Source organism: Sorghum bicolor, chromosome 4, assembly GCF_000003195.3.
Source record: "Sorghum bicolor cultivar BTx623 chromosome 4, Sorghum_bicolor_NCBIv3, whole genome shotgun sequence".
Classification (NCBI taxonomy): domain Eukaryota; kingdom Viridiplantae; phylum Streptophyta; class Magnoliopsida; order Poales; family Poaceae; genus Sorghum; species Sorghum bicolor.
Genome location: NC_012873.2, coordinates 60,686,947 through 60,792,570, shown reverse-complemented (window position 1 = coordinate 60,792,570; position 105,624 = coordinate 60,686,947). Strand labels below are relative to the sequence as shown.

General features: G+C 43.7%; 11 protein-coding genes across 14 annotated transcripts in view; 3 read left to right on the top strand and 8 right to left on the bottom strand.

Annotated features, from left to right (window-relative positions):
• The window catches only part of LOC8073837 (proline-rich protein 2), a 1,992-nt gene extending 469 nt beyond the window's left edge, over positions 1–1,523 (bottom strand). The window contains exons 1-2 of the mRNA XM_002452614.2: positions 906–1,523; positions 1–537 (exon numbers count right to left, since the gene is read on the bottom strand). The exon at positions 1–537 is cut by the window's left edge and continues 469 nt beyond it. Of these exons, the coding sequence (XP_002452659.1) occupies positions 1–537; positions 906–963 (595 nt within the window). The 5' untranslated portion in view covers positions 964–1,523. The remainder of the gene's footprint in view (positions 538–905) is intronic.
• On the bottom strand, positions 1,684–14,316 carry LOC8073836 (protease Do-like 7). The gene is made up of 24 exons (XM_002452613.2): positions 13,742–14,316; positions 13,577–13,647; positions 13,337–13,471; positions 11,593–11,651; positions 11,194–11,230; positions 10,900–11,025; positions 10,348–10,437; positions 10,046–10,111; positions 9,821–9,877; positions 9,633–9,698; positions 8,536–8,643; positions 8,313–8,393; positions 7,463–7,512; positions 6,928–7,093; positions 6,303–6,803; positions 5,115–5,297; positions 4,933–5,035; positions 4,465–4,635; positions 4,308–4,387; positions 3,662–3,889; positions 3,205–3,420; positions 2,972–3,129; positions 2,308–2,419; positions 1,684–2,169 (listed from the first exon to the last, which is right to left on the bottom strand). The coding sequence occupies exons 1-24, from the start codon at positions 13,977–13,979 to the stop codon at positions 1,993–1,995; spliced, it is 3,279 nt and encodes a 1,092-aa protein (XP_002452658.2). The 5' UTR covers positions 13,980–14,316; the 3' UTR covers positions 1,684–1,992.
• LOC8073834 (galactan beta-1,4-galactosyltransferase GALS1) lies at positions 18,784–21,788 on the bottom strand. Its single transcript, XM_002452611.2, has 2 exons — positions 20,135–21,788; positions 18,784–19,503 (listed from the first exon to the last, which is right to left on the bottom strand). Exons 1-2 carry the CDS (start codon positions 21,361–21,363, stop codon positions 19,158–19,160), a joined length of 1,575 nt encoding a protein of 524 aa, XP_002452656.1. The 5' UTR covers positions 21,364–21,788; the 3' UTR covers positions 18,784–19,157.
• LOC8071791 (probable L-type lectin-domain containing receptor kinase S.5) lies at positions 29,806–33,819 on the bottom strand. The gene is made up of 2 exons (XM_021460600.1): positions 32,315–33,819; positions 29,806–31,267 (listed from the first exon to the last, which is right to left on the bottom strand). The coding sequence occupies exons 1-2, from the start codon at positions 33,690–33,692 to the stop codon at positions 30,378–30,380; spliced, it is 2,268 nt and encodes a 755-aa protein (XP_021316275.1). The 5' UTR covers positions 33,693–33,819; the 3' UTR covers positions 29,806–30,377.
• LOC8071790 lies at positions 44,180–45,068 on the top strand. Its single transcript, XM_002454352.2, has one exon. The coding sequence runs from the start codon at positions 44,350–44,352 to the stop codon at positions 44,911–44,913; it is 564 nt and encodes a 187-aa protein (XP_002454397.1). The 5' UTR covers positions 44,180–44,349; the 3' UTR covers positions 44,914–45,068.
• On the top strand, positions 49,081–54,026 carry LOC8073833 (thioredoxin reductase NTRB). Its single transcript, XM_002454351.2, has 2 exons — positions 49,081–50,148; positions 53,559–54,026. The coding sequence occupies exons 1-2, from the start codon at positions 49,224–49,226 to the stop codon at positions 53,627–53,629; spliced, it is 996 nt and encodes a 331-aa protein (XP_002454396.1). The 5' UTR covers positions 49,081–49,223; the 3' UTR covers positions 53,630–54,026.
• LOC8073832 (AT-hook motif nuclear-localized protein 25) lies at positions 60,903–63,712 on the bottom strand. Of its 3 annotated transcripts, XR_002451741.1 has the most exons (3): positions 63,147–63,709; positions 61,408–62,877; positions 60,903–61,306 (listed from the first exon to the last, which is right to left on the bottom strand). XR_002451741.1 is itself a non-coding variant. In XM_021458172.1 (2 exons), exon 2 carries the CDS (start codon positions 62,713–62,715, stop codon positions 61,729–61,731), a length of 987 nt encoding a protein of 328 aa, XP_021313847.1. In that variant the 5' UTR covers positions 62,716–62,877; positions 62,994–63,712; the 3' UTR covers positions 61,211–61,728. The 3 variants fall into 3 exon arrangements, 2 of the variants coding, with proteins under 2 accessions (XP_021313847.1, XP_021313846.1); XM_021458172.1 differs by having other exon boundaries at positions 61,211–62,877; positions 62,994–63,712; XM_021458171.1 differs by having other exon boundaries at positions 61,211–62,877.
• Positions 74,057–78,985, bottom strand: LOC8071789 (3-hydroxy-3-methylglutaryl-coenzyme A reductase 1). The gene is made up of 4 exons (XM_002452608.2): positions 77,926–78,985; positions 75,960–76,141; positions 74,890–75,236; positions 74,057–74,691 (listed from the first exon to the last, which is right to left on the bottom strand). Exons 1-4 carry the CDS (start codon positions 78,771–78,773, stop codon positions 74,449–74,451), a joined length of 1,620 nt encoding a protein of 539 aa, XP_002452653.1. The 5' UTR covers positions 78,774–78,985; the 3' UTR covers positions 74,057–74,448.
• LOC8073831 (RNA-binding protein 24) lies at positions 85,956–91,009 on the top strand. 2 transcript variants are annotated; one of them, XM_021459125.1, is made up of 8 exons: positions 85,956–86,473; positions 86,611–86,740; positions 87,376–87,499; positions 87,755–87,791; positions 87,887–88,127; positions 89,460–89,580; positions 89,664–89,758; positions 90,276–91,009. In XM_021459125.1, the coding sequence occupies exons 1-6, from the start codon at positions 86,204–86,206 to the stop codon at positions 89,549–89,551; spliced, it is 894 nt and encodes a 297-aa protein (XP_021314800.1). In that variant the 5' UTR covers positions 85,956–86,203; the 3' UTR covers positions 89,552–89,580; positions 89,664–89,758; positions 90,276–91,009. The 2 variants fall into 2 exon arrangements, with proteins under 2 accessions (XP_021314800.1, XP_002454395.1); XM_002454350.2 differs by having other exon boundaries at positions 85,972–86,473; positions 86,611–86,734.
• LOC8073830 (diacylglycerol O-acyltransferase 2D) lies at positions 91,230–94,150 on the bottom strand. The gene is made up of 9 exons (XM_002452607.2): positions 93,684–94,150; positions 93,508–93,582; positions 93,330–93,415; positions 93,049–93,155; positions 92,804–92,959; positions 92,580–92,666; positions 92,263–92,360; positions 92,046–92,133; positions 91,230–91,612 (listed from the first exon to the last, which is right to left on the bottom strand). The coding sequence occupies exons 1-9, from the start codon at positions 93,887–93,889 to the stop codon at positions 91,511–91,513; spliced, it is 1,005 nt and encodes a 334-aa protein (XP_002452652.1). The 5' UTR covers positions 93,890–94,150; the 3' UTR covers positions 91,230–91,510.
• On the bottom strand, positions 97,743–103,332 carry LOC8071788 (pyrophosphate--fructose 6-phosphate 1-phosphotransferase subunit alpha). The gene is made up of 18 exons (XM_002452606.2): positions 103,004–103,332; positions 102,148–102,320; positions 101,938–102,050; positions 101,207–101,395; positions 101,057–101,124; positions 100,861–100,944; positions 100,512–100,565; positions 99,998–100,078; positions 99,823–99,916; positions 99,644–99,717; positions 99,469–99,579; positions 99,336–99,380; positions 99,186–99,242; positions 98,951–99,055; positions 98,761–98,877; positions 98,579–98,682; positions 98,254–98,419; positions 97,743–98,151 (listed from the first exon to the last, which is right to left on the bottom strand). Exons 1-18 carry the CDS (start codon positions 103,091–103,093, stop codon positions 98,026–98,028), a joined length of 1,851 nt encoding a protein of 616 aa, XP_002452651.1. The 5' UTR covers positions 103,094–103,332; the 3' UTR covers positions 97,743–98,025.

Here is a 105,624-nt window from a genome sequence, read left to right as displayed (position 1 = left end):
GGAGCAGGTACCCCTGCTGCCCCTGCGTGGCCGCGGGCGCGGGCGCCGCGCCGTGAGGAGGCCCGTGATCCGGCGGTTTCTCGATGTTGCCCGGGCTCTGCTGTGCTTGCTCTTGTTCCTGTTGCTGCTGAGGGGGAGGAGGCGGCTCCGGGCCGAACCGGACGCGGCCGGGCTGCTTCTTCTTGCCTCGTTTCGGGCCCTTTGGCGGCGCGTCGTCTTGCGTTTGCGCGGGTGGATCGGGCTGCTCTGGTTGCTCGGTGGTTTGGGGTTGAGGAGGAGGTTGGGATTCGGGTGGATCCTGCTGGTGCTGCTGCTCGGGCTCGTGTCCGGGCGGCGTTTGGGGTTGCTGGGGCTCTGGTGCGTTCTGCTGCTGCGGTTGCGGTTGCGGCGGCGGCGACGACGGTGGGATCACGTAGATGGAGTTGTTGCTGGCGAAGGTCACCGTGCGCGCCACCGGCCGCATGTAGTGGGTCTCCGTGGGCGGATAGGCCAAGGCGTAATCGAAGTCCAGCCTCCCTTCCCTCCATCGTTGGCGCCCTGCACGTGAGCAAATCGTAATTTGTCACGACTCACAAATTTTGCAATATAATTTACGGTGGTACAAGACTCAATTGTAATTTACTTCTCTTTTCTTGTTTGGAAGACGAACTAGCTCGATTACAGCGAACAAACACTTGATTTGAGTTGATTCGAAATAGCAAGGACTCAAATCATAACGAACTGTTGACAAAGAAAGCAGCACTTTCGAGTGTAAGCACTGAATGCAAGATGGCAGCAGCTTGCACGCAGCCGTGAGCCATGTAACTCTCAATACCCTACACTCTACTACTATCACGAAAACTACCAACTATCAGAAGTAAAGCTGAAGCATATAAACGAAGTGAAGCAAAGAGTTTCGCACGCACCGTTGCATTTTCCGAGCGCTTTAGACACGAACTTGCCCAGGGGAGGATAGCAACCCATGTCGCTGCCTCCCTACCTCGCCGGATGGTGGTGGTGGCGGCGTTGGCGTGTGTGTGCCGATGCGCGTTCCGGGCCGGGATACATGCTCGCTCCTCCAGTTCGCGGCGGCGGAATGGAAATGGCGGACCTTATAGTAGAAGGGGACACCTACTAGCAAAGAAAGAATCCAACAACAATGATCTGGTGGTACCTAAACCCGGACACGCTTCTTTTTTCCTCGGCGGAAGGCATCGGCCGTAGTGGCGCAAGAAATATAAAGGGATGGTCCTCGTTTTCGTGGATATAAGTCTGAGCGAACAAGTGGTGGCCGAATATATTCCAGTGGAAAACGCCGCCTCCAGAGGGAAGGACGGTGACTGCATGGCGCACATTTGGCAAGCGCAGCATAAAAAGGTGCGGCGAGCTTGCAGAGATAGACTTGAGCTGTTAGCCTGTTGTGTTCCTTCTCGTTGTCTAACACAGCAAAGTGCAATTTAGCTTGAGTTGCTTGGTAATGTGAAGTCCAGCAAACTTTTTAGCTAGGATAAGTGAGAGTAATTAACTTACAATAGATGTAGGCGATGAAGCAGAGTCAAAACTGACGAAACTGTCAGTAGGCATTCCAGTAACTATGCAAACAAGCTCATAGCAGTGCGGTATAATGAAGAACGTACTAGATCTGCGGAGCTGTTAACTTGATAGCTAACACACATTCTTAATGCATAGTAGTGAAATAACCGCTGGAAACACTAACGATTTATTTCATTTTCTACCAAAATATAGGAATGGACGATATACAGAAGGCAAATCCTGTGGTCAAATTGTCCAGAGACCACAGCCGATGAATCCATATTACTATCAATGATGTACTTACTATATATCTTTCAAGCCCCCCCCTAAGCTAATGCCCACAACTGACCCTACAAAGTGCAGGGTAGCTTAATCCTGCATAATGCAGAATTTAGCTTACCAAACCAAGGCATGAACCTATAATTTCCTTACCTATATTCTCCTCTGAGCATGAAAATGTCGCAGGAAAACATAAAAATATCACGCCTTAGTTGATTGCAATGCTTTTATTATTCTCCTCCGCCATGTAGCAGTTTCGGGTTCAAAGCTGAGCTCCCATGTCGGCCAGTAGTGAAGGTCCTGTTTTAGAGTAAGTACACGAGGCTTTCCATTCAAATGGACAGTCCTCACCCTAACAAATTCACCATCTTCGAGACCCTAACCAAACAAATAGTTCAGACGTTAATTCAAATCAATATGTAGCAACATAGTAAAGCAATTGCTCAACTAATAAACAAGCAAGGAAAGACTGCAAATAACCAAGGGTGCATTTGCCACTTGATGCATAATACATACCTTCACCACCTGTATAAAGGTTTCCAGATCCGTTGTTGGTTGCCCATTAACTTCGATGATCCACTGGAGAGCATAGAGGCCATATCTATGTACCGGACTTCCATGACACCATCTGCATAAAATCATTGTTGCTTAGTGCTCATTCCCAGACATATCTAAATGAGCTATCGTTCAGAACCAACTAAACAATCGTGTAAATAATAGATTATGTCAACCTAACCACACATGCAGAAACAAACAACATGAAGTATACAAGCAAATAGGAAACGGACAATATTATCCATTATTCTGGTTGCTTTTCAAGCTCTATCGCCTAAATGAGAAAACAGATGACATCCCTCTATTTTCTATCCAAATGATAAATAGACTCGTTTAGCACACTAACATGGCATTCATTCTTAAGCTCTTCTCTCCGTCTTTCATTAAGCTATCTGTTACTTGAGAGAACTACAGCCCCTGCATGCTGGACTCGATGAGCATTGAGCAACCAGTTTTCATCTAATTCTAATGTCAGATACAAGCAGTGGCCAGAATAAACTTGGCAGATCAGCCTCTTTAGTAGATAAACACTTGCAGATTGAAATATTAAGTTGAAGAAATGTTTATCATCACTGATTAAAGATGCTTTTAATATTGCATACACAACTTTGCAAGGGAATCTTACCTAGCAACATAAACACCATGACCTTCTTCTGGTAAAAAGCCAAGTGCACGCACTGCTGAATGAGGATCCTGGATAATGCATCCACACCAATTAACCATTCGGGTTGTACCATTGCCATCTCTTACATCAGTTCCAACAATAAGGTCGATTTCTTTTCCCTGCTCAAATGTTTAAAGAGTTACAATCTATACTGCTGAATTTTCTTTTATTCATTTCTGTCACGTCATCCTAACCTGACGGAATATTGTCATGTTAAGCACTCCATCTGACCCAATGGATTGGTCCAATCCTTGGCAAGCCTTCTCAATGTCAAGGAAGCATGTAATTGGCTCCTTGTTAATAGCAAGAATCATATCTCCCTGCTCTAGAAGATTTTCTGCTTTCGATCCAGCCAAACAACCTTTCACCCGCAGGACTTGTCTACGCACAGGATCCTTCTTCGCAAGGGCCTGAAAGCATAATCACAGTGGAATATCAACAGTTGCTGTGAGCAAAATTTTCTGTATGTGAAGGTAACACAGTGCACAAGGGGCCATAAACCAAATTTGACAACTACTTGAGTAGTTCCAAAAGTTGTGAGCAAAAACTTCTAAAATTTTCATAAGATATTAGGTAGCAGTATAAACATATTTGCAGATCACAAAGAATACAGAATAATTAGAACATAAGAATAAAAACAGATCAGATTACCTGCACCCAGTTATCACTCAATCCATAACTTCTTGCCTTGGATAGCAAAGTTGGATAAAGTTCCACCTCCAAAAGTCTGACAAATGGCATTGGCCTCTTTATTCCGTTGATAAGCCTAAAAGGTCCTTGAGTTCCAGAGATAATCTTCTCAAGTACTTGGCTTATTGCATATATTGGTATGCCTCTAACAAACTGATGGTCCTCTGAGCTGCTGCAACCATATTTCAGCTGGAGAAGAAAAGAGTGGGTCATACACAAGTCAGTTAATAGTACTAAGCAAACAGAGAAGTGAGTAAACGACCAGCTTTTGTTCAAGAAGATGTATCGTTAGGCCTTAGGCTCACACTTGTAATGGCTGTTTATTACTAGTAAAATCTATATAGTAAAAGGTTACTAGTGCAAGTGGCTGGTGCACTACAAATTCAATCTCGTTAGTTAACACGTAAACAGTTTGGATTATTTTACAAGCAGTTCAAAGTTTACTGTCATTACACATTTACTTGATGTTAGAAATATCACGCAGCTAACCTTGCGCGTAAGCCGGCGTTTTGTTCTTTTCTTTATTCTTTTGTGTGTGCGTTCCTGGGAGCATGCCAGCACTATTACTTGAGAAACAGACAAAGCAAAGAACTCAGTGCAAACTAACCTGGGTAGAAAAGCTAGCCCATAATGCTTGAACTCTTCCTTGCTCATCAGTTAATATGCCCGAAAATGTGCTACCAAAATCTATAAAAAAAATCCAATATAGTCAACCTGAAAAATTAGAACATGATACATTGGAGTGAAATTTCCTTAGGAAGTACCAGTATCAAGCTCAATGACCTCCATATTTATTGCACGGTATCGAGGACAATCAGCTGACCCAATATTAACAGCTGTGCAAGGATTAGTTATGATTGATTTCCTTGATGTTGCCTGTAAGCTTCTACTAAGCCCAACTAGATAGACAGAATCTCCTCGTCGCAAAGCAGGTTCTACACAGAAACAAAGTTTCTTTTAAAAAAAAAGTAAAATGGACCACATTGTGGAAAAGACATGCCGACTTGAAATGAATAGTTCAGTGACTATGTACTCTTTTAATGGTATGATATGATCAAGCTCATTAGTACAATAAAATAAGGCATGCTGATTGCAAAATGAAAAGTTCAGTGACTATCTCACTCTCTGCTTAAGGGTATAACGTAAGCTCAATCAAAAGTGGAATGAAGCGAAAACCTGTTCCTCTTCAGATAATATTGGAAATACATGGAGACACTGTAAAAGAAACAAACCTGGTAGAAGCTTAGCAGCCCGGACAACAGATGCTCCAGCTCCTAGTGCAGAAGGATCATAAGCGACAAGAGCAAAGTTGTGAACAGGATGGAGGAAAACAACCTGAAAAGCAAATTATATATATGTCATTGAAATATTGTGTGCTTTAGCTTTTATAATTGAGAACAGAAAAAACTCATACCTCTCCAGGTATTTCAATGGGATATGCAGCAAATGAAAGCATTATATCAGAGATAGATACAGCAACCGTATTCCTATCAACTGCAACCAGACCCAGATGTTCAGAATGATATATTATAACTCCTGTTCCAAAGAAATGTTGAGAGTGAACTCCATCAAGCATGCAAACAGGCGGCACATGCACCTGAAAAGATAAGAGATAAGACAGACGGTTATGGGAAAGAAACATGAAAGTCAAAACTAGTAAATACAGGTCGCTTAGGGTTCAAGGTGGTTCAACAACTAATTAACAGTAGTACAAAATTAATTGCTCCCAGAGCAGATGGACTGGAAATTGGAGTGAAGGAAATAGATAATATAGAAAATAGTCCAATAGTCAACCCAGAGGAAAACTATATTTTTACTCATGGTGAATCTTTTTCATACAGATATGGCTTCCATGAAATAAGATGTCATCCGTTCATTATCAATATATATATTCAGCTCATTTGATTATGAGCTGAATATATTGATAAGCTCTTTTTTTGGCTCCAATGTTGTCCATAGAGCAAAAATAAGCACAGTTCATTATTGAAAATTTCATATTGAAATATGACAATAGCACATTTTTTCATAAACATATAACTATATAAGCTCAAACTTTTCCCTCAATCAAAGTACAAACATGGCCCACCAATGTAAATGCACGGTGCCTATTTTGGGGGTTCATCTTCTTCTGGAAACCTCAGGATGAACTTGTCAGGAAAAAACTAGGTGAGCAAGCTTAAACCTATCGCTACAAATACAACTTAAGGTTAGGGTAGAGTTAAGCCGCAATCAGTAAATCCTATTCATATGCCCATACATCAAAACAGAGTATCAACATACTTCAGATAATCTTGAATAACTCAAACCTCAGCAATTCAGCATACCGTGGATTTAGGTTGCCTGGGCTGAGATTGCTCCCAGGCAAGGCTCCGATTTACACAAACCAAGGCCCTAAATACATGAAGCTTGTTTTGTCGAGGCTAAGTTTGGCTTTGTGCTTTTCATGCACTGTTCAAAACTTAACTCACAGAACAGCTTGTGCGCAGCTTCTAGCCTATATGTGCAGGCGTGTAGCATTACATAATCTAGTACCCTAGACTCCCTAAAAGTATTAAGTGACAGTCCCTGACTATAAAATGCATATTATGTATACATTGCTCACCTCAAACATTACTAGGGCTGGTTCAATTACTTGTTCTGCCAAAGATGCATTACTTGATATTGTTCGAGCAAGTTCAGAGCCTTCTGCATTGGAAGGATGCCTCAAAGAACCACCTTTAACATCCTCTAGATCTCCATAAGATGGTAAAGTTCCCTCAGCAGCTATCTCCTCATCCACACGTCGCCTTTTTTTCTCAACAAGAGAATCTTCGTTAGAGTGAGATCCATCTACAACAATCTCATCATCAGTTTGCATCTTGATGCATCCATCTGCCAGGTTCTCAGAATCATACTGGCACTTGAGATCCATAGGACTAGATTCAGATAAAGATGAAACAGAGTTCGAGTTTGTGTCCACATGATTAGCATGATGAGCTGGAGCTAAAAATGGAGATTCCGGTGACATAGCTGGTTTTCCAGTCCACAAGCCAGTTCCATCATTTCGAGTATATAACTGAGGTGGCGCATACCATTCATGTTGATCAATTGTCACCAGTACAGACTGGTCAAGTAAATAAAAATGATTAGTTTATTTACCATAACTGAACTCAAATTTGTACTAGGAAGTGCAGGAGATAAGGCATTGATTATTGTGATAAATGATAAATCAGCTACTCAAATCTTACTTTGTTCCGGTGACGGTCAGTGTATTTGACATATTCTAGAGGCACTCGTGATCCCCTAGACAATTTTGAAAGAACTGCAATAAGGTCATCTAAATGTGCAATATCCTCTCCTGCAAGCTTTTTAATAATGGCATGACGTGGAACAGATGCCCGAGAGAGCATGTACCTGCATTGCACGGTGTTAAATAAGTCAAAGAAATAACCAGTTTGCTTTGGTACCAATCATATGCATTAGAGAAGATATACGATAACAAACTGAAGGTGAAATTGTGAGTGTGAAAATAATGCTATGATCCAAAGAACAAGAAGAGCATTTAGTGCTGTTAAACCTCAATAGGAAGATTATGATCAGTTGCCGGAAATGGGTGTGGCTGGGGTGGGGCAGGGGCGCTTTTAGTTTAAATGCAATGCAAGGGCAGCAAATAAACATTTGAGAAATACTACAAATGGGAGGTTTGCAAGAACGAAAGCAAACAAGTAGTCATTCTTTCATGAAATGGAACATGTGAGGCTATGTTACAGTTAAATCTCTTACCCTGCTTCAGCAACATATACGAGACCACATTTGAATCGGAAGTTTCTAGCCTGAAACAAGATGTAAGCATGATTAGCAGCATTTTGTAAGTTCAACAAATACTAAAGCTGTAGACATTGATGTGCCAATCTAAGTTCACGCATGAGGAGGTGATGTAAGCATTAACTAATTGTATTTAATTATGTAGCATGAGATAAAGGACCTGTTTAGAATTTTGGATACAGGGCTAATTGCTAGCTAGCTAAAATTATCTCTAGCCCATCCAAACAGGACCATAGTTGTGAGAGCAACTCTAGTAATGCATAGGGATTTATAGATGAAATCGTGGCTCGTGGGTAGAGCACTAGAGTTCACGACTTTCATACTTAAAGTGCAACCTGTTTATAGGGGCAGTTCCAATGCAAGGTGACATCATCAATTCTCAGAGAGATTGTACTCAAGCACCCACATAAGATCGCTCAGACCTCTCATGTAATGCAAGCAAACACCTGTAGGCACTTAAATGGTTGCATTATCTACTAGCTAATGGTACATGTGTTAGTAAAAGTTCAGGACTGATGCTTTATCAAGCCATGATACTAAAAAAGTTAGATCTTATCTATCCTAAATGGCAAGAAATGGTGATTTCCCTCTGGTGGACACCTCCAATTCTCCAAGCATCTAGAGCGATAAGAAACATTGGAAAACGTTTCTGCTTAACTTTTTGGATTAACTTAGATACTGATGATTTCAGACTGTATAAACCAAACTATTTGGAAACAAGGGGAACAATTTCCCCTGTCCACATTACCAAGTTCTTTTAATAAGGGCAGTATATATGAAAGTTCAATTCAATATTACAAAACTTCACCTGCTGATATGACAGTGGATGGATGACAGCACCACTAACTTCCAAGAAATGATTTGGAGTTATAGAGTGCAAATCCTCAACCTGAAAGACCAAGGTGTTAAAGATTAATAAGGGTTCAAAAACGTGACATGTTGTAAAGGCAGTCTATATCAGGCAATAGGAGTGCTACAGATATATTACAATAACAAAAAACAAGATATGATACGTCAAAATTGCGAAATACCTGCAATTTTACTGTTAAAGGAACTCCACCCCTCTCTATCTGCAAATCAATTTCCCTGCCAACACTATCATCAAGTAAAGTCTCCAATCTAAGAAACTGAGTTACAACCTGCAATTAGTTAAAATGGTTAAACAACATCATCCCCGAGTCCAAACTATATGTGTTATGGAAAATCAAATTGGCACGAAAACATATTTTTGTTGCCATTTTAGATTGTGAAAAGTGTCTTTGTTTGTTTGTCATAATGGGATTCCAGTAAGAGACATAGCTACATGCTCCTATTTCACTTATTGTTTGCTACATTTTCCGAGACTAGATTCCTCTATTCATTGGCCAGCATGGGTAGATAACAAAACAAAATACTTAGCAGGTATAGGTTTAGTGAAGGTTTCTACATTTTTAATACCCATGCACAAGTCTCAAACGACAAACAAAAAAGAAGAGAGGCGGTAGTTAACAGGCAATCGGAGATCAAGGATATTCCTGTATGTGTAAAGGAGAACTCACAGCTGATAGTTACAACAGTAAATTGTAAAATCAACGATATCGCGGAGTATCAGAAAATGGTACACTCGACATTGGTAATGATGAAATCAATAGACCGGTTTCAAATGATTAGAGCAGTAATGCTAGGAAATTTAATAATTTAACTCGGTAGAATCTGACCGATCCTAACAAGCATCTTTGGCTCTTTAGAATGTTATATACAGCTTTACATGGTACAGACCCAACACTATGGCCCATGTGCATAAAAAGTGAAAGCAAGGCTTTATAGTTTTATTTAATTTAAAAATAACCTTCCTCAATATAGAGTTCCCAGTAGAATAGAATGATATAGCACTGATTGTGCTAGCATAACACATTGGCAACATTTTAGACATTCTTCACATAAGCAAACATTTTTTTTACCTCAACCGATGGCAGCAATAGCATAGAGTTACACTGAACATAGCCCACTATATTGACTTCAACAGTTCGAACTAGTCACTAAGAAAACTGTGCATGAATTTATGTTATTTTATTAATATAATGTCAAGTACTCAGCAAACAAAAATGGTGGTTTTCAAATATATATATCCATTAAAAGCAGCTCTCACCTCCTCATCGATGCGTACTAGAACATCACCAGGTTCCAAATGTTTATGCGCAGGGCCTTCAGGTACCTGCATGGACACAGCCTTCCAGTTTCAGCAGTAGCAAGTTACAGAATAGCATAATACAACAAGTAGCACGATAAGTGGTATGATTAAAAAAAATTCTTAGAATCATAAGCACCAGAAATTACCACTGAATCAACAACCAGCATTCCAGTCTCGCCTACTGGAGAAACTACACGCACCATCTGTACAGAAAGCAAGTTGTAGTTCTTAAGCCTAGAGCATTGAGGTCGACATTTTAAAATACATCCCCCTCATACCAGGGAGAAACAAGCTTAGAAAGTTGTTATAGAAGATAAACAATCACAAACTACCAAGTCAATTAGTGAGCAACAAATAATGATAGAACATACCTGCTCGGTTTCATTCCGGAGGCCAAGACGCCGAGTTTCTTCAAATCCTTTGTGTTGAAAGGTCGCCTTCCAATGCAATAGAAAAAAAAGGGATGCTATGAAGCCAAATAACAGTAGTAAAAGAAAACTAGCAGTAACAGCAATGAAGAATTGAAGAGAACTTGCAGCATGTCAAAAATAATTTGAAGTACTGCCAGGTTAAATGCATGAATACATTAATAAGCTCTCCACAACAACAATAACAGAAAGCGACACCATATATAAAATCATGGAAATATGGAATCACTGTATAATATACTCACCTGAAGTGTACCACGTGGAATATAAACAGATTCTGGCTTGGTACCAAATGCATCCCAGCTATCACGTATCAAATTCAGTGCTCTGACAACCTGGAAATAGTTTATACATATTTTTAAATAAATAACAGCACCACAAAAAAAAATAGTGAATCTTAAAAGGTCGTGTGTCCATCTTTATGATCTTATATTTTAGTACGTGTGAACTCCTACACGTTCTTCCCACTCTAAACTTCCTTGAAGAACACACCCAATGTTAAGTGAAAAAAATGCATTGCTAATGAAAACTCTGCACATTTGCTAATGAGTTAGTCTAGTCTGGTGATTAGTATGGTTGCTTCTGTAAAGCCTTGTAAAAATAGAACCGGCTGACTCTTTCCTTAGTATCAATGTGTCATGTCATTTCAAATCAAAAATTAAAGTTAGACTCAAATGTTATGCACTGCAAGCCTTACGATTTTTAAATCAACAATCTTGGAATTCTAATATAAGCTATAGCATTACATGGGAATGTATTAATGCTCATTTATAAATAAAATAAAAAAACAAACTTACACGTTCTAATGGAAGGAAGAAGGCAGAGGCACTGGAAGATTTGCTTCCAGCATTCAGGGCAACAGCCCTTCCTTGGCAATCAACAACAGGTGAACCACTTGAGCCACCTTTAGTACCAGATGCAGCCTAAAGAAACAAATAATCTCATTAATGTACAAGGCACTAGCAACATGAAAATAAAAACAACTTGCTATTCCATTAAGTCAACAGATGATCAAACTCATTATCAGCATATCAATATGAATATGAACTAGATAATGATACATGTAACATCAAGTAGCTAAAGAAAGTTACCTGCATATAGAATGTATTGAAATCATTATATCCATCCCTGGAAGAAATTAAAACAAAAAGGAAATATCAACAGCAATATAGACACTGTAATATGTCATTAAGCTTCAAACAGCTAGCCTACAGCATCCCATTTGATAATTCAAAATTAATTGTAAAATAACAGGAGTAAGATTATATATTTGAATTCTTTCTCAATACATCTCTTCACTTCATTGAGAAAATAGAGATGAACTACAACTAGAGTCTAATTTGTATAAACAATCACAACTACAAATAGGAGAGTTAATTTTTTGTCTATGTTGTTTCCTTTTCGTATGTACGGTGTGTAAATGGATGTCCTGATTAAATAACTAGTTATCAGAAGGAGCAGGCCATGTAAAGATAGAAAAGAAGGTGTACTTCTTGTAGTATGGTGCTTCTCTATCAAGTCGAGCAAGTGTTCCTGCCAAAATTGAAACCTGCATCAAGTAAACACAAATAAGAAAACATTGCAATACACAACACAATTTATCAGATAAATTTCAGCGGTTAGATCTTCATCTGCATCCTTGTAAAGAATGAACCATATCCAGGCCTTAAAACATGCATCCAAGCAAAACTTTATAGTGCTATCAGACGCGCACATCCAACCAGCATGTTACATTAAAAACATGTCAGAATTCTAATCTAAAACAATTTGTTCCAAGGTCATGACAAATATTTAATTTGCAAAGTTGTTGGTGCAGGCTGATTTTATTTTTGCAGGCCAAGTTGTCAAATAAGCGTCTTCTGAGCCAACCAATGTTTTTTTCCAACCCGGACGAACCGAGTTTCATTACTTAACGAAAGGGGCCAACCTATGTTAACAATTAAAACATACTCCGTGGTTGAAAGGCCTTGTCTTAGCATTAAAAAAATGGAAAGCAATTGCGTATTCACAACTCTACATGTCATTCATCTAACTGATTTCTAAACATGTCAATCTGCACATGCATTGCCCTTTTTGCTCACATGCCAAACTCAGAACCATGTAATCACAGATGGCTAAATCCAGCATGGAAAAACAGTAGCATGAGGTATATCTTTTTTCCTGATAAGAGAGTTCACAGAAATTTCTTACTGAATGTTCCTCTTTAGCAAAAAAATTCCTTTAGTGGTGTTACATGCAATAATACTTTTGTCAGAAAATATTACAAGAATAACTTTTAATCGCAGTGGAAATTTAGGGAAACCATTTAATCATCATCTGCCATGTCATTGTTTGCAAAGCACTAGTAAGATAAATTTAAGTACATATACCAATGCCCTAATGCTTTGATTGAAACGTCGACACATAGCAATAGGGGTGTAACTGGATCAAATACATACAGATATAGCTCATCCCATATTCATCATATTCTATCCATAGTTTACCCGAGTAAGGCGTGGATAGTACTTACTGGACAATTTCTTCTTCATCACCCATATCATTTTTTTTCTCAGATTTAAAGGCAGAGCAGATAGTGACACCAAGGTTTCAATTGGTCAGACAGATGGAAATTATTCTCTCTATTTACACTAGCAGACACAGCACAATATATTAAACAATAAGGGTGCAATTAGAGTGAACGCAATGAAAGTGATGGCCAAGATGCGAAAACTAAGAGTGTGTTATGCGATAACATGCCTATTTATTGTCTGTCTCAAGTGAAATCATAATAGAGTACCCCAACTTCTAATATTTGATACTTCGGATGGATACCTCTCAAATCTCATCTCATATGGTATCCCATACTATTTTCTTGGAATTGGAGTGAGACACGGATGGTGTCTGAAAATCGGTGCCGCGACTCGCAATCCATATTTGCCCTATCAGTCTTCGGTTATCAGAAAATCTCCTACCATTTGCACCCCTATGTCAATTAAGATTTAGCTAAATAGGTTTTTGATGGAGTGTACGATTGGTGGAACCTTAGTTCCGTAAGTTCTGGACATTGCAAAAGCAGAAGATTTGTTTCACAGTGCTGAAAAAAGGAAAAACTAAGGCACTAAGGTTAGATGGAGAACAATTCAAAAAGCACACAACTGCTGTGGTGTGTGGTCTGTAGTGTCTAACAAGGACATTTGATGCAGTATACTTTGCAGGGGTACATAACAGCAGAGATTAAGATAGAATTCAGGGAACCTTTTCCCCGCTGTCATTTCCGACAACCCGGATTTCTAGCCCGACTGATGCTGCTTCAGGTGCCAGCGGAATCTCATCATACTTGAGAAACTTAATGGCACCTGGATCATAGCGAAAAAAACCAAAATCATGTACCTGTTTCGAGAGAAGAGAGGTGAAATTTCAGTTAACATTATGGCATTTGCACTGGGAGAGGAAAATAAAACAATAAAGAATGGAATCAGTGGAATATACACTCACAGGATCTCTGTACAGGGGGTACACAGGGATCTCTTCCCTGTTCACGAACATGGCCTCCGCGACCACAGGCCCTGTCATCGCGAGCATCGCGGCAACAACAACGTCACAAATCATTCACAAGTCGCATAAGCGAGAATCGGCGATGATTGCTGGAGGCGTTCCTACCTGGCTTAACGACATGGCGGTTAGTGAGGATGATGCCGCGGGACTTGTCAACGACGAACCCGGTGGCGTAGCTGGCGCCGGCGACCTCGGTGTCAAAGGCGCGCGGCGCGGTTGTGCGGAGGACGACGACGGATGGCACAACGCGAGAGAGCGCGCGGCGCCAGTCCTCCGCCGTGACCGACGACTCGATCTCCATCGCCAGCTCCCCGCCGGCCTCCTCCTTCGCGGGGCTCTCCATCGCCAGCCGCGATCTAATTTCCCGTTCCGGCGGCCTCGGTTCGGGCAAGCTCTCCGGCGGTCGCTAGGGTTTTGGGCACGGGCTAGACTCCGATTTGGAGGAGGATTTTTATCATGAATCACGCGGGCGATGTGAATCTGTTATAGGCAGAGAAGATGTGGGGCGGGCTGGTGGTGAGCGTGAGATCAGCGGGAGTTGGGAGTGGAGCTGGTGGTGAATGCGCTGCGAACTTTGGAGCCTTGGCTGGCTGGCTGGCTGGTTGGCATGCGATGGTAGCGCCGTAGCGGCGGCCGCTGCACGAGATTTCGGAAGGGGAAGACCGGGACCAAAGTCGCACGCCTCAGGTGGACGACTGGGCGTGCCGAGAAGATATTTTCCCCGGGAGTCGCGGGGTTAGGCCCGATTCAATTAAGCAGGCCGTGGGCTGGTTCAGTTAAGCAGGCCTTGAGGATGTAACAGGCATATTGGGCTGAAATTACTCTTGCTCAACCAATTAGAAAAAGGAAATTCATTTGACCTGTTGCTAAAAAAAAACATTTGACCTTTCTAAATTCATCATAGTCGGAGTCCCTGAAAAGTGGTTCTTTAGCTTCCTCTATCTATTTTAAAACCGGGCAGAGCATCTCTAAGAGACTAGCCAAATCATTTTCTAAAGATATACTCCCTCCATCCCAAATTGTAAGTCGTTTGACTTTTTTTACCCAAAGTTTGACCACTCGTCTTATTCAAAAAATTTGTGCAAATATAGTTAAATTTAAGTCATTCTTGAAGAACTTTTATTAATAAACCAATACACAACAAAAAAGTGATATTTTGTACAAAACTTTGAATAAGACGAGTGGTCAAACTTGATATTAAAAAAGTCAAACGACTTACAATTTGGGATGGATTGAGTATTTAGCTATTGTTGAAAAAAAACGTCTCCAATAGACTTTGTAAATGACTCTTCAAATTTAGTAGCTCTTCATCCCACCTTATTTGCTCTCTACTTTTGGATAGCCTACCTCACTAGCCATCCTTTTGCAGAGTCTATTGGAGTACTCTAATATCTTTTTGTCAATCCTTTTGCAGAGTCTATTGGAGTACTCTAATATCTTTTTGTCAAATCTATTTTAGAGAGTAGCTAAAACAGTAAATTTGGCTAGTCTTTTTGGCTAATCTCTTGGAGATACTTTGCTTCAAGAAGTTGTGGCATTCCAAACACAAATCTATTTGAGTGATCGTTCACCAGATTCCTGTTTAGCCAACGATGTTACAATGATGCCTCCTTCCAGCCGCCGGACACGCGCGCGCATACAGGCGAAGATTAAGCTGCTGCTGACGTCAATTTAAAAGAGCAAAACATTTATTAAATTACAATAACTTCCAAACGATGTGTCTATTTTTAAATTTCGTCCGCATGAACACATTTGTCACTTGCTTATGGACTTTTCTTAATTGAGGTTTTCTTACAACAATAACCCACCCTAAATGTGACATATCAATATTTGTATTTTGTTCAATTAGATTTACAACAAGTTTAATGACATATCAACAACATTATTACCTCATATCTTTTTCTATAAAGTCTTTTCAAGGATCTACTGCAACTGGTTGATCTCAAGGCTGGATAAGAACCAATCAAAAGCAAGTAACATCACCTCATGAATCATCACGAGAAGAAAACCCTTGACCCATGACTAGGATTAGCCAGTTCTAAAGAAAAAATCGGAAGCCCGTTGTGGAAAGGGTTTTGACCGGTTAGTCACATTGCCCCATTAGGAGTGTGTTACACTAGAAAGTTCCTCAAATTTTCTCAAAAAAAAAAAAGTTCCTCAAATCTTGCTTGTTTTAGAGCGAGCTAGGCGGTAGTTTCAGAAGAGAGAAGAGGGTTTAACACTTAGCAGTTAACTGATGAATGTGAGTTTTTTTTTTTTTTTGAGTGTACTAGCTGATGAATGTGAGTTGCACGACCGCCGCCGACAAGGGAGACGGACAAGAGCAGCGCGACCGCCGCCGACATGCCCACCGCGCGAGGCAAATGTAACGTGCGAGCACATGGAGCCATCACGCGTTATCATTTGGATTGCCTTCCTGTTCCTGCTGGCTGCTCCCCTTCCAGTTTCATGGCATCTATCCTCACGTCACGCGCGACCAGTTGGATGCGTATAGCCCATCTCGGCATGCACGACTGACAACAGGAACACGATAATGAGTTGCAATCACGGGCGACGCAAGGTTCTCCGCGGCTCCGCCATACTGCCAGACCCGATGTCCCAGAGGCCACAGAACACAGAAGCACATGCCAATGCCCAATGATGACAAGCAGTCATGCACTTTCGGCTATACTCTCAAAAAGCGTCCCCCTGTCTATACTCTCAAAGCTCACGGATCAGAGGAAAAAATGATGCTTCTTCCTGAACTTGGAACCCCGTACGGTAGAGCTCTGGTTCATCCGTGCAATAATGTAGCAAAGATTTATTTTTATCTCTTCCCTTAAAATCATCTCTTAGGACGCCATTTGTTCTCCAGCCGCTCCAGATGCCGCTTGACTAAGCCACCAACCAAGGCCGTGTTTACTTCCTAAATTTTTTGCAAAATTGCTACAGTATCTCTTTCGTTTGTATGTGACAAATATTGTCCAATCATAACTAGGCTGAAAAGATTCATCTCGTAAATTTCGACCAAATTGTACAATTAGTTTTTATTTTCGTCTATATTTAATACTTCATGCATGTATCTAAAGATTCGATGTGATGGAGAATCTTGAAAAATTTTGGGTTTTGAGTGAAATTAATCAAGGCCCAAATAACATCCCATGAAACAGCTTCATCATACCTGAAGTTCCACAAAAACTCGTGACTAGAGCTAGAACGCAGTGGAGGAGAGGAAAATCGACCTTCACCCATCTCTTCCTGGCTCGCGCGGATCTCGCGCCAACGGCACATTGGGGGAGCCAAGGAGGAACTGCAATGACCAGGGCCGTCTCTATAATTTCAAGGGCTCTTGTGCAAGTAAAAGGGTAAATGCCCATCAAATTTTTTTTTGATATGTCAAATATATAAAATATATAGTACGACTAAAAAGAATTAATTTAGACCATATGTTTTAATTTATAAAAGATAATTATAGTACAACAAATAAATAAGTAGAATAGAATTAGAAATTTAGAACCCTATCACTGAATGCTAATAACAAAATTGGAGAAGTCTCAATCAGCTATGTCCTTCCTCTTCTAGCTTCAGTGTCTAGTAGTGACATTGTGTGCGGACGTGTAGTGTTAGCGTGTCATGGAGCCACATCGTTGCATTGGACGACGATTGGGCAATAGGACAAGAAGACGATAAAGAGGAACATCGATCTACTCAACTAATCGATCAAAATATGAAGCAACACCAGCAATAGGTGGATGTGGATGACATATTGATTAATGAATTTTTTTAGATTAATTGATAGATTTCTATAGTGTATGTATAAGCCTTCAAAAAATTAGACAAATATATATATACTAAGTATTATATATACTACATATATACTTATGGGTCCCTTAGCGCCGTGGGCCCCCGACCATCGCACCGGCTGCCCACCCCCTAGAGACGGCCCTAGCAGTGACCCCCACCTTCTCACACACGCTACTGATGCCGACGCTCGCATTCCATCGTGCCACTGATGGGTGAGGGCCGGTGCTAAGACTATTTCCAATAGAGCCAATCCAACACATGAAACCTATTTCATCATTTGGGGCACGCACAGTGAAGAATCGAACGACGCAAAACTGACGAACTCCAACAGCGAAGGCAAAAACAGAGGCCCTAGCATCGGCCTGCCCCTCCCCACCGAGATCCGCCGCAAGCTCCCCATGAAGCGTCGGCCTACCCCCTCCCTACCGAGCTCCGCCGCGAGCTTCCCGCCGAGCGTCGGCCTGCCCCCTCAAGCACCGGTCTGCACCCTCCCCGTCAAGCTCCAATCGTCGACCTCCCCCCCGAGCGTCGGCCTGCCCCCTCCCCGTCGAGCTCCGCCGCCGAGCACCGAGCTCCACATCGGCCCGCTCCTCCCCGCCAAGCACCGAGCTCCACGCCGGCACGTTCCTCCCTGCCGAGCATTGAACCACCTATGGGTCACAATATTTTTCTCTCATAATAAATCAGGGAATAGTACTTCCAGCCATGTCGAAGATTATGGCAACAACACGTGTGAGGTTTTTGGGGAGGTAAGACCTTATTGAGATCCAAAAAGTTTTTTAGATTTTGACACTAGCACTTTTGTTTTTATTTGATAAATATTCGTTTTTATTTAACAAATATTGTCCAATTATAGAGTAAGTAGACTTAAAAGATTCATCTCGCGATTTACAGATAAACTATACAATTAATTTTTGTTTGTCCATATTTAATGCTCCATGTATATATCGTAAGATTCGATATGATAAAAAATCTTGAAAAGTTTTTAGTTTTTGGAGTGAACTAAACAAGACCTAAATAGCAAGAGAGATACAAGGATGTCAGAAAGATCCAGGAGACGAGAAAATGGATAAAGGCTTTGTTTACTTCCACCTAAAAATCCTAAAAATCCAAAATTTTTTAAGATTCTCCTTCACCTCGAATCTTTAGACGCATACATAGAGTAATAAATATAGACGAAAATAAAAACTAATTACACAGTTTGATCGAATTGACAAAACGAATCTTTTAAACCTAGTTAGTTCATTAGATAATAATTACCACAAACAAACGAAACAAAAGTACTATAGTGTCCGAAATTTTTTCTTCGGAAACTAAACAAGGCCAAAATGGTTGGTCCAATGACGGTGCGGTCATTTACGAAGTGAGCCAAATAAAAAAAACTAGTTTACCAAATGGTTCCTCCGCCAGTGAAGCTAAAGCCAAATAAAAAAGAAAGCTGGAAAAGCCAGCTTCATGAGTCTACACAGATCTATAAACACATGGATAGGGTATTCATGAGAAAAAGGTAAAGAAGAGAGATTGCATCAACAGGTAGCAGTGACCGAGGTCATGCCAATAAAGACCAAAACTTTACACCATTTCCATTTGGACCACCCGTAACAGGTCCATCGCCAGCCAGAGGCAATGGCTGGCCTATCAGTAGAACTGTAGAAGAGTGAGCTTCCAATCCCACATGAGCCAAGCACCCAAAGAATGTCAAATCTATCTGTACTAGCCTTCAGTTGCCAAGCTGCTACTATGTCTGAACTGATCCAAGGGTTACCTTCTCAAACCGTTTGATCTCGTCAGCCAATCGCTTCATGTTATCGTCGTACACGTAGGGAACCCCTTCGAACATAGTCTTGCTGCCGTTCGCTGGCATTGGCACGAACTCACGGCAAGGCTCTCCCATGACGTTGATGGAGTTGTGGTAGTGGTAGTATCTGATCAGGCTCTCCGTCTTGTGGGTCGTCCTCCCATAGAGGTTCTGCGACATGTGTACACCAGCAGAGTATGCATTCCGGGCCTGGATGGCGTACTTGCGATCCCGACGAACTTTGGTGATCGAGTTTCGGAAGACGAGTTTCTCAAATCCCCATTCTCTGCATATCAACAGCACACATATAAGATGATTTAGCAAACACAGCAAAGTGGCATGTAAATCTCGGTGGAAGTGGCACTGAAGACTCATGCCAGACATTTTTTCAGTTTCTATTCCTATGGAGATTATTCACAATTTTTCATTTCTAGTTACGATGTCGTTTTCATTTGTGCACCATTTCCCAGCTTGGAAAAAATGATATTTTTCCTGGGCAAGTTGCTGTGTTTCTTCTCAAACTGTGAATTGAAAGTTCAACTTTTAGTCCAGAAGTGAAAATTTGCACCTAACCCGTTCACATCCGGACTTTGACAACAGAATTTAGCCAAGGGAATCTAACCAAGCTCATGCCATGTGAGGGGTGCAAGGTCACAACCAACAAGAGTACCAAATTAGTCAACAAATTGCATAAACAAATAGCCACCGACTTCCTTTCTTAACCAATCTAAGAATGTCTGTTGAATTAATCAAATCGGGATACCAACAGAAATCATAGTTGCGTTACTCCTGAACATGATGATGATACCTACATCAAGCGCAATCTAGGACGACCATAGCAACTGGGCCATTTTTCAATGCAAAAATGTAACTACCTCTGCATCAATCAAAAACATACGAGGAACGGGAAGACAAACCTTGAGTAATTCCTGCTTGGATCCTGCAGGCAGAGCTTGCTGGACATGGGATTCTGCTCAATGGTGAACTGAGAGTAGCCCGAGAGCTGGCCGAGCACTTCATCGAGCTTCTGCCCACTGGGCAGGTAAAGGTACTCGTCGACGTCGAAGAAGAAGGTCCAATTGGCGGCGTGCCTGTAGCGGTGCAGGCAATCGTTCACCACCAAGAACTGGTTGTAGTAGTATCCGTCGTACTCCGCCTGCGCCCGGATGTCCTGCACGGTGACCCGGCCGGCCCTGACCCACGGATCCAGCACCGCCTTCACCTCCGGGCTGATGCCGCCGGCGTCGTGGAGCACGAAGTGCGACCTGGCCCCCAAGAAGTGCGCGTGGTACGCCACCCACTCGCGCATCCGGCTGGCGCTGAGGTTGCCGTACAGCGACGAGCCGCAGTAGAGGTAGTCGTACTGGAACGGCGGGCTGAAGAGGGACTCGTCGTAGGAGCCCGGCGCCTCCTCCAGCGCGACGAAGCGCTCGTACCGGCGGGAGGCGGTGGAGTAGTAAGCGTGGACGAGCAGCTTGCCCCCGGCGTTCCCGGCGTTGGGATTGGAGGGGAACGTGCAGTTGACGACGACGACGGTGTAGACGCGGCCGTAGCCCCAGTCCGGGAGCATCTTGTACGCCTTGGTCCTGACGGGACGCGGCGAAGGCTCGCCGGCGGTGGGGTTGGGCAGCCACTCGCACTTGAAGTAGGGGGTGCCGAACACGTGGGTGGGCTTGGACGCCAGCCCCACGATGGCGAACGTCCGCGGCCCGCCCCGGTACGCGCCCATCTGCACGAACAGCGCCGCCGCGCTGCCGTACGGCCGGAGCACGCGCTTGTTCGGATCTTCCGGCCGCGCCAGCCTCGCCGCCTCTGCCAACCGGACCGGGGCAGCATTTGAGGCGGCGGCAGTATCTGAAGCCGCCGCCTTCGCCGCCGCAGGTTGGTTCGTGTTCGCGGCAGTGCCGCTGGTGGCGTCAGGAGATGCGAGGTCCGTGGCAGCGGTTGTGGTGAGGAGGGTGCAAGGGGACGACGAGGCGGTGGTGCGCGCCGCGGTGAGCAAGGAGCCGTAGGGCTGGAGCTGCCAGAACGCCACGAACAGCGTGAGGAAGGCGAGCGAGGCCACGAAGGACTTGATGTCGACGCACGGGACAGCAAACGGCGCTCCACCGCCGCCGCCCGCGTCTTTCCTCGTGTTATACTTCATGGCCCCGTCCCCAGATTCTCGTCGCCTACACCTCCTCCTCTACCCGCCGGGCAAGCGAGTAACGCGAATGCCCCCGGAAGCCGGATGAGCTGCGGCGAAGCACGGCCGGAGCTGGGCGCCGCGCACTTGCCTTGTCTCCTCTCCTCTGCTCTTCACTACCCCCACTCGCCCTATCTTTCTTGGGAACCGGCCAAAACACGAGCCCGGATCGACGGCGATAAAAGGAGAGAAAGTATGGGGGGATGCGAAGAATGTGGGAGGCGATGGTGGAGGGAGGAAGGTGATGCGGGAACGGGAATCGGTCGGTCGGCGGGTCGGAGTGGGATGCTTCTGGAGACGCGCGGCGAGTGGTGGTGATGCCTGATGCCTGGCTGGGCTGGGCTGGGGGCCGCGCCGCGAAGCAGCAACAGTCAAGGCTGGTTGCCTTCCAAGTTATGGCAGCCAGCTCTCTCTCGCCGCCGGGGGTGGAAAGGGAAGCCGTAATGGTCGCTGGCTGGTGGGCTGCACTGGCAATTACCGCCGCTTCGTGCGGTTACGTCGTACGCAGCGTGATGCGACGCGTCCCCACCAAACCAACCGCGTCGCCGTGCCCGTGCTGGACAGGGGGGCCGCTGGCGGATTTGGCGGCGCGCGGTGAAAACCCGAAGAGCAACAGCCGGACAGATTCGCCTGCGCTGTGCTTCGGCCTTTCGGGCTCACACCACACGGCTGGTTACGACGCAGTCTGCCCTCACAAGGCTCAAGGCCCTGTTCAGTTTTTTTTTTCAATCAAAATTCTCCCATCACATCAAATTTAAACACATATATAAAGAATTAAATATAAATAGAAAATTAACTAATTATGTAGTTTATCAATATTTGCAAACATTAAATATAAATAAAAAATTAACTAATAATTTTATCTGTATTTGTAAGATAAATTTTTTTAAATCTAATTAGTTTATGATTACATAATAATTATCAAATATAAACGAAAATTAAACTTAAAATTTTTCAGCAACTAAATATGGCCTAAGTATTGGTGCTCGGTAGTTTTGGTCTTTTGGAAACTGAAGGATGTGGATGGAGATCGTGGATGCGGTGGCTTGACGTAACGGTGCCGCCGCCGCCCGCCGAAGGGCTGTGCGTCTCGGACAGCTCTCCACGAATCAAACGGGCAGCCTCGACGTGTCACCACTCACCAACCGCGCAGATGCTTCGGCTCGCGCGCATATACACAAACATACAACTCCCTCTTCCTGTCACCTTTCGAATTCGAAATGAACTCGACGTGTCAGGCGACGCTAGCTCACGTTACACGTATGGCAAATCTCTTTTCCGCCTAGAAGAAGATCCGTCGGTGCATCGACTCTAGTCGTCTTCCTCGCGGCCTCTTCGCCTGGTACGCTTCCACCTGCACCATGCACGAGCAAAGGTCATCTCCAATTCTCCATTAATTACACCGTGTTCTCAGAAAACAAAAGGCTCCATTAACGCCACGCTTTGACACACGAGGATCCCTCAATCAATCATATAGGAGTACGTACTTTCTACTTTTCGTCTTTTCAGTACACTCCCTAGCGGTATCCTTTTCCTCGTATCTTCGGGCCTGTACTATACGGCCGCAGCCTGGCGTGCCGTTGTGCAGGATCTCGCAGCACGACGAACGAGGAGCCACCGACGGCTTGTGTTCAGGGACGGCAAGTCCTGGCATACGGCCGGGCAGGCTAGCATCTTGAGTGCTTTTGTGGAGTTGTGGTTCTGATTCCTCGATCAGTAACCACCTGACCGGGCAGGGTTTGCCCCAGATGATGGACCTCGCTTCTTCGCGTTCTTGATTGGAGCAGGTGGCTGCTGCATGCTTTCAGGGTTCAAACGACAGCTGACAGCATGTGGCAAACAAAACATTGGTCCATTGACCCGCGCAAAACGCTTTTTCTTCGTTCGTTCTGCGCAGCAGAGAATTGTAGGCTGTAGCCCGCCGCGTACACTCTTCTTAACATGAAGGATGGACTCTCCTACCGTAGATCTACCAAGCGATACGGTGGTTTCGACGTCCATGTCGCGAAAGGGACGTACTCGTATTGTATCGTCCAAAATCCCAACGGGAGAAAACCATTCGAGGAATCTGACTTTGCACTGGCGGTGGTGCGGGTCAAAGAGCGAGGGCCGGAAGTTTGCCCGGGTCAGATCCGTGGCAACTGACAAGCATGCATGCTTTGCTTTGCTCGTTTCGGTTATATGAGCTGCATTGGACATTACTCCTAGTACCACCGACGACGTGGAACCGTGTACCGACGTGGACGGCCATCGTTCTCGTTCTTTTTACCGTGCTCGTACGCGATAATGAATATTCTAGCTTCCCGCCCACGAATACAAGAACTTCTCTGTCGTGTGTACTATTGATTGAATCAAGAGCTGCCATGGCCATTGATTACAGGAATCACGAGGTGGACGCACCAACGTACTCGATCGCTCTAGAATTGTTGTTCTTAGAGCAACTCCAAACCACCTCCTAAATAAGTCCCTATTTTAAATCTAGAGATTTGATTCAAAAAATCAACTCCAACCCACCTCCTACTTGCGCTCTCATTTTCCATGCCCTCCTAAATTATAGTTTCAACCCCTCACATCTAGAACCCCTATCCTACTTGTTTAGGAGGTGGGTTGGAGTTGGATCTTAATTTGAGCTCCTACTTTTTTTATCATAGCATGTAAATAAAATTTTAAGGGCTTAATTTAGGGAGTTGGGTTGGAGTTGCTCTAAGTTAGATCTTTTCAAGTTTAATAATCAGTTTTTTATGTAACAGTGTATCAATATCCATGACGACAAATAAACATGAAAACATATCTTATGTTGTATCTTACCATACTAATTTCATGTTAGGAAAAATCATCTTTTCTTGTAAAATTTACTCAAACTTAAAATTTTGACTTAGGACAATTTCAGAAACTGATTTAGTCAAAGCGGATGGATTACTACTTTAGTTAGGGACGCGAAAGATTTTTTTTCTAAAAGCTAAAGTTGTCATAAATAATCGCAAGAGTATATACTACCTTAGTAAGCATGAGGTACATCCTAAAAAAAGGACAAATCGGTAGAGCTAATTTCTTCATATAACTAAATCTATGTCTATGCTTTGTAACGGGGCAATAATGATAATCATGTATGCTTGAGTAACAAATATTCAGGCAACCCCCTACCAAGAGTCAACTTAACCAAGCATACCGCACATAATTAGGTGGTGTTTGTTTGAGGGTGTTAAAGTTTAAGGTATTGTAGCATTTTCGTATTATTTGACAATTTGTATTTAATTATGGACTAATTAGGCTTAAAGATTTATCTCGTAAATTGCTCTCTAGCTGTGTTTTTAATTTCATAAATAATCTATATTACTACTCCATTCATGTATCTAAACATTCGATGTGACGGGAATTAAATTTTACCGGTTGTAACCAAACACGGCCTTAACACCCAGCTGGACAGGCGCAGGTGGCTCACATGTGTCCTTTTTCATTGCTTTCAAGTAGACACTGATCAATTGCGCGCCCTGCCCTTTTGCATTCAAGTGAATCTGCTGCTAAACTGATCATTTGTATATGGAAATAAACAGGATATACATGAAAGTTGAAATGTGAGATACTTGAAAACTCAGTGCCGAAATGGGAGTAATACAATCCTGAAAAGTATAGGTTTGCCAGTTAAGGAATTCTCTCATATCTGTAGCTGCTAGTCTGCCACCAGAGAGAAGGGAAAGCAGCAGAAGAGAATGCTGTGCGCGATGGTGTCGCGTCTCACCAACCACCGTTTGCGCGTCCAAACGAAAGAGAAAAAAAGAGAACATGACCAGGCGTTGTCCTCAAGTGGGGGGAAATGCAAGCGTCTAGCTGTCATGGACTCTCAAGGAGGCTCTAGCGGAAGCTGGACTTCTGGTTCTGGAGTACGTGTACGTGTGGAACCAGCCTTGGCACGGGCGAGCCGTCGGACAGACAGGTGCTTCGGTAGTTCAGCTGCGCACAATCATGAGCTCGTAATCCCACCGCATCCGCATGCATGGCTCCCAGTCCGAGCTCCGCCTACGAGGCTTTAAACCAAAAAAAATTAAAAATTCTCACATGCATAAAGCACTAAATATATATAAAAACAAAAATTAATTCAACAATTTGTTTATAAATTATAAGACGAATCTTTTAATTCTAATTAGTCTATAATTAGACAATATTTATCATAAACAAATAAAATTGCTACGATACCAAAAATTTAAAAACTGTTCACAACTAAACAAGCCCACAAACAGAGGCAGGTCCGCAGCCGCAGGTGCACGAGTCACAGATCAACCATGCAAGATAGAACCTGGCCACAACAGCCAGAGCCAACGGCTACCTGCTGCCTGCAGCAAACTTTGGCGTTTGGCGGCACGTGACCGCGGGTTCCGGTTCCCGGTGGGCGCCTTTACAGTCTCACCTGAGCCTTGTTTAGTTAAACCTAAAAACCAAAAAATTTTCAAAATTTTCTATTACATCAAATCTTTTAACACATACATGAAGCATTAAATATAGATAAAAATAAAAACCAATTACACAGTTTAACTGTAAATCGCGAAATGAATTTTTTTAATCCTAGTTAGTCCATGATTGGACAATATTTACCACAAACAAACAAAAATATTACAATAGCGAAATCCAAAATCTTTTCGCATCTAAACAAGGCCCGGTGTAGCGGTGGAAATAGAAACATAGAATTTAATATGATATCACTGGTTATTATACTCATTCTAAATGGATTACTTTTACTATACAGCTAGCTATATGCCAAAAATGATATATTTAAGTGTATAACAAAAATTATCTATATGTAAAATCAAAATATAATTAATATTATTTAAATGTATAACAAAATTTTGTATCTGTAAAACTAAAATGTCATTCAGAATTGAAGAAATATTTTTCTATCAAATACAGATATACACACGAGTATAAATATCTCTAGATCCTAGAACAAAATGAATAGTCCCAAGGCAAACATCCATTTAACTTTGTTATATATAAATATCCATCTAATAATTTTAGAGAAACAAAATATATAGCAAGGGATTGAAATCTTATCTTATCTTATACTCTTATAAAGAAAAAAAACCCACTAACCATTTTTATGAGATTTCGTGAGACCACGGCATCACCAGAGCTCCACCAAGTCACTGAGTACAAACACTAAGGGGGTGTTTGACACTGCTCTACAAACTCAACTCCATAAACTCCATGGTGGAGCAGCTCCACAAAAAACTAGAGTTCGTGGAGTACCTCTTTAGGTACTCTCACAACTCCATCTTTTTTTCTCGAACTGAGCGCGTGGAGCTGAAACCGTTTGGCTAAAAAACGTAGAGCGGAGCTGAAATACGTGGAGCGGAGCAATTCCAAACACCCCCTTTGCATTCGCATCAGAAGTCACTTCAAATACTAAATTGCATCTTCTGCCAACCCGCCAAGCTATCAAGAGCCACCATATTGTTCTCCGCTTGGTTCCTTTAATTGCACCAAGCCACCAATTCAACTATGCGTCCAAGCCATTACAAATTTTCACTCTGCACCTTCTCCATGATAACTCCATCATGCATCAAACTCTCATGTCCTTCCAACTCCTCTACTCAACATCCATACTGATGCTAGCAGCTAACCAAATTCATCTGTGTTTTCTCTTGGGTACCGTAGCAACACGTAGGGAATTTTTCTAGTATAAGAGGTATCTAAACCTTATACATCTATATGTACATCTACCATCGAAGAGTTAACATTCCTTCCATCTATCCCTATCTCCATTTGTCTCTCACTCATCTTGGATCCATCATTTATCGCCACTCACCGCTCACATTTATTAAAAGTTTAAAGCTGCAAAATTTTTATTGGCATAACAACACTCATGTCATAGCCTAGCCACCCTAGCATGTTCGTGGGACAACATACGTACATGTGGGCATGTGGCTCGCCTTTTTCTTAAACTCACCATATATGGACACAACAAACTCCCTATTATGTTGAGTCAATTTCTATCATTTTTTCAAGTGAGATTAAAGTTACATTGCACTAACATTTTTATAGGCCTTAATGTTTATTTGATTTAAGTTGGGCCAAGCCCATCTAAATCCAATAACAATAGACATTACTGTTGCATGAGCATAACACTACAAATTATAGGCCCCATTGCAACATACGACCATATTGTAGTGTAATATTAAAGAACAAAATTTTCCCTTTACCAAGTTTTTGTCCTTCACTCTCTTCTGAGTCTTTTTGTCCATCCATTTAGTCGAGCATGAGAGTCATGCCCGGTTTTATTAAGAGTAGTAGTACATATGAATTAGTCCAATTGGTTTATTGTCCAGTCCGTGACCTAAACCTATGGCCCGTGCTTACAAGAGTTAGAATAGCATGTGTCTAGTCACAATGTAGAGTCTGATCACAAGACGTATTGAAACATATGACACGAAGTTCTATGTTCCACTGCAACACACATACATGCCCTCGAGACTAATGTTAAAGAGAGAAATTAGAAGGGATTCTTCCACCTGTCTTATTTTCGATGATGCCCTCGCACTACAGCCCGCCCTGTCCTGTATATCTCAGACTCAATGCTACAAAGTCAGATTCTAAGAAGCACTAGGTGATGATACGAAGTTTTTTTACCATTGATACTCAGCACACAATAGGAGTACTTGAATTTGATTTCATACCTTTTCCTATGGCACCTATCTAATCTCCATGGATTGGATATGATGATATTTGTTGCACCGCCATGATCATCTAACTCCACATTCTTGAGGGACTACATAAGATAAAGTTAAAAACATGTTAATCTCATAACCACAAGACATACAACAAGCTCCCCCATAAATGTGTACATGAAGTGATTGAATCACTTGAACTAGATGCGAATTAAAGGATGTCGTGCTGAAAACTAGCCCATTGATTGTGAAATCAATTAGGGAGCAAGTCCTATATCTCCAGCAAAGTATAGGGAAATTAATATAAACATGGAATGCGATTGTACACATATGGTAATGCTATATGATGCATAGAGTATACCAAGCGTAAGCATCAAGTTAAGCACACGTTACCTTATCATGGGGTAGGACACAAACTTGGATACATGATCCTTGCTTCCCTATTTGACATTAACTTGACCCACCATGATGTACCCCCATGTGTACACCCATTGTATTCAAGTCTCCAAATTCTTCAATGTTTTCACACCCATGATTTTTTTGATTTTGAGATACGGTTGTGGAACAAAATGAAGCAACAATGTTTTCAGCTTTTTAAGTTTTTGCCAATATATTAATAGCTTGAGTTTTTTCTTCTGCAAATACTATTTTTTTCTAAACTAAATAGAGAATCATAGAACTTACAAAAGTTTTTTGCAACTCGTGTCGACTCACAGTTATTTTAATTGCCTAGTATATATATTTTTTGAGTTAGTTTTGCTTAGAAATCGTTTTATATTCTGTTCTGAAATTATGTCAAAAGGAAAATAAGTTCCCTTGGACTTCTGCTGCAAAACCCTTTTCGGCCCGAGATCCTCGCAGTTCCTGTGGACTCGGCCCGTTCGCGCTCTCGTCTCGTTTTGGACCGAAACCCACGTGTTGGCCAAGCCGCAAAGAGCCGCAGAGGCCGAACTCAATCTGAGTTCGACGGAGAGGCGGCTGTCAACTGGCTGAATGGAGAAGACTACCGTGAACCAGTCCAGCCGAACAAGACAGCATGGAATAATCCTCTCGGCATTCAACAATATATAGACCTATGTTGACATTTAAATTAGACCCGTGCTACGGCCCATGTTAGTTTTAGCCTAATTTAAGAGAGAAAAAAAATCTCTAAGAAACAACAAGAAAATAGCACCGTATTAGGTTTTTAATGGTTAATATCACACCGACTCCATATAAAATATGGGGTACATGATTGGTTGTCTAACATTCAATTGACGATGAAAACAAATTTACTACCCGCTCCTTTGACCTAACTTTTCAACCCCATGTTGTTATTTATCTCTTAACTCTTGATCTGATGATGATTAGACTTGCTACTCGAGACATTGAGCAATCCGTCGTTGGGGTCCACTTCGAGCAAGAATCAACGATTTCTTTGCTAGTTTGACAAAAAAACTACATGTTATTCGTCACGTAAGTATGATTTATTATCCTTTATGATTTACTTGTAAACACTAACTACTCTTTACTCTAAAAGCATGGTAGTTTTCTGTTGCGTTCTTGAGCCTGTAGCGACTCAATATCTAGCTATTGCTAGTGGTGTTGCCGATATCAACGGCCTCGTTTTGCGCTCGTAGACCATCAGCCCGGCTAGGCCCATCCGTGCCGTTCCGTTTGGGCTCATCTGATACTTCGGATCTCCCATCACATTTGTGAAATCAACACGACCATGAAACTCTGAAATATTAGCCTTGCACATCTGTGAAATTAACACGACCATGAATGAAACTCTGAAATATTACTGCACATATTACTGCACATAAGAGGTCACCCAAAGGTAAAATTCCCCGACGAAGTGACAAACACAGACGTATTTACATTCAGTTGGTTTCCAAGAAGCAAACCAAGCAACAGCTGCAGAAAAAAGGACCCACTACGCTACTCACTCAAAGCTGCAATGGAAAATAAACCTCTCCGACGACGGAGACCTTGTCCGCGTTTTCGCGTGCAATTTGGGCCTTGTTTGGATGTTGTCGGATTAACCTCAATCCACATGTGTTGGAGTGGATTGGGGTGGAATTTAGTTCAAGTTCCACTCCAATCCACCCCAACACATGTGGATTGATGCGAATTCGCGAATCCGACTACATCCAAACAAGGCCTTGTTGACGTCTTTATTTTGTCCGATTCATTACCCACGTTGCCACAAGCTCCATGGGCCGGCCTTTGACTCTTGATGGAACCGCGAAATCCGCCTGTGTCCACTTGCCCTCGTGCGCCACCGTCGTTGACCCGTCCTGCGGGCGGCTGCAATGCCGACGGATCCCGTCTCGCTCAAACGGTCGTCACGTCCCTCCCCGCCGCGTCCTGCACCTCCCTGCTCACCTGGAACGTCTGGGTGGTATACCCCGACGACCACGTCGTGTAGGGGTAGTTCGACGACGAGGTCACGTCCGAGCTGGTGACCTCGCTGTGCGACATGGACGTCTGCGTCTCGTCCTCCTCCCCGTCGGCGAGCGGCACAGGCCACATGAACACCGGCTTGGACATGGGCACGGGGAGCGGCGGCACGGACCGCGTCTGCAGGTTCTGCAAGATGGCCTGCGCCTTGGGCCGCTGCCGCGGGTTCGGGTGGCTGCACGCCAGGCCCAGCAGCAGCAGCCGCTCGGCCTCCTCGTCGTCGTACCCGCCGCCGGCGGCGGCGAGCCGCGGGTCCACGGCCTCCAGGACGCGGCCGGCGCCGTGGAGCTTCCACACCCACTCCAGCAGCTGGCTGCACCCGGCCGGGTTGCTGCAGGAGATGCGGCGGCCGCAGACGATCTCCAGGACGACGGCGCCGAAGCCGAAGACGTCGGACTCGCGCGTGGCCCGTCCCGTGTGGAAGCACTCGGGCGCGATGTACCCCAAGGTGCCCGGAACGCCGATCTTGTCCGTGTAGGAGGTCTTGTCGGACTCGAGCGCGCGCGCCAGGCCGAAGTCGCCGAGCCGGGCCTGGAACGACGAGTCCAGCATGATGTTGGACGGCTTGATGTCGCGGTGGATCACCGTCTGGTCGAACTCGTGGTGGAGGTAGTTGAGCGCCGACGCCACGCCGGCGACGACGTTGTAGCGCTGCGTCCAGTCCAGCGTCGGCGCGTCCTTGCCGCCGAAGAGGTGCCTGTCGAGGCTGCCCTGTGGCATGTAGTCGTAGACCAGCAGCAGCACGCCGTCCTGATGGCACCACCCTGCAACAAACGTGGCAGAATTCCAATTTCAGATTACTTTGTTGGGGTTTCAGAAGCTTGTTTTACTAATTTCGATTTCGAAACGTGACGGGTGGAAATGAACTGAAACGTATTTGTTTCCCCCTCCGCGATTCGCAGTGGTGGTTCAGCATTTCCAGGCCACTAAAGTCGGAAATGAATGTTTTCCTGGCATAAACATATCGTTCAACAACTACTGTACGGAATATTTTTTTCTCCGAGAGCAAGTGGGAAGCAAGCTAGGTCAAAATTTGCGTTGTCAAAATGCTATCCCGGGTTGATACATCATACATGTACCCGGTACACTGCTCACGATCCAACGTGATCACACCAAACTAAAATAATATACTGCCAAGCCTTCACCACAAATTAGTCCTAGTTTGATTTTTGTGATTAGGCGCCAGCTGTGCCGTACGATTCTCACCATTCTTTATTCTCAACTAGAGCATGTTTCGATTGGCTTGAAATCTTATAAACCTGTAGAATAATGAGGGCTGAATAGTCAGCTCCCTGGATAGTTATCTCCTTCTCCCCATTGGTGTCCTACGAAAATTATGACATTTTTACAGGTCGCCTTTGACATCCGACAGCCTGGAAGCATTCCATTTTAATTTTTTCATTCACGCAACCAACCGATCCAAGGAAAATAGGAAATGGTTGTTGAGCATGCAACAACGATAGCGATAAATTAAGCGCTTCAATTTACGACTAAGTTGCTGTCTCTAATTCTCTATTCCGGATAGTATGACCTGAAGCCCGGGGAAAGCATCTCTTCCGTCCACAGCAAGAATTGAAAGCGTTAGCTGTCAGTACCAAGCCCCGTGCTGATATTCTAATTTGGATTGGCGTTTGCAGTGAAGTGCTTGGTGGAATATTAAATCAGAGATTTTGTGAACTGCCCATATCAAACCAATGAAACTAATTTTGACATTACTATCGATAAGAACGACCACGGCAGACAGGACGAAGTTGATACTAATAAGCAAAATTTAATAGGATGTAATAATGTAATAAGCAAGAGTTTCTTACCGACGAGCTTGACGAGATTCCGGTGGCGGAGGCGGTTGATGATGCTGAGCTCGGCGAGGAAGTCCTCCTGCCCCTTGGTGTTGGCGCCGGAGAACTGCTTCACGGCCACCTCCATGCTCTGTCCGTTGTCCCCGGGCACGGTGGCGCGGTACACCACGCCATACCCGCCCTGCCCCAGCTTCATCTTGTCATCGAAGCTGTTTGTCCCTTTCCTCAGCTCCTTGTAGTCGAACTCCTTGGGCACGCCCGGGATGCTCCTCAGGTCAATGGCGTTGTGGAACACTACCGAGCTCGGGTCGTCCCCGACCTGCTTCTTGCGCTTCTTCATCATCAAGTAGAGGCCCGCGAGCAGCCCGAGCGCCAGCGCGGCGGCGCACGGCACGCCGACGACCAGCCCGAGCTTCCAGCCTGACAGCTTCGTCTTGGTCTTGGGGAGACTGTCGTCGTGGAGCACTTCCACCGTCATGTTCCACAGTTTGACGCAGTTGAGCTGGTAGTCCACGCCGGTGGACGCCGAGAAGCCGAAGTAGCCCGTCTTGTCGAGGAGGATCGTGGAGAGGTCCAGCGACGCGTTGAGCACGGCGGTGGCCGGCTTGGTGTCGTTCGGGGAAATGTACACCCACACATGCCGCGTCGTGCCGTTGTAGTCGATCCAGACCATGTAGTCGCCGGAGGAGCTATTATCACTGGGAGCGAGCTGGACGCCGTAGGGGGCGAGCGGGATGGCGGCCGTCGAGTGGACGCCGTTGACGTCGAGCCCGACGTGGTTGTCGTCGGGGTCGTAGGACTGCTTCACCGTGTCCAGCTCCACGGCGGCGAACCCATTGGCGCCGAGGCCGTCCGTGGACGCGTTGGTGAGGCCGAGGTACCCGCCGTCGCTGCCGGGCGGCGGGTCATCTACCCCGGACGCGACGACGAACGCGAGCCCTTCGCCCTTGACGGTCTTGTTCGCGCGGTAGAGGTTGATCTGGAACACGGTGGAGAAGGACGCGACGTGCCGCCCGTCGGCGGTGGCGTTGGACGCGTTGGAGGCCCAGAGCAGGAACGGCGTGGAGTAGAAGATGCGGCCCGTCTGGTTGACGAGGTACCTCTCGAAGTTGTTGGCGCTGTCCGGGGTAACCTGGAGCGCGCCCTGGCTGACGCTGGCGTTGCCGGTGAACGTCAGGTTGGTGGCGAGCTGGACTCGGTTCTGGTCGAACTTGGGGAAGGAGAAGTTGGTGATCTCCCTGCCGGCGACGGTGCCGGTGAACACCGTGGCCTGGGCGCGCACGGACGAGATGGAGCAGCCGGCGACGCACGCGAGCAGCAGCAGGAGGAGCGCGAGGCTGGTTGTGGTGGTCGTGGCGCGACCGCCACGGCCCCAAGGCCCCGTCGTCATGTGCTGGCTTGCAGCCTGCAGGAGGAGAAGAGACGAGTGGCACAGGCGCACAGGGGAAGCGTGGTGTGGTGCGGAAGGGCTGCGGAGATGGGGGGGTTGCGCCGGGACAAATGGGCAGTTTGGACTCCACGTTATAAATGGACACTCCTTCCTCTGTTTTGAACTGTATTTATGTGTTATCTTATTCATTCAGCTATTCCCCACATCGGGTTCTCTGCTCGCAGAAACTCTATGGCCTTCGTAGTGATGCACTGCACCTAATTAACCTGCCACAAAGATAACAACGTCCCATGATATAGTCAAGGACCATTTCCACTCTCAGAAGCAACGTAAACCACGTCAGAGCCAAAATTAGCAGGCCCGCTTGGCCTGTCGACAAAACAGTTATTACAAATATGAAATCGAATTTGTGAAAATGGAAAGGGACCAGAAAAGGTAATTTCCATACGATTATTTTCAGAGTTGGGTGATGCGTAGTAACCGCACAAGGAACAGATCAGAATTCAGGCCTTGTTAGTTCAATCCAAAAATAAAAAAAAAATCAAGATTTCCGTCACATCGAATCTTAACCTGTCATAAAGATAACAACGTCCCATGATACAGTCAGGACCATTTCACCTCTTACAGCACGTCCACTGTCAGAAGCAACATAAACCACGTCAGAGCCAAAATTAGCAGCCCGGTTCGTCGTTTGGCCTGTCGACAAAACAGTTACTACAAATGTGAAATTGAAATTGTGAAAATGGAAAGGGACCAGAAAAGGTAATTTCCATACGATTATTTTCAGAGTTGGGTGATGCGTAGTAACCGCACAAGGAACATATCATAATTCAGGCCTTGTTAGTTCACTCCAAAAACAAAAAAAAAATTCAAGATTCTTGTCACATCGAATCTTAACCTGTCACAAAGATAACAACGTCCCATGATACAGTCATGGACCATTTCACCTCTTACAGCACGTCAACATAAACCACGTCAGAGCCAAAATTAGCAGGCCGTCGACAAAATAGTTACTACAAATGTGAAATTGAAATTGTGAAAATGGAAAGGGACCAGAAAAGGAAATTTCCATACGATTATTTTCAGAGTTGGGTGATGCCTAGTAACCGCACAAGGAACAAATTAGAATTCAGGCCTTGTTAGGCCTTATTTAGTTCACCTCAAAAACTAAAAAGTTGTCAAGATTCTCTGTTACATCGAATTTTTCGACACATGCATGAAATATTAAGTATAGACGAAAATAAAAACTAACTGCACAATTTAACTGTAAATCGCGAGACGAATCTTTTGATCCTAGTTAGTCCATGACTGGACAATATTTGTCACAAACAAACGAAAGTGCTACAGTAGTGAAATCCAAATTTTTTTCGTATCTAAACAAGGCCTTAGTTCACTCCAAAAACAAAAAAAACTTTTCAAGATTCCCGTCCCATCGAATCTTGCGGCATATACATGAAGCATTGGGGGTGTTTAGTTCCCCTCAAATTCCAAAAAAAAAGGTTTTGGTTCATCATTTTGTAAAATGAAACTAAACACCATGTAAAATTTTTGGCAAAAAGGTGGTTATTCTCCATTTTAGATTTTAGCCTCAAGAGGCTAAAAAAACCCAAAAGAGACTCATGAGGGTAATAAATTCTGCATTTTAGATAGAACTAAACATGACCCTGAAAATTTTAACATTTTGCATTTCATCATTTCAAAGTAGTTGACATTTTGCATTCTTTTGAAACTAAACACACCCTAAAAATCTAGTAAAAAACAAAAACTAATTACACAGTTAAATCGTGAGATGAATCTTTTGAGCCTAGTTAGTCTATAATTAAACAATATTTGACAAAATAAACAAAAATGATACGGTGACAAAAAAAAATTTTATTTCGCCAACTGAAACAAGGCTCGGAAGCTTGCTTGAGAAAAAAGTGAGCAGCAGCAGACCGCAGACGAATGGTCTCATTTGTTCTCTTCACATTATAAAAACGTACTCCAGTATGTAGTGTGCAGTGTGCTGGAGCGATGTTTTTGTTCCCATGCGGGACAGATGGGCCAAATCCTCTAGTTTATTCTAATCACCCCCGGTGTCCGAGTCAATGGTCATTGGCCATTGCTCCATGCCATGCCTTGCGCTGCGCCTTCTCCCCGCCGTCGGTCAAACCCTTCCGCTCGCCACCCGTCTTCCACGAACCTCCACGCCGGCCAAAGGCCCAAAGAAGCGTTTTGCCGCACGAGCAAAGCAGCGTTGGATTGAGACATGCGGTTGATTGAAAACGGAGCTGGAGGATTAATATCAAACTCGAAGGGTGGGCTGTACGGCTGTACTGCTGTATAGGCTAGAACTAGCCCACCGCCTCCTTTACCAGCTGGGGCCTTGTTTAGTTCCCAAAAAGTTTTGTAAAATTTTTCAGATTTTCCGTCACATCAAATCTTTAGACACATGCATGAAGTACTAAATATAGACAAAAATAAAAACTAATTGCACAGTTTGGTCGGAATTGACGAGACAAATCTTTTGAGCCTAGTTAGTCCATAATTGGACAATATTTGTCAAATACAAACGAAAAAGCTACAGTGTCCATTTTGCAAAATATTTTAGAACTAAACAAGGCCTGGGCATCATATTAAGGTCACTCCCCCTGCATTTACGCAGTTGGAAATCTTGGGTATGCAAGTGATGCACCATCCAAGGCCTTGTTTAGTTCTAAAAAATTTTGCAAAACAGGTACTGTAGCACTTTCATTTGTTTGTGACAAAAATTGTCCAATCATGGATTAACTAGGCTCAAAAGATTCATCTCATCAATTCCGACCAAACTATGCAATTAGTTTTTATTTTTGTCTATATTTAATACTCTATGCATGCTTCTAAAGATTTGATGTGACGAGAAATCTGAAAAATTTTGCAAAATTTTTTGGGAAGTAAACAAGCCCCAATTCCAATCACGGGCTCACGGATGAAACAGATGCTAGAAGACTTGACGAGAAGTACAGTCGTGAGGCCTGATGCGACCGGTTACCGGAGAAGTTTTCTGCAAAGGAGAATTCCTAGCAAGGGCGCTTCTGCGAAGCCTGCAGGCTGCGGCGCTAGCGTTTCCCTGCGAGGTCGCTCTCACTGGACGGGGCCGAAGCACCAGGTTCCTTTCATGGGTCCGGGCGGCAAGGCTTGCGTCAGTAGGACTGCGTAAAAATGTGTAAACTGACGTACCCCACCACCGATGCTTGCTTATCCAGATTCTCCTAAGCTTTCATACCATTTCTTAGGCCTTATTTAGTTCTCAAAAAAATTTATAAAATTTTTTAGATTCTTCGTCACGTTGAAACTTACGACACATGTATGAAATATTAAATAAATGTAAAAAATAATTAATTGTACAAATTACCTATAATTTAAAAGACGAATATTTTGAACCTAGTTAGTCTATGATTGGACAATATTTGTTAAATACAAATGAATATGCTACAATGTCCATTTTGTAAAAAAAATAGAACTAAAGTGGGACAATGGCGGTCTCAATGTGATTTCATCAGAGTTTTATGAGCATTAAATATGCTGATATGACACCGTATTGATGAAGTGAGAGATGATAATAGTTTCTTGTGAGCAGAGACAGGAGTTTCATTCCCATGAAACTCTTATGTACCATTTCCAAAATCAGATGCGTTGAAAAATGAAACATGAAACTCCATTAAAACTGGCCTGAGAAAGCATTGTCAGACGCCGATTTTACGCTACCAAAGGACATGTTTAACTGAGCTCACCCTTTCCTGTTATAATTCTAAAGCACAGCTACAGCCTACAGGTCCTGCATGTTGCTTCATACTGGGATAAAAAAGTTGACCTGCGGTGGGATAGAGAGGATCATTATATAAAAGGGTAGTTTTGCTGAGTACAAGAATTTGACCGTATTGTTTTACCACTGATCTTCGAAATACTCTTTGTGAGTGAACTTTGAAAACCCCTGTCACTGACAAAATCCACAGTATGCTCAACTAGTTCTTACAGTAAGGTCGCTCTCAGGGGTAAAACGTACGGTACCTTAAGACGCATACTGGTTGATCAGGTTAGGTCAGCACATATACACCTGTATACTTACCATATTCCAGATTATCCATTGCTCATCAGACGCATCAGCCCCAATTTCACGATGCTTCTTGTTCTCTTATAGAAATGGACTCTGAAATTATTTCTGTTCTCCTGCGTGACAGCAAAAGAACAATTTAAAGTGTGTCAACTGCATAATAAGAATTCAGTGCCAACTCAGACTTGCGTAGGTTGTTTTAAATTAGTCTGCTCAAGCAAATTTCCAATACTAACAAGCAATCCCCTTAAATCAGGAAGATTGATTAGTCAAGATGGACTGGTCACTGTTCTAGTCATGTTTACCAGGCAAACACTGTATTAGACACAATTCAACCCCCTTTTTTTCGTTTTTCAGACTACAATCTTCAGTTAGCATCAGTAAATGACTACACGGTTTCCAAAATAAGCATCAATGGTATTCTTTCTTGAAGGACTTGTACAGTTGTACATCAGATGGCGGCAACACACTACTGGATGATTTACCATTCAACGCAACCGTCCACATTGTGTTGGGAAATCTGTATATCTTTCCATAAAAACATTCAAAGATAACTGATCAGATGTACAAGAGCAATAATGCACGCTTTGCCATTGGACATTTAACAACAGCGCCTACAGAACATGCCTCTTATCAGATTGACAGAAAAGAAAGCAGCTTTCCATGTGAACACAGTATAGTATCTTGGCGTGTGAAGTCATATTTAGATCACTGCTAATTGATAGGGAACAGGAGAGGCGCAAGGCCTCTACTGGAATTTTATTTAAGATAAAAGGTTACAAAAGGATTAATGCTAATTGATCGATTATCTACCATTGTAGTGTGTTTAAGTCATTTGGAATAATCAGCCAGTATAAACCTTTTGTTTCCCCAAAGTTGGAACTGAATTGAACAACAGACACCAGCTTGCAGGTCAATTACCTTACTAGATGGATCTTCCCTGTTGTCTTGTGTTCAATAACATAAACCAGCATTTTTAGGTTAATACTATAGTAACATTCTATATATTCAGATTCAGCAGATCTCGCCCAATGCAGGAAGTGACCGATTGAACAAAAGCTTCCACCATAAGTTCAACTCAAGTTTGTAGGGAATTATGATGTGAACTTGGTAAATAGGAGAACCACTAGAACAAGTAGAACATATTTAATTAAGCAGTAGGAGAACCACTAGAAGTTATACCTTCTTTATTTTATTTGTTTCCTTTTTTGTTTTCCTAGTTCTCTCTGTCTCTGGTAAAACTCTCTTTTTAGTAAAGTAGTAGAGGATCACCCCCTCCTAATTTCTACATATGACCTTTTAAAATGGTTGGGGATGCTTCCTAACACCTCCTACATATTAAAGTAATTTTTGTACTGATGAAATGCTTAAACGACAAGCAGCGCACTAATCGAGTGCTTCAGTCATATAGTATTTTTGGCATTAATAGTAAAAGTACAAAACTTAGGCAATACTGTCAAGTGTCACATGGTTGGAAATATTCACATAGTTAGAAAATTGAGGGAAAATCACAATTTTTCTTCAAAAGAAGGGGCACCAAACCATTGTTCCAACAAATAAAGTTATTAAGGTTGTAGATTGTCATTTCTTTAGAATGAGTAGAATATAGATACTAGAAGGATCAAAGCGAACACATGAGCAAGCATGTGCATTCAACATTCAAAGAATCAATGTTGACTAGGAAAAAAACATCGACGGTACCTTGTAAGAGCTGCCAGCGTAAGCAAATTGTGTCAGTATCACGATTCCAGCACAAAAAGGCAGCATTCACACCTTGTATGGCCCAGGTGCATAACCTTATGTCCCAGTTAATATAAAAGTTGGTATCAACTTCTCATCAAATTTTTATTGTGTAAACAGCAAGTAGCCAATTTGCATTGTACGCCACCAAATGTTTCGTAAGGAGACAATAAGTGTAGCCAGTAACGACAGAGCAGTTGGGTTTGGGTCCAGAGGCCAATAGAGGGTTTTTATAAAGTTTGGAAATTAGGGTTATATAAAAGTTTATGTCAATTTTTAGCTAAAAGAGTACAAAAGGTTGAAGGAATCAAAGTCGCAAAGACTTCGCTAGTCAAACGCTGAATGTGCGCAACCAACTTCAACGGGTTACAGGTTGAGATAAGATAAACAAGCACTGGCAGTGGCACTAAGCAATGAATTAAGACTAATTTCATATAAGTATAGAGAGTTCGGTCGGTCGATACGGACAAGCTTATGGTACGCCGTCATGTACTGTCCGAACAAGGCGGGAGTGGACAGTACAGATAAACATTGATTAGTTCCGAAAGGAGACAGATAAACAATGATCGATCAGAGAGGTGGGATAGGAGAGGATCAGAGGAGACCGACATGACATGCTGCTGGTGCTCGACCGGAGAAAAACGCCCTTTAAAGTATGGCTCCCCGTCGAGGCAATTCAGCGAGCACTTGAGCGGCATGACACCAAGCGTCAAGCGACACTTCGCGCACGTCGTGCTTATGTGTAGTACTTAACAACATATCAAAAGGACCGCAAATGGGGTTTGATCTAAGCAAGTACAAGGATGTACTGCTACATGCACGATCAAAAAATGGAGAGTATGTCGGGACCCGCGCTTGACAGCGGTTGAGCGCAGACAGCTCCTCCGCATCCCCGGTAAATTTTGTCATATACACCGTAGGTCCCTCCCTTTTTAACTTTTGCTCTCGCCTCACTGGCTCAGAAGCTAAACATACTTAGATTAAATTTATATTAAAATTTATGTTATATAATTAGTAGTAATAGATAAATACTTTTTATAAATCTGCAGACAAACCATAGCAACAGATGTCTAGGGACAGACAGTAGGTAGCATCTGTTGTCGGGACTCTGGAGGAGGGAGACGTCCGAACCTGATCCCCGGCTCCCAGTTCACCGGTGTCGACGAGAGACGAAGCGCAATCGGACTCGGTGGCTGTGGCTCGCTCCGCGGACAATCAGTAGTAGGCCCGTGGGTCGTGGTTCTTGTGCGCAGCTCCACTAGCAGCCCGTATTGGCGTATCGAAGCTTCCGCGCCCGGACCTTGCGTGTGAACCTGCGAGGCCTCGGTTTATTGGGCTGGAGCGTGCCCTGCTAAGGCTCGAAACTTTGGTGGACACGGGCTGGTAAATCCATAACCTGGGCTCCGCTTCACATCCACTGATCAGCTCCAGCCGGTTTGAATCAATCGTGATGGCCTGCTGGGCGTCGGAGGCCCATGTGAGGCACGATGGACTGACTTCCTTCCTACTTCCTCCATCCCAAAAGAAATAGAAATCTTGTTTTCCCAAAAAAAAAATCAACAAATCTTAAACTAATCAGATATATATAAAAGTATACTAATATTTATACTCTCTTCATTTTCATTTTTGTAAGGTCGTCTAACAGGGTCAGGCCGACTTTGGCTTCACTCGCCACCAACACTATGATGCTACTGTGTATGTGTACGTATATTGTAGCCTGAAGATGCTTAGCTAGAAGTAGTTCGTGTGGAGATGAAATGAGGAATGAAGGGAGGCAGTGAAGCCAGTTTTTTAAAAACTTCACCGACTTCTTCTTCATCTATAAAGAGCATCTTCGAGAAATTCTTTTTCTTAAAACCATAAAGTTTTTCGACTCGTAAAAAATATTGAAAAGAATAAATAAGGCCATCTCCAATAGTTTTTCACAGTTCACTCTTAAGATAAGATAATTTTACATCAAGAATCCTATACTGTTTCTAAATTATCTAATTATTTTTATATATTTTTCTCTTTTTACATTTGTATTAGGAACCTTTTCTACTCTTTATTCTTTCTCACATCCTTCTATCTTTAGATTGGCTGATGGATACGACATGAGACATACGGATATATCCACACGGTCGGTATATTTTTCCAAGCATAGAAAGATTGGGAAGTGGGTTTAGGAACCGTTGAAGATGTGTGTGTTTTTTTTCTATTGTTGCTAAAAGTACTAGATTGATAGGGTTTAATGAAAACTCTAAGAGACGTTCTGATATCGAACAGTATGCTTATGCGCAACGATCAAATTAAAACCAGGATAAACCATACCAAACATTCCCTAAGTTACCTCTCATCACCGGAGGAGCTATTGTTTGTGTTGAGCGGCATTATCCCAGGAAAAATTCCAGCACCTCTAATCCTAAAGTGGCATGCCTTTTGTGCATGGAATAGAATGGCCTCCAGCCTCCAGGGCAGTGGCTTCTCGTGCAGTAGGTTACATTTCAGTATTCCACCTTGCAAGTGAGCTAGTCCTCCTTTAGAGTACAAGTTAGATTGCCATGAGACATGGTTCACAAATGCAAGTTCTAGCAGCTACACACACCCTAATAAATTGGCATAGTCACCTACTGATTCAAACTTCAACCAAACTCCTGCTATGTCTTTGTTAATGGCACACCACCACGTGCCGAAAGAACACGTGTAGCGGCATACACTTTGTTATTACTAGTTTTGCATCAACAAACCTTTTGGCCGGCCCGACGAAGACGAACAACAACCCACCCGCAACGAACCAACGGCAAACGTGGCGCCACCACCGCACGGCGCACGCGTCCCCCCCTGCAGCCACGCTTATCCTCCCCTTTTTTCTCGTACGTTCCCCGGCTCCGAGAAGGCGTGTCCCCTTCACACGGGGATGGGCTGGGGGACGACGAGCGCGCGCGCGCGCGGTCGTAGGTGAGCGGCCACCGGGACACGCGCGGTCGTGCCGGGCCGCGAGATTCCGGCGCAGCGCCTGCGAAGCCGCGCGAGAGAGGAAATCCCGCGCGTGACGCGTCGTCGTCGCGCGCCTCGGCCTCTCCTCGAGCGCCGGGCGCCATGTGTTCCAGCGTCGCCCGCCGCACCGCACCTAACCCCCTCCCACCCTTGTGAGAGGTGACAGCTCCCGTCCCGTGTCGCGCGAGCGAACGAGCGAGCGGCCACGCTGGGGCCTGGGGCTGGCGGTGCGGGCGCGACGGCGACTGTGGCGCGATGGCGTGGTCACCTGGCCTAGCGAGCCTGTCACCTCCGGCCAGATCTGCGGTTGAGACTAAACACGCAGATTTAGCGTCGGATTCGCCACGGATGGGCCTGAAAATTCTAGAATGGGGCGTCGCAAATGTCGATTTTCGAGGGGGGTAGTTTTCAGGTACCTGTACCACTGCAGCACTGCTAGCTGGGCGGCAGCCGGCAGACGCTTCTGTGTGTGCTTTGGTGTCGAGTTCGTTGAGCGGAATATACGTTGATACGTGACAGTGAGGGGCACCGGCGAGCGATCGCACCAAAATATTTTGTTTACAAGTCCGGACAAAGGCGACCCCGCTGGAAAATCGCATCGCGTATCCGTACACACCACTTCATCATCAGATGCTAGTGTTCTAGCTAGTTTATCCAGTTCGTTCGTGGGGTAGTAGTCACAGGCAAGGGAATCTAGGTTGTCTGCAACAGGGTGGTGAATGCACGGCAGGCGGTGCCGCGGTGCAAACAAACAAGCACGCTCCTGTTTCTCGGCACAAAACCACGTCCTCGTGTACCGAATGCCCAGCGATCTCGTGACAAATCCCCAATGGTTAGTACTAGTTAAAACTGCGCTTAATTGGTCAGCCACCAAACAAACTTCCTGCTGCCTACGCCTTAAACTATACGTACTAGTTAGGCCCTGTTTAGTTTTTTTTTTCATCTTGTTACATCGAATTTTTGGACGTATGTATAAAACATTATATATATATATATAAAAAAAAAATTAATTGTACAATTTATATGTAATTTATGAGATAAATCTTAGTATATGTTTGGACACTAATTGTTAAATAAAATAAAAAATTATACGAACTAAACAAGACCTTAGTACCTTCAGTATACCCTTATACTTTTGTCAGAGCAGTGTACTCCTACTTCATTGTCCATTGACGAAGCGACCGACCAAACTGTGGCAGTATACGTATACTTACGTAATGCAGACATGCAGTTACATATGTACCGTGCTTGCCGGCACGTAAAAGCAAGAAGTGTATATATATACTACTAGTAGTACATATATACAAATACAAAAGCAGCAGGGCGCAGGGCGCACGCATACATGTCTGCTACTGACCCTGTCTACTGCCCAGTGCACGGGGAAGGTTGGTCGACGATCGCGGCAGCCAGTTACGCGGAAGGAGACGGCGGCACATTGGCAGAGTGGCATGGCAGCTCACGAGCCTGGCCGATTCACATTTTACAGGGCCAGGTCACTGTCCCTGGCTTTTGCTTGTCCGTAATGCGCTCGCCCCGGCAACCCTATCGCGTTAAACCCATAAGCTAATCCTGTCATGTCCCGGGATCCCCCGTCACTTTCACAAAAGGCCCGATTCAAACCTACCTTCCTGCCGTGTTCCCTTGGCCACGAGCGCGCTCTATATATACGAGGGGATCCCTCCTCCGGCTGGCCGGCCACCACTTGACCTGACCACACCACCGGCACCACGCACGCACGCATAGCTCACACGAGCCTGCTGCTGCACGAACAGGACAGAGAGACACATTGCCGGCTTGCCGCCCTCTGCCTCTGTGCGTGCCATACACTGGTACACACACACGAGCTCCAGCTGCTGTGCGAGCGTGGCAATGCAACTGCAAGCAAGCAGGAGCAGGATGGCGGGCTCTTTGCATCACTCGCAGTCGCCGGAGAGCTACGTGAGGCTGCAGCAGGGCCGGCGGTGGCGACGGGGCGCGGCGAGGGGGTTCCGGCTGTGCCCGAGGAACCGGTTCTCCGTGCGGCGGCTGCGCGCCGAGCTGCTCACGTTCCTGGGCCTCGTCGGCCGCTACGTGCGCCTGCTCGTGCGGAAGCTGTCGACCACGAGAGGCGGCGGCGGCGGCGGCGGCAACGGCGGCTGCGCACGGAGCGGCAGCAGGAGGGTTCTCGTCGTGACCGGGGGGGCCGGGAGAGACAAGGCGCCGGTGGCGGCGGCCAGCAGCAGAAAGCCGGCGCCGTTCATCGCGCGGTCCAACTCGTTCTACTCGCAGGCGATCGCCGATTGCCTCGAGTTCATCAAGCGCAACTCCGTGCCCGTCGAGGACTACGGCAGCGTCAGCGCCAGGAGGGAGCACGGGCACGGACACAAGATCGAAGAAGAAATGCTTTGCTACCCGAATGGCGTGGCATGTTTGGGTGTTCCCAATGGAGCCTAAAGATGTGAATTCTGATACGTACACGTACCACACACGGATGTAATAGGGAGTTTGAAATTTAGAGTTGCAAATGTTGAACTTTTTGATGACATGTTCATTTGCGCACGCTACCACATTTTTCCATCTCCCCGTGTTTAATTAATATTTTGTTAGTAGAGAGTGGACCTTAAACCTTGATGATGATGATGACAGTGTTATTTCAGCGAACAACGACCGTTCAGGTCTCGGGGATTAAATTTGGGAGAAAAGGACGGGACTCGAATGATCGATGAATTTTCAAACTCGGTTTCGTTCAGCGGCGTGCAGCGAGGAGTGGTAGTACGATCGACGCTGAACTGGAGCCATTTCTTAATTTCGCCATGACCCGTGTGCGTTATTCTTTTCCTAAACAATAAGCAAGTGATGACGACGAGAGTGATCTTTTGACGAAGCTTCTTAATCTTTTCGTTTATGTGTCCAGCTAAAAACGGGATGGTTGAAGTTCCAGAAAAAAAAATAACAAAGTCCAGTACTGTGTTTTCTTGAATGAAACAACTAAAAGCATCAGTTGGGGAGTTGTGTGGATAACGCTGGTTTGTCATTGGTCTTAGCTACTCTGTATTGCACGATTGGTCTTAGCTACTAGTACTTGGTATTGGACTATTGGTCCCTCGGTCTCGGGTATATATCACGATTCTAGTTGGCGATTTGGCGTGACTGCCATTGTGTCGTTCCAAAAAAAAAGTACACGAAAGTCTTACTACCATGTTTTTATTTCTTTTTAGAATTACAACCTGTAAACACATGGTAAATATGCAAACTAGTCTCCTCGTGATGGAATTGACTCTGGACATCGGTTGGGCCATAGTCAATAGAAAAGCCCAGCATGGCTCGAAAGTGGATTAGTATGGGCCACGCGATAGCCTTGTTTATTTGTTTTTGTTCCAGTCCATCGGAACAAAACGCTGCATCCGCACCATTTGCGAAGTGCGAACAGAAAGGGAAGCGGCGGGTCTCTTTGCTCAGGCTTCTTTCGTTCGCTGGGTGAATTTTGTTGGTACTGTAGCACGTTGTATTTATTATCAATTATTGTTCAATAATGAACTAATATTTAGAAGGTTCGTCTTATAAATTACAGATAAATCGTACAATTAATTATTTTTAATCTATATTTAATGCTCTAGACATGTGATACAAGATTTAATATGATAAAAATCTTATTTTTTTTAGATTTCATGTATAACTAAACAAGACCAACCATCTTTCATCCAAAAGTGGGCAATCCGCAGTCGGCTGCGTGTTCCTATGCGCGTGTTCGTGATTCTCCCACCTATAACCAAAGAGCATCATTTAGAAGGCCCTGCCTGACTTCTGATAGAAAAAAAAAGAGTAATAAAGCAAATGCGCGTACCATTACCAAAATATAATGAAGGGCAAAAGACAGATCACAAAAACAAGATATCTCCCGGGTGTCTCGAGCCATACCGCGGAAGCTTCTCGTTGCTACGTTTGTTGTTGAATTTCCATGCGAAAGACGAATGAAAAGCACCACTGCTCTCACCAGCGATGCCTGGAAAAACAAAGTTGTTAAAACTCAGTTCTACAATGCGATGTTATAATTGTATGATCTTATAAGCACAGTCACACCGATTCATTGCTAGGGGCTAGACCTTGATGTGATCCTCGAAGATCTGCCGGCCAAGAGAACAAACTTGTTCCCATCAAGTACCTAGGCCTTTTGGGTTTTTTTTGTTGTTAAAGTTTAATATGGATTGTAGTATTTTTATCTTATTTAATAATTAGTGTCCAATCATGGACTTATTAGGATTAAAAGTTTTGTCTCGCAAATTACTCTCTAGCTGTATTTTTAGTTTTCTAAATAGTCTATATTTAGTATTCTACCAGCAAAATATGCCCGTGCGTTGCTACGGGAGCAAATAGACGTTTGTAAAAAATGAGCACTTTGTTATATTTATTTGTGTTTTATCCTTTGTATTAAATTTGACAATTTTTAAGCTTTTATAACTGACTTTGAAGCAGACTGTCCATATATAGTTTATATACATGCTCTTAGACTTTTTAGGATTTTTATTTCACGCGCAATGGCACCTTATAGTCTCTGGTTGAAAGGAGCCTAATAAACTTTTGAATTATGATTCATAGATTTGATTTCGATTTTATATAGATTGTATAAGTTTGTGTCAATTTGTGCATTGTTCGTGAAAAGATAAGAAGCTAACAATGCACTTTTTATTGGTAAGCCGAAGTCTATGTAAATCTTGAGATTGATTTTTATTGTGCGTTGCAACGGGGGAAAAGCATCAAATGGCCATAGAAAGTTATGACATAATGTTACATTCTATTTATGTTTATGTTTTTTTTATAAAATTTAAAGTCTATAATTTATTTTATTGATAACCATGACATCTATGGTATTAGATAGTTAATATTTAAAATAATATATAGCTTGGAGACATATTTATTTAATAATAATAACAGAAATTAGTCAAACCTTCTCTTACTTTAATATTACCTCTTCATATACCTTAGGATTATATTAAAAATGAGAAGTTTGTTAGTAGCTTTATTTTGTTATTTAGATTAGGATTTCTATGAATATGATATATCAGTTAAATGTATGTAGATTATAAACACATGGACGTATAAAGTGTTCATATGACATAACAACACATCATACAAAGGTAGTGTAAGTATCCTCAAGCATAAATTTAGTTAAATTAGTAAATCAGTAAGATATACAGGAACTGTGCTAAAACTTTTACCACAAATCAAGCGTCATATTAAATAGGCTATTATAAATTTTTCATAATAATTGAAGCAAGATAACTACAATTTTAGTTTTACACTAAAAAGTATAGACAAGCATCTACCAGCAAAAAAATATACTAAAATTTGTGATTTTTTTGTTTACTATATGGATCTAAATATGTGGAGCTAAACAAAACTTGTTTTATAATTTTTAGATTTTTCTATAAATTACTATATATTTATTAATTTTTATAGAAGATTTTGCATTAGAAACCTAAAAAAGATTCTATTTTTTTCCTCTTCCTGTACGGGCCGATTGTGATGCGGGCAGTCTATACATATTTTCAAACATTCCATACGACGGGAGTTAAACTTTAACTGAGCTAACCAGATGAGGCCTAAGCCTCACAAGGATGATTTTTTTTGCCCTTATAGGACAAATATGGGGGAAGCTATCTTTTTTTTTAACTAGGGGAAGCTATCTTCGTGATTGACAAGTTAGCGAGTGTTTAATTCCCCTTTTATTTCAAAAAAAATTGAATTTTAGTTTATCATTTTGCATAATGAAACTAAATATCATATAAATTTTTTGACTAAAAGTTAGTTATTCTCCATTTTAGATTTTGACCTCAACAGACCAAAAAAAAAATCCAAAAATGCCTCAAGTGACTCTCACAAGGGCAATAAGTTCTACATTTCAAAGTAGTTGGCATTTGATATTTTGCATTTTATGGGGACTAAACACCCCCTTACCGTGGCTCTTGGCTGTCGAGTTAGGACGACCACCTCCAGGCTAATATATGCCTCTGTTGACAGTAGAGGGCGGCAAGACTATCTCAAAGCTCAACTAGATTGTTTTAGTTTCACACTAAAACTTAAATTATATTTTAATTGATCATCCTTGATAAAGACTCATGTAATACTGGTGCGAGCATCATACTTAAAACATCATTTTCAAAAGTACAATGTACGTTCATATTTATATATTATTATAATATTGTTTATTTTTCGATGTGCAAGTATTTATCTAGTAGTTTAAAATTGGCTCAACATTTTTAAAATTTTAAAACTTTACTCTCTCTGTTTCTAAAAACTTTGACTCCTAGAGCTAGAGTTATCTTAAGTCAAACTTTTAAAACTTTGATTGATTTTTTTTAAAAAAGTTAAAATTTATAGTACCAAATTAATAATATTAGATTTATCATATATTATATTTTTATATGATATTTATTTTATGTTATAGATATTAATGTTTTTTATAAAGTTGGTCTAGGAAGTGAAGTTCACTAGCCCGTCCACCAAAAATGTATAATTTTGATTTTTTTGACACATGTACGTGTTTTCGGGGGAAAAAAAAAGCAACGCGGTCACCGATTGGCTGGTCAGCTGGTGTGGGCTTGAACACTTTTTGTTCCAGACTTCCAGTGGCCACACTACCAGAGGCCGACGAGGTGTGAACTGTAATTTCAGATTTCAGAGGGCGTAGGCGCCCCTTTGAGTCTTGACACCGCCGCCGCCGCCGCCGCCGCCGTGAAGCCAAGCAAAACCTCGTAAGCAGAGCCATGGAGGGATCCGCCGCCGCGCCGCTCCGCACGCGCGTCTGCATCATCGGGAGCGGTCCCGCGGCGCACACCGCAGCCATCTACGCGGCCCGCGCGGAGCTCAAGCCCGTGCTCTTCGAGGGCTGGATGGCCAACGACATCGCCGCCGGCGGGCAGCTCACCACCACCACCGACGTCGAGAACTTCCCGGGCTTCCCCAACGGCATCATGGGCGCCGACCTCATGGACAACTGCCGCGCGCAGTCCCTGCGGTTCGGCACCAACATCCTCTCCGAGACCGTCACCGCCGTCGACTTTTCGGCTCGCCCCTTCCGCGTCACTGCCGACTCCACAACCGTCCTCGCCGATGCGGTCATCGTTGCCACGGGAGCCGTCGCGCGGCGCCTCCACTTCCCCGGGTCCGATGCGTACTGGAACCGCGGTATCTCCGCCTGCGCCGTCTGCGACGGTGCCGCCCCCATCTTCCGTAACAAGCCCATCGCTGTCGTAGGCGGCGGCGACTCCGCTATGGAGGAGGCCAACTTCCTCACCAAGTACGGCTCCCACGTCTACATCATCCACCGCCGGAATACCTTCCGTGCTTCCAAGATCATGCAGGCCAGGGCTCTCGAGAACCCCAAAATCAAGGTCGTCTGGGACTCGGAGGTTGTCGAGGCCTATGGCGGTGCAGACGGCGGCCCACTGGCTGGCGTCAAGGTCAAGAACCTGCTGAACGGGGAGGTCTCGGATCTTCAGGTGGCCGGCCTCTTCTTCGCCATCGGACACGAGCCGGCGACCAAATTCCTGGGCGGGCAGCTCGAACTCGATTCAGATGGATATGTTGCAACCAAGCCAGGTTCCACTCACACCAGTGTCAAGGGGGTCTTTGCTGCTGGCGACGTGCAGGACAAGAAGTACCGCCAGGCCATTACTGCCGCTGGATCAGGTTTCACTCTACTGCTCTATGATTATATGATTTTGTCTTTCAAGTGATTAATTAATGTTCATACATATCAATCATGGGAGCTACTATTCCCCAGTGAGTTTCAATAGAAACCATGAAGTTTAGTGCCCAGCTCAGTTTTTGTTAGTAATGTAGTGGGACTGAGAGTACGAGGCTTCAAAGAGGGAATTCTTTAAGACAATAGGTTATTCTCGCTTTCCAGTAACAACAGATGCATTCCTTGATGATCTGAAGCAATCTAATCTCTGTATCTATGTTACAACATTATCCAAGATGTGACTCTTATAGTTATACAAAACAATCCCCCAATACCTCCCCTATCCTCATAAAACTATTATATTGGTGGTAATACTTTTTTCTTACTCCAGAAGTTTCTGCATGCCTAATGACAAATCTGGTGATCTGGTTTCTATATAGGGTAGTTTTCAACGTTGCAGTCAACTAAAAGATTCCTCAACTTAGGGCAACTGAGCATATGGGGATCATTTTTGTGATTCCAAGTTGATGAGGTTTCAGGATTGTCCAGTTGCTACTCCTGTTCACTTATTTGGGCAAAGGCAAATGATTTATTTGTACTGCAAATCATATGGGACAATAAAGTCAGGATGAGGTTTTAATAACAGATAAGTTCCAAGTTCAAGTCTCCTGTATTCTCGACTTAGAGCTCTGGATGGGCATAAATTTAATAAGACTAAAAGCTGTGCTAAACAATAGCAACTAGAGTCTTGGTTGAGAAATACCCCAAAGAAAACATTTAGGTGCCATTTGGATGCACACTGGGATAGGGTTAAGGATATAGGCCAGGATATAAAAGATTGGGTTATGGATAAGGATATGTACATTCACCCTGTGTGGTGTTTGTTTTGCACCGGGTTAGGGATTGGGAAATGATTTTTGAATGGTCAAAATGTCCTCACCAAATCAAAAGAAACATTATTATTAGCACTGTTAATTGGATATATAATATTTTCTTCATGCCTTCGGCTGAGAACGGAGATCCTATCCCGGTCATGACCCATCCTCCCAACAGGATACATTTGGTGGGAACTGAGGTGCTTATTTCCCTAACCCTTTCCCTCCCTGTTTCCCCTCTTGCGAAACAAACAGCAGAAAAAGATACCCCAACCAGCCACATTTCCCTTTCCCGCCCTCAAAAGTGCTTGTTAGCTTAAAAATGCTCCAGTTAAGATATACCAGATCATTTGAAATGCTTTAAATCAAAGGATTCAAATTATGATAATTTCGACTTGGCAAAGTGCTCATGAACTGCGCAAATAATTATGCTTCATGCTGGAGTGGTTTGTTAAACTGAGAAATAAAACCAGTAGTGTATCTTATATATACATCAAAGAGTTAAGAGTTACCTGTTTTCTCTAGGAAAGTCTGCATACTAGATGTATCTGCTCTGTACAAATCTGTTAGTTATTCGTTAACCTTAAGTCCTTAATTGCCTCGTAGCTCAGTTTTTGGGTTAGCAATGTAGTAAGAGCATGAGGCTTCAAAGAGGAACTTGATTTATGTACAATAGGAATTGTTTATGATGATTTGAAGCAATTCAATTTCTGTAGTTTAATGACAAATTATCCAAGATGGCAAGATGTGACTTTAACATATGAGGAATTTATTCAAAATAATGCTATGAAGTACTTTAATGACAACTTTGGTGATTTGATTTATATATGTCCATCATTATAGTATAGTTTTATACACAGATAAAAAAGGGGTACATTTCAGTGTGCAGTTAACCAAATGATTTCCAAATTTAGGGCAATTGAGCATATGGGGAGTGCTATTGTGACGTGGTAATTTGGGCTGGTAGACTAATATTTGGAATATTTTATTGCATTTCTTCGAAGTTGATGAGTTCAGGGTTATCTAGTTGCAACTCCTGTTCACTTATTTGAGGCAAAGGCTAGGTATTATTTCGTCCGTTACAAATTATAATACGTTTTGACTTTGCTAGATTAATTGCTTTTACTACTATGTATCTAGACATAGTGTATATATAAGTGCATAGCAAAAGCTATGTACCTAGAAAAGCCAAAATGTCTTATAATTTGGAATGGAGGGAGTACAGTTGTACTGCAAATCCTATGAGAAAAGAAAGTCGGAAATTATTGCATACATGGATACATGGATGAGGTTAACAAACAAGTCTCGAGTTTAACTCTCATTTATTCTTGAGAGCTCTGGTTTGACATAAATATAATAAGATTAAGTTCTGTACTGATGAACAATATTACAATAGCAAGTAGAGTCTTGGTTGAGATATGCCCAAAAGAAAACCATTTGGTTAAAAAATGCTGCAGCTAAGATACACCAGATCATTTAAGATGCTTTAAATCAGATGATTGAAATTGTGACAACTTCTACATGGCAAAGTGCTCCTGAACTTCATGCTTGATTGATTTGTTAAACGAAGGAATAAACCAGTGCAATGATTTACACTTTAGAAAGAGTTAAGAGTTACCTGTTTTTTCTAGGAAAATCTGCACACGAGATGCATCTGCTTTGTACAAATGTATTAGTTATCGTTTGACCCAAAAAGAAATACATGCATTTACTTCTGGTTTGATTTTTAGCCAAAATTTCATGTGATTCAAAGTAATAAATCTGTTACTTTCAATATTAGCTGGTAGAGTCTTGGTTGAGATATGCCCCAAAAAAACCATTTAGTTAAAAAATGCTGCAGCTAAGATATACCGGATCATTTGAAATCCTTTAAATCAGATGATTGAAATTATGATAAATTCTACATGGCAAAGTACTCCTAAACTGCACAGATGATTATGTCTACTTCATGCTTGATTAATTTGTTGTTAAACGAAGTAATAAACCAGTGCAACGACTCCTTAAACTTCAGAAAGAGTTACCTGTTTTCTCTAGGAAAATCTACACACAAGATTCATCTGCTTTGTACAAATGTATTGGTTATGGTTTAACCAAAAAAGAAATACATACATTTACTTTTGGTTTGATTTTTACCCAAAATTTGATGTGATTCAATGTAACAAATCTGTTACTTTTAATATAATTCTGAGGACCGAGTGAGGGCTCAGTTGGCTAGCTCCGACTGGGGTCGAGCTGCCCACCTGTGTTCGAGCTTTGGCTGGTGCGGGTGCCTCACCTTCTTAAGAGTGTCTGCTTCTTAAGACTGTCCAGGAGGCTCCACCGTGCTTTCTAAAAACAAAATCCCTGCAAATATAACTGTGCATCCGAATTCGCTAGAAGATTAAGAAATGTGATTCAAAGTTCTGACCTCTGATATCCTGTGTCTCAATCTCTTGATAAGATCAATCTAGTAAACTAGCACTTGGTGGTTTCAGCTGTTCACGTCCTTGTGGATGCGTGTGACCAATAGCTAATTATTTATTTACTTGCGGATGTTGCAGGGTGCATGGCCGCATTGGACGCTGAGCACTACCTGCAGGAGATTGGTGCACAGGAGGGAAAGTCTGATTGACTATATCTGGGTGTAGCAACCAGCAGTCCATCGAATGGTCAGTTGCCGGTGCTGAAAGCCGCCCTGTGATGTGCGTTTATGCCATGGGTTCTCATGAACTCATGATTGAAGAACCTGACGATTTATGCTGCTTAGTATCATACATTCTTATCATTAGGATCCAGAAGTACGTTTGAACTGTCTGGGCTTCTATTTACTGGATACAGATTCATGATTACTGTTTTGAAGTTTTTGGCCTAGATATCTCTATTGCTCAAGTCTCATTATTGTGTTAATGGTGGTGTTATGCTGAGCTCATCTCCGTCACTGTTGAGCCTCTCAGCTTCGTTTCTTTCTCTTTCTTTTCAGAATACATTGATATTTTCATTTTTGAACGCAAACATTGATTTTGTCTTGACGTGCAAAATTTTAAGTTAACTTATTAGATTTCTGCACAATGAGTTTTTTTTTATGTTTTATTGCAGTAACTTATAATCCTTAATTTGTGCATAGAATAAAGGAACGTTGTGGGTTGCATGACAATAATAATGAACACAACGTTGCATAAGCTGTACCATAGTTCTTAATTTGTAGTGTAGGTTATATATGACGCAGTTGTTTTATAAAACTTCTCTCTTACCTCCTATATCATCAGAAGTCCTATGTTGCTATGTATGAGACAACATGTGTGACTGCTTACACAATGTTACATGCTTATTTACAAAGGCGGTTTTTTGCCCTTAAGGGTACATATTCTCACTCTCTTCTCAAAGCGAATCCAATGGGTGGAAAAGTGAACCAAGTGATACTATATGCGGGAGATCCATATTCGTTTGGCTCTTAGATTACGCCTTTATTGATCAACATGGCGTGTACAATCAATAGCTCGCGTGGCATAGATATGGCTTCACATATGAGTCCCTGTCAGCTCTACTCCTTTCTCTCCGTCTTGTTTCTTCATCGTCTCTCATGCCCTGTGCACTGTCTGGCTGTCTCCCCTCGGCGACCCATCCAGCATCAGCAGCTCGGTAGTCGGCACCAGGCACCAGCACCGCGCCTCTTGTTTCTGGGGGAACACGAGCTGCCCTACGACGCAGCCGAGGTTGCATGGCCGGTCCTCAATCCTCCATCGATCTGCTCCATGGCCACGGTCTGGGCTTGGCCCATTTTCTCGCACAAAGCCCACAAGCACAGAACCTAACTCTTCAGCCTTTCCGCACCACTTGCTTCATCCTTCGTCGACCTGTGACAGTTCCATGGCCGGCTTCCGATAAAATTGGATTAAATTCATAAATTGTAGTGGAGGAGCAGCAGCCTGATACTTTGCTCGATCATTGGGGAGGCTTAGATTGGAAGCTGCTGCTTCTTGCTCTTTTCTGTTTAATTTTTTTTTCTGATTTGGGGAAGAGATGAACAGAGAAAGGAAATAGTAGTTCTGCACTTCTACTAGGCTTTGTTTAGTTCCAAAATTTTTTGCAAAATCGACACTGTAGCTTTTTCGTTTGTATTTGACAAATATTGTCCAATTATGGACTAACTAAGTTTAAAAGATTCGTCTCGTCAATTTCGACCAAACTGTGTAATTAGTTTTTATTTTTGTCTATATTTAATACTTCATGCATGTGTCTAAAGATTCGATGTGACGGGAAATTTGAAAAATTTTACAAAATTTTTTGGAACTAAACAAGGCCCATCTTGAAATTTTTTTTCTGATCTCAGCTCGCTCACAAGTCACAACAACCTCACTGTAGTGCCCATCTTGAAGTGGTCGAATTGAAGGAGGTGCAGCCCTGACGGCGACGCTGGCAACAAGATGGGAGTATGGGGGTAATGACAGTCCTCAGTCCTCCACACAGCCCAATGTTGCAGGTCCCCGGCGCTCGTCCTCCACACAATGTCCAACGCGCCGGGCCCGTGCGTCACGCCGTCACCTGGGATCCACCTTCGTGGTGGTGTGTCGGACGCGGGACGCCATCCTCTGGATGCCATGGCCGCCGCCACCATTGGCATTCCCAAGATCCTCGCTCTGAACGCCGTCATGTCGGTGAGTAGTACGTCAGGAACTCAGGAGCTCCAGCAGCGTCGCCGCGAGACCGTGCCGTGCGCCTCTTCGTCGGCGAGGCGGAATGTTCGTGTACCTCGTGTGTCCTCGTCTGTGCGCTCAGCCCGACAACCTTGGTCTTTGTGGTACGCGCGCGGACGAACGAGCGTCAAGTGTTGATGTCCACTGGCCGGGAGGCCGAACCACCGCGACCGTCTTCCACGTCGCACTCCCGATTCTGCCGTTGTTTTGAACATATATGGAGTATTGTAGTAGGGGCCATCAACAACTGTTGGCGACAGAGAAACACAGGGGCATTGCAAATGTAGCCAAGCCATTCGGTCCTCGCATGACAGACGTGTAATATCTTCGCTCACCCTGGGTAATATCTCCGCCATGCGAACTGCTCACCCACAGGTAATCTCTCCGCTATGCTAACTGCTCACTGTATAAGGGCACTCACATTGCAGACTCTATCATAGAGTCTAAAGTTATTTATTACCTCGAACAATGTGGACTTGGAGTCTAAATAAGACTTAGAGTCTTATTTTTTCTATCTCTTTCTTCAATAAATATGCTGTCACATCAGCAAAATACCATAAATAATATGTAATTAAGTGTCTTAGACTCTGTGATAGAGTCTTGCATTGTGAGTGCCCTAATACCACGCTGGATCTAAAGAGCAACGTGCAGGGTATTCTTGACACGAAGATCGATCGGTCAGTCACCAGCTACGGTTAGATTGTCCGAGACTTACGTTTATAAACAAACCATAAAAGAGTAACCAATAGTGCTTGCGTAACAAAGAACGACTAACTTTTAGACAAACTAGCAAATGAACTGTTGAAACTCTCACTCAAGAGAGATTAGGGAAGAAATAAATAGGAGCAGATTGCTTTTGATCGATTATGTGTGTTGGGCATCTTTTTGGGCCATGCACCTTATATTTATAAGGTAGGGATGGCCTTACCCTGAAAGGGGTAGAAAATACTTGCAAAACACGTTAAAACACATTTAAGATCCAATTTGCTATGTAGAAACTAGCTTGCTATAGTTGGTTGTCAGTTTTACTGTGAGTCCAACAAAGAAAATCATCTAAAAATTATATTAAATCATCCAAACTCTAAACGATGCAATCCATATACTCTCTCTATTTCAAAATAGAAGTTGTTTTCGCTTCCCGAGAAGTCATTTTTTTCAACTTTGACCAATTATATATAAAAGAATATTAATATTTATAATACATAATTAGTATTATTAGATAAATGTTGAATATACTTTCATAACAAACCTATTTAGAGATATAAATGTTGCACATATTTTTTCTACAAACTTAGTCAAAGTTAAGAAAGTTTGGCATGCACATATCCTATAATGACTTTCTTTCTGGGATGGAGGGAGTATTTTTCCGATTAGTTCAATGAGAGGAACACAGTAGTGCAATCCATTCTTTTGTTTGAGAGAATTGAAAGTCCAGCCTGGGCGGTTTTGGAAATGAGCTAGTTAAAGCCGTATATTTGGTTTTGGTAATTAAGACAACTAGTGGACTAACCTCTACTCTAGTGATGTGTATGAGATAGGTTAAGTCCACACCAAGGTTGAACAAGGATGACAATCATGGAGGTAATGATGGTGCCAAATGGTGATCAAGTGCTCAATTCTTCGAAAATAAGAAAGAGAAAACAAAATGCAAGGACTCAAGGCAACGGTATAAGCTAAGACATTTTGTTTTACCGATCAACACGTAATAGATAGTCGTACTATTAAGAGGAGAACTCGAAGTTCAAAATGGTTGTCGACGTGCCACTAGGTGGATTGACTCCTTGCATGTGCATTTGACCTAGTAAAGACATGAAAAACCCTTTAAAAAATAATCATAAAAATACTAACTCTCGTGCACAAGTGTTTGGAACACTTTTTGAGTTGGAACATTTGTGAAAGGGTAGAAGAAATTATGCTAAGGACGGCCATCAAGGTCGTCACACCCTAACATGGGCATCAGAACGACGTGATGGTTAGTCCGATGACTAACCCTAGCGTGGGGCGCTCTAAGTCTCGTTGTCGGATCCTAAGGATTGGTCCAAAGGCCTCGATCATGGCAGTGTTGAACCAAACAGTTGCACTATTCGTTCACACTGGCCCCACATGTCAGATGAGGGTTTGGCTCAGCAGGCATCGTTGGACCCTAAGGTTTGGTCTGACGCAGGACACCAGCCTAGTCCGACGAGAATTTCGACTTTTTGGACCTCTTTACATGGGGTCAAACTGAGGGAGTTGATGATGCAACGATCATCAGACTCTAGGGCCTCAGACCATAAGCGCGCTTAGCCATTGGGCACCAACTGCCGATTTTAAACGGCTAGTGATACGTGGCAGTAGCGCAAGGCATTAGACCCGTGCACAATGGTCTGACGGGGCCCCAAGAGGTCCGATGACGACTAGATGGCAACGAGCACATTACCCATAGGCAGGAGACATATAGACCCGCACTCACAGGTTGAATCCCAAACCCGCACCCGCAACCCACCACGGGTAGAAGTCTACACCCACGGCCGTACCCATAGGCACAAAATACCCACGGGTGCACTTGTGAACCTTCATAATAATAATACATGCATAGATTATAGAAAGGAGTTTAAGTATAAAAATCAAAACTACCTAGCACTATACCAACATAAAAATGGTTCTTTTATATATACAAATAGATACGAGGGAGGAAATCATAAAGCTAAGTTGCTTTCTTTATATATAGTATAAGAAGAGACCTACATATCACGAGATTAGAGCGGGTTTGTGGGTGAAGCGGGCATAGGTACAAGTTTTCTATGTCCATAAGTTTTTCAACTACAAACCCGTACCCACACCCGCGGGTATAAAGTTGCACCCCATACCCTCGCCCTATCGGGTTTTTACTCATGGGCACGCGGATAATCTACCCATTGCCATCCTTAGATGTCGTGGATCAATGCAAGTACTTGTTTCTTCACCTTAGCTAGGGTATCATAGTCGTCAACTCATCACTTGCCCATCACATTCACTTTGTCCCTCGAAGGTATTTTCTTGCTACCTTCACCTTATCTAGCCATCATCAAGTAGGCTATTGTCTTCTCAATTGTTTTATATACTCTATCTAAATTGGCATTGGGCCTATAGATGGCCCCTATTTTCAGAGACGAACCTCTTAGAGGCACACCTTTTGTTAATTGATTTAGGAGGAGTGTCTCCATAAATAGTCCGACCTCTGAAAATCACGAGTGAATTTAAGAGACTCTCATTTCCGTTTTCAAGCCATAGGATGAAACAATCTGGTCACAATGGGTTCCCATTCCATTTCTAAAGCATAGCACCGAAGGATTATTATATATATATCAACTGGCAACAACGATATACTAGCATACAAATTAGAAGCATGCACATATATATAAAGAACATAGATAAAGAAAGGTCCTCTATGCGCATGCATGTGTCAACTTATAGAGTTTAATATACACATTAAATGAATGCAGAAGCATATATTTTTGTTTTAAAAAAAATCTCTCCGGCCACACTTAACCCCCGGCCTTGCTAAAACATAGTGCAAATAGGTCAGAGAAAATTCTTATTGTTTTGTAGCACACAATGTAGTATATATACCCATGTAGCACGCGTATTTTCAAATTAGGTAAATTTATAGAAGGAGAAGCAAAATGAAAAATGTGATTACGACTTTACCAGTCTGAGCCTCGAGGCATAATGTGAGACAGAAAAAAATCGAGAGATCAAGTTGACACAGCTGTGGGAGCAATGGGAGTTCACAATTTAGTAGATAAACAACTTCTTATATATACTAATGTTTCACTTTATATTTTATGCTAAATTATACTCTTGTTACAGAAGAAATTGACATAAGCAAATTATCAATTGATGTAGTTAGGTATAGCGTCAAACTAGATTCGCATGACGACGGCTGTCAACAACGACAAGGCCATGTTAATATTTTCTGCGGCGCAAGCATTTTATCATGGATTTTCCAAGTCAGGTAAACCTTCAGTTCAATTTAAATATCATCACTTTATGTTGTTTGGATGATTTTGACAGAGATTGAAGCATCTAATAATAACGATACTACTGAAAAAAACTGATCATTATATTGCATGCAAACAATTGCAGCAAATACATTATTATAGCCAACGAGTTTTATATATTGGGTTAAATTTCAACTGATATACTAATCACAAGAAAGGGCAACATAACTTCATGAAGGACCATATTGTTGGCAAATTAAGCTCGAAATGAACCAGCATACACCAATTCAATTAAAATACTGTTCGTCATATATATGTATAGAAGTAGTACTTATATATATATATATGATCGAGAAAAAAAGCTAGAAAATGTGCATCTTGGAGCAAGAGCAAATGAGCAGTACCACCTCATGAAGTGCAGCAGGGTCGACAAGTGGACATGCATGTGGAGAGAGAGAACCTTGACCAGGCGCATTGTTGGCATCTCTCTCCAACGACAAAAGTTTCCAAAGCCATGAGCAAGTTCCAAAGCTGGATGGAGGCTTTCTTCGCGCGCGCTCCACAAATTATGCAAAAGCGAAAGCTTCCTCCCCTTTTCCATTTAAGGGCCGGAGCAGCAGGAGACGGACCCCCCTTTCCCTTTCCAGAATTGTGCATTTGTACTTGGAGGGTGCAAAGATGCAGATGCAGGATCATTTGTTTGCTACTTCTGCTTCCTGCAGCGTCAACTTTAGTCTTGGCGTCTTATGCATGGTCATCAGTGACCAGTGTCCCCCCCACCCCCACTGCAGGTTTTGTGATACAGTAGAGTGCTGCAGCCAGCGGCAATGCGGCATCACTGAGTCACTGCCACTTATTTGCACCTCTACCCACATGCCTATAATATTGGCTCTACTCCTACGTGTATCTCAGACACATGACTCCAGAGGCCATTAAAATGCACAGCAGGTGAAACAAATAGACACAGAGGGACAGAGACAAGGCTTTTTGGTCTCTCTCAGGACCTCGCATCCTGCGGTCCTGCCAACCAAGTACAAAAACCAGTGTACTCATACTACCCTGTACGAGTACTCTTCCTCATACAATTCGTGTCTAACGGAAGAATGAAAAATTTCTATTATCTATTTTGGACACGAATCTCAGAACAAATTTTGTGGTCAACAATGCAAGAGCATGTGCCCTTAAAGGTAAAGAAACTGTGTTTGGACGAACCGAGGAAGGAAGGAAGAGCTAGATGGAAAGGAAGGAAAGAATCAAAAGAAGGCAGGCAAGCAGGCATCTTTTATTGAATCTTGAGAAATAAAAACACAATCCTGTTGGCTCGAGTTTATCAGCTATATTTTTCTCTCACAACAAATTAGTGAACAATATTTTTAACTATGACTTTTTTGACAAGCCACAGTAGTCTAGACCTACTTGCCTATATTTCAGATATTGGAATAAGCTAACATATTTGACCTAAGTAACGCTAGGTTGAAACATGAAACAATGACTAGAGGTTGAACCTTTCAATATTTGACTCACAATTATTGTATGAGAAAAATGAAAACATATATGTGCTGAAAGCGACCGTGAAGGAGTTGTTGTAGTAATGTATGGGGTACAGCGATTGTAGAGGGAGATAAGCAAATGGTTTATAACAGAAACATCATTCTACAGCAAGAGATACAATCAGAATATAATAACACAAATACAAATGAAAATGAAAAAAAGAAAAGAAAAGCTGGAAACACAAAACATCGGATCTCACTGACCTTTAGTTTATTGAGCTAGCTCTTGCATGCACCCAATCTCTAGCTTCCTCTTATCCCTGATAAATCATCGTCACTACCTTCTTAAAACACCTCATGATTTGCAATGCATCCTCATGCGTAAACGCATGCATTATACTATAGCACCCAGATGAAAGGTCTCTCCTTTGAACAATAATCCAGCATGAATATACATGTCTCAGGCTCAGCTCCATTAAGCCTAGCTTCAACTCCCGGTTTCAGATGGCAAGAGTTTCTTGTCGGCACCATTTCAATCTTCGTGATGATCGATGTGGATGCGAATCGGGTGTGTCAAGGCATGGATCAAAACGGTGGCCGGACTCCGCCGCCACCGCCTCCACTCCAGCCTCCGAAGTTGTCTCCCGGTAGCTGGTAGGCCCCTACATTCCCAGCGAGGTTGTAGAGCGACATGCCGCCGCCGCCGGCGTCGCCTCCTCCGGTCACACCAGAGGACTGAGACGCCGTCGGCTGCTGACCTGGGGGTCCAGCCGACTGCGCCACTTGATCTTGTGGTTCGGCTCCGGCGGCAGCCGCGGCTGTCTCCTCTTCCTCCCCCTCCAGCGGGAGCCGCTCGTACACGGCGTTGGCGAACGACGCAGCCATCAGGACAACGGGCCCCGCGGCGACCAGTGGGCCCACCACGCTCCCGCCGATGACCTGGCCCTGCCCGCCGGAGAGGAACACCGTGAGGCCACTCGCGCCGGGGGGAGCGGGCGGCGGCAGCACGGTGCCGGTGAGGGAGAGGATCTCGAACCGTCCCCTCAGCGTGGCCACCATGCTCCCGGGGGGCGACGCGCCGGGCTGCCTGAGCGCCACGTTGACGACGGCGCCCCCGCCGCTGAGCACGCACACGCCTCGACCCCGGCGGCGCGCGTACTCCGCGACGCAGTCCACGACGTCGGCTCCCGCGGCGACCTCGAGGACGTGCGAGTGCAGCGCGTTGGGGCTGTCGCGCGTCACGATGATGGGCGGCTTAGGCTTGTTCTTGGACCCCGGCGGGCGGCCCCGCGGCCGCCGCGTGGGCGTGCCCGACCCGCTGCCTCCTCCCCCGCCGCTGCCACCCTCGACTGGGACCAAAGCCGACGAGGACGGCTGGTCGCCGCCGCCGCCGCTCCCGCCCGCCTCGGCCTCGCCACCGACGGGGCTCTTGTCCGGAGACATCTTGTGGTGGTGCTCCATCTTGACGTGGGAATTGGGCGACAGCGGCGACGGCTGCTGCTGCTGCTGCGGCCGCAGCAGCTGGTGGAAGTAGCGCGAGCTGCCGCCCCCGCCCGGGTCCATTCCCGGCATGGCCGTGTCATCTGGCCGCTCCCACCACTTGCCGGCCGCCAGCTTCACGGTCTGGTGGATCGGGCGCGCTCGTCGCGTGCAGCAGAGCTTCCCTTACCTCGCCAGCTCCAGTCGCCGCCACCAGCACCGCTGCACCACGGCTAGACGACCTGCAGCCTGGACCTGGACACGGCAGCAAAGCATTCGCCCCTTATTACTTAATATAAAGCATCTTAATTTGCATGGCACAGTGCATCAGAAAGCGCGAAACCGAGAAACAACGATACAAGCGGCGGCACCTTAATTAACACGAGACGAGAGATCTTTTCCTTTCCGCTATTCTGAACCTTTTGACTTCGTCTTGAGACAGGACTCTAGCTAGTGATGATGATGGAATTGCAGATGCACTACTAACAGGTAAAGACTTAATCTAGCTATAGCCTGTTCTTTACCTCCGGCAGAAGCGAGCTAGCTTCTCCTCGACGACGACGCTGTGTGCTGCACAAGCTTCGTTCTTCTACCTTTAGCAACACCGGCCTCGCTCCTAATACGACGAGAAGCACCGACGAAGAACACGCCCTCCACCTCGTGAAAGACAGCAGCAGGCTGAACTGAAAGACACACAGCCTGCCGCAAAGGGAGAGAAGACAGGCAAGGAGAGGCTGTGCGTTTATAGGCGCAGGACGAGCTAGATGGAAGGAGGGATCGAGAAGAGAAGAAGGGTCTAGAGACGCGCGTGGCGGCGGGTGCGTGGTGGTGCTATAAGGCAGGCACGGGGAGGATCAGAACCACCGTACCGGCCGGCGCCGCGCGCGGAGGGAGGGAGGGAGGAGCGAGACGGGAGAGCGAGCGTGCGGCGTGCGCGGCGGCCCCGAATTAAAGGCAGGGCGAGGGCGAGAAGGTGGAGGGGGACGGCGAGGGATGGGGGCCGGCCGGGGTGGCGCTGCTGATAAGGTCCCTCAAACCTGCCTTTCCCTCTCTGCCCCTGTCTCTCTCTCTCTCTATCTAGTCTCTAGTAGTACTAGTACCGCCTCCGTGCGGTCCGGCCGGGTCCAATGATCCAATCCCTTCCCACCCACCCACCAACTCCCCCGTTTTTACTCGGCGGCCGCGGGGGGCAAGCCAAGGAAACTCCAGGCCGCCGCCGGGCCGGCCGGATACCAGCGTGTAGGCCAGGCAGGCGGTGGCGGGCCAGGAGCAAGGAAAACCCAGCGCCGAGGCCCGCGCTCCAAGCAACACGCCGTGGACTAGTTTGTCGGGATTAGTTGAACGGAAGGAAATGCAGGGCAGGCAACTAGGCGATCGCGAGCAGCAGCCGACGTGCGGGGCCGAGTATGGGTCGATCAGACGGCCGGCCGGAAGGGCAGGCGCCGGGACCGGGATCGAGCGCCGGACTGGGGGCGCCCGGCGCCGGACTGACGAGCGGGAAACGTCTGGTACCAGTGTACGACTCCGGTACTGGGTGTGTGCGTGGTGGACCGTACCACCGCGCCCGCGCATTGCCGCACGCAAACGGAGCGGGACGCAGACGCCCGGGCTGGGGCAGACCGGCAGACGGCAGGCGGGCGGAGGCATGCAGCAGCAGGCGCGGCCCCGCCGGCCAGCAAGTCCTCCTAGGGAGGCACGTCTAGACTAGCTAGCAGGCACAACACCGATGGATTCCAGAATTCTAGGTCACTGGAGACTCCAAACCGGCAACGTGAACTCCGACGGAAGATGGCAACACCATGGAGCAATGAAGATGGCGACATCACAGAGCAATCGTGCAGAACTACGATGGTGGCGCGTGGGAGAAGGAGTAGGCGTGCAGGAGAAGGATACGCGCGCGGGAGGTATCTCTCCATTGCGCAAAAACACTAATGTCAAGCCTCACATACTTTTGCATATATGCACAGTTTGACCCTCTATTTGCCAAGTTGTCAAATTTGCCAAAGTCAATTGCCATACCGTTGGAGAGTAACTTTTAAGCTTTTTTTTAAAAAAAGACAAGAATGACTAACTCAATTGCAAAACTGTTTGAGTTTCTTAACCTATAAACGCTAACAGTGTTCTCAAAAGCGACATTCTGGATGTTTGAAGCTTGTCTGGGCACGCATTGCTTGGGAGATTTTCATCTAAACAAGCCCTCCTAGGTGGTTGAATTATTTTATAAAGACAACATCCAGCTCGATCTTATACGAAACAGAAGTGTCATACTGTGGATGGACATAAATGTGTCTGCTTGAGAAGAAATTGAAGTTGGCTGGAAGGCGTCCATCCTAACACAGTTCCTCATGCAGGGCCCATCAACCGATTTTTTTTTTAGAAATGTGGCAAAAGCTTTGCCGTATTTTTATTAGATAGTAAAAAGAAATAGAAAACTGTCACTCTGTTGTGCGGTATTGGACCTTGTCGCCCACTGATATTGATTGATATTTTCCTTGCATAGGAGAGCCAATCTGTCTCGGCTGCATCTGCTTGTTCTCAAATGTTCTTGCCATCAACCGAAATGGAATTGAGCAAATGAGGAAAGCAGGGGCCTTGCAGTTTGTGATCAAGCTTTCCTGGGTGGACATGGCTGACCATGGCACCCTTGCTCAACCTGACAGGCTGACACTAACGAATTTTTAAATTATTACGAGTCACTATCATGTGACGCACAGAGCGAAACAAAATTGAATGACTAGGCCCTGATTGGTTGGATCTCGACACAGCGACCAGGGGTTTAATTATATATACAGCCGCAATGCTGAATAATGATCGGATGGCGACAAATGAAGGTGAGCACTCACAGACGGATCGGAGCAAGGAACTGAAGTACTACGCAGTACTCCGTAGGACCGTAGTACGCATGAAGCTCAGTCCACGATAGTGATTCTCTCCATCGCGTCATTCGCTTCTCGAATGCCTTTTTTTTTTTTTTTTACTCTTTTCTGGTTTCTTCTCCTCCCCATACCAAAGAGGAGGACACTGACATCCGTGAATATAATTCAATTATAGTACGTTCCTGCTGCATTTGAAATTAGGGATACAAGCTGTACGTACCGAAATTTGATGCTGATTTGAAATTCTGAAACGTTCCAAGGCACTGTATATCGCGAAAGAAGTGAGGATATGTAAGGATCCATTTGTTTCCTTTTTTTCTGAATTGAGAATTCTGTCAAAGCGTCGATTTAATTAATGCTTGTGTTCGTACCATCAGGCGTACAGTACGTTGGAGTGCTGATCCGAATGGATTTGATCGTATCTTCTGCCGCGCTTCGATTCTTGAAGCACGCGCAGTACTACTACAGTCAAGAGGTAAAATTTGTGATCTACTACTATGCAGTACTACTACAAATTAATTCAATTTCGTATTAAGAGAATCACGTTGCAGCAGATTGACCTCCGATCCAGTTTGGATCGCTGAGTGTAACATTTGAACAAATTAATTAACAGGGGACCGCTAATCAGGCGGCTAGCTAGGCGCTGGGGCGCGCACGCGTTTATGTCCGGGAGACCGGGACGACTACTCCGTGAGTGGATCGAAGATCGATCGAGATCGAGCACCGTCACGTGCGGTCAAGTGGTTTGGTTCGGCGGTCAAAGGGAGGAGCACGGGCCGCTGCGCCCGCCGTACAGCTGTCAGACACGTGGTGGTGGCGCCGGGCGCGTGGAGTAGCCGCCGCAGCTCCCCTCCCGGTCCCGTCCCCGGCCGCGATTTGATCCCAAATCATTCGAATTATGCCCATGCCTGCAGCTGCAGCTCACTTACGACGCTAGCTGCTGCATGCTGTGTACTACTGTGTCTTGTGGGGATCGGATGAGGTGTATGAGATGTGATCTCTCTCTCTCCGGCCATCATCTCCCGTCGCGCCTGCTCGTCGTCGTTAGCTCGATCGATCGTCAGGGCCACACCCCGCGCGCGGCACCGCACTATGCATGCCACGATCTGATTGAACGCTTGAGGGGACGTCCGGTCAGTGGTCAAATGAACCTGACCACCGTACCTCTCCTCCCCGGCCGCCGGCCGCCGGCCCTAGCTTATCCCAGTGCACCTTCCCATTCCTCCGGCCAGCACTAGCTAGCTGTAACGGCGGCATATATATGTGTATCATCGTCGTCGACGGAGCTGCTCAGCTGCAGCTCCACTTGGGACACTCTGCCTCTCTCTCCGATCAATTGCACTGGCGCGCATCTCCCGGCCGCATGCATGCATGTCGTCTTCTCCTCCAGTCCTCCCCGCTCCCGTCCCATGCCGCCATGTCTCTCCCAACCCCTATCGTTATCGATCGCCGCATCATCCATGCAGTGCATGCGCCCCTGTTTTCTGCCGTAACAAGCAACCCGCGCGTGCATCACATCATATCATCGTCGCCACCGCTACGGACGCCGCACATTTTATGGTCGAGGATCCTAGCTGTGGTAGTAGCTAGCCACTGATCCTCACTCCCCTACGTCTGGAGGTCTAAATGGTTCAAATATTTTGTACTCTCTGAGACCATATCTTTATTTGAGGTGGTCCAAACGTCTAGAGGTCATTTTAGATAAGGTTTGAGTTAAAAGTTAAAAAATATAAAATATAAATATTTTTTAAGTTGTTGAGTTAAGAAATATGAAAACCATATATATGAGTAACTTTGTCATGAAAAATACATCCATAAAAATATACATATATCAATTTTAAATAAATATTTTTATAGAAATAAGAGGTCAACGTTATGCTTCTTAGACCACATCTTTGTCCAAAATAACTTCTTTTGCCAACTTAGAGAGAGTACTCTCTAAGAGCATACTATTTGTACTCTCTAACAACCTATTTTCTAGTCGTCTTTTAATTTAGAGGACTCATTTAGGATTGTCTTTACAAATCGATTTCTTGGTACATAGTCCTCTTCTCAAGATAGTTTTTCAGAAAATACAGAATGACAAAAAAAAAGTAAATTTTTATCATACATAAAAAGGCATAAGTTACAATTTTGAGACCCTTAAATAGTTTTGAATAAAATGAGACTCAACTACACAGTTGTAGATCTCTTCAAGCTCTCTAACTTTAATTTGTTACAATAAATTTTTCTCTATCGATATGATTTAAAAAATTAATGACCTTTTGTGTTGCATATATTTTTATTCGCAGACCATATATTTTTAGGGAAGTACCAATGTTTGGGACGCCCTTCGTCGTCTCAAAAAAAAAATTGTTGGGGACGCCCTAAATGCATGCACGCCGACGCATATGCGCGCCAGTATTTTATTTCTGTGCCCCCACACAGTGCACAGCACAGCAGGAGCACGTACGCCGTTACTACCTCCGTTTTTGAGGCTGTTTGGTTCACACCCATACTTTGCCTGTCTAAGCTTCGGTGAGCCACGGAGTGGAGGTAGCTGTTTGGTTCTATTTTTAGCTATAGCGGCCACATGCATTTCTTTCTTGTCCTTTGCTGCTTGTGGTTGTCGTGTAGCGCATGGCGATTGTGGCGAGACCGTGGCGAGTGTGGCGGGCGTTTTCTGCGCCACCGCCATGCCATGCTGCGGCTGCCATCATTGTGGCGTGGCACAGTGTGGCCGTGAACCAAACAACCCTTTATTTCTGCCTCCGTTTGATCTCATCACCGCAAGTACGCTCCCGCGCGATCCGTGTCGGTACGTCGTCTCTGCCAGGAGGCGCGCGACGGTACGGTGCCAGCTGATCGAGCGGCGGCAGCTGCAGCCTGCTGCGCGCCCGCAGAGAGAGTTATTGCATGTAAAACCACAGGGAGCACAGCAAGTCAAAACGCCAACAGCGACGTCTGGATTTCTTTTATGTGCGCTCCTTCGTTTGTGCTATCCAGGTCGTCGTCATCGTCGTCGCCTTCGGTGCTTACTTTGTTCAACTTTCGGGTGGGTGATGAGATCAGAGGAGATCAAAAGTTATATTATCCTTGCAGCTAGCATCGATCTCATCTCACAGCTCCTTGCAGTGATTGTTGATTTGTCAAGGCGTTTAGCTTAGCTCCAAACAGTGCATGCATGACCCTCATGCTTTGTTGCGTTGCAGTGTAGAAGAAATAAACTATGGAGATAGTGTATTATATACTATGTACAATCGTGCAGCTGTTTAATGGATTGAATACTGGCGTGCATGTGCATGCAGCATGCCCAGCAAATTAGATGACAGCAGTGTACTGCAGGGACACTAGAGCAAACAAGAGCTAGGGTCCGCAAAAGTTTGGAAGTAGCTAGAGAGCAAAAAAGATTGCATTGGTGGTGGACAAAAGCGTGTGAACGATCTTCACTACCCAATCACCCCAGTGGGCTGCTGGCACTAGCAGTAAAATATTGCATTGAGCATCAGTTGCCAGTTCCTGCAAAAGCTTTATTATTAAGATACTCGAGTCTGACGGTGTTGGTTTCCTCAACTAAAACCCATTTGTTTATGTGCTGAAACCTATGATTATGTTATCCAGGGGAGTATATAATTGGTGCTAGCTCTCCATCAGCAGAGCTAGAGGACGGGCCAATTCCATCGGCTACACCTGTAAGCCCCCTGATGTGACGCGCCTTGTTGGCGTGTGGCGACAAATTATGCCTTCCATGCCACGACCTAATTCCCCTCACTGTACGTACAGTTGGGGCTGTATGTTTGCATTAATTTTATAGGTTCCATGGTTTTGCTTGATTATTATTCCCTGTTTCATTAGGTCACGTAGAAAACAACTCAACTGTACAGGTGTGTACGCATCGATTATAGTAGAGAGAGGTGCTTGACGTACGCAAGGAAAGGAGAGAGACGACCTGACAGCGGGTGACAGGATTTTAGTTTAGCGTGTATGATCAGCTCTCATAGTTAGTTGTAAGTCAACTGTTTGGATGGATAAATGCATGACCTAAGAGTCGTTCAGTTTGGAGTATTATTATGATATAGCTCCATACATCTTCAATGGGGCATCTGCCTCCAAATTTCCAATTCAAAAGCGACGTGGTTATTGGGTCATCAGATATTCAGCTATACGGATACTTGTCTCTCAAAGATTTAATTAAGAAACTCTAGTTCGATAAGAAAACACGATTGTTGCTAGCTAATTGCAGCACACATCCGTTGGAATTTGATGGGGTATATAACAAGTTGCAAGCTATATCTAATAAACTTACCTGGCCCTATAGTGTTGGCTAGCTAAGCGATCTGTACTGATGATTGTGTGTACGGCGCACCAATAAAATTCGGGAACACTGATGTATCGAAGAATAGTGCAGTGCATGTGTTACCATGATGTCGCGCAACGCAACTGCCAGGCGAAGCTATATATTTAATCGTTCATTCACTGTAATAAAATGTAAATTACTCAAAAGTCACAAGAAATCATATAACCAAATCCTCTTCAATCGCGGAGACAGGTACGATTTTAGTGGGCGTACGTGTGGGATTACCGCGCAAAAGATGCAGTCATGCTGTGAACAGCTCAAAGCTATAGCATGCAAGTGTCAAAGGCGACACCGTACCTTTATAAAGAATTGCTGTATCAGAGATGCAGTAGCCGTGCAGCTAATTTACTGGTGATGTTCTCTGTTATAATTAGTTTAGGTTTGCACACACCGATCTAGCTTGCCTGCAGTTTCAAAAGGTTGAGAGTTTCTTTCTTCTGACGAATGATTGCTTTGTTGCTTTATCAAGATTACAATCTATGCAAGACATGACATGATCTTATAGCTCAAATCTCTGCAATTTGCATTGCACAGTTCGTTACATATGTGTTTAAAAACTCTGATTTGTCGTGGATCGTGAAAATAGAATCTGAAGTATTAAACGAAACTAGCTGTTTCTGGAAATATATGGCCACACTATATTATCATTATTCCAGTTCAGATGGATACACACACACAGGCGGTTCTAATTTACATAATCTGCATTCCAAGTTGGTCACGCTTACTTTTCGTAATCTGGGATGATGCCCAGTTAGGTCATGCCAATAGATAATTACGACCTCAATCTCAGGGAAGCCCATTCTTTACAGACTGTCTGCCTCGCCGTCGCTAAAGCAGCTATCAGCCGTAGTACCAGTACTGAGTAATACTAATCAATAATGAAGACATCAAGAAAGCTTGTCATGATATACCTCCTGCTGTTTAGGCGCCAGCCCAGAAAAGTGATCACTAGCTAGCTTGTGACGCAGAATAATAATCTTTGGAAAGGCAAAACTCATAGCTTTCTTCTGTCATATTTTTCCCCCCTCGACACACACCCGATTCCGCCTTTTCCGTACGTGCATGCTCAAGCAGCCGAGAATCTGTACCCGATGTGCAATTGGAAATGCATGGGTTAACTAATGACATCACCGACGGATTCGATCTCGTTTTCAGGAAGAAACAACTCGATCCAATTTGGGCTAATTACTTGGTCGCGAGAGACAAGGACGACGTCATACGAATAAAAATATTTCGCCAAAACGCAAGCTTAATTTTTTTGATCGAATCTCAATTCGATGTCAGCGACGAGAGAGGCCGGCGCATTGCGTGCGTTCATACTGTACACCTTGCGACGAGCCTCGGATCGAAGGGACCAGCAAGTGATTATTATATAGTTCCGGTACTAATTAACAATAGCTTTGGCCGCGCGCTGATTGATTACACAGTGAAGCAAAGCATCCGATGGCCGGCCGGCCGGCTAATTAAAAATCAGTGGCGGGCTAAAGACGGATTAAAGTTAGCTAGTAGCTAGCTAGCTAGCTCGCATGCAACTATGCAAGTGGGGATCAAGCAGGATTAGATTAGATTAGATTAATTAGCTGGGGATTAAGATAACCCCGAGCGGCGCGCTGTCCCTTCGCCGGGCATGTGCTCGCCCCCCGCGCTTGTCGCGTTGCGATCTCTCCATCGACCGATCGACGGCCGCGTCCGGGCTCATCGATCAGCTCCGGCCTCTCCGTCCATGGCGCCCCGTCCGGCCGCCCTCGCTCGTCGACAGCTAGCGATGATAACCTTTTCTTTTAATTTCTCGACGGCCGGGGTCGGGGGGCGTCTGACTTTGACGATTATTGTTAATGACCCTGCAGCAGCCAGCCGTAAGCATGCATGCAGGCGACGACGTCCGTTGCTTTTTCGATGGGACTTCCATCGAAAGGAGATGATGATATGATGCGCGCGCGCCTCGTTGTCTGCCGCCGGGCCGGCGGTCTTAATCTGCGGTGACCTAATCGGGGCTAGGTGCATGCAATCCGGCCGCAATCAGAGGCCGCATTATTTCGCAACTTGTTGCGATTAGTATAGTGCTCTTTTGGCAATTGGCATTTGTCTAGTCCATTTATTTGCAGCTTTAGTTTCAGAGTCGTTTCATAGAGTATATGTTGTCGTCAATAAGCTTCCTTTCCTGAAATGTCAATGTTAATTTAGCATCACATTGTAGAATTATATTGCCTGTTCAAGACTTTGACTAATAGTTTACTTTATGCTTTTATTCATCTCGTGTGTGTGTGTGTCTATATATCGAGATATACACACGCATAAACAGTGTAGCTAATCTAACCGAGGATACCCAAACCCTGTAGTAAAGAAAATCCACCGTGGATGGATGATAATGAAATTAATGGGCCGAAAGGAAAAGAACATGCAATGATGCGCCACGCTGTGAAGGCAAAGCCAAGAGAGACACGTGTCGAGCAGTCGGTTGCACCAGCTAGCGATCGACGCGTGGGTCCCGGCCCAGCCACGTGGGAAAGGGAGCGGGCCGTCCGGAACGGGGCCGCGGCCACACGTGGGCGTCGGCCCCCCCGCGAATCGCAGCAGCATCCAGCGCTGGTTTCCGGCCGGTTCTGGTGCCCGTGCCCCTGCCCGGGAGACGTCGCGTCGAATCTTTGATGATGCTGCTGCTGCCATGGGCCGTGGGCCAGCGACGCGCCGTGGCGGCCCGCGCGGCCACGTGACGGTGCCGGGAGACCCTCCTACCTCCTACGCCCGCGGTCGCTCGCGCCCCGTCGCGTCGAAGTGACACCGCTTTGCCCTGTTTTCTTTGGCCCTGTTTAGGCCTTGTTTAGTTCACCTTAAAAATCAAAAAGTTTTCAAGATTCTCCGTCACATCGAATCTTACGGCACATACATAAAGCATTAAATATAGACAAAAACAAAAGCTAATTACATAGTTTAGCTGTAAATCACGAGATGAATCTTTTGATTCTAGTTAGTCCATAATTGGATAATATTTGTCACAAACAAACGAAAGTGCTACAGTACCGAAATCCGAAATCTTTTGAGGATGAAAATTTTTTGTGTGCCACATCGAATATGTCGGAAGGATATCGGGAAGGGTTTTTAGAAACTAATAAAAAAACAAATCACATAGCTCGTCAGGAAACTGCAAGACAAATCTATTAAGTATAATTAATCTATCATTAGCACATTTGGGTTACTGTAGCACTTAAGGCTAATCATGGAGTAACTAGGCTTAAAAAATTCGTCTCGCGATTTTCAACCAAACTGTGTAATTAGTTTATTTTTTTATCTACATTTAATGTTCCATGCATGTGTCCAAAGATTCGATGGGATGGATTAAAAATTTTTGGATAAAGGGTCTGTTTAGATTGAAGATGAAAATTTTATAGGTGTCACATCGGATATGTCGGAAGAAGAGGGCCTTTGCCGGTTTGCCGCACTGCGGCGCGGACGGATGAAGGTCTGTGCTGCTTGTTTGGGCGCTGAACCCGTTCGGCCGTCGCATTCGGATCAACTGCACCTGCACTGCACCGGTGTGCGTGGTGCGGAAAAACTGGTCAGGGACGCCGGGGATCACGCGTCGCAAGCACGGATTGCTGGTGATCAAGCGCTAGGGGCAATATGGATTGTTTCTTTGGAGCCCGGAATGCGGAATTCGGAAACAGGAGTAGGAGCCGAGCTTTTGTTGGGCCCTTGCTGCTCTTAGCTGCGCCTGCGAGAGGGAAAAACAGAGTCCGTTTGAGACCCACAAATGCATGGGCTGTCATGCGCCCCAACTTTGAAGGATGAGCAACTTGTTTCCAGAACGGCATGAAAATTCTGCTAAGTGGATAGATCTGACTGAGCCCGACTGCTTTGAGTAATTCTGCCTTTCTGTGCATTTTGAAGTTACGTGCACTCCTGCTGGTCGCTTTTATCGTTCTTCTCCTTTAAAAAGGGAAAAAGAAGAGACAGAAGGAACGCTCAACTTGTTCATTGTGCTGCTTGATAAGGAACACAGACACTGAGAAGTGGGGAGTATATTCGTTGACTGAGACAGGAAGCATCGAAATGCGGATAAGAATTCCTTTTGAATTCTGTGAGCAGAATTAACAAGACCATATTTTTCCTATTGAAATCCGTGTGCTGAAGTAACCGAAGCATGTTCGGCTTGTCGCGGAAAGCAAGCGCCTGGCAAGTGGCAACAGGAGTCACTTCTGTTCTGAACCTTAAACTCCGAACCTTGAACTCCAGTGACATCTTATTTCAGGAAAACATTCACGATATAAACATAACAATAGGCAAATTACTATACTGCACAAAAGGAACAGACTTAATCTGATCTGCTGCTAAACAAAGCAAAGAGATGTTTGAACGGTTACAGGCAAACATTAATTAATACACGAAGACTCAATACACATAAACAAAAGTTACAGTCAGAAGCTGCATAATCTGCTAGGTGCTGTACGTCGCTAACAGTCAAACAGGTTGCGCTTGCTGTTTCGACCTGCTCCCTTATCACTCTGTACAATCGCTCTGTTTATCCCATTTGTTCCGCGACGATCTCACTTGGGCCATTGCTGTCTAAACATGTCACTTGGAGCCTTGGAGTACCCGACGAGCTGCTGTGTATACTCAGGAAGCAGCACCTTGCACATCTTTGCTTGATCGGTTGTACTTCATGTGGCTCTTCACAAGTTGGCCAGAAGCAAGGGCTGCCATGAGAGACAGCTCGCCAGCGAGCACACTGCCAGCGACGATGGTAGCCAGAAGCTTAGCATTTTCCCCAGGTGAATCAAGATTCGGACCCTTGACACCAAGCAGGTTCAGACATGCGGCTTGTGAAGTAAGACAAGTGCCACCCCCAATAGTGCCTACCTGAGAATGGACAGATTACGAAGACAAATTATTGTCACAAAATACCGCATTCAATCAAATCACAGATATAAAAGCACGAGAAATAAGTAAATGATCTGGAAGGATAATGGGGATATTGATTTTATAATTCCAATAAAACTTCATAGTACTAACTAGTATAAGCCTGTAACCTTACACAGAGCACAAAAATCATAGTACCTCAATGGAAGGCATGGTCACAGAGATGTGAAGATCGCATCCATCATTCACTGCCTCCATCATGGTGAGGCACTGTGAGCTTTCAACATTTTGGGCAGGATCCTGCCCCGTAGCAATGAACAGGGCAGTTACGATATTGCTTGCATGGGCATTGAAACCTCCAAGAGCTCCGGCTACAGCTGATCCAACGAGATTTTTTACAATGTTAAGCTCGACAAGTTTTTGCACAGTGGTCTTAAGAACACTCTGCACAACTCCCCCTTTGACTGTGGCCTCACAAGCAACAGATTTCCCACAACCTTCTATCCAGTTTACGGCTGCAGGCTTCTTGTCTGAACAATAGTTACCTGGCATAAAAAAAAGTCAACGTCCATACAATAACTGGGGAGGGGGGAATGCTGATGATTGCTTCTTTTTCAAACAATAATGCTAATAATAGATCATGATTATTACAACGAATTTGTTCCATGTCAAATGGAAACCAGCCAATAAACTAACTATCTCACTGCTGTTTTTATAAGAAAAGCAGTTACTCTTTACGCTTGAGCATGAGAGTGATAAGAAAAATATAGATAACAACATGAAAATTCCAGATTCAGCATAATCTCATACAGAGACATACTTTCCTCAGGTTACAGTTGCAATAATGAGTAAGAAAACGTGGTGATGGTAGCTGAAGATGCTCAGCCTCAGAACAAATTTGCTCGGAGTCCGATGCAATGTAGCAAACCATGTATTGTGAGAAGAGCATCTGTATTATAAACTTTGAGCTTTTGAGTATGGAGAGCAAAATGAAAATTTATCAAACAAGCTGGCACGCAGACTTTCCTTGGGTAACACTGGCACAGAACCAATAAAATGTATGCATTTTCCATGCTTCAGTCAAACAGTTCCTTCCGCAATTCATGTGTAAAATTACTAGCAAGTAAAGAGTTCAACCTTACATTGTGTTTAGTTGTCTGATAATTTTTTTCTCAAATAGTTATCTGATAAAATAACATGCTCGTTTATTGAAAGAGTGCAAAACTAGCTTTTCTTTGCTATAACAGAACAGAAGGGAAGAACCAAACCAGATAGGCTGATGATATCCATGTCGGGGAAATCAGTCTGCAGGTAGCCCAAGACATTCTCAACACCTTTTGACACCATATTCATTCCCATAGCATCTCCAGTACTACAAGTGAACCTTATGTAAACGTTCCTACCTGCTAATGCACAATTAATACCCTGAAGCTTCCCAAATCTGCTGGACCTGTGGACAAGAAATAATTTGGATGTCACCTCTAACGGATAAAGCAGATAATTTTCTATGAATTGTATTGATTTTAATAAGAAAACAATCACTGAGACAAAATTGCAGAAATGCAAACCAAACGTGCACAATTAAATAAGAAACTAATCGTCTCCTGTTTCTATCTGAAAGAAAAAAATGAACAAGAAATGTGCCCGTCATACAAGCATGCATATGATACACGCCTAATTTGAAGTCTGGAATGAAAATTAGTATGATGAGACATGCAATACTACTAATAGGGGAATAACAGCAGCTAGGCTTCATAGTAAAACTAGTCTTCTAGAGGAAGTACCAAATCAGCAAATGCCATATAGGAACAGCCGTGTTATCCAAACAGGTTGTCTGTCAATCGCTACGGTCACAAATGATATTGTGATATTGTAACACTAAGTCTCAAATGCACAGCTTGAATGATAAAAATGCCTGTGACCTTTTCACATCTTATCCTCGAAAAGTGAAAACCAGCACTAAACCGTTTCAGTATATAGTACTTTGAAAGAGTTTAAAAAAATGAAAAACTGAATGAAAACGGTCAACATAGAGAAGTGGAGGAAATTGTAATGGACTGATAAAAGTTTCATAGGAGTGAAATAACGTATTAGGCATAAAGCAAAGTGAGGAAGAACAATAAAAATGTGCTCTAAATTAAATGTGCAGTGATTTAAATGCTAGAACACAACATTCCTAAGAAGCTAATTACTAAATGCTAACAGAAATGCCAGATTACCCATGAATGCTTATGCATGCAACCAGTAGTGATGGCTATGCACATGACCATGATTTTGAAAAACAATCTTGAGAAAATAGACTCCATATTTTCTTAATATTTTACAACAGAGAACCACAACATAATCAGGCCCTAAATAATGGACTAGTGTGAACCAAAAATAACCTAAAGCTTATCAAGCCTAGAAAACAACAGAATCAAAAGCTTCTAGTGAGATGAAACAGCAAGTAACCAGAGTTTCCAAACAACGCAATAGAACAAATGTTTAAAGCTTCTGTAACTTGCAGAAACCGGCATTAATTTAGGCTTAGGAAGTAACGAAACCAGTTGCTAGGATCAACTGCCCTTCTTCTAAGAACATATGCCGACAGTTACTAGGAAGTACGGAAACCATATGACGGTAAGCCCACATGTCATGATTAGGCTTCGCAACCGACAAACCGTTGACATTCCCTGCGGTTTCAACAAACACAACAGGACAATTCAAGGCAACACTTCAGAATGTATAATTGGTATCATTTGTAAATATCCTGTGGTTGGATAAACGCAAAACGACAATTCAACGATGACATTTCTGAAAGTATGAACCTGCATCATTCGCAAACGGCCAATAACGAATCCCAGAAAATAAGGAAACATAGTAGATAATGCCACTGATACTACAATAGGAGGTAATTGCTGTTGCCTCAGCTAGTGTATGCTGAAGTTGGAATAAGCTAAGCTAAGAAGCTGTGGAGTCCCTCCTATCATCATCAACCAAATAAGAAAAGGACACATGCTTTTGTGGGCAATCACCTGACCTTAAACTACTAATACCATGTAGTTCTAGCCGTCAACATCATGACAATAGTCAAACAGCACATGGGAAACTTAAAAGATGCACCAAAGGAATGTATTTTTAACTACTGCTATCAGTGTCCCCTCGCACTAAAGTAGTTATGAGTTAAGCAGATCCATATCCCATTTTAAGTAAGCGTGCAAATCTTCAGGTAGACAAATGGAAAAGGATGTCTACCTATTGAAGACAGCAGCTAGAGTCTCAAAATTGGTAAGTGCCTCGGCAAACTCCTTGAGCTCCGCTGCCCTCTTGATCGATGGCAACTTGACGACAGGCGCACGAGACATTGCATCCCGGAACAGCGAGCTGACGGCGCCTCCGGACGCAGCGATGGCTCTGCAGCCGCGGTTGACGCTGGCCACGAGACATCCCTCGGTGGTAGCCATGGGAATATGGTACTGTTCCCCATCCAGGAGCAGCGGGCCGGCGACCCCGACCGGTATCTGCACGTACCCGACGGGCATCTCGCAGCATTGCCCCAGGATGGCCTGGTAGTCCATCCCGTCGAGTGGGAGCCCCTCGACGCCCCGCCCCGTCATCCGCCGCAGCGCCTCCCGCCGCAGCCTGGCCGCGCGGTGGCAGTCTCCGAGGCGCGACTCGAGGTGGTGTGACGGCAGCGCCCCGGAGACCACAGCGGCGACGATCTCCTCGTCCCCGTCCTCCACCCCGTCATGCAATGCCTCCGGCGCGTCGGCGGCGGCGCGCGTTTGGTCGGGGGAGCCGCCCTGGTCGCGGCAGGCGTGGGTCTCGGAGTTCGCAGATGCGATGCCAGTGCCGCAAAGGCCGAAGAGGTACAGGATGGAGGCCAGCTGGCAGAACACGGTGACGAACTCGCGGCAGCGGAGCGGGAACAGGAGACGGCGGTCCCTGTCGCTGCAGAGGCGGAGAAGGTCGCAGGAGGAGAGCACGAGCGAGATCATCGCCAGGCCGTTGGCGACCCACGACGGGATGGGCATCAGCGAGCCCCCCGCGGCGAGCGCCCTCAGCGCCGCCGCGATGCGGCCTCCGAGACGGCGCACGTCCATCCACCACCGCCCGGGCTTAACCGGCCACCACCGTCAGGGGGGTGTAGAGCGGAAGCCGAGCGCGAGCGAACCCGGGGCCTGGGGGCGCGTGCGACGATTGTGTGTCGTGCGTGCTGCTGCTGCTGGTGGTGGTGCGGGAGGGTGTGCGTAGCATGCCGTGCGGGACCGGGGCGGTGCGGCCTGCGCGCGGCTGTGGAGGGGGGTGGTCGGTTCGTCGATGGGGATCGGACGGACGCGGAGCGGCCGCGGGGTTTGTCGCACTGGTGGTGTGCACGGAACCCGCAAGGCCGCAGCGGCGCTGCGGCGGAAGGGGCGGGGCCGTTTCGCCTCTAGCGGGGCTCAGATGTTCAGCGTGACGGGCAAACGAGCGGACGGACAGGGGGGCAGACACGGGGCCCGCGCCGCCGCCTTGGAGAGCCGACTGTTTCGGCAGCAGGCCCGGCCTCGTTTCGTTTCTTCCCTTGCAAAGCCGAGGTGATGAGGGAGGTTTTGGTCAGACTTGTCAGTTTTGTCACGTGCCCCGTCGTGACGATGGATTTGTGTACGTCCGCGGAGGGTGCGGCGACCATGACACCTGTTATGGGGCCGCCCGAAGCGCTAAACGCATGACTTTTTTGTTCTCGGCGTAAAGCTAATTGCTGTGTTAGGCGAGTGAACTGTAGTCATGACAAAAGACCGCGAAGCGATGACAATGAAGAGACTCAAACACAAAAACTTTCTAAGATTCTCCGAATCTTGTGGTACATGTATAGAGCATTAAATATAAATAAAAATAAAATAATAATTATACAATTTGTCTATAAATTGCGAGAAAAATCTTTTGAATCTAGCTAGTCTATAATTGAACAATAATTGTCAAATAAAAATAAAAGTGCTACAGTAACCTGGAAAAGAAATTAGAACTGAACAAGGCCTTATCTGTTAAATCTGACAACTATTCAGCAGTGTTTTTCTCTCATAATAAATCAGTGAACAATACTTTTAATCATACTTTTTAGACAAGAGTATAGGCTGGAAGGAGACGGCGCCCTCGCACATGAAGTCAAGTGGGCACATCATGTCACTTTTTATTTTGTTTGGATGCAAACTGTTTTTGAAATAATGGAGATACTATATTTTTACAAGAATACTTTGATTTTAAGCTACTAGGTGTTTGATTGCAACAAATCTTATAGTCTTTAAAACTATTAAAACGGTAGTCTTTTTAGAGTTTTAGAAACTCCACTCATGACCTCTTTTTTATAAAACATGGTTTTGTGTCTCTTTGGCTTTAAAATCATAGTTTTGTAAACTATAGTTTTTAAAAATTGCATCATCCGGATAGGTCCTTAGGCTTTTTTTTTTCCCACAGCACCAACGGTTTTTGGCTCCTTGTTACCGTGTAAAGAGAAGATAAAGTCAATAAAACTAAAAATAGTGGTTTCATCGTCTTTTATTTTGAGAGATATGGTTTCTCTTTTATTTTGAGAGATATGGTGTACACGAAGGCCTTGTTTATTTCTACCCCAAAACCCAAAATATTTCAAGATTTCCCGTCACATCGAATCTTTAGATGCATGCATGAAGTATTAAATACGAAAATAAAAACTAATTGCACAGTTTGGTCGAAATTTACGAGACGAAACTTTTGAGCCTAGTTAGTCCATGGTTAAACAATAATTACCACAAACAAACCAAAGTGCTACATTGTCGCGAAATTTTTCCCTTCGGGAACTAAACACAGCCGAAGAAGAAAGAGCAAAAGTTATACCAAACGAGACCTTACCTTGCTCTTTGGCTTGGTGCAACATGACAGTCATGGCTGAAAATATTATTCACTTATTTATTATAAGAAAAATACTGCTAAATGACTGACAAAATGGACAAATAAACTCAAACAAACACGTTGATTATTTCATTGGCCTACTTTGCGGTGTTTTTGGGTGACAAACCTTGGAAACTCCTTTGCAAATCTCTTTGGTTGCATGTGATGACCCTGACATTTTGTGCTCGAAACCACCCTCTAGTGGTACACGTTCTTCCAAAAATACATACAGATCCTTGATGGCTGAGGACATGCATAGCTAGCAGTCTACTTTCTAATTCTAATATACATATGTCCATTATTCGTATTCTTTGACAGATTTGGGCGGACAAGGTTATCCAACCCGCATCAAAATATTTGCATGGAGTCTTCTTAGTTGACTACAAGAACTACTTTGTAAGGTTTATAAACATTCCGGGTGTTGAGAGAGCTTGCTCCCGTTGTTCTAATGTAGAAGATGACATTTACTTGTTTTCTCAAGGCTTGTTTAGTTGCGATTTTTTTTTGAATTTATTTAGGTACTGTAGCACTTTTATTTGTATTTGACAATTATTATCTAACCATCGACTAACTAGGCTCAAAAGATTCATCACATCGAATCTTACGGCATATGCATGGAGTATTAAATATAGACGAAAATAAAAACTAATTACACGGTTTACCTGTAATTTATGATACGAATTTTTTGAATCTAGTTAGTCTATGATTGATCAATAATTATCAAATACAAACGAAAGTGCTACAGTAACTAAAATCTATTTTTTTTCCCGACTGAACAAGGCCAAAGTGGTTGATTCTCTTACTAATTAAGAAGGCACAACTATCAATTATCCTAGCCACCTTTTTTTCTCGTGTGAGGCTTTGGTCCATATGCGAGTTATAATGTTAAGCATGTGCTCAAACTTTTCGAATGGAGCTCCCTCATCACTATTTTTTACCATGCCTATGAAGTACTAAAAGTTAGATTAAAAAACAGTGGCATGGGCAGATCTAGGAGTATTTGTACCAGCATATTTGCTTGAGTTTATCAGTCGAATCTGACAGCTATTTAATAGTGTTTTTCTCTTACAACAAATCCTCCAATGGCACTTTTGTCATAGTTTATCAGCCAAACGAACAATAGAATTAAGCATTGAAGTTGATCCTATGATGTTCTCTGCTAGATTCACTCCTTGAATGGTGGTAATTTGATTCAGGTACATTCGGAAAAAATAGGAAAGGCGGGAATAGACTAGACCTATTCACTAATATGACTTCACCCTGTTCCATACGTTTGATATAAAAGTTTCAAGCCGTTTTGCACATAAACATACTCCCTCCGTCCCAAAAAAGTGACGTTTTTGACTTTCAGACATCGTGTTTGACCGTTCGTCTTATTCAAAAATTTTATGTAAATTGTAAAATAAATTAATCATAGGTAAAGTATCTCTAATGATAAAATAAGTCTTACAAAATATATAATATTTATGCAAAAAAAATGAATAAAACAAATGGTTGAATAAGATATCTGAAATTCTAAAACGACACTTTTTTTGGACGGAGGGAGTATAGAACTAAAGTAAAATACATCTCAGAAGAGAAGTAACAAGAGATAAATGTTCATCTTGTTAACATCAAACAAATAGATAGCACATGTTATTCTTCGTGAATAGCAACCAATACCATACACGAGGCACAATATACTATTAGTGATAAGGCAAATAACTTCAAACAATATAGAAATTATAAATAAAGGAATCAAACATAATACTATTTTGTGTGTATTTTTATTATATATAATTGTTGTTGGTATTGCTTGAATATCCTCTATGCTCAAATTCTGGCCCAAACCCTATCTGTAATAGAGTGTGACTCCAAACTGACATTCATAAAAGATCTCCTTAGAGGGTAAATGTATTCATGAAACTATTTATAGCTATTGTGATCAAAATGGCATTTCAACCGCTTGTCTATATTGTTTTCCATTTCCCCCTGCTGGGTATCCCACCATTCTTGCTGGCCATATTTCCCTAACGAGTCCTGCTTGTTATATATGTGTTTTCCAATTTAGCTAGGTTGTTGTAAAACTCTACATTTTAGATGACCTTTCTATTTTATATAATGGCTAAATCTCACAATTTAGGATCTAATTTTACAAGTCTCTTGGAGTTGCTCTTAGGGAAACACCTTTCTCCGTGCTCATTTCATATGATAATAGAATCGCAGGAAGCCCTACACACTTCAAAGCAACTGACATTTTTATTTAAAGCTCATTTTAGATAATTTATGATATAAAATAGTCTCCAACAAATATGCTATCCGAGTTTCTAAAATACCTAGCAGGCTATCCGGTCTTTTCCGCTTCTCTCACCCTGATTTAATGGGGCTCTAGAACATCTAGTAAACGAGATTGGTGGAACCAAAACGAATAGTAGATGACGTGGCAAGTTTTGAGTATGAAAACAGGAAATTTACCATGATTGTTGGAAAATCCATGTTTCTTTTAGGAGAATTTATTTTAGAAGACGGCTAAATCATGGTTATTGAAATCTAATTTTGGCTAATCTATTGGAGTTGCTCTGTGCATTTTTAAGAGTTTCCAAAATCCACTCTTAATCTTGATTTTTTTTGGTAGGATTGAAAACTCTCTCCAACAAGGCAACAATCATGAACGACTCCATATCTTTATGTACTTGGAAAAACGGACGAGATGTGCAGACATATATACGTTTTAATTAAAGTATATATGCCCTCTAATTTTTAGTAATTAAAATTAAAAATATTAATTTAGCAATTATTTTTAAACTATATTGAAGATGCTATGAGGTCACACTTGAATAAATTAAATATTTTGGGAATTTGATTAAAAAAAATCTCTACACTGTCTAAAGAGGGGAGATAATAAGATAGATTCTCAAAATCTTATCATTTAATTAAAGTCTTAAAATCTCAGGATTTCGATCATGCTAGATAATCCATATTTCTAGGATCCTGGTCATGCAGGTAGGGGCGTATCCCGTATGTATTTGATATGGATACACGGCTGATACGTATCGGAGGAGTATTGGAAACAAAAAGAAAAAAAACTGATACATTTTTGTTTTTATTTGATAAATATTGTCTAATTATAAAGTAACTAGACTTAAAAGATTCATCTCACGATTTACAGACAAACTGTATAATTAGTTTTTGTTTTTATATATATTTAATGCTTCATATATGTGTTATAAAATTTGATGTAATAGATTTTTTTAAAAAAATTGGTTTTTAGGTGAACTAAACAATGGCCTTGTTTAGTTCCCAAAAAATTTTGCAAAATTTGTCAGATTCTCCGTCACATTGAATCTTTAGATACATGCATGAAGTATTAAATATAGACAAAAATAAAAAGTAATTGCACCGTTTGGTCGGAATTGACGAGACGAATCTTTTGAGCCTAGTTAGTCTATGATTGGACAATATTTATCAAATACAAACGAAAAAGCTACAGTGTCGATTTTGCAAAATATTTTGGAACTAAACAAGGCCAATGCCTAAACAACGCGGGTCGCAACTCACACCGCAGCCACTGAGGCCTTGTTTAGATGCAAAAAGTTTTTAGATTTTGACACCGTATCATTTTCGTTTTTATTTGACAAACATAGTCTAATTATGGAGTAACTAGGCTTAAAAGATTCATCTCGTGATTTACAGATAAACTGTGCAGTTAGTTATTCTTTTTATCTATATTTAATACTTCATGCATGTACCGTAAGATTCGATGTGACGGAGAATCTTGTAAAATTTTGGGTTTTTAGGAACAAGGCCTGAAGCAGCTTTTTTCCTTCGTCCACGGAACATCTGTCACCGCCACCCGACACACAACAAACACACATCGAGTCACCACCGTCCGTTGCGAGTTGATTTTCTCATGGGTTGTCTTGATTTTCTTCGGCCACGAGTTGATGGCCGTATGGAGCAGCTTGCACTACTGCTGCTACTCTTGTTATCTAGCGTCTAGCTATTATGCCCTTTCTAATTTTGTAAAATTTGATACTATTATAATCTATAAAAGTATTTATTTAAACTTATTAGCTAAATTTATCAGAATTAATAGTACTTTCTGTCGTAGTTTATCAGGCAAAGAACGAATTGCATCTCCTTACCTGGCTCGCGGCGTAGAAACCGAGGACCTCGCTCTCTCGAATGAGCCGAAATCCCTCTTTTGCAGAAGCATTGCTTGTTTGCCTTTCTACTTCCTAGCTGGACAAGGCGAACAGAGAACTGGCGGGAGATACGCCCTATGTTTATCACTTAATATAAATTATAAGTAGATTGTTGTTTGCCTATGATGAACTTGCGTGTTTATTTGCTACTTTCTGCTAACTATCTTTCTAGGCTGTTGTTGTCATTGATTACTAGGAGAACGCTCCGCGCGTTGCTGCGGAAATTACCGGTAAATTATACTATCATAATATATGTTAGTAGATGATTTTTAGTATTCTAGCATGGACAGCTAAATATATGTTAGAAAATAATATGGTTTGCTAATGTGAATAACATAGATGTAGGATAAATGATATGTGTTAGTTTGATTTATTAGTGGATAATGATGTGAACACTTTGCATGACGGGGTAATGTATTAGTGGGATGATTTAGTGGATGTTGATGTGGATGCTTGCATGACAAGAAAATTAGTTAGTGGGATGCTCTAGTGGATGATGATATGGATGCTTTGCATGTCAAGAGAATTAGCTAGTGGAGTTTATCTATATAAGAGATATATATTTGCTCTTATAATTTTAATTAATATGTATTATTATTAATTTATTTTTAAAAAGATAAACCGTATCCCCATATCAGTTTTTCTAGAAAATGTCTTATCTATGTATCTGTGTCCGCCCGATAATGATATCAGATCATTTTTAAAATTTGCCTTAGCTATGTATCCATATCCTCCCGATACTGATATATATCCATGCTGCCGATACATGTATTCGTAATTCCATAAATGTGCTCCATAGTTGAAGATTACTTTTTATACTTCCTCTATTATGTAATATAATACATTGTAGCATTTAAAAATTATTCTCAAATATAATATATTTTAGAGGATAAAATCTAGTTTTATATTATCATTCATTTATTAACCAATCACCATCAACTATGTTGACAATAGTATCTAAATAGGAAATAAAATAAGAATATATATGTCTTTTATGTTCTCGGTTAATTTGTGAGAGCCCACTATTTTACCGAGAGAGTATGCAAACAGTGTTTTTCTGTCACTTTTTTGAGCCAGCCGCGCATCGGTGCGACGGTGCCGGAGATCAACAACCGGCCCTTCTGTTCGAAAGATCACGTTGTTGTTCTGCAAAAAATAATGCCGGCGGCAGCCAAAATGAGCTGGGTTCCCCTAGCACAGGAGACCAGCGCGCCAGCGGAACGCGAAAGCCCGGGCCCCCAATTAGGCAATCACAATCCCCTTTCCCCTCGCCGCCGCCTCGCCTTCCGCCTTTTCTCGAGCTCTTCCACCCGCCGATTCACTCAGCTCTAGCGATCGCGCCTCCAACCTCCCCTAATCCCCTCGCGCCCAGGGAGGAGGCCGGGTCGCGGCGAGCGACGATTCCCTCCGATTCCTCGCCTCCCAGAAGTTCCGAACCGCTCATGATGGCTATGCAGCAGCAGCAGCAGCAGCACGCGGGGTCGGCGTCCGGGTCGGCGTCCGGGTCGGCGTCGAGCTCCAGCTCGGGGCTGCACCTTCTCGCCTCGCCCTCGTCCTTCGGGGACACCACCCACACCAAGGTTTTCGTGGGCGGGCTCGCCTGGGAGACCAACAGCGACAGGCTCCGGCGCTTCTACGAGCGCTTCGGGGACATTCTCGAGGCCGTCGTCATCACCGACCGCCACTCTGGCCGCTCCAAGGGATACGGATTCGTCGGTGCCTCTCGATTCCTCTCCGTTTTCGCTGTTAATTTTTGCTTCTGTGTATGCGGGGATCCCGTGTATGTGTGCACGCGCGCTAGATGGACTGTGAGGAACTGTGTTGATTTTTGCTCTCCCTCCTTCCACAGGTGACATTCCGTGAAGCCGATTCCGCGAGGAAGGCCTGCGAGGACCCCACGCCGGTGATCGACGGCAGGCGGGCCAATTGTAACCTGGCTTCGTTGGGTCGAGCCCAGCATCCCGTGCCTCCTGGTAATGGTAAAATATCCTTATACTTTCTACCGATTTGCAGTGTACTTGTTTCTTGTAATCACATTTCGAAATACTATGTCAAAAGTATTTAATGCCGAGTTAAAGATAAAGTTCAATACACTGGATTATTGGTGTAAACATGTGGCTTCCGAACTGAGTTAATTAACTGCATCATGGTGCAGTTACATACTGTGGAGTGTGGAATTGTATTGTCCATTAATCACATCAATTATAAGAAGATAACTAGCGAAGCTTTCTTACCTTGGTTACTTTTTTGAATCAACTGGCAGCAGCTTTTCCTTTCAATCAAGAAGAATGAGTTCCTACCTTATTATTGATAATCAAAGTGTTGTTTTCTTACCTTGGTTATCATCACCATATTATTGATCAAACAGAAAACACTACTGAGCAAGCATTTATGTTAACAGAAGTGCCTATATGTTAATTGTGATTGATACCCGTGGACTGTGCTGTTCATGTATTTACTTACTGCTATTACTACTACTAGCTACAACGTGCCTTTTCTCTTAGTTATATGATGAGCTTAATTATTTCGTTCTGGTTGTATAAGCACTCACTCTTCTGGAAATTACCATGTTTATATGTGTTTCAACATTGGCAATAACAGTATGCATTTTTAGGGCGGCCAAGATCAGCTGGGTCCTACTTTGGTGTCCCAGTTCCAAGGGCCTTTTATTTAGGGGGTTATGGCCACCGACCGTTTCCACTTGGGTACTACCAAGGATTTCCAGTTCCCCAGTACAGGTAAGAGAATTTATGTCATCACTTGTTAGTTCTCCAATGTTACATTCTTTGTAACAAAATGTTAAAATGGACTGCACTTACTTTTGGAGAGTATATCCGATAATAAAGTTTTTACTACTGAAACTAGCTTGTGCATATGGTATCTCCCCTTTCAAATGATGAAATAATCTGATCCAACCATGCTCATGGAACACGATATGACTGTTTGAAAGCCAATAGAAATGCATTCAGTTATTCGTTTTCTTCCTTTTGCAGTTACCCTTCATATGGAACCGAATACATCTATCCACAGGTTGAAGTGTTAAAAGCTATCAGCTTTTATATTCTTGTGCTGCATAAGACATTTACATAAACCTTTGCCTATTCTGACAGATGTTCTCTTTGTAGGGTACATTAAACCCATATTCTGGTCAGCAATATCTTCCTATTTATGGAGTCTCAGCTGCAGCAAACACTGGCAACCAAACATTTAGCCAGTTGAGTCCATCCATTTCTGGTGGGGGCAATGGTTATTTGTCGGTTCATAGTTACAACATGCCTGGAAATCAATATGTGCAGCTCACTGGATCAAACTTCAGCAGTGCATCACCAACAGCTCGACCTTCCATTCAGACTCCTTTTCTAGTAGGTAATGTGTTATTCATACCGTGCTGCAATATAGTAGGATCTGTGTCTTAAGAAACTATGATATGCTTGGCCCCTTTTAGAAATCTGGAAATTATTTAAGGTCCATGTTATATTTGTGCATCCTTAATAGTTTTTAGTTTGTGTTCAATGTCACATGCTCATTCTGTCCATCATGTTTCTTCTTAGCTTGAGTACATTTGTGTTCAGACCAGGACTATAGCTGTGTTTGTCTAAATTCGTATCATTTTATGATGAGTTATTTTCGTTTATAAATATTTACTTTATGGCCTTGTTTGGATCCATGGGTTAGAGTTAGATTTAGCTATTTGGGGCTCAAATAGCCCTAAAATATCCAAACACGAGGGTTAGATTGGGGTTATTTGCATATAACCCACCCAAAAAGCTATCCCCCCAAAGAGGTGCTTATTTGGGCTATTTGGGGCTATTTGAGGCGGGCCCATAGGGAAAGGGATCGGCTATGTCGCATGGGATCCCCACTCGCAATGCCTCCCAGCCACGACCCCTTCCGGTTACTAGCACCGCCGCCTCCCAGCTCGCCTCGCCGCCGCCTCTCAACCGTGCCGCCACCTCCAAGCCACGTCGCCGCCTCCCAACAGTGGCAAAACAGCCTGCAAGGTACCATATGGAGCGATGGCAAAATGGCCCACCGCCAGCAATGGAAAAACGGCACACAAGGTACCATGTGGAGCAATATCATTTGTGAGTGGGAGGAGGCCACACAACAGCCGGCCACACCAAATCTGGCTGGGAAGGAGCCAAATGAATGGGAAAGTACATTTATTGTCAATCTAACCCTTGCATCCAAACATCTCTTTGGCTAGAGTTAGTTGAGGGCTAGTCATGAGCTAGAGAATAACTCTAACCTCTAACTTAGTTAGAGTATCCAAACAGAGCCTATGTTTGTTCACAAGTTCTTGGTCTACTAACGATACATGACAAACAAGATCTTTATTTCTTTTATTAACAATTTTCAAGCTAAATTCATAAGGTCCAGAAAGATTGAAAGCATAGAAACATGCTTGGCATAGGCAGATCATTGTGGTTTCTTTTGCATTCCTAGGCCGATATAATTTGTTCTCAACCATGTGACACCGGCCTCTTAAAAATGCCCCCTTGTACTTAAGATTACCTGAACCTATAACCTATATAGGTAGTGTTTGTTTATTTGAGTTGAATAAGTTGCACGAGTCGAGCTACATACACTCAGTAGCCAAGGCAACAAATAAACTGTAGACGTTTCTTTATGTTTTCTAGGTTTGAGGTTCCTATTTTCTCCATTTGTGAATAACCCTGCATTAATTGGCTTTTGCAGCAACACCGGTTCCCGCACATCCACACCTAATAATTCCAGCCCCCTCACCCCAGTTTACACAAGCTAGTGGTTCAGACCAAAGAGCAAGCTGAACTGTGCATCCAAGCATTTGTACCTTGAGGTTTGCTTTGTTTGCACTGTTATCATCTGTTTCCTTTCTAACAATTAGGTAACAACTGACTTTAGTGTTTTGGTTCATGGCAGGTACCCTTAGATTGCAGCAGGACTAAAAAGAGCAGTGTTGCTGTATTCACAGCATTTGTTCTTGCCTGGCAAGAAATCATCCTTGCATTCATAAGGTACGAACCTTGTCTTATCTGGTTTTCTGTCCTTAACTATACCTAGTTTCATTCATAGATGTTATTTGCATGTCGTTCTTTGTATGCTCACTGCTGTACTCCATAATCTGCTAAATCCCGAGCTAAGTATTGCTTAAAAGAAAAGAAAGGGAGATAAGTTCTTATTAGCATGAAAAGTTCTTTCGAAAGCAAGAGAAAAGGACATGAAATCAAGATGCTCTTACAAGCAAGAAAATCAGGATGTGGGATGCTTATCCAAAATCGTTCTGAAATAAAACCAAAAGTGCATTCTTTGTATCTAACTTAATTAGATAGCTATGTTGATTGATAGATGCCCTGCAGAACTAAATAAACCTTAACTGTATCACCACTAGAATGGAAAAGTTCTGCATCAGAACTGTGGTTCCTGTACCATGATGCAAATCTTCATTTATTTTTTGCCATTTTGTTTTAGGATGTTTCTTCCTTGAAATCTGATTATTACTGATGGTTTATGTTTGTTATGGAAAAACCACAGGTTGTCGTTATCATGGTCAACAGATGTACCTGGAAATCGTGAAGTTGCCCCTATGGATGGGGCAAGTGATCCAAGAGCAATGGTTGTTCTTGCAGTTTCGCTCAGTTTAAATCGTGTGCGTGATGGAGCATGAAGCCACAGATGCAGCCTTATTGATCCTGTATCTGACAGGCTCATGGAAATGTAGCTTATGCTGGAATGGAGTCCAGCATATGTAAGATGGATTAATCCAATGGGGATTAGCCATCATGGTCTCATGGCCTTCAGGTGATGATTGTTCATCTGAAACTTATGTAGTTAGTGTGCGGTCCTAGTCCCAACTCCCTAGTCACCGCCCACAGGTCTGATGCCCAAGAAGTGTATCCAGTTCTGTACAAGCCTGCAATCATCATCGTGATGTCTGCATTCATCAGCCTTTGGACCTAACTCTGGAGGACCCAGTTATGCTCCTTTCCTGAGAGTTCCCAAGAAGTGTATCCAGTTCTGTACAAGTATGCAGTCATCATCGTCTTGTTTACACTACTGGTTGTAGCCAGTTATGGTCATTCGTCTGTACCATTTTTTTAGTGTTGTATGTCCTAGCCTCCCAATTAAGGTGTGATTTAGCTGTATACTGCCCTCTCTGTGTTTGGTGGTTCCAAGCATAGAGCAGTTCTCTCGTACTTTAAAATAAAGCCATGGAATGGGAAACCATGGTGCTGGTACAAATGATTGTGTACTAAACTCTTAATGTATGCCTGTGTCTTGTGCTCCCTTTCCACTTTTTTTTTATCAAATAGTTATAGCAATTCAACAGGGTACGTTGCTCGTTGAAACTCCTTTGCTCAAGTAAAGATGTACATGGCTTCTTCAGGTCTTTTGTGTTAACACCAATCCGAAGGAACAGGCTATACTAAGTTCCTGAGTCAGAGGTTTGAATGTCTGATAAACCTACCACTGCAGTTTTTGTTAGTATAAACAAATGCAGGCCAATGCATATCATTGCATCCGAACCTCGAGGAATTCTACAAGAGCACCAAAAGATGAAAATATGATAGGAGCACATCACACAAACATCCTAGTGAAGATGCTGCTACTAGCTTATACTTTCGATGCTACGAAATTCCAATGGTGGATCTGTGCTAAAAAAAACATTATAGCTCAAATGCTACGAGCAATTCAATCGATGGGCCTGCACAGCCATCTTATCCCTTAAACCCCAGATGGTAAGAGCTTTTGGTTGGAAGAGCACGCCATCAGAGAACTCTTAACCGAAGATCAGGGTATCCAGTTCTGGTCTTGTATTTCTCGAACATATCTTGCATCGCAACAACGAACTGTCTGTGGACTTCATTTATCTGTTAAGACACCAGAACAAAGTGCACTTTAGAACCCCCTCTTTTTTCCCCCTCAGTAGGGCCTGTTTGGTGAGCTGTTTTTTTTTTGCCAAACACTTATTTTCAAAACAGCTTCATGGGTAAAGCTGTTTTTCCCTCCTCTCACAAATACATAAGTTGGATGAAGCTGGAAAAAAGTAGCTTATTGCAGCTTCTCCCTCATTTCTCTCTCTCAACTATGTATGAAGTAGTTGGTGAAGCTATTTTGCCAAACACTTTTTCCAAAACAGCTCAGCTTCATCTAGAAAGTCACTCATGAAGCTATTTTCTAAAAAAACAGCTTTACTAGTGAAGTTGAGCTGTGCCAAACAAGCCCTAAGTTATCCACGTCTAAGTTATAAGTAACATTTCCTGAAAAGTTTCCACGGTGGATTGCTCAAAAGGATTTCTTTACCTCATCAATGGAAGGCTGAGGATTCTTTACAACCTCAATTGGCCTCCCAACAACCACATGCATTGGTGTTGCAAAAGGGATCGGAGTCCTGCATTAGATAGTGCAGTAGAGTCTTAAACTCTTGGATACCATTATGGCAATTAAACAGAAAATTTATCAAATTTATAAAGATCAAATATGCAGGACCAAATAAGAGAACTGTAATGCAGAGAGTCACCCCAATTTTCCCCAGAAGATGATTGGAGAAAATTTGATTGCTCTAGCAATCTTGACAATTAACTTGCCACCTGGCCTCCACCATTTGTATACATAGCTCTGGCTCGAAGACAAAAAGCAGAATCAGGATCACAAATTTAACATCTGAATTTACTGATAGGAACAAAGAATATCAAATGCACACTTCAGGATTAACATTAGCTAGCCTCCTGAAGTTTGTAACAGTTAACTTTTCATTAGTTGTGTGCTTCAGCGTCTACAGTTAAGTGTAAAGTTATCATTACACTGGATATCACAAGCTAAAAGAAATGCTGTTACCTGTCCGAAAGCAAAAACGGGGACTACAGGGCAACCCATCTCAATAGCTATCTTAACAAAACCTTTTCTTGATTTAAGAAAAGCAACCTGCCAATTGGAAGGATTGTTTGTTATTCAGTTAATATGATATGCCTTCATTCAGCACTAAGTAGTTTAGCACAAGATCACGAGAGTTGAAAATAGAATGCAAATACTAACAAAAATACAAGAGGATCAAAGCAAACCTCTGAATCATGATCCATATGAAGTATTTCCTGCACACCTCCTGGCACTATAATACAGCTATAACCAGCTCCAAGGTAGGAGTAGAAACTCTTTCTCGATGCAGGAGCCAACCCCAACCACGTCCATATTTGCCTTAGGAATGGGGTGTAGAACACCTATTACCAACCAAACTACCGGGTGAGAACAGAGCTAAGTGATTGAAACAAGAAGACACCGACTGTACTTCTTGCAGGTGGAATCTCACCGCACTGCTTGCAAGAATCTTCATCTTTGGTAGCGGCATGAATCCAACAAGGTCCCCGAGGATCCCAACAGCGATGGGCAGAACAGAATGAGGCTCGTAACCGAACACTGAAAACACAATAGTAAAATCACCAGTCCAATGGCTCTGTTAAGGACACCTCACTTTGGTGCTCTTCTAGTCTTCTTTCTTATACGGCTAACGGCTACAGAATCTACTGAAAAGGTTAGATACGATGATTCTATCATCCAGAAAGGGAAAGAAATGGTTAAGGATGAGCTCACCGTAAGCTCTGTTGGAATCAAAGGCGCCGTAGTCCTCCACGTGCAAAGTGACGGGAAAATACCCAATCACGTACTTGCTTATGAACCTGCAGACGCGGCGCGCGCCGTCCGAATGTAAGATTCAGGAATCCAGCGGGGGGACAATAGGGAGCGAATTAGTGAACAAGAGGAGGAGAACCTGGCGATCTTGCGGCCCAATCTGCTCTTATCATTGAGCGGCACGAACATGAAGAAGAGCTGCGTCGCCAGCACCCTGCAGCACCAAACAAGCGCAAGGAATGAAGAGGTCGCGCCCGACTGAGACGGGCACGGCACAAGGTACCATCCAGGGGACGGCGAAGGAGGGAGGCGTACAGTGCGGCGACGCGGCGCGGGAAGAGGAAGAGCGAGGCGAGGACGAGGAAGGCGTTGAAGTGGATGGCCCCGAGCCACAGCGCGAGCGCCACCGTGGTCCGCAGCGGCGAGTACGCCGTGCCCCGGAACACCGTGGTCCCGTCGTCCGCGCGCTCCCCTGCGGCCGCGGACGCGCCGTTGCTCAGGCCATTGGTTCCCGCCCCCATTCGGATCGGCCGCCGGCGGGAGCCCCGAGGCGACGGGCAGAGAGATGGAGGCGTGTCGGTCCGGTCCGGTCAGGGTGGGGGCGTAGCAGTAGAGCCGTAGAGAGGGTTCTAGTGTGGTCCGCCCGCCTCCCCCCGCTCGCGTCTGAATCTGGTTGCTGATCACGACGTCTTCCCCGCAGGATTTCTTTTCTTCCCTCCGCGCGGTGGTGTCGGGGAGGCTGAGCGGGACTCCGCGGCAGCGCGGCTCTTGCCAGCGCAGCGAGAATGGGAGGGAGACCGCTGCGTCGGCCGCCAGCCTGCCACCGTCACTGCTGATCCAAGCCGATCTGACCGAGCGCAGCGCACACCGTTAGCTGCTGAACCCAACAGGTGCACGGGCCCACGAGTATCAGCATGTCGAGGGCCTTGTTTAGTTAAAAAAAATTTGTAAAATTTTTTTAGATTTCTCGTCACATCGAATCTTTAAACACATGCATGAAGTATTAAATATAGATAAAAATAAAAACTAATTGCACAGTTTGATCGAAATTGACGAGACGAATCTTTTAAGTCTAGTTAGTCTATGATTGGATAATATTTGTCAAATACAAACGAAAAAGCTACGGTGTCGATTTTACAAAATATTTTGGAACTAAACAAGGCCCGATTCGATTTATCGTGTGTGAGATAGGTTTCTGCATTTCAGGCTTTATTTAGGCCTTGTTTACTTCCCAAAAAATTTTGTAAAATTTTTCAGATTCTCCGTCACATCGAATCTTTAGACACATGCATAAAGTATTAAATATAGACAAAAATGAAAACTAATTGCACAGTTTAGTCGAAATTGACGAGACGAATCTTTTGAGCCTAGTTAGACCATGATTAGACAATATTTGTCAAATACAAACGAAAAAGCTACAGTATGGATTTTGCAAAATATTTTAGAACTAAATAAGGCCCTTAGTTTTATTTTTTGCAAAATGTGTATTATAATATTTTTATTTGTATTTAATAAATATTGTCTAATTATAGACTAACTAAATTTAAAAAATTTATCTCGTAAATTACAAATAAACTATACAATTAGTTAGGACACGAGCGGCCAAATGGGTCTTGTTTGCACATGGCCGCCGCTAGCTAGGACACGCTGCGGCAACACGGCAGCACGGCCAGGCCGCGGCAGCGAAGGTGCACTGCTCCCGCACGCTGCAGTGCTCCACCGCGAATTTATTAGGTGACGATCGCGACAGTGACGCTCCGGTGCCGCTCCAAGTGAAGAACCAGCACACAAGCAAACACACGACGCTACTTCGTTCGACGGTATTATCTTCCACGGGTTATAAGGCCCTGTTTAGTTCCCCACCAAAAAAATTTTCATCCATCCCATCGAATCTTTGGACACATGCATGGAACATTAAATGTAGATAAAAAAATAAACTAATTACACAGTTTAGTTGAGAATCACGAGACGAATCTTTTAAGCCTAGTTACTCCATGATTAGCCTTAAGTGCTACAGTAACCCACATATGCTAATGACAGATTAATTATGCTTAATAAATTTGTCTTGCAGTTTCCTGACGAGCTATGTAATTTGTTTTTTTATTAGTTTCTAAAAACCCCTCCCGACATCCTTCCGACACATCCGATGTGACACCCAAAAAATTTTCATCCACAATCTAAACAGGCCCTAAGATGCCTAGAGGCTTAGAGGAGACAGATAGGAGACTTGGCAGGAGATGTTGAACATTCATTTGTCATCCTCATCTGCAATACGGCAATACTACGACACAATAATCATTCTAATAATCCCCACAGAAAACGATGGCTCGCCAAATTTATTTTATATTTTGTTCCTGTGGGGTATGTCTTTATAAACAGTTAGGCCTTGTTTAGTTCTAAAAAAATTTATAAAATTTCCAGATTCTCAGTTACATCGAAAATCTTGCGACACATGTATAAAGTATTAAATATAGATAAAATAAATAACTATTTATACAGTTTGCATGTAATATACGAGACGAATATTTTAAGCCTGGTTAGTCTATAATTAAACAATATTTGTTAAATACAAACGAAATTGCTACAATGTTTATTTTGCTAAAAATTTTGGAACTAAACAAGGCCTTCCGCTGCAAAATGCAAACGTGAGGTCGAGAAAACTTGTGTGAGCAATGGATCCTTTACCAAATAAAAAAAGGTCGGTATTGTTAACACGCCACCTGTTGAAATTTAAAGGTCTTAGAAAGGTCGATGGAGTAGCCGAACAATGTTTTTCGACATCAATCATCGACAAGTGCTGGCGTACTACTAGGCCCCCACAGCGGCGTAGCGGCGTCCAGCACGCTCCAGATTTTTTCTACCGCTGGGTGCGGGAGGCCGAATCTATTATTCTCACACAATAAATCGACAAACAGGCTAACGAATCGCTTCATTTATCTCGTGGCTGTGGGCTCGTTTCTATGAGGCAATACAAGTACATCATCGGGTGCAGGAGGCCGAATCTATTATTCTCTCGCAATAAATCAACAAACAAGCTAACAAATCGCTTCATTTATCTCGTGGGGCTCGTTTCTGTGAGCCAATACAAGTACATCATACAGCTACACCTGCAAAGAAGCTGAGGCCTTGTTTAGTTTTCAAAATTTTTCAAGATACTCCGTCATATCGAATCTTGCGACACATGCATAAACTATTAAATATAGACGAAAACAAAAACTAATTACACAATTTGCCTGTAAATCGCGAGACGAATTTTTTATCCTAGTTAGTCTATGATTGGATAATATTTGCCACAAACAAAAGTGCTACGGTAGTGAAGTCATAAAATTTTCGTAAACTAAACCAGGCCTAAATAGAAAATTCAGCAGATATAGAACCTAAACTTATCTGCGAATCTATCAGCTATTCAAAACGAGAAGCTTTTTAGATAAGTTAGCTCCAAAACGAGAAGCTTTGAGACGTTGGGATAGGTCCAACAACAAGACATGATGGAATAGGTCCAACAGTATCAAAACCTTCAGCATGCCAAGCTGGAATATGCTAAATTTAGACTGCTATAATCGCAGTCGCAATTCACGATTTTAGTAGCTTTTATAGCATCTCCAACAGACTAGGTAAAATTATATTCTAAACTACAAGATTTAGCCATTGTGTAAAATAAAAAACTCACTTAAAGCATAGAGTTTCACAACAGCCTTTGTATAGGATAGCTAGTGAGGACGACATGCTATATATGACAAGCGAAAGTTTAGGAATAGCAAACTTGCTATTTTAGCAAGCCAGATAGCATACCTGTTGGACTTTAATTTTTACTTTGAAAATGTAAAAATAGTTTAGATAACATAGATAGCATATCTGTTGGAGTTGCTCTTATATGCCCCAAGCTTCAGTTCACATAAATACCTAAGGCCCTGTTTAGTTGCCCATTCCAAAAAAAATTTTATTCATCCCATCGAATCTTTGGACACATGCATGGAACATTAAATATAGATAAAAAAAATAAACTAATTACACAGTTTGGTTGAAAATCACAAGACGAATCTTTTAAGCCTAGTTAGTCTATGATTAGCCTTAAGTGCTACAGTAACCACATGTGCTAATGATAGATTAATTATGCTTAATAGATTTGTCTTCCAATTTCCAGACGAGTTATGTAATTTGTTTTTTTATCAGTTTCTACAAAACTCTCCCGACATCCTTCCGATGTGACACCCAAAAAATTTTCATCTCCAATCTAAACAGGGCCTAATCTTGCACTTGACTGTACACCTAGAGTTATACTCTATACTCCATGAAAGAGATTACTCTCAGACCAACGATCAAATCGCTTCAAGCCTCCATACACGTTACACAAAGCAGCAAGTAAACATCGTCAGATGAAGAGATTTCTCATTCAGATGACCGACACAGAAATGTGAATGCAGTCACAAAATTTGGTTTATTAAGATTTCACAATCCGGCTGTTTCAAAAATTATTCGAGCTCAAACTCATTAAAAACAAGCCTTCATAAACTACCGAAATCAAAACTGATAGAGCTCTCCAAAAAGCTACAAAAGTACCCGTGTGATACCCGGGTTACTGTTCCTAAACTTGTTAATCGCCACCATGGAAAAAAGTGGGGATTATGATCCACACCATAAAATGGTACCTAATGACTCACAGTAGAGTCTGGCCAGCTGAAGATGAAGTCATGATGTTCAGTGTCTCCGTCACAGAAGACATGGCACTCAGCGCCGCTTTAAGAACATCCTGCGAGCACCCAGGCTTCACAATGCTCTTCACCTGGACCACATAGCAAAAAGAATTAGGCATGGCAAAGGCAAAACTTGTCAATTGTGGCTTCCTGTGAGTTTGAAACAAAATATGTAGGGGACATCAAACTACCTTCTCCAAGTATTCCTGCAATTTCTTTATCCTGCCCATATAGTCTTGATCCTCAACACACAATGAAATAGGCTTTGAATCAGCACCTGGTCCTTCAAACTGGAGCGGGCCTGGGTTTCTGTAGACATCTTCCAACAAAAAGCTGGAAGAATTCTGTCTCAACACACTGCAAAAATACAAGTGTTATTGAGGTCAGAGGCCATATGTACAAGATACTTCCAGATAAGAAGCCAAGGCAGTGCCCAGAGACCAAGAGTAACTGCTTAACAGCATGGCTCGTGTATCCACTGATGAAAATAAAACAAAAGGCAATGCTTAGACTTACTCGTATGCTTTTCCTTTCAAGTCAACGCTAGCCATGTGAACAGCGGGTTTTCCAATTTGAGTGGCTGAAGGGCCACGCGACCATCGCTTGACAGTCATCATAGACTGCAGGGATATAGACACGGGTTAGATGCTACTTTCATAATTATCCTAAACTATTAGGCATATCAACACAAATCTCACCGAAATAGGAGCCGCACCGCACCGCCACTTGTTCACTGGACTCTTAAGATTTGTCACTGTAGCCATGTAACCATTCAAACCGGCAGCTATGATGTGGTAGCACACATGCCCCAAAACCTGAAACCAACAATCACATGTTAAACCAACAGCAAGCAATGTGCTTTATTAAATGGGCTGGGGAGGGACTTGCATAGGCATAATCACAGTCAAACTTTGAAGGCAGCGCTCCCCTAGCTTGGTAGCCAAAGAAGTGACAGATTGCGTTAAACTTCTTTCCTTTGTAAGTGCCCTCCTTCTGCAAAAATGGCCAATAACATTATGAACTGATGCACTGATAAAACACTATTTGCTTGCTGCACGAGCAGATATGCACATATGCCTCTCAATTAAACTGGAAGTTACAACAGAGTCCAAAGAAAGCATACCAAACGTCTGTTCATCTCAGTCTCAACTAACTGAGCTAGAAGCTTTTCGGTCTCAATCTGCACAAGTGCACAGAAAAACAACTCGAGGTCAACCAGAAGTAACGATTTAAAACAGATTTGACAGTTTACATAGTCCATGTTCTACTGTACCTGAGAAAGTTGAGCTGAATCATCAGATTCAGGATGGAGAAGTAGCTGCATCAGAGAGACAAAGGTGTTGAAGCAACTGAATTCTGATATGAACTATAGACATCCTAGAATTATCAAATGAAACAATACCTACCTGCTTCCTGATAAAAGGGGGCAAAAACTCAAAGAGTGCAGATGCCCAAGGTGAAAGCTGAGAAGAGATATTCTCAACAGAAACACCTTGGCCGTGGAGACCATGGATTTCCTATAAACAAATAGCTCCAGTCAGTAAAATTGTAAATGGGTAGTCATAAGACGTGTAAACGTACCTGAAGAAGAGCATATAGTTCAGGAATACTCTCCACAAGGCCCTCAGGAATAAGAATAACCCCATGGTTCTTGTCTGTGAAAGGTACAGGGAACATCAATAAATTGTCATTATCATTATAAAGATAAAATAAAACATGAGCATATCAGCGTCTCATAGACAACAGAGATGTAAACCAACCTTTTTCAGCCCTTGCCTGAACCGCATCACAAATCTGCTTCGTAATATCAAAAATTGTAAGTTTAGAAGCAGCCACCTCCTCTCCTAGGATGACCTGAACATATGATACAAGTTCAAAAGAGTATAAGCAAAAAAAATTGCGACAGGTCACAGGTAAGTAAGGAAAAAAACATACCATGTTCGGATGTGACTGAAGAGCACATTCCAATGCCACATGAGAAGCCTTACGTCCCATCAGGCGAATAAAGTAGTAATACTATCATTTAGAATGCAGACAAGGAAGGTCAGAAATTGGATCCAGTAATTCAAATTCATAATAAGGAAAACAAAAATTTATACAATCTTCAGTAAAACTTCTGCTCAGCTAGCATTGCATATTTGCATCCTACACCCATGTCCCCACATATGTAGGCTCCATCGCTAAAACCAAGGGTGAATGACCCAGTGACTATCCTAGACTTTTAAAGGTCCATTCTGTATCGAGAGTTAGCAACGTTGATCAGAAATTCATCTGTTTACTTTTCGTTTGAGCATGAATAATTATCATGGCGAACTAATTTAGTGCAGGGATTGCCTCAAAACTTTTAGCAAGACGATGAGAAATTGGTAAATTTTAGCTTTCAGCCAATAATATATGATAATGAGCAAAACAGGAGACTGCAATACTATTTATCACGTGTTATACGTACCTTCTCAGCAGATAGAGCATCAGTGCACATATTGCTGATAAGTTGTGCGTTCACCTGATAGAACAACAAATACGATAAAGGGGACCATTACAAACTAGTAAATAGTAACAGAACATTAAACACTACATGATAAATACATGCTAAAATATGGCAGTAAACTGCAACTGTGACAGACAAAGTATGGTATCACATCAAAAGTCGGGTAATATGAAACATTAATGGTGAAAACAACTGTACAAAACACATAATAAGCAATATATAAACTAGAGAGAAAATAGAGCACCATAAAACAGTAACTACAAAGCATGTGTTGGGTCGAAGCATAGTGATGCAATTCAGCAGCTCCTACCTTGCATATGGTGTCAAAGCCAACAGTAGTCTCAACAAACTGGTTCTTAAGGTCCCCATTCAAAGTTACAGGAACACCTACAACCTGTTCAATAGATGGGATCAGTTCATCCACAGACAAGTAAGCATGGTCACTGAAACTAGACAGAGAGGAACAAAAAAAGGTGGTCATATATATTTAAAAAACTTCAATGCACCTTCGTTGCACACTTTGCCTCAGCAAAAGTCTCAGCAAGTTGAGCAGCATCAGTGTTGGAGGTGACACCTTCATAAGATGAAACCAAAATTTTAATGAAGCAAATGTACACTGTACCGAAATCATAGTAGATTAAAAAAACACAGCATACCTCCAATGATAACCAGAGCATCCAGCTTCAAAGCCTGGCAACTAGCCATTGCACCATTGACCTGCTCTGTCGTCCTAATCTGATCCTTTGTCCGACCAAGCATGTCATATCCACCTTGATTTTTATATGAAGCAAGAACTTCATCAGTGATCTCCAAGGTTCTCTGCGCTAGTAGACCATCTGATCCACCTGTTTCAACATAAGATGAATATGTTAGAAAACATCAAAAGAATTGCAGTTTGTGTTGAGATATGCATCTAAATGTCAGCTCTGGCAAGCAAGAGGAAGCAAGGGCCAGACAAACAAAGATCAAAGGAACTCAGGGGCCACGACATAAGGTGCCTCCCAAAATTTTGGTGTGTCTATATGCATATTAGTAATGTCTCAATTTTGGATTGCAAACCTAAGAAATTCCTGCATATGCTGCTAGTTTGGATAAAATGAACACATGAAAGTTGGGTCAAAGATTTTCAAAATGACATTTACACTTATGACTAAACGCAAAATGATACATAAATTCTGTGTGGTTGATTATCTGCTAATCTAATTCAAACAAACGAACAGAGTAAGAGTGTGAGTCAAAACAACAGCAGTTACTAGAAAAATCCAGCAACAACCAAATGCACTACGTTTTTTTTCGGTAGGACACATGTGTTGAAGCAAGTGCTAATCAGCAGAACCGAATTGAGATTAACAAGTGAAGACAATATAGATTATATCAAAGTACTCACCGAGAAAACCAATGAGTTTGCTGTTTTGGTTGTGGGCCTTGATAGCCTCATAGAGTCCCCAAACAACATTGTGGCCTCCTGGGGATTGCCTGCCACAGAAGACAATGCCAACCCTGCGCTTGGAACATATAAAGGATTAGATTTACATCTTTGAGAGATGATTTTTGACAGGCAAAAGATTTCTCATGTACAGGAACATGAAAGATGTACCTGACCGCCAGGTGTTCAGATATGACCTTAGCATCAGGGACAACAGCCGTCTTCCTGAGGAAGTGTGCGAGGGGCTGACCATAGGTGTGAGGGAACACATGGCTGATCACATGAGCACCTGCCGGGTCAGCTGCAATTGCAGCATCACCATACTCCACCCTGACAGTAGTGCCCTGAATAACATACAATCAATAAATCCATTCAGTGTGTGAACTGAGCTAAGTCTAATAGAAAGACACAGGAAATCTGTATTGACAATTCTTCAGTCTAGGAAGAAGTCTAATAGAAAAGTCGATTTGATGCAGAAAATTATTGAGAATCCATATATATAAACGAGTTCAAAAGTGCTTCTAAACATGAGAAAGGTCGATTCGATAGCGACTGCACAATTACAATTATAGGACCCGTGAGATAGGTCCATCATCATTGCTACAGAATAATTTCGTCAGTGAACTCCCAGTTGCAATTGCAACCAGCCACTATAAAACAGAAAATCACGACAAAAAAAAATCCTCCGGCGAATTAGATATGCAGACCGATCTAAAATACAGGACAGCGCCGCGAGTCACACGTGACGTCTATTACAACTCAGATCCAGTCTCGCCAACGAAAGCGACATCAGTCAGCAAAAGCAGATACTGAGATACGCAATGTGGCCTGATCCCGAGTGAACAAATCGGGAGTAGGTGAACGGTGAACCGTAGAAATCAGCGCCGCGACGACGGAACAAACCGATCCGGCCGGAGGACAATGCGGGATCTGGTGCCGCATGACCCGAGAGATCGCAGATCTGTACCCCTGAGGCGGGCAATGGCGCACGCGCGGAACGTAGCAGGAGCGATGGGGAGGTGCGTACCTGGAGGCAGGGGGGCAGCTCGGGCTGGTAGAGCGCGCGCTTCTTCTGCACCTCCGAGAGCTCGCGCGGCACGCCGTAGTCAGAATCCATCGCGGAGAGTGCCACACCTCGTCGCCGGTCTAGCTACCGATTGGTTTCGTTGGTGGGTGAGGAGGGTGGCGCACTGTGATGGGGAGAGATGCGGGTTCGGTGTGAGAGGATTTTATACCGGAAGGGCGGAGGCGAGCGCTGCCTGCAGAGGCTGCAACCCCTCGCCCACGCCAATGCGAATATGCGATGCGCTCTCGCGGTCTCGCCTCACCTCCGGAGTCCGGACTCCGGTGGGCGGTGGCCTCGGTCGGTCCCGATCTGTCTCCCGGTCCCGGGCTCCCGGCGATAGATGGTTTGTCGTACCAGTACCACGGCATTGCTGCTTTGTTAGGTTTTGGACCGGTGTGCGGAGGTTTCGAGCCCATTAGGCCCGGTGGGCGCGTCCACCAGAAAATGGAAAAAAAAAAAGACGCACATATGGCGGGTTTAGGGACTCTCGGGCCTTGTTTAGTTCGCAAAATTTTAGGTTTATGGCTACTGTAACACTTTCGTTTTTATTTAACAAATATTATCCAATCACGGAATAACTAGGCTCAAAAGATCCATCTCATAAATTACAGATAAACTGTGCAATTAGTTTTTATTTTCTTCTATATTTATTACTCCATACATGCGACCAAAGATTCGATGTGACGGGAAATCTTAAAAATTTTTGCGAACTAAACAAGGCCTCAAAGTGAATTGTGAGACTGACTCCAACAGCTCATGCAAAGCGAGACGCAAATGCAAAATAGGTTGTGCACAGTGCTTTAGCTGTAAAAAACCGCTCTCCAACCGAAGACGCAAACAGTGTAGGCATTTTGGGTTCAAGCTCAACCAGGACGCATATTTGCGTCGTCTCTCTCCAAAGACGCAAAGCTCCAGCGCTCGTAGTGGTGGGGCCATAGGAGGCGTCGGGGTGGAGCAGTTGGCGCTGCCACATCTGGGATCACTCCCCCGCCGCCGATGATGAGCAGGGATGCTTGGGGGAGTTGCTCGTCGGCGCTTGCCAGATCTTGCAGGGAGGCCGCACAAGGGAGGGAGTCGCTGGCCGAGATCCAAATCTTGCTCGCTGCATTTCTCCAGAGGAGGGAGGGAGGGAGGGCGGCCGCGCCGGGGAAGGCCCACGAGGAGCCACGAGGGCGGATGGTGGTCGATGGCGCAGCCTGGTGCTTGGCGTGGAGGGAGGGAGCTCCGGATCCGGCCGCCGCCATCGTGGCCGGGAGGGGCGAGGCTGCCGGGTGGAGGGAGAGAGCTCCGGATCCGGCCGCCGTGCGCTCGCTCGCGGTCGAGGTCGAGGTCCGTCCCATGGACGGCGACGGTGAGGGCGCCGTGCCGAGGAGCCGCCGGCACGGACAGCCCACCCCCGTGTCTCGACCGCCACAACACGGAGACCGCTGCTTTGGGCTTTGCTTTTGCGTTAGCTGTTGGAGAGGCAAAGTTTGTGGTTCCCCACTCTTCTCCTGTGCGTGATGCAAATAATGAAATGGGTGCTGTGAATGGATACTCATTGTTGGAGACAGTCTGACGATGCGGATCTGCGTATTGCGTGATGCCTCGGGTGATACAGTCGGCGCTCATCGGGGGAGGCTAGAGATGCTGATGTATGCTTTTACAAGGCGAACTTATTGCTTGCATTCAGTGTACCTAAGGGCGTCCCCAACGGTGGTATCAGCTTAGCTAGGAGGAACATCTGCCCAATCCAGAAGAAAGAGAAACGAAGAACTCATCTCGCTAGCGACGAACCAAGAGCTTAGCACGCACGTTTTTCAAGAAAATTTCACTCACTGACATACTTTACCACTATCTACTTTTTATTATTATTTAATTGTTTCCGGGCTCCAGGTCAACTAGCTATTCAAAAAGGTCATTGGAGACGCCCTAAGCGGCCATCTTGGCGGGTGTCGGTCAATGTGATCATCGAAATGGACGCTCAAGCTGTGATTTAGGCCGTCTACACGAATGAGTATGCCCTCAGCAATGTCTTCTGTTTGGCCGAAGAGCTTCATAGTCTCCTAGTCTGGAATTTTATTTCTTGGCGTATTCAACGACGTCTTCGATCTTGTAATAAAGTAGCTCACGCTCTTGCAGCATTGGGTAGCGTCTGTGAACCGGATGAGCTAGAAAATTCGGCTATGTCTGAGTAATGGAAATGCATATTTCCCCTCAAAAGAAAAAAAAACTATGTCCCACAAATTCCACCATGTTGGAGCTTCACAAACTTCGTCATGTAGTAGCTCCATACCTCCCATAACTTTACCATTTTTTTCTTGAACAAAGTGCATGTAGTGATACTGTTTAGCTAAAAACATAAAGCGGAGCAGTTTCAAACACTCTCTTACGAGCAAATTCAAGTCTAGGTTTAAGCTTTGTCAAACTTATATCAAAGAGATAATAAAACTGGTTGATTCAAATAATTATACATTTACCAATTTAAACCTTACTCCTTCCGAAATAGATGAACCAAGAAAGTCAAAGGAACCTATAATTTGGATTTCGCATGGCTTGGGCTTCCCTAAAACGAAAACAGAGAAAGCCACGTTTTTGTCACT

Bases quoted from the DNA above. Each gene is read 5' to 3' on its own strand.
- LOC8073830 (XM_002452607.2), bottom strand. From the start codon at position 93,889: ATGGGGGCGGGAACCAATGGCCTGAGCAACGGCGCGTCCGCGGCCGCA. The intron at 92,667-92,803 runs GTTTGCTTTGAT...TCCAATTGGCAG, and splicing joins ATATGGATCATGATTCAGAG to GTTGCTTTTCTTAAATCAAG. The intron at 92,134-92,262 runs GTGACTCTCTGC...TATCTAATGCAG, and splicing joins ATCTTCTGGGGAAAATTGGG to GACTCCGATCCCTTTTGCAA.
- LOC8071788 (XM_002452606.2), bottom strand. From the start codon at position 103,093: ATGGATTCTGACTACGGCGTGCCGCGCGAGCTCTCGGAGGTGCAGAAG. The intron at 101,396-101,937 runs GTGAGTACTTTG...ATGTTGAAACAG, and splicing joins CAAACTCATTGGTTTTCTCG to GTGGATCAGATGGTCTACTA. The intron at 100,079-100,511 runs GTACGTATAACA...TCTAAATGATAG, and splicing joins ATGCTCTATCTGCTGAGAAG to TATTACTACTTTATTCGCCT.
- LOC8073832 (XM_021458172.1), bottom strand. From the start codon at position 62,715: ATGCCGGGAATGGACCCGGGCGGGGGCGGCAGCTCGCGCTACTTCCAC.
- LOC8071789 (XM_002452608.2), bottom strand. From the start codon at position 78,773: ATGGACGTGCGCCGTCTCGGAGGCCGCATCGCGGCGGCGCTGAGGGCG. The intron at 76,142-77,925 runs GTAGACATCCTT...TCTTGTCCACAG, and splicing joins CTAGCTGCTGTCTTCAATAG to GTCCAGCAGATTTGGGAAGC. The intron at 74,692-74,889 runs GTACTATGATTT...GTCCATTCTCAG, and splicing joins TGACCATGCCTTCCATTGAG to GTAGGCACTATTGGGGGTGG.
- LOC8073831 (XM_021459125.1), top strand. From the start codon at position 86,204: ATGATGGCTATGCAGCAGCAGCAGCAGCAGCACGCGGGGTCGGCGTCC. The intron at 87,500-87,754 runs GTAAGAGAATTT...TTCCTTTTGCAG, and splicing joins TTTCCAGTTCCCCAGTACAG to TTACCCTTCATATGGAACCG. The intron at 88,128-89,459 runs GTAATGTGTTAT...TGGCTTTTGCAG, and splicing joins TCAGACTCCTTTTCTAGTAG to CAACACCGGTTCCCGCACAT.
- LOC8071791 (XM_021460600.1), bottom strand. From the start codon at position 33,692: ATGACGACGGGGCCTTGGGGCCGTGGCGGTCGCGCCACGACCACCACA. The intron at 31,268-32,314 runs GTAAGAAACTCT...CGTTTGTTGCAG, and splicing joins GAATCTCGTCAAGCTCGTCG to GGTGGTGCCATCAGGACGGC.
- LOC8071790 (XM_002454352.2), top strand. From the start codon at position 44,350: ATGCAACTGCAAGCAAGCAGGAGCAGGATGGCGGGCTCTTTGCATCAC.
- LOC8073833 (XM_002454351.2), top strand. From the start codon at position 49,224: ATGGAGGGATCCGCCGCCGCGCCGCTCCGCACGCGCGTCTGCATCATC. The intron at 50,149-53,558 runs GTTTCACTCTAC...CGGATGTTGCAG, and splicing joins CATTACTGCCGCTGGATCAG to GGTGCATGGCCGCATTGGAC.
- LOC8073834 (XM_002452611.2), bottom strand. From the start codon at position 21,363: ATGAAGTATAACACGAGGAAAGACGCGGGCGGCGGCGGTGGAGCGCCG. The intron at 19,504-20,134 runs GTTTGTCTTCCC...GTTGATATGCAG, and splicing joins CCAAGCAGGAATTACTCAAG to AGAATGGGGATTTGAGAAAC.
- LOC8073836 (XM_002452613.2), bottom strand. From the start codon at position 13,979: ATGGAGAGCCCCGCGAAGGAGGAGGCCGGCGGGGAGCTGGCGATGGAG. The intron at 8,394-8,535 runs GTATTTCGCAAT...TTGGTCTTTCAG, and splicing joins CTTTAACAGTAAAATTGCAG to GTTGAGGATTTGCACTCTAT. The intron at 7,094-7,462 runs GTAAGAGATTTA...CGTGCAATGCAG, and splicing joins GTATATGTTGCTGAAGCAGG to GTACATGCTCTCTCGGGCAT.